Source organism: Notechis scutatus, chromosome 4 (genome assembly GCF_049901735.1).
Source record: "Notechis scutatus isolate UNSWTSFEM ecotype Mainland chromosome 4, rNotScu1.2, whole genome shotgun sequence".
Classification (NCBI taxonomy): Eukaryota; Metazoa; Chordata; class Lepidosauria; order Squamata; family Elapidae; genus Notechis; species Notechis scutatus.
In genome coordinates, this window is record NC_142012.1 from 121,888,607 (window position 1) to 122,032,785 (window position 144,179).

At 39.2% G+C, this 144,179-nt stretch overlaps 3 protein-coding genes across 6 annotated transcripts; 2 read left to right on the forward strand and 1 right to left on the reverse strand.

Annotated features, from left to right (window-relative positions):
- Positions 1–12,790: 12,790 nt before the first annotated feature.
- Positions 12,791–118,707, forward strand: SEMA4G (semaphorin 4G). 4 transcript variants are annotated; one of them, XM_026667694.2, is made up of 16 exons: positions 12,791–12,933; positions 62,107–62,275; positions 64,624–64,869; positions 89,127–89,284; positions 95,069–95,131; positions 95,250–95,348; positions 103,719–103,812; positions 105,242–105,355; positions 105,638–105,804; positions 105,984–106,153; positions 109,009–109,153; positions 109,631–109,853; positions 110,537–110,652; positions 114,818–114,972; positions 116,817–116,878; positions 117,579–118,707. In XM_026667694.2, the coding sequence occupies exons 3-16, from the start codon at positions 64,749–64,751 to the stop codon at positions 118,424–118,426; spliced, it is 2,535 nt and encodes an 844-aa protein (XP_026523479.1). In that variant the 5' UTR covers positions 12,791–12,933; positions 62,107–62,275; positions 64,624–64,748; the 3' UTR covers positions 118,427–118,707. The 4 variants fall into 4 exon arrangements, with proteins under 4 accessions (XP_026523479.1, XP_026523564.1, XP_026523650.1 ...); XM_026667779.2 differs by having other exon boundaries at positions 12,808–12,933; positions 62,110–62,275; XM_026667865.2 differs by lacking the exon at positions 12,791–12,933 and adding an exon at positions 13,256–13,393.
- A 3,622-nt stretch (positions 118,708–122,329) lies between these two features.
- On the reverse strand, positions 122,330–125,043 carry MRPL43 (mitochondrial ribosomal protein L43). The gene is made up of 3 exons (XM_026668154.2): positions 124,888–125,043; positions 123,414–123,520; positions 122,330–122,773 (listed from the first exon to the last, which is right to left on the reverse strand). The coding sequence occupies exons 1-3, from the start codon at positions 125,016–125,018 to the stop codon at positions 122,547–122,549; spliced, it is 465 nt and encodes a 154-aa protein (XP_026523939.1). The 5' UTR covers positions 125,019–125,043; the 3' UTR covers positions 122,330–122,546.
- Positions 125,044–125,114: 71 nt separating this feature from the next.
- Positions 125,115–131,223, forward strand: TWNK (twinkle mtDNA helicase). The gene is made up of 5 exons (XM_026667987.2): positions 125,115–127,132; positions 127,903–128,143; positions 129,244–129,351; positions 129,724–129,865; positions 129,989–131,223. Exons 1-5 carry the CDS (start codon positions 125,932–125,934, stop codon positions 130,316–130,318), a joined length of 2,022 nt encoding a protein of 673 aa, XP_026523772.2. The 5' UTR covers positions 125,115–125,931; the 3' UTR covers positions 130,319–131,223.
- Positions 131,224–144,179: the final 12,956 nt, after the last annotated feature.

Sequence of the window (144,179 nt, forward strand, 5' to 3'; positions counted from 1 at the left end):
CGATACCGGGCCGCGGATCATTTTGTGATTCCGGCACCGGGCCGTGGCACAAAAAGGTTGGGGGCCACTGTCGTGAGAGTACAGTTTGCCAGCCAGTTGCGAGTCCATCTAGTGGTGGTGCTATCTATTCCACATTTTTCTAGCTTACTAAGAAGTAGGTTGTGGTCTACTTTGCCGAATGCCTTGCTGAAATCTAAATATATTATGTCCACAGTATTTTGCTGGTCTACTAATTTAGTCACTGTGTTGAAGAATGAAATAAGATTGGTTTGGCATGATCTGTTTTTAACAAACCCGTGCTGACTGCTAGTTATTACTTTACTTGTTTCTAGATGTTGGCAGATCTGTTTTTTTATTATCTTTTCCAGTATCTTTCCGGGTATTGACGTTAGGCTGATTGGTCTATAGTTTCTTGGGTCTGGTTTTTTTTCCCCCCTTTTTTGAAGATGGGAACCACATCAGCTATTTTCCAGTCCTCTGGTAGTTCCCTGGTGCTCCAGGATTTTTGAAAGATATGGTGCAGTGGTTCTGAGATGACCTCTGCCAGCTCCTTTAAAACTCTGGGATGTAATCCATCAGGCCCCGGTGATTTGTTTTCATCAAGATCAGACAGGTGTTCTCTTACTATTTGTTGGCTTATTTTAACTTTTATTTCTGGTCTGTCTTTTACATTTATGTTTTTGGTGGGTTGAACCATAGTTTCTTTTTGCATGAAGACGGATGCAAAGAATGAGTTAAGCAGTTCTGCTTTCTCTCTGTTGCCTGTTACTTCCTTGCCATCTTCTCTCTTTAGTGAACTGACTGTTTCCTTGATTTTTGTCTTGTTATTTATATGTTGGAAGAAACATTTTTTATTATCTTTGACTTTTGTTGCAAGTCTTTGTTCGTTCTGAGCCTTTGCTATCCTGACTTCATCTTTGCAGATTCTGGCTATTGCTGATATTCTGCCTTAGTTGTATGTCCTTCTTTCCATTTTTTGTACTTGTCCTTTTTTTTTCTTTCAATTTGCCAGAGAGATCTTTGTGCAGCCATGCTGGTTTCTTCTTGGATTTCTTGTTTTTCTTTCTCAGTGGTATTGTGCTGGTCTGGGCTTCTATGACCATACTTTTTAGAGTTTCCCAAGATTCTTGAGTTGTTTTCCCCTTTAGGATTTTCATCCATGGAACCTTTTCCAAGTTCTCTCTGAGTTTATTGAAATCAGCTCTTTTAAAATCCAAGACTCTGGTGTCATTATGTTCTGTTGCTTGTGTTTGTGTTATGTTGAATTCTAGTATGACATGGTCACTTTCACCCAAGGTTCCTGCATTTTCAACCCCCTCTATCACTTCTTCTCTGTTTGTAAGAATTAAGTCTAGTATGGCTGTCCCTCTAGTTTCACCCTCTACCTTTTGGACATCAAAGTTGTTGGCTAGGTTGGTTAGGAACTTATTTGATTTCTCACTTGGTGCAGAATTAGTTTTCCAATTTATATCAGGATAATTGAAGTCTCCCATTACTATTGTTGTGTGTTTCCTGCATATGTTTGTTAGTTGGCTGGCAAAAAGGACATCTATATTTTCTGCTTGATTGGGTGGCCTATAACATACACCTATGGCCATGTCATTCTTTTTTTCTTTTTTTTTTATGGGTCAATACCCATATGCATTCTAGGAGGTTTTCGTCTTTGGTTTCATGCATTTCTGTAGCAATATAGTGGTCCTTTACATACAGTGCTACTCCACCTCCTCTTTTATGGGGTCTGTTTTTTTTTTGAATAGTTTGTATCCTTCTACCAGTATGTTCCAGTCATGGGTTTCATCCTACCAAGTTTCTGTTATTCCAGCTATTTCATATTTACCTTCATGTATTCTTAGTTTGAGTTCACCCTGTTTGTTCCCCAGACTTAGTGCATTTGTATATAGGCACTTGAGATCTTTATGTCTGACACTGTGTTTACTGTCTACATAACCTGTGTTGTGCCTGCCTGCCCCTACTTTCTTGCCACCTGTTTGATCAGTGCACATGGTATGGCACTCACTATTAAATGCTTGGTTTTGGTTGGCATCAAGGTTGATAATCTTACCTGCACAAACATCTATTTTGCATGCACTGATATCCTTATTAGTTTTAGGTTGCTGGGGACAGAAATGTTCTGAATCCATTAATTCTCTGTCCCCGCTGTTCAGTTTAAATGTTTATCCAGGAAATCTGTGAATTTAATGCCAAGTAACTGGTACAAGGAACAAGGAACGGTGCCAGTGAAAGCAGGAAGAGCAGCAAAAGCCCACTTGTTTTCATTCCTGTCACCTGGAAGGCTGTGATTATCTGCTTGCAAAAATGGGGGTCATCTTTGCAAGCTAGGGCAGTCCAGATTTGTTTGGACTTCAGGCCCAGGAACTTGGCCAGAGATTCTTGGAATTCAATACTGAACAGGGGCTGAGGGGTTGCCATTTGGTGAAAAGTGAGCTTGGGCAGAAGTTAACACAGTGGTAGATGGTCAATGGGCAGCCTCTCCTCTTTACATTTCTTGCTTCCATCTTTGTAAATTTGGGGGGAGAGGAAATAGGTGATCATACCGTAATATTTCAGAATGTAATATTCAGGAAAAGGATAAGAGACAAAAACCTTATTGGTTCTTGGCAAACCTTGCTATGCTAAGTGCAATTCCAGTCACTTGAGGCTGGGGGAAGGCGGGAGGGGGAGGAGGCAGAAAAAGGCAATTAAAATGACAGTGGGAGCAGTTGGATCCCTTCCCCTTTGATGAAAGGTTACAATACCTGGAGGCTTGAAAGAAAGCTTAAAAACATGAGTAATGGGACCAAGATAGAGGTTAATATAATCATGCATATAAAGTGCCTGGAGAAACATTTCTCTCTGTTTCAAGTAATACCCAGCAGCAAGGTCACCCACTGATTCGAAATAGTTGGAAATTCAAGGCAGAAAAAAAGAAGAATCCTTTCTCCGTATGCTGCACATAGTTGAACTGTGCAGTCCTCTGTACAGGGATATGATAATGGGCATAAGTTGAGATGACTTTAAAAGAGCATCAGATCAATTCAAGGTGGCTAAAACTATTAGCAACCTCAAATAGCAATGCTATCTGCTATTTCCAGAGGACAGACTTATGAAAACCAATTGTTCATTTCCAGTCTCTCAGTAAAAGAGGACTGTTGTTTTCACTTATTAGATTAATCCCTATCAGCCATCCCCCCCCCTTCCTATAATTAGTTTTAGATTCCTTTCCTGGTGAACTTTTAATTCCGAAAGGTGTGGTCATGATCCCTACTAGATCTTCAAGTAGTAATGTCTTCCAGAAAATTCTCTCATACTACATTGGTTTTTTTTTAGAATACAGTTTGGGATATTTTTCAAAGGAGTCTTTCTAAAATCACGCAAAATAACATTCTCCCTTGGATTCACTTAACAAACCTAAGGTTCAATGTGAATATTGTTTTATATGTACAATAAGCCATCTTCTCAAGAGGCACTCAGCAAACTTCAATTTTATCAGTTCTCAGAAACGCTTGATTCCATGAAACACCACATTTCTTCTGCTTTTGTCCATGACCATTTTTGAGTGCCTTTTAAGGGGGAAACCCTTCTGGTGTTATTTGCATAACATTGAATATCTAAGGAGACATTGTAGACCGTTAGTCAGATAAATGTTATATTATGTTTTGGCAATTAACTATTATTTATACAATCACTGTATTAGCTATATCACCACACTCAAATAAATTGATTTTAATTATAGTTGACTGCTGCATTACCTAGGCTTTGAATTGTTTGCTATAATTTATGGTTGAATCAATATATAAATTTATTACTGTATATACTCGAGTATAAGCCTAGTTTTTCAGCCCATTTTTTGTGCTGAAAAAATCCCCCTCGGCTTATACTCAAGTCAGATTCCCCTCTGAAAAAAAAAATGGTGTGGAGTCGCGGCCTCCGGTGGCAGCGACTCCCAACAGACCAGCCAGGAAGGGAAAGGCAAAAAGTGCTTTGCCTTTCCCTTCCCGAGGCGGCGGGACTGGGGCCGCGTTGGCGGCAGCGACTCCCAACAGCCCCAGCCGGGAAGGGAAAGGCAAAAAGCGCTTTGCCTTTCCCTTCCCGAGGCGGCGGGACTGGGGCCGCACCGGCGGTAGTGACTCCTGACTCAGGGGGCCTCCGAGGGAGGGGAAGAGAGTGACTCCTGCCTCCCGCTGTCATCATCTTCTTCTTCTTTTGGGTTAGTGAATCAATTAAACCTTTCATGATAGTGAGATCGTTTCCCAAATTAATTATTTTTATTTTTGAAATTTACCAGTAGCTGCTGCATTTCCCACCCTCGGCTTATACTCGAGTCAATAAGTTTTCCCAGTTTTTTGTGTAAAATTAGGTGCCTCGGCTTATATTCGGGTCGACTTATACTCGAGTATATACGGTAATTCATGTTCAGTTAGCTTAGCGTGTTCTCTAAAATCATGTATAAGCATTTTGCCTGATTTAGGATAGTTGTTATGCTCCTGGGTTGATAGATGTAATGCGATTAATGTTTGCAATAAGAAATCTACACTTCTTTGTAAATACCCACCTTATTCTCTGAAATGAAAATTCCTTCTTGAAATCTCTCCTAAAGTACTTCTGGAATTTGCATCCAACTCAGGGGCTGGGCTGCCTCTTCTCTCTGTCTCCATGCCAGTAATCTCCAAAGTTTGAGAAACCTATTGGACTGAATCAGTAAGCCATTTCTTCTGCCATCAACTTGCTAAGGATTCTTAGAAAACAACTTCATCTGCAACACAAGAAATAATGCTACTAGATTGTCTTCTAGAAGAGATTTAGGAAATATAATTACAGTAGATAACAGCATTGTACTCCTTGGATTCTTGAAAGATGCAATACCATCTTCCTGAGGAAATGTACCCTGGTTATTAAGGGAAATGAAACTTTAACAGTGCAATCCTATATATTTACCCTCAAAAAAAATGTTGATTTTTTTTTTTTTTGCATATCATGCAAAGTCAAATTGAGGTTTGTTCAGTGGCTTATAAACCACTCTGGTTTACAAAATCTGATTTATGACTTACATGTGCAAGTCCAGCCAAATGAGCTTTATTCAATAAACCATAGTTGTCTGAACCAGGAATCAACATGTTCTACAGTCAGATGATTTAAATAATGATACTTTTGAATAGGCTTGTATAAGATTGTATTTTCAGTTCTTTCTAACTTATTTATTTAATATTAAATTTATTTGCCATCTCGACATGGGCCACTCTAAGCAGCTTGCAACAGTAGAATGTAAAATTATGAAAATGTAACTATGACAATAGTAAAACAAAGAAACAAAATAAATAATGCATTTTTATGAATTATGAATTAAAGATGAATTAAAAGATGGGTGGGCCGGGAACAGAATGTGCAGGGGGGAAGGTGGGATCTGCTATTAGTCTAATAGCCACCTCCACTGTGGTACTCCCCCATTGGGTCCCCAGGCCAACCGGCAGAGCCAGGTCTTTAGGCTCTTACAAAAGGACAGGACGGTGCGGGCTGATTTCATTTCGGGGGCCTGGATGTTCCAAAGGGGAGGCACTACAGCAGAAAAGGCTCTTTGTTTGGATCCTACCTGCTAGGGTTCCTTAATTGACAGGCTCTGCAGCAGGCCCCCTCTGCCAGCATGAATGGGATAGGCCTGTCCTAGTAAGATGAGACGGCTCATCAAGTTACCTCGGCCTATGCCATGGATGTCATAACCAACACCTTGAACTACACTCGGAAGCAAACTGGAAGCCAGTGCAGCTTGCAGAGCAACAGTAACACGGGCCATTCAAGGGGTCCCAAAGACTGCTCGCAACTGCCTCACCCTGCACTAGCTGAAGCTTCTGAATGTATTTCAGGGTAACCCTATGTAGAGTGCCTTGCAGTAGTCCAGATAAGAGGTGACTCAGACTAGTGACTGAATGCAAGGAGTCCTGATCAAGAAAAGGCCACAGGTGGCACACAAATTGAAGTGCACCTGTCTCCTAGTCATGCCTGCCACCTTCTCTTTGAAAACTGGTTGCAAGTTAAGGAGAGCCCCTAAGTTGCAAATTGGATTTAAAATGCAATCCCATCTAGGACTAAAGATGTCAAAGATCTGGATCTTGAAGCTCCAAGCATGTTTAATCTCCTCTATATTGGTGAGGTTTGCTCTGTGTAACTAGATGTTCATTCCCCTCACCCCAATGATAAAAAAAAAGGCATCTTTTGATCTCATCTGATAAACCCTCCCTAGCAATTGAGCTAGGGAGTTGGAATTTGGAAATATCTAGTAATATGTCTTTTTCCATTTACTTTTTAAATTGCTTGCAATCACTGTTGCCAATTAACTAGTGTAAGGCATTTTAAAAAAACCTCATTGAAATAAATTGACAAAACTCTGACATGACAGCAAAAATTTATTTCCATTATGCAACAATATTTTCCCTGCAATTTATCCACAACACCTAAATGTGAATCCTTCTGAAGCCAGTTAGGACTACTAAATTAAATTTTGCATACATTTTCATATACAGTATATAGATTAACTTAGTCAATATGAGTACTGTAATTTTAGCAGGATAAAAATATCTGGAAATAACTAGAGACACTGAAGCAACCATATCAAATCACCATGGATTTCACTGAATTCATGAAAGGGCCTCCTTTGCAGGGTGTCTTTCCCCTGAGAATTTGCAATTTTGCGACTATCAGAATTCTAACTGGCTGTGATCTGAGGACAGTATACCAACTGTGAAATCCCCTGCCTTGGGAAACATTGCTGTTTATTTTGGGGGTGTACTGTGAAGATCATTCTGTGTCACATGCTATTTATTTGTATGATTGCTTTAGAACATCCACAGTGTTTTTTTTCCAGTAGAATAAATTCTGATGTGTAACACTCACAGATGGAAGGCGGGGAAACCTACCCAGCTTCAGGAAGGCAGCCAGGCAATTTTGTTATTAGCTGGCTTCTATACAGCTATCTATCTATTGGTCTGCAGGAGGATTTTTTTTAGTTCAAGAAAACAAACTGGTTTTTACAAAAAGGAATTTTCATGCACAATTAATTTACGTGCCTGACTACATCAAGCATTGGAGTCTGTGATGCAGAACTTCTGAGGCAGGGATTAACTTCTTTAGTTATTTTTGCCATATTAGTCTAATGGCGGGACCTCCTGTTCTACGATACTGGTCTTGTCTCATCAGAGAGCATGATTTGCTTGCAGTGTTTGTTACAAACCACATTTATGTCAAAATGAGAGCATACATGTAATGATATCATTGTACAAATGATGCAAGTACGTAATTGTGTTGAAACGTCTGACACAAGTACATAACTTACATGTGACACCATGATGCAATAGTTATCTTTGCTGTCCTTTGCCTCTGTTCTCCACCATGCAGATAGCTCTGAGCCCAAATCTACCACTTTCCATTCCACATAACACAGGAGTGAAGAAACTTTAGACAGATATTTCGTCTCTCTGTTACTGTATAGCAGATTAAGTTTGGCTAGAAACCAGTTTGCTATAGTGGTTATAGGCACCAGGCTAGAAACCAGGAGATTATAAAGTTGCCCGCTACTTCAATCTTAAGTATCAAACCAGTTGGGTGACCTCGGTCCGGTTCCTCTTTCTCAGCCCTAGAAAGTAGGCAATGGAAACTGCTTCTCAAAAACTTGCCAATATATATGACAACAATAAGCCTTGGTTTACAACAGGGGTGTCAAACTCACGGCCCGTGGGCTGAATGCGTCACATGCTGGCCATGCCCATCTCTGTTCTAGCAAAGGGGGAGAAAGTTGTAAGACATCACGTGACAACAACGTGATGATGCGAGTTTGACACCCCTGGTTTACAGCAAAGCTCAACTAGCTTAATCACGCCAAACAGGAGACTTACAGGAAAAGAGATAGGATCTTGTACAATCAGGCCGTTAACAAGAGAGATCCGGGTAGCAAAGAGAAACTACTCTGAAAAGCTGAGAACTCACTTCTCAGTCAATGAACCTGCTGCTGCGTGGAGAAAACTGAAAAATATGGTGGCTACAGCAGACCTCCCTCCTTGCTGGAGAGAACTGTCAACTGGCAGTTTATTGTTTATATTTAACATTTCAATTGTTCACTACTTTAAGTGCCCCTGGGGCAGAATGTTTGAATATAAATTAAATTAACACACACACACCCCAACTATCATCACCTGAGTAAAATGTAGTTGGCTAGTTCATTGTGTTGCGCAATACAGCCACTGACTTCATATTCTGCAGAACAGTCAGGAAGGTGAATCAGAAAATCCTAAGACTCCTTCCAGATGCAGAACGCTGCCTCTCCCCTGCCAAAATTTTGTCGTAAATCATTGCTGAAGACAAAAGGGAGTGACATTTATTTATTTTTATTTGTCAATTGCCTGATAATAGGTATAAGTAAAAACATAGTTATGAATACATGGATACATATAAGAAAAATAAAAAATATAAAAGAAACAATAGGACAAGGACGGTAGGCACGTTGGTGCACTTATGCAAGCCCCCTACAGACAGACCTCTTAGGAAAGGGGTGAGGTCAATAGTAGACAGTCTAAGGCTAAAGTTTTTGGGGTTTGGGGAAGAAACCACAGAGTCAGGTAGAGTATTCCAGACATTGACCACTCTGTTGCTGATGTCGTATTTCCTGTAATCAAGTTTGGTGCGATTAACCTTGAGTTTGTATCTATTGTTTGCTCTTGTGTTGTTATAGTTGAAGCTGAAGTATTCATTGACAGGAGGACATTGCAATGTATGATTTTATATACTATACTTAGATCGGACCGAAGGCGGTGTAGTTTTATGTTTTCTAGGTCTAGAATTTCAAGTCTGGTGGCATAAGGTATTCTGCAACGAGTAGAGGAGTGGAGAACTCTTCTTGTGAAATATTTCTGGACTTTCTCAACTGTGTTAATATCAGATACGTAATGTGGGTTCCAGACTGATGAGCTGTATTCGAGTATTGGTCTAGCAAATGTTTTGTATGCTCTAGTTATTAGTGTAATATTACCAGAGAAAAAGCCACGTAAGATTAGGTTAACAACTCCTAACACCTTTTTGGCTATGTAGTTACAGTGGGCTCTAGCACTTAGGTCATTTGAGATGAGTACTCCAAGACCCTTGACAGAGTTTGGATCATCAACAATGTCTTGACTATTCAGCCTGTATTTTATTTTCTGATTTTTTTTGCCAATATGTAAGGCAGAGCATTTATTTGTTGAGATTTGAAGTTGCCATTTGTTTGACCATTCTGATACATAGTCAAGGTCTTTTTGAAGGGTTAGCAGTATTGTCTGTGGTGTTGAATAGCTTTACATCATCAACAAAGAGAACGCAGTTGCTTTTAATGTGATCACAGAGGTGATTTATGTAGAGTATGAAGAGAGTTGGTCCTAGAACACTGCCTTGGGGGACACCACTGTTGACAGGTACAGAATTTGATAGGACATTCCCAATTTTGACCATTTGTTGTCTGTTTGACAGGAATGCATCTATCCAGTTATGCAGGTGTCCAGAGATGTCATAAGATTTTAGTTTTAGAAGTAGTTTGTTATGTACCACTGAATCAAGGGCTTTACAGAAGTCTATGTAGATTGTGTCTATTGCTTTGCCCTGATCAAGTTGTGTAGTCCATATGTTTTTGCAGTGTAAGGGTTGCAGATTACATGATAGTTTTTTCCTAAAACCAAATTGTTTATTAGAGAGTAGGTTGTTTGTTTCTAAGTGGAGGATGATAGATTGGTTAATAATTGATTCCGTGACTTTACAGGTGACACAGCATAAAGAGATTGGTCTGTAATTTTCAACTAGGCTGGGGTCTCCCTTTTTGAAGATGGGGATGACTGTGGCTTGTGACCATAGTTTTGGCAAGGAGCTGGTCCTGAAAGATTTTTCAAAGATTATGCTTAGAGGTTCGGCTATAGCAGTGGATAGCTTTTTTAAGAAGTAGGCACATATTCCATCCGGTCCAATAGATAGAGATGGTTTTAGATTGCGCAGTGCTTTTTCAACAATGTCTTCTGTAAAATCATATGTATTAGATCATTGTAGTTGTCTGTGGTTCGACTAGGAAATACTGGGCATGATCCATTGCTGTTTACAAATACTGAGCCAAAGAATGTGTTAAAGAGGTTGGCTTTAATAGTGTCGTCGTTGTAGTCTTTACCATTAGGTCCTTTCAGGGGTGGGATGGACCTTGAGTCTTTTAGTTTGTTGTTTACAAAATTGTAGAAAGCGCGGGTGGAATTGGTGCATAGAAGGTTTTCTTCTTGTTTAATGTGATAATTGGTGCATTCAGTCTTTATCTGGTGGCATAAATTTTTGTATTGGCTTTTGAAGTTGGCAACTTGACTAGATTTGTTTTTCTGCCAAAGTGATCTCTTTTTGGATTGAAGCTTCCTTATTGTTATAGGTAATTTGTTTTTTCTGTTTTTGGGAGTTGTTAATGGTACATATAGTTTGATGACTTTTGACTTCAAGTAAAAATATGTTGTAATGGTCTTCTACTGTATTGCATCCAGAGAATAGAAATTGCCAATCAAGGGATGAGAGATCGTTGTTTATAAGATCATAGTTGCCTTTTTTGAAGTTATAATTGGGGATTCCGTTGTGATGATTTTTGTGTGGACGTATGTTGAGACAAAAGTCAATCATGTTGGAAAAGGGTTCTTTAATTTGTATTCTGTAAATTGAATTCAAACTATTGTAGAAGATGAGACATGTAGCCTTATGTTTGCAAACACCATTGGTTTAATTTGGGGGGGTGGTACAGTTGACGAATTAGCACCGTTTCTCTTGAGGGTAAAATATAATTATAAAGTTCTGAACAAGAATATACAGCTTCATATACATCAAAGAGTTAATTTCTTAAAGAATGCATCTAAAAGCTGATGGTGTGATTTCTGGTTTTCCAGGTACTGTAATATGCGTTGGTAGCAGTTTTGCCTTTGCCAAAACTCACCCACTTCCTTTCCGCACATAAATAAGTCAAGTACAGTATGTGAATCTTAGGCTTCCAAGTACTTTAATTTTGTGCGGAAGGGAGCGAGAGCTTTAATGCTTTCTTTCTTTCCAACTTCCTGATAAAAACGTCACTTGCTGTTTGCTCAGAGCTGCCTTTTATAATTCAATCTTCAGAAGCTAAATTAACCATGAGTGTGACCCAGGCCTCCTGTGACCTCCACTCCCACCCCTGCCAAATATCTTTCGGTGGCCTAGTGTTCCCATACTGTATGTGACTACCCAATGTAACAGGGTAATATACTCCGATACACCTAAAGAAACCTAGATCCAGAAAAAAAGACTCATAGAATCTTTTTCTCATTACAGGTAGTCCTCAGCTTATCACCAAATTAAGCCCAAAATTTCTGTTGCTAATGGAAATAGTTGTTAAGCGAATTTTTCTTCATTTTTATGATGTTTCTTGACACACTTGTTAATGGTATCATTGCAGTTGCTGAGTTAGTAGCACAGTTGTTAAGTGAATCTGGCTTCCGCATTGACTTTGCTTGTCAGAAGGTCGCAAAAGGGAATCACGTGACCCTGGGACACTGCAACGGTCATAAATATGAGTCAGTTGCCAAGCATCTGAATTTTGATCACTTGATCATAGGGATGTTGCAATATTCATAAGTGTGAAAAATAGTCTTAAGTCACTTTTTTCAGTGTCGTCGTAACTTTGAACAGGCACTAAATAAACTTTCGTAAATCAAGGACTACCTGTATTCAAAAATGCCTGCCTGCATTTTATGATGACCTGGACTTTCACCTTACCTTCTATTGTATTGCAAATGTGTGGGTGGATGGACAAACCCCTTCGGAACATGAAATCATTAACATCTGGTAAATGGGGGAATTAGTCATATCACACAAATCATATGCTGGTAGTCCTCTCCTCCAACACTCCTAAAGTGTCTAAAGTATTTTATAGAATCACTTAGAGCTCAATTGACTTTGAGAATCTTTTTTGCGGATTGTGAGCTCTTAACATATTCAAAAGTAATTCCTCCCAAAGTCCATCATGGCACTAGAAAGAGGTTCATCAGTTATGGCCTTATCTAAATTAGAAGATAGGGGTGTATTCATCCATGCCCTGATCACCACACAACTGGACAACTGAAACCGTAACTCCAACTTAGAATGTAGTGATGGGCAGGCCAATAAATTCAAATAAATAAAAGTGACCAGACTATTAACAGGGGAAAACCACAACTATAGAACATCCCTACACACTAAAGATTACCTTTAGAGCCATATATGGCACAGCTCTCTATCAGGTAACAGATTGTGGGTTGTAGTATGAATCTCCCTGGTCTATGTGGACATCCAGAGGAGGTGTTCAAGGCCCATTTCGATGAGGTGAGAAGAGCAGATCTTCTCAGTGGTTACCTGTACAGTATGGGAATATGCTGGTCCCAGAAACACATTGCTCCTGTCTCCTAGCATCGAAGCAAGTGCTAAAACTCTTCCTTTTAAAATAATTTTGTTGCCTATACTAGGGGGGCAATTGCGTGGCTTGTTTTAAGATGCATTCATGGTCGAATTTGATGGAGGAGATAGTGATGCTCCTTTGACATTGTACGCCGCCCAAACTCTTTCTATTGGGCGGCGTAAAAATTGTTGGAATAAAACAAAGCAGAGAGAAATGCCTAACTCTAATGAAGTCTCCTCCGAATCAGCGACCCGGAAGCTCGGGACCTCCTTTAAGGTTCGCCGCTCGCCTTCGGAGGGCAGCCGCCGTTGCCACAGGAGTCCGCTAGATGGCGCCCCAGAGTCCTCACGGGTTTTCATACCGGTTGCCCAGCTGCGGCTTCGCCTTGACTGGCCGCCGCTCACTCCTCACCGGCTCGGGTTGTGAGTGTCGGAGGAGCGGATCTGGGTCGGGAGGCGTGTGGGCCGAGAGGCAGACCTCCAGCTACGGCCGGAGCTCAGGTGAGACAAGGGGGCTACCTTCTTGGCAGGTGGGGCGGAGTGGTGAAGCTCGGCCGTTGTGTGTTGCGCGTAGGTGGGTGTACAGTTGGAGGGATTTCGGAGTAAGAGGCGGTGGATGCGGAGAGTCCCCACGATATGCGCTTGTGTGTCGGCGGGGCGCGGGGGGGGGGCGCTGAGGTCTGCGATGTGGAGGTGGGCGGCTTTTTACCTGGATGCAAGAAAAGGTCGGGGGGGGGGGGAAAGCCGAGTAATAGATTTGGGAGGGGGGGTGTCCGCGCTGGTCACGTGTCACGACTAGATTGGGGGGTGTACGTCGGAACGTCTATGGTGCTAGTCGGAGAAGACTGAAAGTATGGAATGTGCGTTTAAGACCAGGGATAAGCAGCCTGCTATTCTCCAGAGCCCAGGCTCTTTGGACTGCAATTCCTGTAAGCGCCAGCCAGCCCTGGCATTGTCAGAGGTAAGGAGGGCTATACTATACTGTACCTGGCGAGCCTCGAGGTTGCTGTCTCCTTGCTGAAGATAAGAATGGGAAGGGAAATACCCTAGTACTCCAGCAATACTGGAGCACTTGAGAGTTGGACTATAATATGTGGCCAAGGGCCCTCCCACCTCCCCCATGAGAAGGCACAACATTGACAAGACTTCTTGGGAAAGGGGTTGCAGGCTAAGCTGGCCGTAGGTGAGGGACAAGGGAATAAGCTGAGAATGTGGGACTCAGATGCTAGATGGGTGTGGGGGTTGGTTGGTTATGGCATTGGGAAGAGTGACACTGATTACTTGAGGGATGGACTTGTCCCAGGCATGGCAGCTCTTAGCGTTACAGCTCAAGAAAAGAAAAGAAAAACAGCATACGGACAGGGCAGACTTTGAATAAAGTTGAGGTACGGATTGCATGGAAATCCAGCCAATGCATGGAAATAACTGAATCTATAGAAAGAGTTTGTCCTAGAATGGATGCTTGTACACTGGAGAGCTTGATGGAGCTACAGAGAGAGCAGTGGTCAGTAGACTGACCGAATTACCCAAATATTAAAAAGCCTATGCCTTGTGGAAGGTGTTTGTTTTGAAATACTACTTTGAAACCAAGGATGTGGAGTTGCACTTTTCTGAAATAAGGTTTTTTTTTAAAAAAATAAAAAATAAATGAAGATCAGAAGGAAAAGTTAACCTAAGTTCACTATTACTAATTCATTAAGGCCTGCCAAAAAGTGGCAAAAGAGTTATATGCTTTTTTTGTCAGGTTTTGCTTCATCCTAATTTAGAGATTGCCCCAGGTGTTTTTTTTTTTGAAACTTGTAAAAATAAATGTGTTGCATTTTAGTAAAATGAGTTGCTTCTTTAAAACAAACTTTATTAAGAAAGGGTTATGATTTTTACTGACATAATTAGAGGAAATTGGCAGGGATGTGTTTATATGGGTCACCAGAGAAATGTCAGTTTACTTTCCCTACACAGGTGTGCATGCATATGTTCAGATATAGCCTAAACAATGACAGCCTGTCAGTGGATGCTTTCATTGGGAGTTCTGCACCAAAGCCTAAATGGTCTCTTCCAATTATGGTTCTATGGATCTGATAATTGGGATGTTTTCTCATTGGGAGCTGTAGTCAGTGTACCCACCTAATATAATAAGACTTGCAATACTGTCATAAGCACATGGTACATTTGTACTTATCTATTTAAAGCATTTATATATTGCTCATTTTAAAAAAAACCTGCACTGTTACGTAACCTAACGAGGAAAACATCTTATGTGAAATGACCTTCAGATACTTTAAGAATAGGACAAACTGTTTTCTGAGGGCATAAGATGATATTAAAATTAGTAATGAACCCACCATTCCTTTGAACTATGTAAGCTTCTGTGCTTACAATGAAGGTGGCTTTTTGTGATTCTTTTCAAAACTGATTACTGTTGAATTTACTTCCACATAAAAGTGGATTTAAATTCTTACTATTTAATTTTATATTAATCAATATCCACAAATACATTTGTACTCTTTGATCCCAGTCACTAAAATTTCTGTCTATGCCCGTGATGTAGGATCCTGAATTGGCACATTTCTTTCTGTCAGAAAGGTTACTAAAGTTAGTTTGTTGGGTTTATTTGATGGTCTATATGTTTGTTTTTGAGGACAGTGAACTAGAAAACTTCATACTACTGCAGTCCTTTCACTAATATGAGCAGGAAGCTTGCAAGACACAAATAGGAGTCCGGAACAAAGGAAGAAATGCATAAAATTACTACTAATGAAACTAATCTGTTATGGCCAGCTATGGAAAAGACAGATTATTTACTTCTGTTATTGTTGATTCTCTCTTTGTCTTTCCTTTTTAAGGACTGTCTCAAATGATATGCTAAATATTTTGCCTGGGTCTTACCAAACATCCCCTTTGTTGCCAGTTTTGCCTCAGGTTCTCGTCCTTCCTGTTGGCTGTGTATTGAACAAGTTTATGATGTAATGGATCTTTTATCTTCCATTTGTGTAAAAGAAAGAGAAAAACATCTCATTTTTCCCTCACATCTTTTTGTCAAAACTTGCAGTGCTGGGTTCTTGTGCAATGTTATCCTCCTTCCCTTACAAATCCATATGAACCTTTTCCCTTTATAAATGTGATGGGTTCTTGTAATGGAATGATTTATTTAGTTTTTTTTTTTGGCAGGCTGACTATTGTAAGAAGAAATCACCAGAAGCAATCAAAATAATTGGTATGCTCATCTTTGAACATTTAGTAGTGTATAGTTGCATAAGCCCTAGTACCTTATTTTGGAGCATTGTACAGCAAAAATATTCTACCAGCTTGGCAGTTTATGACTGATGCTGCTTATACAAACTGGCATAAATATGATATTCAAGTTACTCCAGGCATATCCTTTGAACTGGAACTAAATTGTTCATGAGTTCTTGTGTAAATTCATTATATTATAGGATAGGAATACATAGTGCTTTTCCTTATTTGACCTAACTGTAGCACAGACTTGCCTTGGCAATTTCTTTTTTCTGTTGTCTGCCAGTAAAATCATCTTATCCGCAGCTCATGAGTGCAGTTGACTTGCCCTTGTTGTACAATTTAAAATAGTATTTCCCCCTTATTCCAGCACCATCCAGGGGCAGCCCCAAAATTTTCCATTATCTTGGAATCATTAGTTAGCTGGCAGTGACTAGGAACAGAAATATTGGGGGCAGGATAAGAAACAGCCAATAGAGAAAGCAATTTTAATGCTAGCGTAGGTGTTTTTTTTTTTTTTTGGCCAAATTAAGGGTGGATGGATATAAACATACTAGATATTTGGAGAAGAGCACTCATTTTTGGCAGTATGCAAGAAGGAGGGCATTCCTGCTTTATAATAACAAAGAGTATGAGATATGCTGACTTGCCATATTGAACACCTCCTGTGTTTGCATTTAGGGCAATACCACAGAATTGGAGAATGACAAATCTTTCACCTTGGGGAATTGTTACAACTATCTTATGAAACAAGGAAATTAGATAATTTTCCTTCAATAGCTAAGGGTGAGCAGCTTCTTTCTTAGTAGTTAATTGAATGCTTGAACAAATGGATTCCAAGGTATATCCCTAAGAGAGATTGTTGCAACTCTTATTCCTTTCTTATATTTTATATAAATCTGAATTTGATAGAGGCATCTACTAGCATTAATATTCTATGAATATCATGTTTTAATTGTATATCAATAATGCAGGGACAAAAGCACTATCTATTCAGGTATTTCCTTCGAAACAACTTTCTTCCTCTAAAGGTAGAATATATATGTTGCAATCTTACTCCCCAGTTACCAGGGAGTAAATTTCATTTAAGACAGTAAAACTTATTTCTCAAAAGATATGCAAAAATTAGCACTGTTCTCAATAGTATTGTTGCTTTAGAAAGAAAGGAACTTGATTACTACTGAATAAGACTATTGACCCATCTAACCCAGTGTTGACAATATCTCCAAATTGGTCTTTTGGGGTATCCAGGCATGCTTAACATTCACCCAGATCTGAGTGTCCATATTGGGGTATCAGATAGTCCTACAGACGGGAATATCTTTGTGGACTCCCCAAATTTAGCATCTTGAGTCTGTAAGGCAACTTCACCTTCCAGGCATGTCTCTCCCAGAATCAGCCGTAGAAAGCTGGAAGTGCTCTATCAGTTCCAGAACCCAAACACCATGGATTATTCCTGCTAGGAAGGTTGACCCCAAGATGACCTTCCAAAACAGGCTCCAGAATAATCACCATGACATTCCTACAATTTTGCTCAAAGATGAAAGTAATGTAGAATCCTAACCCCCAATCTAGCCATCACAACATGCCTTCTGGTTCACCCCCAAGATAATAAACACAGTTCAGTCAAATCTGTTACATTCTACTTGCTCACAGGCAATCCACTCAGCCTGCACCCTTTAACTTCTTAAGTGAATTGCAATATGAGAATCAAGAACCAATCACTGTAAGATTGCTCATTGTACTATCTTAAATGAAAGCTTACAATGAATTCTAATCTAAAGACAGAAGTGTGAAAGAAAAGGGAGAGGTTCTTAGATAAGATCTTCCTAAGAAACTGTTTGATTGGCCCTCATCTTCCATGGCAGTTGATTTTTGAGGGCAGGACTGGGTGAAGATAGGATGCTGGTTACCATAGCCAGGGGGTTGGACTAGAAGACCTCCAAGGTCCCTTCCAACTCTGTTATTCTATTCTATTCTATTCTATTCTATTCTATTCTATTCTATTCTATTCTATTCTATTCTATTCTATTCTAAACCTATACCGCTGGTTTATCTCCAAGAAGCTGGAAAGACTTTCTCCTTTTTGCAGTTTCTTCTCTTTGTTTTAAAATTCAATACTTCTTGGAGCTGTTTGGCAGTTTCTCTTTCAATTGGCTTTTACCCTATTTTTTTCACATATGGACAAGACTGTTTGATGCCCTGTTTTCTTGACTTTCCATCTGTCTGAACCAGTGACAAATTGAAGTTTTCTTAGCCTGCAGGTCCTTTGGTAAACTGTGACAGCACACTTTCACTTCTTTTTGGCTCTTTGTGGTTGGCTAAAAATGCTTGGAGCCTGGGGTTCAAACTGCACCTGTTAACTGCAAGATCTGATAAGAGATGAAGGGGAGACAAAGATAGGGCGTTGTGATGCTCTAGGCCAGAGAGAGGGGTCTGAGCTCAAGTTTAGCATGCTTCAGTGGTTTTTTATCATGGTGTTTCTGCCAAAAGCAAGATTCTTGGCTTATTTATCATCCTGACTAGCAGGGCTATTCAGGATTCAGGCAGTACCTTTTCTGGTAGTGAGTGGAGATGTTAGGATCTGAATTGAGCTTCTGAAGGCTGTTACCTCATAACTTGCTCTGCTATCTGTATGTCTACAAGTCTTCTTGCCCATAACCTCTGTCCAACCATTCAGATTTTAATTGGTAACCCATCAAAGGGTCCTAGTCTGAATAGTGGTTAATATTTGTTAAAATATAGATGGGAGATTTAATTATATCTCTCCATCATGTTACCTAATCCAGCCTAGAGGCTGTTTCTGAGAAATCCTTATTAGTAATACTGTAAATCTAAAAATCTATTTTAAAAAAGCCTACATATAGGCATTAATTTTTAAAGAAGATCAGTAACAATACAACATTTTGACACAAAGTACTGTAGATTAGCCAACCTTTTGAAAACTCTAATGAATATAAAAAATAGTTTGTCCATAATTTTGTTCTTCTCTACACCTATTAATAACTATCTTGAGGCCACCTTCTTATAATCCTATTAGCTCTTCTACCAATTGTAATAGTAACATAAACCAACAGGTTTGCAAGTTACTTCTAAAAGTAGACTGAAATCTGTTACGATATAATATGGACTAGTCAACCTGGCACAGTCTATAGCATTTGGCCCTGATCCTGAAGTTGATGAGAGTAAGTAGTCCAACATAGCTTAACGATATGAAATATCTGAGTGGGCTTAACTATTGGCATTGCTTTGGTCTTCATAATTCCTTTAGTGTTTCATTTCCCCTGCACCCAGACTTTTCATCCAATTGGGTGTTGAAAGTGCTTCAATTATATCACTTTCTCAAGTGCATTTTAAGAACCAGATTAAGCTCAGTGCTAAATTATTTACAGTACTTCTCTTTTTGATAAACTTTAAGGCAAAGTATAAATATACAAAATGCTGGGCATTTGCAAGTTCTCATTATCACATTAGCTTTTTAACACTTCTGCCACAACACTTTTGTCATATCATTTCTTCCCACTTGCAAAATAACTGCACCCAGTACCTTTTGATTTTTCCAAAAAATCGGTCTCTAGCTTACGAAAGAACTACTGAAAAAAACATATACAATCCAATCAAAGAACCACCAAGACCATTCCCACCAAGAATGAAAGGGCAAGGCACTAGACCAGGGGTTCCCAACCTGGGGTGCTCGCACCCCCTGGGGGTGCGAGATGATATTCCAGGGGGTGCGAGAAAAGTCCAGGTAAATAATAGGATATTGGCTATATGTTGGCATTTTTATTTATTATTTATTTCAGGGGGTGCAAGGTTCGAGTGAAATTTCTTTAGGGGTGCGGGGCGAAAAAAAAGGTTGGGAACCACTGCACTAGACTATACATTGAGAGCAAACTTATTCCCTACCAGCATTGATAATGTTGCCTAGTTTGGGTAATGAAATGACGGGGGGAAAAACCTGAACGAAGCTCAAAGAGGAGCAAGGACCCCTCATTTCCTCCAGAGCTGGAAATATTTTCCTTTTAGGAGCCACATACAACCATATATAAACACCAGCAGGAGAGTATCTGGAAATAATTGAATCACATACTTAAAAAACAGTAAAGGATAAAGGAGTCTGTGTGGATTTCACTCCACTAGCCATTACTGACTATTAGGGACAGTGCTCATCTCTATTTCGAGGCTGTTGTACCAGCATTGTCTGAAGACATTTCCATGGATATGTAGCCAGCACGACATCATGGAGCATTGTTACCTCCCCATCAGAGTGGTACCTATTTATCTACTTGTATTTGCATGCTTTCGAACTGCTAAATTAGTAGGAGTTAAGACAGGAGTTAAGACAGGAATGAGAGCTCACCCCATCATGTAGCGCTTGGGTATTGAACCTGGGGCTGTCAGTTTTCTGTCCAACAAGCCCAGAGACTTAACTACTGAGCCACCACGCCAACCCATCATGCCGCTGCCAGATACTGTTCCAGGTTAAACCAAGATGTGCTCTTGTCCTTTGAGGTATGCCATTTCTGCTGAATTTTGACCAAAGAGAAACACTGAAGGATAATTATGTATAAGTAATGAAATATAATTTATCTCTAAATCCTACTCCCTTGAGATACTGAATCCCCCAGCAGTATGCTATTGAAAGGTCAAGAGTGGACTTCAATTAAAAAAAATTGTATGACCATGCACTATAGAAAGGAAAGGAGCTTCTCTGCATTCTGAAAGAACATTGTATGAACTTAATTAGAAACTTTTGTAGAGGAAGATTCAACTGTGATAACAGTGGAAGAATCAAACAATAATGAGTATAGAAAATCTGCTGCTCTTCTCCAGACCAAGGTTCTTCATGTGTTCTTCTAAGAATAAAATCAAGCATTAAAAAACTGTTGTCTTAATGGCAACTACATTTAACCATGCAAAGACTGGATAAATACCCATTTTGATTACAATTGAGAAGAAATGGCTACCATTATCTGGACCCTTTTCAGTCTGGTTTCAGACAAGGTTATAGGACTAGTATCAACTGTGCTTGTGGATTAATTCTGGTGGGAGAGGGAGGAAGTAATACAGGGTGTTCTCCCTTACCAGCATAATTGGGAGCAGGAACTCCCCTAAGCTATACAATCATAAGATGCAACATCAAATGACTACAGTGTTGGAGAGAGCCCAAGCCAGAGAAAAGAGTCAAGTGAGGAATTCATCTGGAGTCATTATGTAGGCATAAGAGGGCATGGTCTGACATCCCTCACCCCCTTTGAATGCTGTGGAACCTTATCTAACCTGGCCCAGATTCAGACTGCTAGTCTGGAAGATTTCTATTTAATTAGCATGAGCAATAAAGTAACTCACTGAACTCTTCACGTCTGGATCTGGTTGCTTATGTCTGACAGCAACAATTTACAATGGCAGTTCTAGCAGTCTCAATTGCTGTTAAGTGAATCCCACATGGCTGCAGCACCATACGGTCATGTAATGGCCTTTTCTGGCCTCCTACTGACTTCCACATTGACTTTGCTTGATGGAAGGCAGCAGTGAAGGTTACAAATGGTGACCACAAGATGCTGCAATGTAATTGCAAGCTGGTTGTCAATTACCCAAATTGCAATCACGTGGCTGTAGGGATGTTGCAATGGCCACAACTATGTGAGTCTAGGGTCATCCTGGACTTGCAGCCCCTTTTTGAGGAACAAGTGACAGTCATGACTTTTGCACTATTTGTCTTGTGTGCCAGTTGCACCTTTCTTGGATTGGGAAACTGTGTTCACTGTGACTCACACTTTAGTTATTTGCTAAGTTGATTACCGCACTGCACTGCCCATGGTGCCGGTCTTGAGGTGCATTTAGAAGCTACAGCTGGTGCAGAATTTAGCAGTGTGAACAGTTACGAATGCACCTTGGTGTTCTATTGTTATAACTCTACTCAGGTAAGAATATCTGAACTGTTATTTTTAAGGGGAGAGATTTAGGCAGTCATGTTCAGTATTAGAAGGATGGGGCTTTATTAAAAGAAGCAACCTGTGCCATCCAGACTGAGTACTCTCCATAGAGGTGGACATTAGCTCCTATGATTTCATAGCCAGTATCTCCATTGCTCCGAATTCTAATAGTTAGTCTACGTATCTAAAAGCTTAACTGTTACTTATAAATCAAAAACAAGTAAACAAATTCCAGATTTATCTATCCATGAGTTCTGAAAGAATTCAAATATAAATGCTGATTTTTGCAAGTAGAAATATGTTACATACCATAAAAACTACAGTTTAGTTAGGAATAGGCATTTGTAGAGCTTATTGTTAATAATGTCAGGAGGAAACTTTTCCAAAATGGAAATTCAAAAGAAGGAATGACTATCACATTGAACTTACACCTCTTACCTAAAAGTGTTACATTGAAGTCATGTGTGAACTTAGTTTATGTCAAGAAGATGTGCCGTTTTTTAAAACAGGCACTGTGCTTAATATTTGCATATTTTGTTTTATTGGTTTATTTTATTTAACTGTTCAATTTTCCCCAGGAACAATGTTTTGAGAACGAGAAATTTCCTTCAGTTTATTCCCAGAAAAAAATACTCTGTGAATTAGGTTGGAATAAGGGACAAAATTATAGATCCAAATTCACCCAGGGAATTTCCATAGCTGAGGCTGAATTTGAACAGGCTGAGGACTAGGGTGACATAGTGATAATACAAAGTGGACGGGCTTGAAGGTAGGCCTAGGATTTTCTACTTTCTCTTCTTTTGGCAGGTAGGAGATTTGCTTTTTGGTTATGCTCAGTTATAGTAAATCCACATTACAGTTTTCATTAGTTCCTCACTTCAAAATGGCACCAAACAATGTGGTGGTTCAATGGAAGAAAGCCCAGAGCTGGAAGAAAAAAGAGCTTAGGGGTATCTGTTGCCCAGTTTATACTTTAGTGTTAGTTCAGGGCACAATAGCTTGAAACAATTTAATATGATATGTGAACCTAACTTCAGCCTGGCTACTATGTTTAAAAAAGTGTCAAGTTCAAAATTACCTTGGTCCATTTTAAGTGGTTGTCTGGGACAGTGTTTCTCAACCTTGGCAACTTTGGGTTGTGTGGACTTCAACTTCCAGCATTCCTCAAGAAAGTCTGAGAGTTGAAGTCCACCCTCAGTTTCCAAGGTTGAGAAACACTGATCTATGGTTTTTGGTCAGCCTCTGAAAGTCTACTTCCCCCCACTGATAAACCATTATCTGAGCTGCATGAAATCAGAAAGTTTGGATATGTTAGCAGTGCTAGAGGAGGCAAGCATTCCTGATGCCCCCAAGATTCCTGGAAGGGGCAAGAGGAAAACTCACCCTGGTCATGCCAAGTACAGTCTCGGACTACATTCACATTGATATGTAGCTGGTGGCCCTTTACCTAGTATTGCTCTTGGGAGTAAAATCTTGTTCATGCTTATTTTAGGTTATATAAATATCAAGGGTGCTACTTCAGTGGATCTTACCTAGGTAAATATGTCATATTTTAATCTGAAAAACAAAATGTTCTTACTAGCAATTGTTTTGCTTGCCTTTTTTTTCCAACCTGGAGATAAGTTTATTGTCCTCTGAGACAACTTGGTCTTATTGAGTGTGTTGCCTTCCCAAATTGTACTGCTGGTAGGTTAGCAAGTTTTGTCTACAAACACTATAACGTAACAATTTGGTATTCAGTTGCAGCATCAGCCTAAGGGAAGTTTTAGTGGAAGAAAAGAAATGGAGTTGAATTTTTAAGTATGGATTGTCATTTCAAAAAAACACACAAAAATGAGAAATTGTTCTTACTAATGAAAGAATGGTAGTTCCCCCTCTCCATGAATTTGGACAAAAGCTTTATTTGTTGGTTATTTATTTATGCATGCAGATGTTTTATCCTGACCCTGCATCACTGAGAATGGCTCATAACATTGTAAAAGCATTACATAATAAGACACATTCATTAAAATAGGGAGGCGGAACCCATTGATAAAACAATCCTTAAATATATAAACTATTTAGCTAGCAGATATTGAAAAGAAACACCATCAAATGGTAAAAGACATCCAGATGGTTGGACCATCTGCTCCTTTTGGGGCTGAGAAATCCATGGAATAGATTGTCATGCAAATCCTGTGAGATCATCAGGAGCATCAAAACACCCCTGCTGGATCAGACAAAAGTTTATCTAATGTAGTATTTTATAACACAGAATTACACGGTAACAGTTTGGTGTATTTGGTATAGTCACATGTATGGACAGAAGCCACTTTTGATATGTAAGACATGCAGCTATCAATGCTAACAGCCATCAGTATGTTAATCTCTCACCCGCTTGTCTAGTCTTAAAACTCAATTGGTGGTTTTCACCCTATCATAACCCAGCAAATTCCATAGTTTAGCCCAAATTTTGTAAAGAAACAATAGCTTAGATATTAACACTGCAGAAGATCCATAAAGCAGAAAGTTGTCTCCTGTCCAAACAGTCCTACTTTACATTTCATGAATTTTTGTCCCTGTAATTTGGAGGAATACAGCTACTTTCTTATGAATAAGTTCTAGGATCAGGTTCAAATGTTTCATTTTTTTGTACCTATGAACAGAATGATAGGCATTTCATAGCTGTTTTAAATAAGGGGGATATTATTTGGTGAACAGGACAAGGGAAGGAAAAGTTACAATTCAGGACACTGTTATCCCTATGTCACAACTTGTAAAAGGGATGTCTAGCCTGGTTCCCTTCAGGACTGTCTTATGGTTTTGAATTTATTCAGAGTGCTGCAGCATCTGATGTATGGGGGTTACAGGGAGCACCCCACGTGTGGCAGTGTGGAAGAGTTAAAGGTAAAACCCACCTTCTTCATACTGCTGGTCTTTGAACCAGCTTTTCTGTGGAAACTTGTTCTAAGGGATTAGTTTTGAATCACTGAAAATAGTCTTTCCAACCTGACTTCAGGTGAGGTCTTAAATCATAGGTTTTAGAAGTTTTGTTTCTGGGATGTGTCAGCAGCAATGCATTCAGGTGCCTTTGAATGGAAAAAGAACTATACTTAACAGGAAGGGCTGGATAATGATTACCATAGCATCAAGGATGTAAACTGGTTAAATAATTTTAATTGATTAATATTCTGTCTGTAATCTATAATGGGTTGTCCACTTTTACTCTTTCTTCAGAAGAGATGTCATTTATAACAGAGTGGGATAATCCAGTGCCATTTCATCTGCTGAAAACTTTGGGTTCCCTCTCCACTGAGATACCAAAATGTTTTTTTTACCAGATTGTAACTTTTAATATGACAGGTGGGGGAAATTATTAAATATATGACTATGAAACAAAGTGAACCTATTGGAATTAATACACTTTCTAAAAATTGTAGTCTTCATTTTCATTTATAGTGATTCAAAATTCTTCTGCAATTTAAAAATATAGGTACATAAATCGACAGCAATAAATGCTAGATTCACTAATTAAATCAGTTTAACAGTTGCATGCTTCCTGAAAGTTCTTAAAATTAGAAGGGAAATGAATATAATATAGTCCATGTGCCCCATCAGCAAAAATCATTTTGTGTCCTAGTAACTATTGACCACAAATATAACAAAATGTTCAACTAATGTTTGCCTTACTAGGTAAATCAGAAGACTAGAAACATGACAAGATAAGCTAATTCTGCTTTATTGTGAAGCCACATTAACAGAATTTTATAAGCCTGAAAGTACAATTCTCCTACCATCTCCCTTACAGCCCAATAATTTAGGAAAGGTACCTCCTGAGCCTCTTGCTCTATCAACTATGCAGATGTGGGTTATGATCCCTCTTATCTGACCATTCCCACCCTAGGCATCTTTTTGCCTTGTCTCCCAAGGTCATCCCTATATATTATTACAATTAAATTTAACTAGATTACACTAATGTAGCAATTCTAGATACTTTAATTGAGATATATGTTTTGGCTGCCTCAGTACAAAATATTAATTACTTGTAGAAATGCCTTACTGAGACCCCATGTACCTAGGTAATAAGATGGCCTAGCTCCGTGATGGCAAACCTATGGCACTCATGCCACAGGTGGCACACAGAGGCCTCTCTGCGGGCCCATGAGCTGTCGCCCCAGCTCAGCTTCTCTGTGCATGCACACACACCTCCCACCAGCCAACCGGTCTTTGGGTCTGCTGCGCATGCATGGGGGCGGGGCTCATGCACAAGATGTATTCAGGATTGCTTTTGTTAAAACAGTCCCACCTTGTTCAGCAGAGGTTATGAAAATGGCAAAGAAGTTGAAACATCATCTAAACCCATTCTGTGACCACCTCTCAGGCTGCTTTAATAATCCAGGAGGGCCAGGATCTAACAAAGAGGTGGCTGAATTGACAAACAAAAGGACATTGTCTACTTCCTCATAACAGAATCAAACTGAGTTGAGGTAATATCAGAAGACTGTTCTGTGGGCAACTCATTAGAACTTTTCCAGTCAGAGTCCACCTCCGAGTGAATCTGAGTGACTTTGTCTGCCAGATGGCATGAGAATTCCTCACCACAGCCCTAGAAATGGTCCTGAGGTCACTCTAAACAGGAGGAAGCCAGAAGGAAGTGGCAAGTGTGGAGAAATAGAAACTTTTGCCACCCTTATCACAGTGTAAGCCTTCATGTGTGCTCTCACTCATGTTTGATCGGATTAACTTTTTGACTTTTTTCATTTATACTCTTTGCATCACTCTTGGTTTTTCATCTCTTGGAATTCTTCAGAAAACCAAGGAACACTCTGAGTTTAGCACAGAGAGAGAGAGAGACTGCATCGGAGCAATCCAGTCCAGGTCTTCCACCACATGCCAATTCCATGCTCCAGCCAAGGTCTCAGCCAAAATGCTATAAAATTCCAAGCTCCCCCTGGGACCCAATAGGGTCCATCAATCACACTTAGATGTGTTTGAATGAAGCAAGTAGTGTCAAAGTAGCAGTACACCCAAAACATAAATAAATTACAATGGGTACAGATAATGAGCATCTTCTAAATGTGTTTGCAGTTGTCAGACTTCTATCTTTTTAATGATAGTACAGTTGAGAATGGCTTGTAATTCCACAGCACTCCTAAGCCAAAAGTAGATCTCTTATATTGTATAGTTTTCATTACAGCCTCTTTTGAGATGGAAGAATTTGTCTCAAGACAGAGGCTTTTATTAAGTTTTTTTTTTTAAATTATAGTGCAGGTCCCATCTTGGCCAATTTAATCTTTTGCATTTCTCTGTCAAGAAAGATTCTCTTCTCTTGAAAATTTTGGATTAGTAACTAGAAATAAAATTTGAAAAGGAGAACTATATACCCCGTGGTGCTTGGTTATTGATAATTACTTGTAATGGTGTATAAATGTGGGTCCAGGAGATCTCAAAGACTCATTTTTCCTCTATCAATCCTGCCAGCTCCAAAAGCTGCTTTACTTGTATTAATTTAATTAATTAAAATGATAAGGCTTCCCAACTTTACAATGTCTCTGGGCAACAAATAGTAAAAAACAATAATAAAATACAATTAAAACCTAGAAGTCTGGTAAGAGAGTGAAATATTCAAAAATGTGCACGCACATACATTCTAACATAAAGCCTGGGAAAAGAGTTGTTTTTTTAGGGTTCTTTTAAATATAGCCATGAGGGGTTAGACATATCTCAGGGGGATAGTGCTCCAGAGACCAGAGCTACAACAGTGAAGATATGCTTTCTAGGTCCCATCAGATGTCATTGTTTATGGATGAGACCTGGGACATGCCAACTCTGCCCAATTATACAGCCAAAAACTGAGAAAAAATTATATAGTCAAAACTCATGAAAAACAGATGGTCTTTTAGATAATTAGGACTTGTACCACTTAAAATTAATAGCCTGCACCTTGAATTGCACCCAGAAACTTATTGATAACTAGTGTGGCTCAGGAGCAAAGGGGTTTGTTGTATATGCCAGCCCTCCCAGTTAAACCAGACAGGAAACAGGACTAGATGAACTAATCTACTTCATTGTAAGATTACATTAACACAATCTTGCAAGTCTGCAGGCATAAACTTCCCACTGCCTTTTAACTGCTTGATCAATGTTGGTGGGTCCTTCCTAAATTTCTTTCTATGATCATTAAGGTACTGAGCTCCTGCTTCTCTTGTCTTATTGTTTCCTAGACAGCATCTCTTTCCCTCTTTTTCCAAGGTCATTCACACATTTCATTACAGATGGGACTGACAAGGCATGCTGGAACAGTTGAAACTTCCAGAACAGCCCCATGCAGAATGGATTGCAATATGTTGCAATAGTTCATATATGAAACGGCTGCATATCTGAAAGGTCTATGTGGGTGCACAGTTGGAACAACAAGATGGGTTTATGCAAAGGCTTTTAACACTACAGCTACCACATGCTCCTCAAATAGTAGCTCTGGGTCCAAAATTACGTCCAAGTTACACACCAGTCCTGAAGAAGAAAGTGCAAATCCCAGGATTAAGGATGAAACTTCCTTAGCCACAAGGGATCCAAAGCCCATAGCCACATGGTCTAGTGAAGATTAAGCTTTAGCCTGCTCCTCTCCATCCTATCCCACAACCTTCAGATACTTAGAAAAGACCTTGACAACATTGCCTAATTAATCTAAAATCAAGATGCATAATTTGGTATCATCTGCATGATCATAATCTGACCTCAAACATCACCTAATGGCCTTATGTAAGAACTCTAGTCAGAACTCTAATGCCCTTCCCCCCCCTACAGAGACCGTGAGCTCTTCCACCCTGTCAATGCTGACAGGAGCTGGGCACAGAGAAAGGAAGAGAACCCTGCAACATTGTGCCTTCCACTGGAACTCAATTAAGTCATCTAGGGCAGTGATCCCCAACCTTTCTTATGCCATGGCCGGTATCCCCAACCTTTTTATGGCGCGGCCGGTACCGGCATTAGCTGAGCCGCCATCTTTTTTGATGAAAAAGTGCTTCCGGTGACCTCACGGAAGCACTTTTCATCAAATAAGCGGCGCCTAGCACTTCGATGAAGCTTTCCGGTAGAAATGGCTTTCTACCGGAAAAACTCATCAAGTGCTGGCGCCACCATCTTTTTGATGAAAAAGTGCTTCCGGTGAGCTTTCTACCGGAAAAGCTCACCGAAGCTTTTCATCAAATGCCGGCGCCAACAAACCAGCCAGTAGGACTTGTTCCACGGACCGGTACCGGTCCACGGACCGGTGGTTAGGGACCCCTGATCTAGGGTACAGAAATCTAATATATACCACTTACGTAAAAGGATATTCTCCTCCATGCTGCTGCGAGAGCCCAGGATGGGTATGACTCCTCCTGATGACATCATCAAGCTGAATCCACCTAGTATAAAAGTAGCAGCCTGTGGGAGAAACCCCCCAGCTTTGACTCAGCTTCTTTCGATGACCATAAGCTGGTGTCTCTGAAAGCAGTTTAGTTAGCAGCAAAAGCAAAAGCTATCTTCATCATTGGCATAGCTCCCGGGGAACCAGTGCGGCTCCACTCTCCTGCAACGCCGAGGATTCGATGTTTCTTCAACCAAGGGAGACTGTAAGTAGGGAGTAACCCTTGATCCTCCCCCACAGTCTTCCCTCAGTGATTTCGGCCGCCACGATCATAAAGATCGCATTGGCGATAACCACGCCTCTCAGCTGATCGTTAAAACCATGGATTTTTCCTTTAATGTCGATTTCGCCATTCGGGGCTATTTACAGCCTAAGGAGCGATTTAACACCTGTGTAGCCTGTAGCTCTTGCAAGTGGCCATTTTAGAGGCTTCTTCTTCTAAAGCAAGTGGTGAGTGACCATTTTAGGTGGCATCGTCCCCCAAAGGTCAGCTTCTACCATTCATAAGCCCCTATTCAGGCTACTGCATAGGCAACATATAGTAAGGATCGCTTCCAGCACCATTTGTGTCTGTTTATGCATACAATGGATCAAGACAAGGTCCACACAGAGCCTTCAGGCCTGATCTCTCAAGGCCCCCAAGCTGGCAAAAGAGAAGGAGACAACGCTCCCAGTCTGTTCAAAGGGAGGTGGCGGCCAAGATTAGGGCCAAAGCTTTGGGCCCTAAGAAAACATCCCATTCTTAAAGGCAGAGAAACGAAGACATGCGGCCTTAGAAAGGCAGTTCAACAAAACTATTGAACAAATGAGGGGTCAATTACAACAGGCTTCCCAAACAGCCAATCCTCTAGTTGTTCAGCTACTTCAAGGGAGATGGAAGATACGTCAGCTCCTCTTAGCCACCTCCAATCCTGGTCCCCAGAGTGACCTGAAATCCAAACAGGGCCTCAAGACTTGAGCAGGTCAGGTCCCAACTTCGCCCAGACTCCTTGGGATCTTTCTTCTTCCTCTATCCCATCCGTGGCCCAAAGCAGCTCTCGATCAAGACCAGAGGCCACTTTTACTCCAACAGCAGCAGGTCTTTGGCCCCCGGATTCTCCATTGAGTGGCAGATCTTCTGACATCAACGAGGTAGTCTCCTTAGCCATCAGACAGGGTCTGGCAGAAGGGCTTCAACACATTTTCAGGCCTTCAGACAGACCTCAGCCTTCTTTCCTGGCTTTTGCTCTTGCTCATATTCCCCAAAGGGGACGACCTCGCCATGTGGAACAAAGGGCCCATCTTACCTATGCGGAAGGAGTGGACCTCACTCAGATTATGCAGAATCATCTGAGCGCAGCCCCTCCCCTGATTCTGATCTGGAAGAGGGAGAAATCTGGGACCCCAACCTCTCAGAGGAAGAGGAAGATCTGAGGCCTGATCAACCTCCTTTGGCGTCTGTATTCAAATCTACTTTATTCAAACGTCTCCTACACAAGGCACTGGTCACAGCCCAGTTGTCAGCGGAGGAAATTGCCCCCGAGCCTCAAGTGATACAATCGGGGCATGGGGATTCCCTCTTCTCCAAACCCATTGTTCATTCGAAGGTCCTTCCTTCCCCCATCATCTTTCTTGACTTAGTCAAGGAACAATTTCCCTTTCCCACTGCAGGTCCCCGCCCATCGTCCCAAGATAGGCGGTTCTACAATGTGGGTCCTTCCTTAGCTATGGCTCTGGCAGTTCCCCCAGTAGACGCCCCAGTTGTGGCCTCCTTCTCCTCAAGCACTCCAACTAAACCTAAGGACATACTAAAGGCAGAGGACAAATGCTCTGAACAAACATTGAAGCGTAACCATCAAGCCTTGGCTTGGGCCATCCGGGCCTCGACTGCTGCATCATTTTTTACAAGGTCTTCCATCCGCTGGTTACGCCAACTTCAAGGCCGCATACCTCCATCAGACTGTAGGTCGCATCAAGACCTCAATAAGATCATAGCAGCACCAGAGTTCTCGGTGGACACCATCCTCAATGCCACCAAGTTCTCTTCCAGGGCCATGGCTTCATCAGTGGCAGCTAGGAGACTGCTATGGCTACGAAATTGTCAAGCGGAGCCTTGACGGAAGTAGAAACTAGCTTCTGCCCCATGTACCAGTGAGAAGCTGTTTGGCGATGCTCTTGACCCATTTGTTGTTGAAACAAAAGACAAAAGGAAAGTCCTTTCATCAACAGGAAAGAGGGCAGACTTCCGCCCTACTCTATACCGGCCTCCCTCATTCAGGCCCGAAAACACTTCTCGCTTCTCCAGACCACAGAGAGTGTATTCTCAGCGTCAAGATCAATGCCATGAGGCTATCGGCAGACAACAAGCTGCGGGTAAACGGCCCTTTCGTGGGAGAGGGGGTCGCTCCTTCCGTCACTCTAAATAATCTCTTGTTCTCCCCTCCCATCGGAGGTCGTTTGGCCTCCTTTGCTTCCAGATGGGAGGAGTCAACGATAGAATGCCTGGGTACTCAATACAGTAAGGTCGGGGTTACAATTAGAATTTCTATCACCACCCCCAGAAAAATTTCTACTCTGCCCCGTTTCCAGGGACAGTTCACAAAGGGCACTTATGGAATCGGCCATTAGTCACCTGGTCAATATAAGGGCCATTCAACCAGTCTCTGAATTACAACGTGGACATGGGCTTTATTCTTGGCTTTTCATGGTCCCTAAGGCCTCGGGGCGGGGTGGTGGTGGCAAGCCATTCTCGACCTAAAATTTCTTAATGAGTTTATCCCATAAAGGCGCTTCAAAATGCAGACTCTGCATTCTATTCTGGAGAGCGTTCGGGGGGGGGGGGCGATCTCCTCTCTTCCACTGATCTCATGGAGGCTTACCTCCACATTCCCATCTGGCCTCATCATCGCCAGTTTCTCTGTTTCTGTTACCAGAATTCCCATTTCCAGTATCGGGCTCTTCCTTTTGGGCTCTCATCTGCTCCAAGAATCTTCACAAAGATACTAGCGGCATTGGTGGCTTCGCTCCGGTCTGTTCCAGTGAGGATCCAATGCTACTTGGACGACATCTTGATCCTGTCATCCTCCATCCACTCTGCCCATCAAGATATTCAAACCACGCTCCATTGCCTCCAGTACCATGGTTTTTACATCAACTCCAAGAAAAGCCATCTCTTCCCAACAACCAGATTGCTCCATCTGGAAGCCATCATTGACACAACTCTGTGCCAAGTTTTTCTGTCTCCAGCCCGAGGACAGAGCCTTATCGAGATCATTTGACAGATCCAACGTCAACACACTGTCTCCTTGTCCCTGTTGTCCAAACTTTTGGGCAAAATGATCTCATGCATAGGCATCGTTCCATGGGCACGGCTACACTCACGGGCTCTACAATGGTTCCTGTTTCCCTTTCAACGAGCAGGAACCAGCCATACATCTGCCAAGGTCCTGCTCTCTCCAGAGGTCCGCCGTTCCTTCAAGTGGTGGCTTTCCCCAGCCCTTTCAAAGGGTCTTCAGTTCAAGGAACCAGACAGACTGATCATCACCACTGATTCAAGTCTCCTGGGTTGGGGAGCCCACATGGAGGGTCTCATGGCTCAAGGGATCTGGTCCTGGTTAGACAGGACCGGGCCCATAAACTGGCTAGAATTCAGAGCCATTTATCTAGCCCTAAAACATTTCAGGGACAGGATAGTGGGGTCCCATGTGACAGACAACATGGCTGCAAAGGTGCACGTCAACCGGCAGGGGGCCACAAGGTCCAGGGCCCTCATGAGGGAATCCAAAAGGTTGGGGATGTGGGCAGAGAGACATCTGCTGTCTATCACAGCAGACCACATCTCGGGTGTCAACAACTTCCAGGCCAATTGGCTGAGCAGGAGCCCGGTTGACCATGCAGAATGGTCCCTTCCCCAGTCCATTTTCAGGGATCTCTCCCTCAGGTTCGGGACCCCGGAGGTAGACTTCTTCGCCTCTCCCCAAAACGCTCAAGTAAACAGGTTTTTCACCAGGTTTCCTTGTCAGGGAGCGGGGGGGACCAATGCATTTTGGAGCAGATGACCCACCGGTCACCTCTACACCTTTCCCCCTCTTCCCATCATTCCGGTGGTCATTCGGAAGATGTTGGAGGAACGGGCAGAGCTGATTCTCCTAGCCCCCCATTGGCCCAGGAGACCCTGGTTTGCAGATCTGGTGAACCTGTCTGTAGCCACTCCCTGGAGGATTCCAGACCACATGATCTCACTACATCAGGGGGCACTGCTCCACCCAGATCTCCAGTGGTTCAAATTGAATGTGTGGTGCTTGAGCGGCAACTGTTAAGAGAAGCCAATCCCCCAGACCAGGTCATCCTTACTATCGTGGCATCTCGTAAATCTTCTACGTGTATGTACAATGCCACCTGGAGGGTTTTTTGTCATTGGTGTCACAGGGAAGTTCTCTCTCCTACAGTAGTGGGGGTACCACAGGTCCTCCGTTTCCTCCAGGATGGCCCAGACAAAGGTCTGGGTCCTAACACTTTACGCTGTCAAGTAGCTCTTGCTTTAGTCATCTCCTGGGATTCCTTTCCTTCCTTGTCCCATCAACCTTCAGTTCAGAGATTCTTAAAAGGGGCTTCCAATCTCCGGCCTCCTATGGTTCACAGGTTCCCATCCTGGGACCTTCACAAGGTCCTCCAGGCCCTAACAGAACCTCCCTTCGAACCCCTCATAAAGGTGTCCCTTCAATTCTTGACCCTGAAAGTGGTTTTCTTAATAGATATCACTTCACCTAGAAGGCTGTCAGAGTTGGCTGCTCTATCTGTACGGCAGGACCTCTGCACCTTTCACGACAATAGAGTTGTTCTTCATTTAGACACTACCCTTGTACCCAAAATAAATTCTGTATTCCACAGATCCCAAGATATAGTCGTTCCTGATTTTTGTTCCCGTCCACACCACGTCCTAGAGCTCAAGTGGCACACCTTAGATGTTAGAAGGGGTCTTAGAATATATATCAAGCGCACTTCAATGTTTAGGAAGACAGAGGCTATGTTTGTATCCTTTTCCCCTTCCCACTGGGTGAACAAGGCCTCTCCTGCCACCTTAAGCAGGTGGATCAGGGCTTGCATCGCACAGGCCTACAAAGCCAACACTCTGCCAGTACTACACGGCTTGACAGCACACTCCACTAGAAGTGTTGCAACTTCGGCTGCCTGAGCTACCCAGGCACCCCTAGAGGAGATTTGCAGAGCAGCTACATGGACATCCCCGTCTCCATTCATCAGACCACCTGGATTCCTACACCTCCACAAGCGCGGCTTTTGGCAGACGGGTTCTCCAGCGAGTGGTGCCTACTTTGGAGTGAGAGACCGGATGAGGAACCTCCCGAGGACATGAAGGCTTTGGTATGTCCCATCCTGGGCTCTTGCATGGAGGAGAATGGGCGTTGGTAAATTTACCTGAGAACACCCTTTGCATCTATGCTGCTAGAGAGCCCAGCCCCTCCCTTGTTGCATCTGGATTGTGGTAAGATATGTTATGGTTCACAATTCTGTTTTGGCTTTCAGAGACACTCACTGAAGTCTGTCAAGTATCTTCGCCAAAGCTGGGGGGTTTCTCTCACAGGCTGCTACTTTTATACTAGGTGGATTCAGCTTGATGACATCATCAGGAGGAGTCATACCCATCCTGGGCTCTCTAGCAGCATAGATAGAAAGGGCATTCTCAGGTAAATTTACCAACGCCCATTCCCAATTATGAGATTCACTGAAATAATACTTTGAAAACAGTTCATAAAATTGGCTGTAATTTTATATATTCCTAGTGTGACACCTTGTAATCAATAAGTTGCTTACAGCAAAGTATGGATGGAGAAGCAATTGAATGTTTTATTTAAATAAAAGAGATTTTACTAAGCCTCGCAAAGAATGTTTTTTATTTCATTATGTAAGAAACTGCATATTTCAAACATTAAAAACTTTGGAAGTGCTCCACTGTGAATTTTGTTTGATCTTATAAAATGTAATATCTCCAACAGAAAACACATCATTAAACACAAAAAGGGTGGGTTTGGATTTAAAATATATGCCATACAAACATACATGAGAAACAGCTTGTTTCAATAATAAGCTTTGTTTCAATATCCTTATAAACTAAGCTCCATAATGTTCTGACAGAGATTCTTTATTCAAGAAATGGTATGGGAGGATGAAAACTTCACATTTCTTTCAGTGCAGAATTTAATATTGTAACAACTTTAAGAAGACACATCTCCTATGTTTAGTGAGATTCTGCTCGGTTGCAATGCATTTTTTAGAGTATTTTTTAGGAGATTTCAAAATGATAAGCTGGGGAAATATCAGGCTCTCGTTGTTTTGACTAGTATACAGTGATGTAATCCCTAGATTCTCCTACCATTATCTCCGCTCTGATTCACCAGCCATTATTGGCATCAGCTACCACTGGAAAAGGTAGCACTTTACCTTCAGTGCTTCATATGCCCCAGTGCAGCCTTATTCAACCTGATACCATCCAATTGTTTTGCCCTACGGTGCTGCAGCCACCCAGCATGCCCGTTGTGGCTAATGACTATAGAAGTAGTTTAGTACATTTGGAGGGCACTAGGATGAAGAAGATTGTTAATTCTAATTGTGATGCTAGAGGTTAAACTGATATAGAGATGGAAGGCTGCTTTTGCTTTAGCTGTCAGCATGCTGCCAGAATTTGACCTACTTTCTGGTGTCTCTGTCATTGTGCTCTGGCAGGTTCTACTTCCTAAGACTCAGTGATATATATTATTAAACTAACTTTACCTTGATGTGCTCCTTTTATGTTTAATACTTCATTATTACATGCTAGACTGGTAGGACAAATGTTTCATCTAAATCCCTGGATTTCTGGAGATTGAAATTCTATACAGCATATGGTTTTTCAGCAATACTAGATTTTACTCATTTTAAACTAAAATTAATTATTAATCTTCTGGTTAAAAAATTAAAAAGACACAGAAATCTTACACGTAGTATTGAAATTTGGCTGGGGTATTCATTGCTCCAGGAGAGAACTTTTCTTTCTTTCATGGATTTCATTTTCTGAGCTTCATCCGTAACACTTTTTTCCTGAGTTGTGGTTTTTGTCTTGTCATTATTTCTATCTCTCCTACTTAGAGGGTTCTTATAATAATAAAATGGACAATTTTACCTTTTCTAGCTTCGTCATAGATAATGAATGGGTTGCAAAAATGACCATAAGGTAGGCGACATGTACTGCTGGCTAAATATATGGCATGAAATAAATGGCTTCTTGTTTGGTGTAATATGGAAATAAACTCCTTTAAATAATTGGGTATTGTTTCCAAGTAAGTATGTACTTAACATTTAGAATAGGTCCTCAATGCCTAAACTAGGGCTGTAATGCCAGCTTATTTGCTAACGCATAAAGAACAGGCGTGTTCGTGTGCAGTAACATGTTGAGAAAAGGCTGCCTGAGGCCAAGAGACAGAAAGTGCTATTGTGTGTTTGCCCTAAGGACTTGTTCTTCCATATATTTTATCAACAGAACTCTGTGTAGTTGAACCTTTTGATGCTTCCCATTTTTGCATAATTCAATTGCTAGTAATGGGGGGAAAACTATGTAAACCATTAATATCTTGTCCCATAACAGCTGGTAAAGCTGCAAAAGGCCTGCTTCAGTTTTCTTAAGTGATTTCTCCAAACACGATTGTGCTAGTTTCTAGAAACCTGATACTGTCTTTAAATGGATGATGGGACTCTGGGGACACTGCACCCAATGTCTTTCACTGTAAAGAAGCCTGATATGGAGCCCTTTCAATATATTCTTTCCTTCTTCACATTTTAAATAGCCACCATAGTGCAGTTAGCAAACTTGTCAGTTCAGACAGAAACCTCTAACTTGAAATAAAATGTAAAGAAGGAAATGGCTATTCAGAATCTTTCAGTCTGTTCGGGAACTTCTCAGGCATATTCTTGTTAACTTTCGATTGAGTTGGTTTCCCGGATGTGTTTTTCCCATAGCTGTGGATTTTATTGGATGGTCCATTACACTCCCAGCTTCCAACCTAGTCAAGCATATCTCCAATGTGTATTCAGTTTAAAGAGACATGGAAGCAAGACCTTTGAACTTTATAACTTGGATTTTTGCGTGCTTTGCTAGCTCAAAGATTTGGTTAATGTTGTTTGGCTGATAGCTGATCTGCATCATTAACATTCACATTGTACTACTTCTGTTTCAGTGGAGCGTAAAATACGTTAATATGCAATTTGGCCAAAAAAAAGAGAAAGACTATATAGTTTTTAGCACTGATACTGTTTTAGAATTAATACTGATCAGGATTGTTCTCTGTCTAGTTGATCAGTTTGCTTCAAAAGACATATTTACTTTTAAAATGACACAAACGTTTCAGTAATCTTTACATAACCCTTAAGACATAATGAATGTTAGTTACGCAGTCACTTGGCCTTTGGTCCAGTATCGGTTTCTCATATTTTCCTGTTTCTAACTTTCTATCTTATTAAAGGTTGTGTAAAGGAAAGAAAGACAAATTAATTAGCCAGTGGTTTTTGACTGGTAATGCTAGTACCCACAGTGTGGAAAGGTCTCCTGGAATTTCTTGATTGTTCTGAAATTAAGAAATATAAATCATTACTATGATTGAAAATTTAAATTGTGGCTATTCCTTGGAGTTTTATTTGTCCTTACACTCCCTTATTTATTTTTAAGCACCATGCTATATACAGTATATATAGCAATCAGTCATCTCTCTGTCTATCGGCACTATGCTGTTTTTCTGTCAAAAGTCCAATGTGCCTTACAGTTAAACAAAAATACAGTTAACAATGCATAGGGTAAAATAATACAGTACATTAGAAACACTAAGCTTAGCTAATGAATAATCTGTGCAGTCATGGTTTACCTCTTCAACAGGGATATCAAAAGAAAGACTATATTTTATGACTATAGCTGCCAGATTCTGTTTTGGGTCTCTGCTGACACAGGTGTTGTTAATTTGCTTGCCAGGATAGAGTTAAAACGTAAGAACTGGAAAAGTAGCTTTGTCCGGATAAAAAGAATTGTTGAGTTTTCTTTTGGGAAGAGTTGTGTTAGGTAAGTGGATTCTTTGAGCCCTAATAAATGCTCTTAAAAGACATAATTCATTCTTCAAAAGGAGGCAGAATAATAGGACAGGAGAATAACCTGAAGCATTTATGGAGGGAGTTAGTTGTTGTATGTGCGTATGAATTTCTGATGCTCATAGTCTACAGCTGGTGTTAGCAGGAATAATTGCTTGGAGTATGAGAAGGGTGTGTATTTTAGGTTAATTATTTCAAGAATATAATTCCCTTCCTGCCCTTAGCTCTTCCCAGTAACTAACCTACATGTAACCTTCAGGGCAATTCCAATTTCCAGTAATTGCGTCATAACTTATGGAGAGGGGAAGTAATGGGCAGTGACACTAAGTATCACTGCACTTTGTAGTAATATAACTAGAAACATAAGCTGAGGTTTTCTTCTCTACTCCTTTACCAAGTAAAATAGGGACTTTCCCGTCTAAACCAAGATGAATAGCTTATTTCCTGCCATTTCAATTCTCTGTGTTCATGTTGTTAGCCAACATTAGCCCACTTTTTCATTTACAATTTTTTTTTAAAATTTGTTCTCAGAGGCAAAAGGCTACTCAGATTGATCACCAGCAGACGAGTATTTGGGAAGCTGGTACAATTGCAAGAGTGTCCAAGACTAGACATTGTATCTTCACAGTCCCCCTGAACAAGGAGGAGAAGCCCAAGAGCTGCCCTGCTGGGCCATTGTTGATTTTTCCCTCTGTTCTGTTTTAAATGGCAGAGAAAAAGAGCTTGCACTCATGCTGTTGTGCTCTTTGGTTAAACTTTAGTCAGTGTTTGCTTTTTGATAAGGGAGTGCCCTGGCCTGGTTCCTTTGGAAGTCAGAGCTAGCTAAGCGTTTTATCATCAGCCAATCACTTTCTATAGGAACAAACAGGTACAGTAGCAAAGTTCAAAGCCTGTTTTCATTTTAGAGACCTAGTAACATTGGGTGATTTTTAACGGAAAGGGGTGTATATGTGTACCACACCCATGCAGTTTAGATATGTCTAGATATGTCTAGATATATCAGTCTAGATATGCAAGGTACGTGGCAAATGAAACGGCTGTGAAAGTCTGACAAAAACCTAATGTCAGATGTGGACTAAGGGGTAAACAGACTATAGCAATGGTACTGTTTCTTGGAAATTCAGTTTTGTCTCCAAAATAAAACTAATGCATTCTTTTTTTCCTTTAACTCAACATATATGCTCTAATTTTTATTCCGTTCTGTTGAATATCATGCTTTCCTTTAATATTAAATATTTTACTGTTTACAACAAGGTCTGAAAGAGAAAAAACAAAATCCTGATATCTTTGTTAAATAGTGCTTTGAATACCTCATCTAGTTTCCTTTGACATCTTCTGCAATTTGTCCTTTGGTCAGTCTGAGTAACAGTAGATTGCATTATGTTATATAGGGTTTCTTGTTAAGGTTTTTTTTCCATATTACCCTAGGTTGTGAATAGATTCTGGGCACGCCAAAGACTGTTTTTTCATATGTTGGAAGTTATTGAAAACTCCATGAGCTCTGATAACAGCAGCACTTGGGTACAGATTAACCTTTGTTTTTCCTTATGAGTTGAAGGAATGTACTTTATGTCTCATAAAGAATTGCACATGCCAAAGTTTAACTGTGCATATATTTTTGCAACCAAAGGTTAACTATTAACAAATGAGATCAGATTTCAGATCATTCTTGTGTTTCCTGTTGCATTTCACAATTGACTCATACTTTTCACACAATTTTGGGCACAGTATAAATCATGGTTCTTGTACTCTTTTCAAAAGTTGAGTATTGCAAATTCACTTCCTGTTGTTTGCCCTTTTAAAGATAGGCAGCACATCATATCAAACTTGCATTTTATTCCACTCTTGCATAGGTAATGTTGGTTAGGATCTCTTTGTTCCTTATTTTCTTATATGTGATGGAAGCTCTATGTAGTGAACATATAGTCACATTTTTTAAAATAAAAATCATCTGAATCTTACACTAGATACTTAGGCATCCAATCTGTTTGGAAAAGAGACACCAAAAGGAAATACCATATTTTGAATTCTGAAGAAAATCTGGAAATGCAGAAACATTTGGATCAATATGAGACAGAAATATGACAATGCTTGTGCAATACAGGTTTAATCTTTATCTACTGCTTTTGGTTGACATGATTCCTTTACATTGAATCTGACCATGCTCAGTTACCTTATGTAGTAGAGACAGGGAATCAATGGGCTTCCAGTTGTTACTGAACTAAGTATTTCTCACCATTGACTGTACTGCTTGTTTAATGATAGTTATAGTTCAGTCAATGGAAGGTTTTCAGCCTTGTCAAAAATACCAGGTAAGGGTTTACTGTAAGTGGGGAAGAGATTTATGATACCACTATCAGAATTACTGTCCCATCTCTTTTGTCAGTTTCTTCACTGGCCACATTTCTTTTGTTTGAAATTGCAGTAGTGGCTGAGGCACTGAGGAACCAGGGGACTCTGAGCTCTGTTTCCCCCTTAGGCACAGAAGCCAGCTGGGTGACTTTGGGCCAGTCACGCTTAAAGTATGTATCTTGCCTTAGATTCATTTGTGATCCTGAGGAAAGATAGTATTTTAGCTTCCATATTGTATATTTATATCTCATTATATAATAACTGTTGGATACATTTTTAGGTATTGTTTGTTGAAAATGTGTAAAAATGAAGACCAAATGTGAATAATGGTATATTTGATTGAAAGATTCTTCAAGACATTCTGATGATTTGTTAATTTTTCATCAGTGTTATTTTTTTCAATTGTAAATATCATAGAGCCAAAGACAGATGTACTTTAGTTTTATCAATGTGGCAGCTAACAACAAATATTGACTTAATTACTTGTGTTGCACCATTCTATATCCTGGAGGAAAAGAATAAACTTGGGTTAAAGTTAATTATAAAAGCTGCTGTATATTTTTTTCCTGAAAAACTATAAATCAAAAATAGTAAGTCAATAGTCACAGATATACACCAATTTTATTACAACCCTGCCATCACAGTTCAAAAGATTTTGATTAATATAAAGCAGTTTAAGTGGGTAAAATATAATGCATGGATTGTTTCTATTGCTAATTCTTAATTATCATAAAGGGAGTTCTAGGGCTACTCATCAAGTTTAAATTTGATGAAATTTTCCCCAGCTTTTAAATTTTTTTCAAGAGAACCAGTTATATTCCATATAGAGTTTTGTATAGCATTTCAATTTTTTTCAGTGATACGGATATACAGTATGCTGTTTTTTTGAATATTGTTTATGTTTCTTGATTCTCATGAGTCTAAGAAGAAAATATTGCAGTTCTCTCATTTGAAATGGAACTGGAATTATTCTTCAGCATATGTTTACCATTTACAAGTTTTTCAGTATACAACCATCTCTCTTCCCATTCCTTGAAGTAATTGTATTTATTTTATACTGTATGTTTAAAAGTTGAGTGTTCAAAGATAATATTTGGGAGAAGAAGAGAAATATCATATGCCAGGTGTTCTTTGGAAGACCGTGAAATTAAAACCTTGGAGGGATCCAAATTATTTATTATTTTTAAAAGATCAGTTCATGGTATTTAAAACCTGTCATACCAACATTAAGGCTGCTCTGTTTTGAGTCAGGTGCTGGCTAGTGTAATTATTGTAGGGTTGCAATTAATCTAAATTATTCTGTGAAATCCCATATAGTGCTTCAAAACTTCCAGAGAATCTGCAACTAGGAAGAGTTGGTTGATAGGCTATTTATAGACATTCAGCACATGACAAGACTGAAGGACTCTTGTATGACACAGTATCAGGGTGTTCAGCGACATTGCTCTCTGTTTGTTTGGCAATGTAGATTTCCTCAACTCCTCCCCCACTTTAGGTAGATAAGATGATAGAGAGGTGTACAATATATATCATGCTAGAAAGTCAAGCTTGAGCTTTTACCATCCTTTTTATTTTTAAGATTTTTTTTTCTAGATCCCATATCACCTGCCGAGGCCTTCTTGAAAAACAAATTTATTTGGAAGAATGTCTACCTAGCCAGAAAAAAAATACAAAAATAAACTGAGATGTTAAGATATTAATGATCAGTTAGATATCTGATTTTTTGTTTTTGTTTTGGTGGCTGTTCATAATAAGACCATTATTTTGTGAATATACATCTGCTTCTCCTGCTGCTGTAATTTCATGGGAACATGCTCTCAAAAATTTCTAGTGGGTCCACTGTTCCCAAAGATATTCTACTATGCTACTTACATGTATATGTACTGTAGCATTTCACTTGACTTTCTAGCTCTTGCCTCGGAGAGTGGTGCCACCTGGTACACAATTCAGCTATGGTCTTAGTTGCGCTCTGGAATGAAAATGCGACAAGGACCTTTGATTGGACTGTGCCTGTGATTGTGGGTCCAATAGGGCCCCTTGGTTTACAACAGGACATGGAAATAAAAAGACACAAGAGATGCCTAGAATACGTCTAAAGGAAGAAAAGGGAAAAAGCCAACCAAGCACTAGTTGACACTTTAACTGGGACTTACTTTGTAGCAGTAAGCATGGCAAACATGCTTATTTCTTTGCTTTTTTTGAGTCCACAGATCACTGGCCTTTATTGGCTGACCAGGGTTCTCCTGGGTAAGGGTAAGAGGCAAAGTGAGCCCTTGCAGGATGGCTGTGAGGACTACTATAGGCATCCGTCAAATAAAGTCATTAACAGTCAGGTTGCACACTGGGCTATAGCACTGAGTGCACACAAGTACAGCATTAGTTGTGCTTGTGGGTGAGGGTGGTCACAGTGATGGGAATCCTGACTCCATCAAGCATGGTATCTTGCTGGGTCCGCTTTGCAGACTGGGGGCCTTATCTTGTGGTAGCACTTCTTTCTCATGACCAGCATCAGTCGGTGCTAGTAAGAGAAGAAAGGCTCAGCCCTAGGCCCCTACTATGTGGGATGTCTTCGGACTTGGATCTCTCTTGCCTCCTATTTAATAGGTATATTAAGCTTCTGGGAGAGGTCATCCACTGGCATAGGATTCAGTATTATCAGTGTGCTGATGGTATCCAATTATACATCTTTATACCACGTGAGACAGGTGATGCTGTTCAAGTGCTGATTTAGTGCTTGGAAGCTGTAAGAGCCTGGATGGGAAGAAACTGGCTGCAACTCAATCCTAGTAAGACAGAGTGGTTGTAGGTTTCTGTATCCCCAGGGTCATCAGATGTGATGACAGAGTAACCTCTCTGAATAGGGTAATACTTTTCTGCACAGATATGGTGTGCAATCTTCAACTCATAGCTGCTGCTGGAAGAGGAGTGGCTTTCGCACAAATCTGTCTCGTGTGCCAATTGCACCCAATCACCATTTCTTAGACACCTCCTGTTTGGATTACTGCAACACCCTACGTGGGGTTGCTTTTAAAGGCCATCCAGAAGCTGCAACTGGTCCATTTTAAGTTGCCTGTGGTTCACCTGAGCAACACTATTAGCTGCACTGGTTTCCAGTTGCTTTCTCTAATGCAATTGAAAATGCAGATTATCACTTTTAAAGCTCTGCAACATGGCACATAGTCAGATTACTTGCTGGATCGCCCCTCCCTGAGAATATCTGTCAATCCTACCAAAGTTAGATGGGTGGGCATGCTCCAGGTTCCTGCCTTTAAACGTTATCTCTGAAGAGACTTGGAGGTGCCCCTTTTGAATGGCCACCCCAGCAGTGGTGGGATTCAAATTTTTTTACTACCGGTTCTGCGGGCATGGCTAGGTGTGCATGGCAGGGGAAGGATATTGTAAAATCTCCAGTCAGAGGTGGGATTTGCCGGTTCTCTGAACTTCTAAAAATTTCCGCTACCGGTTCTCCAGAACTGGTCAGAACCTGCTGAATACCACCTCTGTACCCCAACCCTTTGGAACAGCCTTCCATCTGAGATTCCCTTCCCTTTTAGCCCTCCAGGGTGCAGTAAACACCCAGCTCTTCCCCTAAGCATTGGTCTACGGTGGAGGTTGAACTGCAAGTATCCTTGGTCTGGTGCCTGGCAGGAAAGGTATTTTTCTTTTTGCCTAATTTCTTTTGGAGTGTTGTGAGCCATCAAGAATCCTCATATGAGATAGATGGCTCTACATGTCCTACAAATAAATAAATAAAAATATGTTCCACATGAAGAACTGTGTACCTATTAGAGCTCTAATTACAGATAATATGCTCTTTGGTTGGGGTAGTTTCTCCTATGTGGGAACAAGACGAGGCATTCTGAGAGAGCTGCCAAATGTTAATTGAAGTCTTACTTTTTATGTGCATTTTTAATTTAAAAAAATAGTGGTAATAGAATGAGTCATGAGGTAGAACCCAAATAGTACTTTAAATATGCTTTTTAATTTGCTTTGATGTCTTTAACAAAATGTTTGTTTCAGGTTAAATAAAACTGGCAGCTACAGTAGTAACAGAAGTATATATGTGTGCATGGTTTCCCAAAATGCTTTTGATCAGCCCTTGCCTTTTAAAGCTGTTTACCTATCGGGGGTTTCTATTAAGGTCATACAACTTATCCAAAAGGAGGTAGGATGATTTTTCCTTTGGAGGGTTTCCCTGCTTTGTCTACAAAGATGAGTTTGGCTGAAATTTTTAACATATGCTCCCAGAACCTAAGAGATACATGTAATCCTCAACTTACAACAGTTTGTTTAGTGATTGTTAGAAATTACAACGGCCCTGAAAAAAGTGACTTATGACCATTTTTCACACTTATGACCATTGCAGCATCCCCACAGTCACATGATTTACATCAGGACGCTTAATAACTGGTTCTTATTTATGACGTTTGCAGGGTCCCAGGGTCAGGTGACCTACTTTTGTGACCTTCTGAGAAAGTCAATGGGTAAACCAGATTCACTTAACAACCGTGTTACTATTTTAACAACTGCAATGATTCACTTAACAAATATGGCAAGAAAAGTCATAAAATGGGACAAAACTCCCTTAAATTTCTCACTTAGCAACATAAATTCTGGGCTCAATTGTGATTGTACGTCGAGGACTAAGTATAGTCTTCTGTAATGATCTATTGGATAATAACTCTTCCAATTTTCCCTTTAGGAATGTTTTATATTGCTTTGTTCAAAATGAATTGAGCAAGGTGAATTGATGGTGTCAGAATGACATATTTGAGTTAAAAATCTGGTTATGAAACAATGCATCTGATTGATTATTACTATGCAGTAGCTGAAATGCAGATGTGGTAGGAGTCCCAATTCTGGTCCATTCTCAATCACAGAAGCAAATGAGCGACTTTGGCCTTGGTTGTTGTTATGGAGAAATAGGGATAGGGACTCTATGTAAGCCTTTTCTATACAAATCGGGATATAAATCTAATACATTCATTTGTCTTGATGTAAACCCCATTGAACTCAGTGGAACTAATATTGGGGATTGTAATCATTTTACAACCTACCACTATCAAGGTAAACATTATTAGTAATAAAACAAGTACATGTTTCACATAGCATAAATATATTTTAGTCCAAAGATCACACATCTGCACATTCTTTATTAATACATAAATAGATGCAAAACACAGTATTACAGAATAGTTGAATATAGGAGAAGAAAAAGATTTTTCAACAAAATGGAATGGAATGGAAGTTGATATATTAATTAGCATTTCACAATCCATCTTTTCATTCTTAATGTTTCCTTTGCATGATGCAGTTGTGTAATGTTGTTGCCTAAAGATATATGGCTTTGCTGCTGTCTTGTGTTATAAACCAGGATGATTCAGGGAGCTGGTAAAAGAGACTGACCTATAGACATATTGTTAACAATATGCCAAACCCTCAATTGTTAAGTGATAACTGATGGAATAAACCTCCTGGATGTCCTTGTTCCTTAAATCAGCAAGCAGAAGCAGTTGTGTGTATTTTATTTCTTTAGAATTGCTCCCCATATAACATGGAGATCTGTGTGTTTATGTTCAGTAGATTTTTTTTCTTCCTCCTCCTGTGGAATACATGGATGTAGTTTTTCTCCATTGGACAGCATTCACCTCTGTCCTTTCTTCATGTTCTAAAAACATTTTTTGGTACATCACTTCCTAACGAGAGTAGATGTTGAACAAGGCTTGATTTGCTTACTCCCATTGCTTTTTAGTACTTGTCTTTTGAGCTAAGCAGGCAAAGCTGATGAAAAGGTGCCTGTGGCAATAGGATTAACTGCTGGATTAAGAGAGGCTGATAATCAGATTTAGTTTTGGTGCATTGCCTATCAACTCCCTATTGTAAGTCCTACTGAATTACATATATATAAGAAAAATAAAAGAAACAATAGGACAGGGACGGTAAGTATAAATTTAAGCTCATCTGGTTTGTACAGCTATTTGAGAAGGCCAAAACTGGCATGAAGACAGATGTTGCCATCTGCCTCAAGCGAAAACAATGGTCGGGTGAGATGTGTGGCATTAAAATTGGGTTAGGAAGAGTAATGCTGCTCCCAGGAGGTGAAGCACCATTTCAACTGTGTATTAGGCAGCATAATGTATTGGAGGTCTTGATTAGGTACAAAGAGTCAACAGTGATCTTGTGCAGCCTTTTCACTGTATTTTGGTGGGGGATGGAAAGTTTCACTGCTACCTATTTCAGAAATTTAGGTGAGATAGAAAAAAAATGATTAGGTGAAAGTCTTATTTGCAGGCAGTCTTAAAACAGATGCAGAGACAATGTATGGTACCTGCTATATACATAATATAGTGGAGCAATCATAGTTCAAGTATAGAACCTAGAATTGTCATTCAAAACTTATTTAATTCCTGGAATCCCCAGGTACACATTGAAGATATACTTAAATTCAGAAAAATGTATGTTTAAAAATCTAGAAAAGAGTTCAAAGTAGAGCAGAGATTTCTGATTAGATAGTCAAATATAAGATAGCTGACTTACACAGAGAAGATCATGTAGTTCTTGCAAGGGGAGGGAGATATTACATCATCATCATACACTCTCCTTTGAAGGAGCCTGATCCATCCGGGAACCATTCCAAGATACTGCGCAAATGACTTTCAACAGTATTCCCTTTATTGAAAATTGCCTGGTTCAAGGCAAAGAACAGCAAATCCTATCATTTTGTTCACCTAAAATGTCAAAGATATGTCTCAGAGAGAAAGGGCAACATGATAGGGCTATTCCTTGATATGCCCAGTTTTAGTTTTTCTAGCAAGTTCCTTCTTTGCAGGTGTTAAGACATTGCTTTATGGCATGAAAAACAGTAGTTTTATTTGTCAATCCTTTCACAATAGAATTTATATAACACCTGTGTAAAACTTCTGGTAGAGGTCACCTGTTAATTTGAAATGAGGTGTCACTAATTTGCTGATGACCTCACCTATATATCACCACTTCAGATTGAAGTAGGGATAATGTAGGACAGGCCTGTCAAACTGGCAGCCCACGGGCCGGATGCATCACGTGCAGGCCACACCCACCCCAGTTCCGCAAAGGCAAAAAACATCACAATACATCACGGTATGTCCCATGACATGATCCAGTTTGTTACCCAAACTGTAGGATGTCAAAGCAAGTTTCTCCAAGACTTGTCATCAATAAACATCCAGGAGTTATTCAGTAATTATTGTTCAATAATTATTATGAATAGTGCTGTACTCTTCCTAATAGGTTTTTTTTTATTATTTGGGAGTCCTCCTGAACTTTCAACCACGGTTTAAATAGCAGATAGATGTCACAGCTACTTTGCCCAACTTTGTCTTATGAGCCTGTTGTCTTGGCAAAAGTAATTCATGTTTTGGTTATCACTTAGTTGGATTACTGTATCATGCAATCTAGGTGGAGTAGTCTTGGGAGATGGTCCTGAAGCTGCAGTTACTGTAAAGTCACTATTAAATCACTATGTTGGCTACCAATAGACTTCTTAGGCCAATACAAAATGAGTTATTCCCTACGAAACTTTATATATCTTAGCATCGGATTGTACAACTCCTTGCTCCTAATCTCTCTGTAGCTCTTTCCCTTTTAGCATCTTAGAAAGCCATCAAAACAACCCTATTCTATCATATTGTTATTCAAAATCAAAGTTTATGATGGCCATTTGGGGACTTTTTAAATGTATATTTTTCCTTATGTTTTTACTACGTGTTTTTTACTATGCTGTATACTGCCTAGATTCTGAAATACCCATGCTTGTGCAACATTGTTTCAGATGGCCCATGGGAATTATACTTCCAATTAGCTTGCAACAGAATAGCATTTTCCTGGAAAAATATGATATTGACATATCACTGCTCAAATGTGTGGAAATACAGCACCTTCATCCAGAAGTGTTTTCTAGATGGATGATATATAAATATTGTGCAAGCATATTCATTTTTACATTGTAAATTTATCATCTTAAATCTTAAACTAAATCCATAGTTTAGTTTATGGTCTTAATTTAGAATTCTCTCTCTTCTGTCTTTCTCTAATATCATTGGGAATGGGAACATTTTCTGGAGATACCTCTGGAAATGGGTTAATTTATATTAATGCAATTCTAATTTGAAACAAGACTTTTGGCAAAATATTTGCATTGTATTCTTCTAAGATATTTTTTCAACTTTCTAGTTTAGCCTACAGCGTTAGGATTCCTTGATCACTTCCTCTTCAAGTATTAACCAGACTGGTCTTGAAAAAGCCTGTTCATTTTTTTTTAATCAGGAAAGGTTAGCTATGACATTTCATAACTTCTTTTTATGAAATAATTCTTATGAAAGGAAATTTAGAGCAGCTACAGTTAGTGGGTACTATTTTTAAAAATTAAACCAGAACAACAATTTTGGATTGGATCTTGCATGGAGCAATGGAGAAGGTTTTAATCATTGTCTGCAGGTTCAGTTACCCAAAAGTAATACATAGATTCAAGCATTACTTTTTGACAATGTGAATTTCAGGCCTAGAAAGATAGCTTGGTATTGCTGCAGCAGGACAAAATACATCAAGCATCCAACCTCTCCTTCCCTCCCTTTCCAAGCTTCACTCTGGATTAGTTCTGCATTTCAGATTGAAATAGTTAGATGATATAGATTTTCTATTAGCATGTAAACTTATCAGTTCTATTGAAAAACTGTATCAGTCTGGAGGAACAAAAATAAATATTCAGGTGAATTTCCCACTTCTTTTATTAAGTTTTATAAACAGTGCTTTACAGGAAGAATTTCAGCAACTTTCTAGAATTGCTATTGTAGCTTTCCTATTTATGAATTTTCACATTCTGCAGTACACTACTTCTCACTTTCCCCTTGGATTCATAACAAATTTTATTTATGAAGGCTCCGGATACGTCCCACTCCCTGTTGATGTCACTAAGTAACGTGTATCAAACATAAATGCCTTATGGAGAAAATCTTTACACATACAATGTGCTTATTTATGTTGGGTCAATGTGGGCCAAGATTCTATTTGATCACTATTCTAGTTCATATAAAGAATAGTATGTATACTTTGTACCTGTGATTTATTTCCTCCTGCGGATAGATTAACTCAAAAATAAAAGTGTTTGCAGATTTGCATCATTTAAGTAATACTAACGGGAGGGTTTGGTAGAAACTCACACGATGAGCAATTTGGAATTAAAGATTGGGAGTCTCTTGGATGCAGATGTTGCTGTGCTGCATAATGCAGACTTAGTTTAGTTGCAGAATGGCTTAAACCAAAGATCCCTTCAGCTTTTAAGAAAACAGAAATGTTCATATCTTTAAGCCGGATTAGTATGAATTATAAAAGAATATTCTGTTGATTAATGATAACCTAGGAGGCAAACCTAATTTTCATGAATGAGAGGAGGTAATTGTTTAACTACCATATGGGAGAGCATTTTAAAGCTGATAAAATTGAAGAAAATATTATCTTTATCTGATTAAAAATACTTGAGTTGTCAAATAGAGACATCTGTTATTTCTTTGTTATGAAATGTTGTTCTAGAATCTGTTGAATGTTACATAATTCATGACTAAATTTGCATAGTTTGCAACTAGTAGTAATGAGTTGCAAGAATATCCAAGAGAGATTTGGCTTTGTATTCCAAAGGGGAAAAAAAGCTAAATCTAAGAAATGACTTTCTTTCAAAGCTGCCACCTGCAGCTTCCTTTCTTTTCCGAAGCCAAATTTAGTCCAAAGTATTGTGTGTTAATTAACCTGCAGTGGAGCAACCTGTGAGTCAGGAGAGGCTATTCCTCTCCTTTCCCCTTCAGCAGTTTCCTGTTTAACTTTTCAAATGATACCGTATTTGCCGGCGTATAAGACGACTGGGCGTATAAGACGAGCCCCCAACATTTCCACTCAAAATATAGTTTTTGTTATATACTCACCGTATAAGACGACCCCCCACTTGGAGGCATGCTTTTCAAGGCAAAAAGTCGTCTCATACGCCGGCAAATACGGTAAGTTGTAACACTTGGGGTATTCTGGATATAATTCTTGATTGACACCCCCAACCCCTTTCCCCCAAACTTACAAAGCCACCAAAATGCTTTAGAGAGGCAGCTTCGCCTTTGTCAGGCTTGCACTCAATTCCTCTCCCTTTCTTTGTGACAGCCCCGCGTGCGTGCCATCGGGACTCCAAGGGTGGGGATGGACAGCAACTCTCTCTCTCTCTCTCTCTCTCTCTCTCTCTCTCTCTCTCTCTCTCTCTCTCTCTCTCTGTGTGTGTGTGTGTGTGTGTGTGTGTGTGGTGTGGAGGGTAATTCCGGCTATCTGTGGCCTCCGCTCGGTTTTAAAGTCGCTTGGCCGGTTCCCAAGTCGCAGCGCGCGCTGGCCGGAGAGACGGCGCCGGGTGGAAGCTCGGTGCAGGGAGGCAGATCTTTCTCTCTTAAGCGGGGAGGGAGGAGGGGACAAGAGGAGGGACGGGACGGGACAGGGGGCGGGAGGAGGGCGCTCGCCTTCTTCCACCGCCCACCGGACCCTTTTCTTCCCAAGGGGACCCTGGAAAGCAGCTCGGGAGCCGGGTGGCCCTGCCCAGCGGGTTCCCATCAGGAACTTCCTGAGGACACCCCCCCGCCCCAAGCACAGCCCTCCCGGTCTTTCAAAGAGGGAGGGAGAAGCGGGAGAGCAATTGCCGCCCCCGCCCGCTGCCCAGAAGGAGGGCGCCACAGTCCACCCCCACCACCTTCTCCCCCCACTCCCTGGGCCATTACGCGGCTCGGGGCTGGCTGGGCGGCAGCCCCACCAGAGACCCTCCCGCTCCACCCCACCCCACCTCCAGATTGGCCTCCGCAGCGCCCGAGCCGGGCGGAGGGTGGGTGGGTGGGTGGGAGGAGGAGGAAGAGACTTCGGCTGGGCTTGAAGGGGCTTCGCAAGTTGCGGAGCTCCGCCCCGTCGCTCTTGCACCCGAGTGACAATGTATTTACCGGCGTATAAGGCGACCCCCCACTTGGAGGCATGTTTTTAGGGCAAAAAAGTCGTCTTATACGCCGGCAAATACGGTAATTTCAGATGATAATTCGGGAAGCTTTTACAGGTTATCTGAGAAATATTAGTCAGGTATATTCGTTTCAGGTATGATATCACCATGAACATATTTTTATAAGGAAAAACTTTGATCAGACTGAAGGCCCCTCTGTTCATCATTCTGTTTTCCCAATGAGTCACCACTTCCCTCTGAGAAGCCCTTAAGCAGGATTGAGATGGAACAGTCTACTTTCTCTTTCTCAGCAATAAGTATTGTAATTACATGCGCTCTGCCTAGAGTAATGTAAAGAATGAACAGGAGGGAGAAATAAGGGCAATAGAAACCTGTGTGTGTCTGTTTGTGTGATGGGGGAAGCCTTCAAAATATTTTATTTTATTTATTTATTTATTTATTTATTTTTGTCAATTGCTTACAAGATAATAGGTATAAGTAAAAACATAGTTATGAATACATGGATACATATAAGAAAAATAAAAAATAAAAATAAGAGAAACAATAGGACAGGGACGGTAGGCATGTTGGTGCGCTTATGCATGGCCCCTAAATATAAATATAAACACTACTGGTTTCAACTAGGTTCTAGGCCAAATAGGAAGCTGATGAACAACTGTATAGTATAATAAAACAAGAAAATGACTTGGAAGATCCAGAACAATCCAAGCAGCATTGAAGAAAGATGAGCGGATGAAACTAGGAAGTAGGAAAACCTGCCATAAGAGTATCATTGCAATAGTGCAACTGGCATTAACCAATAAAGCCACCATCTCCCCCACCAGAAACTTTTAGATTATCAAGTTATGAATTCCAATGAAATGAAAATGGAAAATACTTGCTAACATCAATAAACAGATGCAGAGCTAATCAATCATTGTTAAAAACATTGAGCCTTCAAGAAAAACCTGAGCGAATCCAAAAACATGGAGACAAACGGGGTGGAACACCATAAAGAACAGGAAGAACAATCAGACTAACACAGCCATCTTCATCTTATCCATACTCAGCTTGAGGCATTGGAGGACATTCAAGTATTAATAAGATATTTTGATACTGTTTACCATGTGTTTCCCTCAAGAAAAGAATCAGAAAATCTGATATTTTCAGCATAACAGTTATATCGAAGGACTGATCAGGAATGATGGCACTAAGGGGAAGAGAGTAAATATAACCCATAATTAATCCCCAAGGGAATTCCCTGTAGTAGGAAATTCCTGGCATTATAAGACTTTCACCACCAAGTGCATAGTCAGTAAATGTCAACCATCTTACAGGCTAAACCAGCAAACTCCTGGGACATCTTTTTACCAAGAGTATAACTTTACTGAAAATTCCATATGGGTACAGAATGAGAAAAGACAATTCTAATGGTTTTCCACGCAAATAGCATGGGAAAACTTTCCTTCCTCCCTCCCCCCCATCCTCCCACTGCCCATTTGTCTAGCCAATCAGTATACTCGTTTTGTTTTGGGAATGGTCTTTCCGCCTCAGACTTTCCCAGCCGATTTCCCACCTTGGGGTGCTGGATTTGTCTCAGGCTTCAAGTCAACACACTTGCATTCCTTTGCCCTCCTCGATACCTCTTGCTGCATTCCAATGCCTTCCCTCCCCACTCCTGTTGCTGCTGTCTGGTTGTAAGTGAGATTGCGTGGTGAGCCAACCATGACAGTAATGCTCAAGAACCACTATCCAAACAGCAGTAATTGGTGGTGAAGTATATCAGAGATACGGTACTCTCATTGTGAATAATTGTGTAAGAGCAGGACAGAAGTAAAGCACTGAGATTTTAACCACCATCATTCAGAACTCAAGATTGTGCTTTCTTGAGCTACTGTACCTGCTTGAAACCCTAATTGGTATGGATCTGGTTATAAAAAGGAAGCAAATGCAAATTGATAATTTGAACACAAAGAAGGTGTCAAAGAGCCTTGCTTCAACAAAGGACAAAGAAAATTATACTTCAAGAGTCTTGAAAATGATTAGCAGTTAAAGAACAATTCCCCAGTCAGATAAAACAAGACAGAGAAACAGATAAAAGTGTAGGTGGCAGGCAGGAAAGGGATCAGCCAAGAAAGATAGCGTAAGAAGAGCCCTGCCTAGTTTTTGGAATGCTTTCTCTGAGACAGGAGTCTATTCAAATACTGTAGTAGTAGAAGACAGTTTAAAACAAGGTGGAGGTGGAGAGCCGGGGGAAGAAAATAACGAACAGTGTTTGCCATTTTGTTAGAGAAGAATTCTTGTAACCCTTCAGCTGAAAGCCCCTTCTCCAGCACAAGTAAATAGCACCAATAGAGAATGAAAGCTAAAGAAGAGCTGCTGAGTCCTGCCCTGAGTCCTGAATGGAACATGAAAGAAGGCCTGCTTTGCCTCTGATAGGTGAGAAGAGGCACTTCCCAACCCTCTTTCTAGCCTTCTAACCAGACCCCTCTCTCTCTCTCCCTCTCCCCTCAGAGTCACAGATCTTCATGGTCAGTGGGGGGAGGCACATACCACAAATCTAAGATAGGGAGTATTCCAATCCAGAGGAGTATTTTTGATATAAATGACTTGACTGCACAAGTGAGGTAAAGGAACAGCAATAGTAGATTCTGTGGAAAAGGAAGGGAGAGAGGAAAAGGGAGGTTTGAAAGAAATGCAAAACAACAACAACTCAACCCTGAAAGATTTATCTGAAAGCACAACTGAAAATAACTCACATATGAGATCCATGATCACACAACATGCAGTTCCTGTTAGGTGAAAGTTGAGACTGCATCCTGAATCTCAATTCATTTATTAGTTTAATTAAAAAGTCTGTCTAGTATCGAAATGTTGGGGAGGGGGACAGGAATGTCCTTTGTTTTAATTATTTCCCCCACATCATATATAATTTAATTATGATTTACACATTTTCCTCATGATCCCTTAACTTGCTTTTTTTTAAAACTAAGAAATCTCAAGACTTTGCAGAATTTCTGTAGTCTGTCAATCATTTTGGTTGTCTTGTTATGCCATATTTTTTCAGCATTCTTTCTCAGGTTGGTATAGTCCAAGAGTGATTATGTTGTAAATAGATACACAGGCATTATGATATTGGAAGTTTTAGTTTGGATTTCATTCTTAATTACCCTCAATGTGGAACTTTAGCTTTCTAAAGCAACTATACATTGAGTTGATTTTTTTTTCTTTAATTCCAAGATTCCTGTCTGACAATATCAGCACCAGCCCCTCAATGAATCTATAGTTAGCATTTTTGCCTTCTGCAACATGACAATAATTGGTTATATAAATTTTTAATTCTAACAGTAATTTATTCTTCTGTATGGGAATATGCTTTTAGAGTTCTTTGTTGTCATTAGCAAATTTTACAATCTCCCTGCTCACATCTAATTCCATAACACTTGTGAACCGGTAAAAAAACACTGGCTTTAGTAAAAGCTCATGAAAGGGAGGGACACTGTTTACATTCTCCATTATGAGAATTTTCAATTTATTCTTGTTCTCGGCGTCCTATTCTTCATAAATTATTGATTCAGAAGATGAACCGTCTCTTATTCCATGGCTACTTTGTTTGCTGATGTCTTTTTAAATGAGGTACATCATCAAAACAATTTCACATCTGAGCAGTTTTAAGAATTCTTTGATGGGCAGCATCGGGAATGGGCGGCTTGTTTGTTTTCAGCTTGTCAATTAGCTTTAAATGGAATTCCTTCTCTTGACACCATTCTTTCACTCAGCAGCTCAGATTCTATTTCTAAAAATGTCTAATTTAGGGAACAGAGTCTTTTCTTCTTTTTTTCTGCAGTGAAAACAAAAGCAAAGAATTCATTCAACTTCTCAGTCTCAAAATCCTTTCCCTTTCTATTATTATGTAATAGGTTAGCTGCCTCTACCAGCAGGTTCCCTGAATTGTGTTTGCAGGCAAAACCTACAGAATACAGTAGCTGTACACCAATTAAAAAAACAAAACATGTTATGGTTTAGCACAGTATATAAACCCATCTCTTTAACAGTCTGTATTTTCAACAGTAGAATATCATTGAACTTCAGTTCCAAGCAGCCCCATTATTAACATGGCTAATAATGATGGATGCCAGAAGTTATACTCTGATAACATCTGGAAGAACTCTAGTCCCCTGCCTTGGTTCTACATAATGCTTATAGCCTATTTCTACCCATCTGAACAATCAAAAAACATAACTGGCCTTCTTCTCCAGAGGTTACTCTTCTCAAGTACAAAGCCTCATTTGGCCACGGCAAGGAATTCATTCTTTGTTGATAGGAAATCAAAAATTGATGATACTTTTGCTTTATATTGCAATTATTTATGAGATGGTCCTTGCTTAGGCCAACAGTGCTATAATGACTTTCTGGACACAGTCATTTTTTAAAGTCCGAAATTGATGTAAAGAACTAAATATTGAAACAAATAATAAAACCTTCACCCTTTCGTCCATCTTCTTTATCATGGTCCACTTTGGAGTAGCAATCGTCATCTATCTATTTTGACCAAGACAGGCAATATTTTTTTTCTATCAAGATCACCACTAGCATGCAGCCCTAGCAAATTACCCACTGAGTAATCTGCTAGGGCTGTATGCCAGTGGTGGGTAAATCATCCATCTGATACCTTACCACTTTACTTTTTCTTTTGTTTCTGATGTGTTTCCTGTTTTCCCCTACACTATAAACTTTTGGGATTAACAGCTTTTGATAACATTTGGTGCTATCAACTATGCTATCCTTTTAAATCATCTGATACAATTAATGTTTTGCAGTAGTTGCAATCTTCTGTAGAGCTATCTCCAGAAAGTGGTATTGAGAGGTTGCTATTTGATAATGAACTAGGTTCTATTTTGTCCCTATGCTGTTGAATATCTAAATGAAGGTACTATTGGAAATCATTTGAAATTTTAAGAGGATGTCATCAATATGCTGATGATGTCCAGTCTTCTGCATCATACCATCTAACTCCAAGGAAGTAATTAGTAAAGTTTTGTAAAGTTCAGATAATGTTGAAGGGCTAGAAGAGGAAAAACAAAGTAAATTAAGATCAGGTAAAGCTACTGATGATCAATAAGAAACTGGACTTTAGGATGGAGGTTTAGACTTTTCAGGTGGGGATTGTATTACCCTTAAAAGAGCAGGTTTACAGTCAGGGATAATTATCCTTAGTTGTCACTGGTGGGTTCAGGTTAGGGTTAACCCTAACCCTAAGTCCCGGTACCGTGCCAGCTTCTATTCTTCCTTGTTAGCTTTGAAATACATTCCATTCTTGATCATATACCTTGTTGATACTTTAAAACTGTCAAGAGCTAGAAAGATAGGCTGCTAGCTGGTGCAAGATTTGGGAATACCAGTGTTGAACATTAGTTGCTTATTACTTACTAGGCACAGTTTAAAATGTTATGGACTGCTAAAGGGTTTAATGGTTTACAGCAAGCATGACCAACCTGCGCAGTGGTGGGATTCAAATTTTTTTATTACCGGTTCTGTGGGTGTGGCTTGGTGGGCATGGTGTGGCTAGGTGGGCATGGTGGCTGTGGCAGGGGATGGATATTAGAAAATCCCCATTCTCTTCCCACCCCACTAACCTGATTTCCAGCTCTGTTCTCCTGTGCAGGGCAACAAAAGAAGACCCAGGCGATCAGCTGGGACTCAGGAGGCAGTGAATAGATGGGGGTGGGGCCAGTCAGAGGTGGTATTCCGAACTACTCAAATTTCCACTACCAGTTCTCCAGAACTGGTCAGAACCTGCTCAATACCACCTCTGAGCCTCTTTAGGACCTAGCCTTTTGTATATCTATTAACCCTTTTGGTTCTGAGGTTTTCTGAAGGTGCCCCACTGTCAGAAACTTGTATATCTTGTATATCTACAGGAAAAGGTCTTATCCTAGATTACTCCCAGGCTGTGGAAACTACTCCTCAGTAATTGCATTTGACTCCTACTCTTTCCTTTTGCCAGGCTTTTAATTGTTCATTGGTGACTGCAATCATTTTTTTATTATACTGTAGCTTGTGTTATTTTCCATAGTTCATTTATCTTAGGCTCAAATATTGAAATTGTCTGAAAAAATATAGTAGTCTGTGAGTCAAGCCTTGGATTGCAAGTTGTCTTGTGTTGCCTTAGACTAGAGAGCCAAGCTCAAAAGTAAGCTTTTTTCATACTCTTCCCCTTTTATTTATTGTGCTATCTATGCCATTAGATGAGAGCAATAGTGAAGTCTTACTTGATTCTGTATACAAATTAAATCCAGACTTGAATTACATAACTTCTTAATCATTAGTGTTAGGATTTGCATAGATCACTCTATCTAATTCCTTTGCCTATCAACTAGTTTATCACTTTTCACAAGTTAGTTTGGGGAATCACCATATTGTAATAGTTATATTCTCATGACAAGAACTTTAGCTAAATGATAATTAGTCTGTTACCTTTCAGATGCATTGGCTGTACAGTGTCCAGAATTCCTTTGGTCATGCTAGCCAGGAATTTTGAAAGTTGTCTTGGCAACACATCTGGAAGGCACCCAAATAGAAGTTTTAGTCTAGTACAACCTGCTTCTTATTTAAAGACAGTGGGGGTTGGGGTTTTTTGCCTTTGGTTTCTGGAATACATAGAAAGAGAGTGAAGCTTTAGCAAATTTTTATCTAGAATTCTCTAGTGGTATATATAACACTAATAAGTTTGTTCATGACTGCTATATCACACCATTATGTAATCAAAAGCTTCAGCAAAGTTTTGTAGCTTTTAAGCTATGAATAACTTCTCAGCTTTTAGCTTGTTAATTAGAATTGCTTTAATATTGAAGAAAAAAGTCTCTTTGCCATTTAAGTTTGCTTGCTTGGTCTAGCAATGTTTTTTTGATGAAATTTTAGCATTTTTGCAAACAGTCGTATTTCTAGTTCTGCCACGTGGAAGGCCAAACAGGGTCTTTCTATGATTCCAGTGTTATGTCTTGTGCTTATTTAACCAGGAACTCAGGACATATAGAACCAAACACGTTTTATTTTCCACTTCACAGCTAAAAGCACCACACACACACACACTTACATCTGCATATCTAACTGCATATCTGTCCAGATATTAGGTCCACATTGCAGAATAAATTGAGGCAGAGTGTGTATCATGCACTGTATCTCCTTCTGTCTGATCTCTAAGATGCTACAGTTCCTACTGATTTATAATTCCAGAAAGGCAGTCTTCTATCATCTCCTGGTGCCTTTCCATTCAAGTGCCAGTGCTTCATTTAGTTTTCTTGTTTTGAGAGCTATCAGAGTGGTATATACAGTCCACTTTCCTTTAAGCACTCTGAGCAGAGAGATACCATGTTTTATTATGTCTATGCCATAGTATAGAGCTTTTGATTACTTCCACTACAATCATCTTGGAAAAGACAGCACCCCCCCCCTTTTTTTTAACATAAGGTGCTTATTGTCTGATGTCTCAGTTACACTGACCAGTAGGAGGCACTGTTTGACTAATTTTGTCCTTTTGGGAACTCCTCAGATGTGAGTAGATGTTACTTTATATACATTATATCATTGTTTGGGAAATTACCTCTTTGAGAAATTTCTTCATGTTTTTCAGAACCATATCTGCTTATATCTCACAAACCTTCATTGTATGGTTTTCCACATTGTGTATATTATATTCTTTCAGAACAAAGTTTTTTCTATAGCTTTTTTGAGGGAGACCTATATTGTATATTCTATTTTTTTAATTCACAGCATCACACAAATACAGTACATGACATAAGGTGTGGAGGTGTATCTACAAGAAGCAAACATCTACAACTAGTGCATATAATAATAACATGGTAACAATGGTAACAATGCATCACATTTCTCTCTGTATCCTCTGGCATTGTAGTTCTCTTATTAAGGGGAGTAGTACCCTGAGGCAGTCTGCTAAGAAACTACTTATAGTATACACTCTTATTTTGTACAGTCAGTATTTTTCTTGTGGATATGATAATATTGTCAAGTGCTTCTGTTCATTTGGCAAGATTCTGATGAACAAATAAATGCTCTGTCTTACATATTGGCAAAAAAAATCAGAAAATAAAATACAAGCTGAATAGTCAAGATCTTGTTGATGATCCAAGCTCTGTAAAGGACCTTGGAATACTCATCTCTAATGATCTAAGTGCTAGAGCCCACTGTAACTACATAGCCAAAAAGGCATTAAGAGTTGTTAACCTAATACTCCATAGCTTTTTCTCTGGTAATATCACACTACTAACTAGAGCATACAAAACATTTGCTAGACCAATACTCGAATACAGTTCTCCACTCCTCTACTCATTGTAGAATACCTTATGCCACCAGACTTGAAATTCTAGACCTAGAAAACCTTGAATTATGCCGTCTTCGGTCTGATCTAAGTATGGTATATAAAATCATACATTGCAATGTCATACCTGTCAATGAATACTTCAGCTTCAACCATAACAACACAAGAGCACACAATAGATACAAACTCAAGGTTAACCGCACCAAACTTGATTACAGGAAATACGACTTCAGCAACAGAGTAGTCAATGTCTGGAATACTCTACCTGACTCTGTAGTTTCTTCCCCAAACCCCAAAAACTTTAACCTTAGACTGTCTACTATTGACCTCACCCCTTTCCGAAGAGGTCTGTAGGGGGCGTGCATAAGCGCACCAATGTGCCTACCGTCCCTGTCCTATTGTTTCTTTTATTTTTCTTGTATGTACCCATTTCATGTATTCATAACTATGTATATACTTATACCTATTATCTTGAAAGCAATTAACAAATCAAATAAATAAATAAAAATTAAAAAATGACTAGAATCAGAAGATAGGGGATTAGAAGGGAAGTATCAGCCTTCTCAGGTAAACCAGACCGAAAACACAATTTGATCTAATTCTTTATTGTAAGGCTACATTTGCAAAATCTTGCAAGTCTAAAAGTGCTAACTTCCTGCTGCCACTTTTAACTGCATAATCGATTAGGGTGGGTGCTTCCTAAGTTTCTTTCTCTGATTCTTAAGCCACTGGGAGCTTCTGTCTCTCTTGTTTGATTGTTCTCTGATTGTTTCTTAGGCAGCATCTCTTCCCCTTGTTCCCCAAGGTCATCCACACATTCCCTTTCAGGAAGTATTTTTGATCAGCTTCCACTGAGATTCATCGTGAATTACTGTAAATATTTTTGAAGGAGTAGGGATAATATTGCAGTGGAGAATGGTGACCAGAGGATTAATGTTAGGTTGCAAATTCTTTCTGATTGTGAGCTTGCGTATTTGCACTCAGACAGCTGCTCCTTGTAAGTAAACTACAGAACCTGAAGTTTTTGTAATTGATTCATGAGTTGAGCAGCTGGGAATCAAAGATTCCATCTAAGCTCATAGCCACAATATAGCCTATACAGATATAAAGTTGAACCTCTCTTATTACTCATTTTGGATCTGAAGAGTTAAAGAAATATTTTATTTGTGGTAGGATAAGGAGGGTTTTTTTCTGAATCACAAAGCAACTGGGAAAAAAAGATTTCAAAGACTTAAGAATGTCTTAAGCTTAGCAAGGAGATGATGTAAGAAAGTTTAAAAGAGATAAAGGGGACAGTTATTCTGAAAGGTTACTTTTGAATAGATTGGAATTAAATTAGATAAATAACCTGGGCTTTAATGTGAGTGTGAGTGTGTTCTGATTATTATTAAAAATTGCAGGCTATTGGTCAAAATAAAAATAAAGATAAGCATAATATGAACCTACTGTATTGTTGACTGTAACTATAGAGATGTGGATTATATGTTGATTAATTAGAGTGGCATTAGAGACTAAAGTATTAAAAGACAAAAGAGACAAAAAGTGGGGAAAGCTTGCTTTTTCCTTTTCCCACTTGCAACATGTTTTCATTTGCATTATAATATAATGGCAAGAACTCAAAAAGTAGCAAAATTGGGTGGGGAAGGATTGTGTTAGAGCAATCTGAAGTGAAGAATTGCACCATATTTTCTTCAGAAAAAAATTAAACAACTTTCCAGTATATTAGCTGAACCATTGATAACTAAATTGATACTGGTATCTGTGGAAAAAAGAATGGCTGAAATATTTTTAATGATGAAAGAGGAGATGAAAGAGAATGTTAAGAAGATGGAAAACCCTGTGAAATGAGTGTCTAGAGATGTAAAACAAATTAAGGACAAAGTGGAGATTTTGAAGAGTAAGATAGAGGTTATAAACAAAAAATTGGAAAAAGAATTAGATAACCTGGCTCCGTTGAAATTGAGAGAGAAGGACTTTTGTTTGAGGCTTCTGATGAGAATATTAGAATCTTGGCATTTTGAGTATGGGGGAATTGGGAAGTTGTAAATTCAGAGGCAGCAATTGATAATGTTTATTGAAAAAAATTGAAGATTTCTAATAAGAAATGTTCTAAGCAAAGGGTGCACTTTATCAATAAGAAGACAAATGGATAAAGTTTTGCAGCAGGATTTTAATGCAAAACTGAAGATCAATAACCTGATATAAAGAAACGTGTTTAAAGAAATTCGTATCAAAATTTTACTGATCAAAAATAATAAAAAATTGTACTTTTTTAAAATGAAAGAGCCCATTTTGGTGGGACAAAGTGAAAAATGTAACTTTTATTTTTATACAGCAGAGATTTTGACTAAATTCTGTTCAGAAGAGGAGATAATTTCTAGAAAAATTCAAGGAAGAGAAGAGAAGATTCAAATGGAGGTGCCAGAGGAAACTACATAAAAAATTCAACAGATCCAACAGGAAACTGAAAGGAATGGTACTGAATTAAATCTACACTTCTACAGGTATTGATTTTTTTCTAAATGTTTGGCTTGATTATGGATTGCAAATGCTTAATGTGGAATATAAATTGAGAAAGTGCTCCTCAAAAGAGAAAGAAAGATTATTTGAAAAACATTTAAACACAAAACAACTTGCTTAAATAATTTATTAGAAGAAAGGACATAAAATATTTGGTTTATGAAAATTTGGGTGCAGAATTTTTTTTCAACAGCAACAAAAGAAAATAAATAGAGTTGTTTTGTATATTAATCCCCAACTAAAAATAGAACTTGTATTGACTGATGAGCATGGTAGATATGCTATAGTGGAAGTTAATTTGCATCGGGCTAAGACTTTGGAAGACTTTGAAATTCATGCCACAAATGAGAATGATGTACTGTTCTGTAAATGATGTATGGAAAGATTAAGATGTTTTTCTTATAAAAATTGGTCTTTGATAGGGAATTGGAATTACACAATATCTGCATAATTGGATAGAACTTCTAAGAAAAAGCATTAAAATAACTCACGGTAGTTTACCAAAAGGTTTTGTTTTTTGCTTTTGTTTGGATTGACAATGTAGGACTGTTTAATATATGGAAAGAACAAAATTATATTCTAGAGAATGTACCTATTATTCAGAAAGGCATTGCTCCTTGTCAAGAATAGAAATTATCTCTATTTCAAAGAACATGGATAGTAAGGTTTCTAAATTAGAAATACTATCAGATGTTTTAGATTATAATCCTGTGAGTTTGGCATATAAAAGAAAATATATTGATTTATAAAAGAAAATTCATTCACGTGGAGACTACATGAAATGTTACAGAAAGAAGTAATGGAGGCTGCACCCTGCCCCACGGCCTGTTTTAGCTGGCAGAGGCACCGCAGTTTGGACCTTTGCTATTTCCAGTCTGGCCCTATGGGCCATATTTAAGCATCCCTGAGTTTGACACCCCTGCTTTAGGTAAAGGCACCAATCCAAAAATGGTTTGAGATACAAGTAAAGCTTTTACTAGAGATTATTTTAACCTCTTATAAAAACTGAATGAATATCTAAAGAAACAAAGACTTCAGAGTTCACTGAGGGTTTCCAGTGTTTTTTAATACCTGATAATTACTTCCAAAATGTTTTCAATCTTTTTCCCAATGCAATATGGAAGCAATAATAGCAACTTGTCTTAGAAGGTCATAAAAAATGTATTTCTTAAATCAATTTTGATACTAAAAATACCAAGTATTAATGGCAACTGATTAAAATGCAGAGCTACATCAGAATTGTATTCCTTTTCTAGAAATAAATCTGAAATTAAATAAGCAATTACTACTTTTGTGGGTTTGTATTAAAGGACAAATGATATAAAGCATAAACATTCAAAAATTCAAATGTATCTTCTCAGTATTTTTGCCTGAGTAATTTCCATGTTTGTGTTTAGACATTTTTGTCATGCATAAAATGCTTAAAAGAGTTGTTTACAACTAGCTTGTTTTTCCTCTAAATTTTGTAATTTATATAATATTGGTTATTTAATAATTCAGCAATATTTCCTAACTGAAACTATTATAATCTCACTGCAGTAGAACAACAATTTCCGTAACATTCAAGAGCTGACCCCCAGAGGATCTAATGCATTTGATCTATTTATTTGTGGCATTGGGATTTAATGAGGGCAACTTTCAGATCTAGGAAAGTAAAATAGTTTTGCTAGAGCTATGATGTCAGTGGCTTTTCAGAGCAGCAAGCCAGTTTTCCACACATGACAGAATGGTTGACAACACAAGAATGATTTCCTGAAATGATGGGGGGAAATGTGGGACAAAACTGATACAGGATATAAGATGAGGCAGGGATGAGGAACCGTTCAACAGGGATGTAGAAGTTGCTTGATCTACAGGAACAGTGACCATATGTCCTTAATTATAAAGGACAGCCCTTCATTTCCTTCAGATCTGTCTGTCTGTCTATTTTTGGTTTTGCCCTTGAATTTTCCTTTGTAAAGGAAAATTATAAACCTAAACAATTTTCTTATCCTTATGAAACACTTTCAGATTTTCCCCCTTTTCAGGTTTGTCCTTTATTTTTTCCATGAAAATATGGTCACTGTTTACAGTCATATGGAAGCCAAGGATACGTCATGCAAAGTACTCAGACTGTATTTTGTATCTTTCCATTTTGGGGAGAACTTGAAGGACATATTCAATTTGCCGTGCAGCTCCACAGATCTAGGCTGAATGAAGTTCATCTTTCAAAAAGTGCGGGTTAAATTCACAGCAGATGTCTGACTTGAAAGATAGTGTAGGTTAGACAATAATATTAGTGCTGGAATATTGCATTTTTAAAAAAAAAGCTTTTATTTTTTGTTTATTTCAGGATTTTCTTTGCAACCTGTGATGCCACATGTAGAATCAACAGGAAACTTTTCCAACAATTGAAGGCAAACTTGTAGAAAAAGGGCTGTCTTGCCCTGTGAGCAGCAGCCTTGGTTGACCAGGAAAATGAAAGAGAATGTGCTGTTTTATCTGATGGGTCTCTCTGTGGCCACAGTAATGGGATATCCTTCCAGGTTGTCTTCCGCAGATTTGGATGCCACCCCCCGTATAACAATTGTCTATAACGGTAAAGGAAATCTCCGATTTTCTGGAATTAATATGACATGCTAATTTGGATGCATGTGAAGAATAATGTATAGGGGGTGTGTGTGTGGTGTGTGTGTGTGTGTGTGTGTGTGTGTGTGTGAATATTTAAAATGCAAACATACTCCATGTTTTGTATAAGCAGATTTCTGGATTCTCTATCTTTTGCATTTTGTGTGACATTTTCAAGGCTAACATATTTAATTTTGTAGACATGTTGTAATAGCCTGTTTGGTGAGTGTATTTAAAACAAGAGAGAAAAAAGTGATTGCTTGCTATAAATTATGAAGTTCGTGGAATTCACTGTACTTGAATTATTGACCTCTATGTTCTTTTCATAGCCTGCTTTCTTGAAGTTGGGCAGGAGTATTGATGGGGACCCTTTAGTTCAGATTATTCTACAGTAAATACATTCTAATGTGAAACAAATTTTACAGGGCAATCTCTGTAAACCATGTTCCAAACATTTTTGTGATAAACATTCTAACACCTTGAAACATACAGTTATGACTATTTTGAAATCTTCAAATCTTTTGAAAGAATTGGCAAAAATTTACTTCTTCCAAGATCCAAATCTTGCCTCCTCTAAAGATATTGGTTTGATTATAGGAAGTTAACCAAGTTAACTCTTATTTCTATTTACCAATCAGATCCATGTATAGAGTGAATACAATAAATGAATTGATAAGCATTTTATTCCATAGTTTCTTGAATTTTACTGATAGACTAGAGCTAATAGAGCTATTTACAGGTATTTGCTTTGTTTATTATTTTAATGCTAAAGTGATAATAGTTGCATCCAGTATTGCACTAGCTGTGTAGTTTCTGATTTCTGATGCCAATTATGGAGTCCTCACTTGATTCTTTGGTGGTAGAATTGTGATTTGCTTCTGTGGATTCCAGAACATTCACAATTCTGTGATACTGTAACTTAATGGATTTCTGAGATAATACTAAAGATATATCATAGTTGGTTTTGTGAGGCTGGAAACAACGAGGGACTGTTGTACACTGGTGATTTGAATAAGTTAGATAAGCCATTAATATTAATGTGGAGATAGTGCACTATGATGTGAATGAATGATAGAATAATGGCAGTGTGCTGATTCCTTTCATCTATTATACTTAATGGTGCTGTAAACTGGACTGTAGGAAAACCCAAAGTATTAAAACTATCAGCTTTATTACCTTCACTGAAATGTATTGTTCCATCTTGAAATAATTAATCATACTTTGGAAAGGCTCCAATCTATGCAGCCGAAAGCAGGTGATTTATTGTCAAGGATCTCACTTCTGCTCAACCAAAGGATACCAGAAACTCTTTCCTAAATAAACCATGGATACTGGCTTGTTTAACCATTCGTGGATTATTTTACAGAGAGCTTATAACAAAAGAAAGACTCCCTTTTGAGAGGCTCCGGTTAGGTTTGTTAATTGTTCCTTTTTTTTTTTTTACTATGGAACAGAAAGGGAGAGGAAATCCTGCTTTAAGAGTTGTGTGAGAGCTGCCACTGATGATTACATGCCAGGTTGAAGCTGTCAGCATTGCTATCTTTTGCCTCAACATGCATGTCTGATTATATCAGCATCTTGGTGCAAATCCCCAGGCTCCGCTTTCCTGGGAATCTGCATGTATTAGAAACGCATGATCAGAAGTTCCTTCATGATGGCAAGGGAAAGGGGGAAGAATTCTATTGGGTTTGCATGTGCTGTTTTGCCCACAGCTATGTTTCGTGTAGGCTGTTTCTGGGTAGTTACCTGGCTTAGAAGACTGCATTTGTCAATTCCAACCACAGAATTATTTAGTAATGCTAACTTTGAATACGTTCTGTTCTTTCCTGTTTAAGAGAACAAATAGCAAAATGAGGCCAATCAACAGTCCATAGATCAGGTCACAAGCAAAAAGCAATGAGTCCAAAGGACAAGAGCACAGACTAAACCAATAGCTACTTCAGAGTTCAGCAACTAAGCCAGGACACGAGTTTAACAGCAGTATAAGCTACTGGCCTTGTTCATAAATGCTTGTTCAAAAACCCAAAGAGAAGACTAGGTTCAAGCAGTGAAAAATCAGAGTGATGCAATACAGAATAAGTAGCCTCAGAGCTTCATGGACTTGCAAATGAATTCTACATTTGCTAAAACATTTTTGGGTAACTAGGAAAGATTAGAAAGAGTTTCTAAGAGTTTGAGGCAAGAAGCACAGGAAAAAAATGATATATATAGTACCAGCCTTAGAAAAAAACTTATACAGTTTTAAAACCAAGCAGCCAATCTCTCCCTTAAAAGATATTCAGAAAAAAATGGTGGACACGGCTTCATTTTGGTTTACTGCCATATCCCACTATACCCCCAAAATGTTAAGTGCATGCTTCAACCACAAGATTGCTTTCTTCCACTATTTCATATACTGATATACTGGCTGGGTATCCCAAGAGCCATGATGGCATAGTGGTTAGAACGCAATTTTGCAGGCTAAATCTGCATTCTCACTGCCAAGAGTTTGATTCTTACCGGCTCAAGGTTGACTCAGCTGTCCATCCTTCTGAAGTCAGTAAAATGAGGACCCAGATTGTTGGGGGCAATGTGCTTAGACTCTGTAAACCATTTAGAGAGGGCTGTAAAGCACTATAAAGCGGTATATAAGTCTAAATGCTATTGTTATTGTTCAACTAGGCTAAAATGGGTTTGATTAATTGATGATCTAGCATATTGTAGTTACAGTCTCATTGTATTGTATTATTCAGGCAATAAAATTAAGCCACAGCCATTTGCTATAGGAGCAAAGGATTCATGGATTTATGTTGATCTAAGTTGCATGCCATGTGTGAACGCAACCATAATTTCATCCAAGATTTGCTTTGAAATGAAGACTGTGCCCCCCAAGGCTTCATTCATTGCCATCAAGTCTATTCAGCCAGACGAGGTATGCAGGCTCAAGGACTTGCTCTTGGGGAGCCCTTCCTTGAAGCCAAAATCTCATGCAGCTCTCTGTCTGTGTCCTTCACTCCTGAGCTGCTTGCATTCTTGAAGGTTCAGAAGGATCTGCTACTCTGGGTAAAGCATCACAGAGGGTGGGTCAGGCACAATCTCATGTGCAGGTCCTGGGCTTTATGGTCCTTTGAACTCTATCTCATTATAGATAATTCCCTCAAGGAATGTATGACACCAATAAGAATGATACTACCATTTAGTGCTTGTTTTGCTGAAGCTGCTGAATGCAGGATTTTCAGTATGGGCAATTAATTGCAATTGTGTTTGTCTGGGCATTCAACTTCCAAGATGGAGCTGGCATGCAGACTTATATTATCAAATAGGTACCAGGGAAGCAGTTTTCATTCTAGTGTTAAAGAAACAGCAAGTGGGGAACAATGAATTTGCTGAGAAGATAGGAAAAATGTGGGCTTTTTGAAATTTTTTTGACATATGCTAAGGTAGTGAAAAAGATTTTTATCATGCTATCATATAAGCTTAGTTTACTTTATTGTCATTGCACCTCATATAACAAAATTAAATACCATCTTCAGTGTACATTATGACTATGAAAATAAACACAAACACACATCCTTCACATTCTATACAATTGAATTGAAAACCTCTGATATTGCATTAATATTGCACTCTACAGTAGAATTCAATAGAGCTACTGCCCTGGGATAGAAGCTGTTTTTCAGCCTGTTTGTCCTTGTTTTTATTATCCTGTACTGTCTGCCAGATGTCCTCTATGTCCACTAAGTATGGTATATCAGATCATATCCAGAATATTCCAGTGAATTTATGGAAAGTTATCATCCTGATAGCAAATACAAACATTCCAATTTCTAATTGTGGAGATAAAGCAGTGATAAATTTAATATGTGTGTGTGTAAATTGTTCTTTAAAAGATTGTGCCCACCATCTTGAAAAAGAAAATGATGGTCTTTTAGTCCAACCACTTACTCAAGCAGGAAACCCTATACTATTTCAGACAAATGGTTGTCCAATTTCTTCTTAAAAACCTCCAATGTTGGAGCACCCACAACTTCTGAAGGCAAGTTGTTCCACTGAAATCTGCACAACTTACATCCAGTATCCACTCTTTCCTTTGTAGGAAAAATGATTGAGAACATGCTAAAGGGGTTATTTATGGAAACTGGATTATATGGATCCCTTTCAATCCAGTGCCAGACCTTGAATATGAAATTGAAATGGCTGTGGCTGCTTTTTTGAATTATGTACATCAGGAGTTGCATAGAAAGAATGTATCCCTTCGTGTTCTACTATACTACTGAGTGAGATTGAGTGCTTTTAACCATGGAATCCTTGCATGCTACCTCTGAGAGTTGGTGAAACTATTCCTTTTCATGATATGATTATGTCATGATTATGTCATGAGTCATGATTATGACTCCGCTGTCTCTAGTAGTTATGTTTTATTACACTTATGTGAACATTTTATCTCTTTTATGATTTCAGGTTTTTTTTTGTTTACAACATATTTTTATTTTATGAGCCATATAGAGTCTCTCACTATAGCACACAAGTACTGTAAAATAAATGTTACAGCTTATACACATTTGAAATGGTGTTGAAACCTAGTTCCTCAGTGACAACATAAATAAATACTGTATAGGGTAAGGGCCAAGTGATCTGCTGCTGAAACTAGAGGATAACTGAAGATTGAGAAAAGTAGTGGCCGTTGGCCAGTTTTGCTAGTGGAATCTTAGGTTTTCTAATGGTGTTTTAGTTAGAATTGAATTGCTCTCTAAGGAGCTGCTCTGAATAAATAACAGACTATTTCCTAAAACAGCATCTCATTCATCTATAATTGCCATACTGAATAGGGCAGAAGTTCTGTCCCTTTTCTTCCTCCAAATTGTTGCTGTTCTCAACTTTCTCAGTGAATATTGCTCATAAGAAAATGACGGCTCATGTTTGTGATGTTTGACAATTTTTGTATCAAGGTGTTCCACTAGATTCAAAAATTACTGCAAATGTATCAGTTGGCTTGAGATTCAACAGAATGTTTGGCATAATCTCCATGTAATAATTTTGTAAACATTAAGCTGTCAGGATACATATTATGTATTTTCAGATTGGTATGAAAGATGCTTCTGATTCACAGGTGTTCAGCATGCTTCAATCATGCTGCAGTGGCATAGAATTAATTCTTGTAGAAGTAATGTTCCTCTAATATATGCATCTACATTGAAATTGATTGTGCTCTTGACTATCGGCCATGCTATTTTTTCCTTAACATATTTACCTATGGCAATGCTTATCAGGTTTTGAACTTTTGGGGGGGAGGTAAATACAAGATGGTCATTCTTTGTAGTACTACCTTGAAAGAACAACAGAGAAAGCAAAAGAATTAGGCAAGATGAAAGTAAGGAAGTGCAAAGCAACTGCCCAGGCACAAGAATGTCTATTACAGGAAAGACCATGCAGGGACACAGTCTGAGTTCAAAATTGCAATAAGGCATTATAAATAGTAGTGATATTGATAAGAGTATTAGGAGTTGGAACTGTGTTGCTTATGGAATCAAGTTCCTTGAAGCACCCATTGGTAACTCATGTAGATTTCCTGCTGCTTCTCGCTCTGTTAAAGTCATCTGGCATATTAGTTCCCAGTCTTTTCCTTTATATGGACTATTACATCATAACTGGATGCTTGGGAGAAACAAACATTGTATAATTGCTCCCCAAAGTAGCAAAGGCTTGTTTAATAAGTTGCAGATTTTGAAACACATTTCGGAGGATTTTTTGGCACAGGTATCCATCAAGACACAAGCACATTATTGCAATGCATTATTTCATCAATATTGTGCATTCCAATAATAAGGTGTTGTCCTTGTTTTCAGAAGCACACTCAAACAGAAGGACTGTCCTGCAATAGAATTTATGATAAAAGAGTACTTTGGGTAGAATGCTATAAACAGATGAATTGCTTTTAATGAAATACCCAAACTGGCAAAAAACAAATGGAACTCCAAAAGTGATTGCTGGGGAATTTTAGAAGTTGGAGTTCATACATCTTAAAGTTGCTAAGGTTGAAAAACTGTTCTAGAGGCCAAGAAGGGCCATATGATGAGGGTACGGTTTTAGCACAAAAGATATAGACCAAATTTCTAGAGTGGGTTTAAGAATAGGCATGGGAACAATAAGCTTCCTGGAAACAAACAACTCCTGCCTGAGATTCAAAAAACAGACCAAAAATTGTGGTATTTTGTTGCTAAATTTTGCCATAGTGGTCTCAGGATTCTGTGGCAGGTGTACAGAGTCCACATGTTGTCTATTTCAGGATTTACCCATGGTTTATGCGATCATGGTTTAGTTCATAAAGTCTGCTGCTGGGTTCATGCAACACACTGAACTGCAAACCATAGTTCACTATAGATTTACCATCACTTTAAGCCACTAACAAGCAAAACACATTTTGGCTAAAGGTATTGTGTGCATGGAGAATATATTATTAAATGTATTGTGATTTACCACTGAATTTATTTAATGCCGTACATTGCCAAAATATCAGAATTTCATTTGTAATATTGGTATTGCTCAAGAACTATGTTGAAACCTCTGTTTAGTGTTTATTATAAGAAGAAGGAAGTTTTAAAATGTGTCCTTCAACGTTTAATGTAGCTGACCTGAAGGAAGAGACTGAAATGATAGCAATAAAACATGTCAACATGTTTATAGCTGCTCTAGTTCAAGTATACAAGGCTAACATAAAAATGTTCCTGGCAAGCAGTTTGTGCTAGCAGCTTCTCTTTTGGATGAAGTTTTTAAGATCTTGAACATCAACAATAACCTGTTCTTCAGTTTCAGAGTCAGTTTCTTACCCCAGGGTTTTTTCATCTACAACACTGAAATTCTTTTAAAGTGTGAAGAAATAAGACATCCACTCAGCCGTAATTCTCTATAATAAGTGACAATGGATGGTCTAAGTCCAGGTCATTAAATTATGTTGCTTGCCTAAATTTTGGAATGGCTGTTCATACTGGAGTAATACCATAGCATTCAAAATGTGTGCTGAATATGTGCAGTTAAGGCCACAGTGGCGAACATTACATTGGGAGATGGCAACTTTCTCCACCTCGTATACCTGCATATTAGTTGGACTGAAACTATCACAATCTCTCAGCCAATGTGGAAGTTGGGATTTATGGGGTTTTATTTCTCAGTTCTATATTTCCAACACCTTCACATTAAAAAAAAGCCAACATTTTTTAAAGACCCAAATAAGATTATTTTTGATGTTAAATTCAAATAGGAGGCATTCTGCAGAGACAACACATATGAAATTTCTGTCAAATTGTAGCAGAGATAAAGTGATGAGAATATTGCAAGAAAATATATGAAATGATAAGGTTTAAAACTATTTTGTAGCTTAGCTGGGTAAACAGCTGTTGATTCCTGTGATAATATCTTAAGAATGAGAATCCTAGGAAGGCCACTAAACACACAGCAGCTGGGGATTTTTTAAGATGTTGTTTTAAGGCTTGGCTAATTACCACTGGATTTAGGATGGTCACAATCATTACTAACCGGAAGGAATTTGTTAGGCAGGATAAATTAAAGAGTCATTGTTGTCTCGAATATTAGGAAAATTCATTGACCCAGTGCAGCCCACAAATGTCTTTATAAAGGTTGGGAAAACAATTCACTATATTATCTTAGACTTAGAGTGACTGAAATTAATAACTGTTTTTTTTTTCTTTGTAGTAAAAGGCCTAGTTAGTGCTTCTTGAAAGAAGCAAAATAGGGTTAACACAATATTGGTTCCTGACATAGTGATTTGATTAGTGGTACTTGGATTATGTTTCTCTGCATTCAGCTTATCTGTATGATTATTGAGCTGTTTTAAATCTCTTCAGTGTGGTTATTGAAATGTAAAAATTTGCATCTTTGCTGGCAGTCAAGTAAGAAACAGCTGCTGAGCCTTTGGCTGTTGCTTATATTTTGGGGCAGCTGCATACTACACTTCATTCAACACATCTGTCATGCCACAAAGTCTGTAGAGCTGTGGTTATTCCTTCTTTCCTATATGGATGAGTCCTGGACTCTGAACAAATAAAACATCTGGAGAAATTTCACATGTGTGTTCTCCACTCCATGCTTGGCATTCATTGGCAAGACCATGTCTCCAGCCTGGAGGTCTTGGGTTGTAGAGAGCCCACCAGCATTGAATCCCTAATTATCAGAGCCAAGATGTGAAGGATGGCTGGATGACTGCCATATGCCTCACCAGTTGCTGTACAGTGTACTGGGGTCTAGGAACAGACCTTAAGGTCTACCACCCAACCATTATAAAGAACTATGAAAGAAGTCTTATACCATTATGATATCCAGACAAGGGAATTACAAGCTGAAACTGCTGGCAGAACCTGTTGGCGAAACCTGTGCTACAAAACCTCCCCTGTCTTTGAAAATAAATACATCTCAAAACTTTAAAAATAGTGAGTGGTGTTACAAAATAACACCCACATGTACTGCAATGGATTTTCAGTTCCTCCCTTATGCTGGATTCTGTGCTTCCAGGTTCTATGTCCAGATGAACTGCACAACAGTGTGTCTTCTTCAAACCTGAAGCTAAAACTTAAAGGCTAGTAAAGCTGCTGTGATAAAATCCAGGTATTAATTGACAGATTTGAAGAAGCTTTTGGAATGCTCTGCTTCTTTTATTATTTTTAGACCCTTTGATGAAGCTGACTTCCTACAGTTTAAACCAATGACTATGGAAATTATGACATTTTGCTTTTATCCAAGATTTTAAAAATGTATCATTGCATACAATTCTTGCTATCCACTTTTTAGAATTATCAGTAAATGTAATCCAAATGGTCCTGTTTCTTACCAGAGTATTTATGTGGCGTACAGGTGTCCCTCCCCCCATTTGCCTACTTTATAGCCTTTGGCTTCTTCTCCTTCTGGTGATCTTGGCCAGCATTATTATCTTTTCCATAGATGCATCATCCCCCATAATATATATCCAAAATATTGCAGCTTTTATTTCATGATCTTTGTTGCCAGTAAGCACTTTGTTTTGAATTCCTCTAATATCAAACAGTTGGTTCTCCTAGTTGTCCAAGGAATCTGAAACAACCTTCTCCAATGCTATAGCTAAAAGGAGTTGATTTTCCTCTTGCTGTTACATAAAATCCATCATTTGCATGCATGCATTCTAAAAGGGAATAGCACTGAGTTGATCATTCTAACTTTTTTCTTGATTTCTTTTTTCTTATGGAAGTGACTAGATGTGGAGCCAACTTTGTTGTTGAAATAATGTGTTACCCACTTACAACCCATTTTCTTTATAGAAGGTTTATCTATCATCTTGCATTATTGTTTCTAATCCAATTTTTCCAAACATTTTCAGTGAAAGTTATCTTTCCAATTTTCCATTAAAGAGCATCCCAAAAGTAATACTTGATTAATTATGGGACAATACCTTTGGCTAAAGACAGAACAAATCCAGGAAACATTTCAACACTGCAGATATAGTCTAGGACTCTAGGGCAAATCCACAAGAAAGAAATAATCAATTAACCTAGATGAATTTCTTATGCTTTATTTTGGGATAGGCAGATTTGTTCTCCATAAGCTCCCTATAGTAGCTAAATTTATCCCTGATAATTGCTAGCTGAGTTTGGACTAATGTTGCCTGTATTCAACTGAAGACTATAGGTTTTGCTTTAACTTCCATCTCTCAGCTTATATAAAGAAAGATTCGATATGTTCTAACTTGCAGTGACATTCACATGAAGTAGGCTATGGGTAAAACAAAAATGATACAGCGAGCCTTAGTTTCACTTGGGTATATCCTGCAGGGACATGCAGATGACTCATTTAATCCTTATTTATGCATCATCTATATCATCGATAGTCTTCCCAAACTATTGATGTTGTAGTAGCAGAGGAGGGAAAATCCATCAGTGCTTTTTGCTGATAATGGAAGCTTATGTGGGGAATTTTCTGGAGATAATCTCCATTTTGAATTGCAAAGCCAAATGTGGTTCTTGTGGTTGCTCTTTGGGAAGGAAATCTTGGATGTCCTCAATATAATAAATTAGTTACAACTAACAAGGAATTGATATGAAATAAGTTTCAAGTCATAGTTAGGAATACATTACTGGAACAATTATAATTGAAAATAATTCATAGTTGTAGAACATTAAGAATGGAAAAAGTGAAATTGCTACATTTGGCATTGACAATTGTTAAATCAACATGAGGCAGCAAAACATTTGAGCTGAAGAATGCTTAAGTTTGTAGATTTATTAAATAAGCTTTCCTGTAAGACTGGCAAATAATATATAGCATTTAACTTGTGCTATGAACAGTTCTCACTATATTGTAATAAACTGACTTACTAAGTATATATAATTGCTGACATGAATTGTTGTGAGAACCTGTTGTGATATATTGGTTAAAAAATAAAATTGCAGCAGAAGAATTGGTAAGGGAATTCATACACAATAGAGATCAAGTAAAGCAATTGTTTAACTTTTGGGGTTACAATCTTTTTCTAGAAATCTGCAAAGTCCCTTTGAAATAAGAATTAGATTTTAACAATCTATTTCTCTGAAATGTAGACTATGTATTCAGTAGTACCTATTTCCTGCTATTAGTAATTGGTGAAAAGCAGAACAAATATTCAATGTACCTCAAATAAAATGAAACAATACTTTTAATCCTGCTTAGAACAGAAAGGCAGGTTTGCTAAATTGAAGCAGAGACCAGAACCAAGCCATGGGTAGAAGGAGCTTCTCCTGTGAAGAATAACACTCTATTATGACTCAGGTGTCTCCTGGGTAGTACATTTCTTCAACCCAGCAGTATTTATACTGACCAGGGTGCCATAATCTTCTGACCTTCCCCAATGTAAGGTTATTCAGATGTTAAGATGAAAGGGGCTAGACAGAACAAATTGATGAACCCTTGAGTGCTCTAAGTTATGCAAAAGAAGTTAGATTTTCAACCAGTACAAAGGGAAAGGATACATAGTAAAGGTGATCAGAGTGAAAACTTCCACAGAGGGAAATTTTCTTTTCCATGCTGTGATTCAGAGCAACTGAGAGATTGTAAAACCAGTTTGACAAGAGATTCCTCTGAACCTTAATCACCCCTACCTCACACTATACAAATATGAGGAAGTCCTGGGAAAAGTTTGCCTGAACACTGTAAATGTTGAACATAATTCCATAGTGAAAAGCATTATGTGGAAATTATGTTTAACAGAAGAGGAAAAAGAGAGTTGATGGATTGTGATAAAAGGTGATAATAAACTCCTGCCCTATTGGACCAGATAAACTTTTAATCATTGGTGCTTTATTCATAGGACACACTAAATTACTAATTAATCAACCACAATTTAGGCTAGGATGCTGTATGAACCCATCTTTGGTGATTAATTTGGGGATACCATACGACTTATGATGGCAATCTAGTGATGACAATCACTAGATGATCATTAAAGTGTAACAAAAATATAGAATTTTCAGTATCTAATAATTGTCTGGATTTTTGTAGCTTAGTAGCCACAGTTCTTGTGATTCAATGTGTTATAGTAAGATATTGCTATGTTGGGTATGTCAGTGTTTTTTAAAAAACAGTTTAATTCTAGAGATATTTTTTAACTGTTCTTGTTATAATCAAGATTCCATCAAAAATTCTCCCACATCTTTGACACCTGTCAGAGATTATTTTCCTATTGGTAATTGAAGTGATGGCAGAAATTACTTCCAATTTATGAGGATAGATATAAGGATCTCCAGAAATAAATCTGCCATGTATTAATTATTCTGTCCAAATGGAACACACACCCTTTGCTTCTGAAAAAAAAACCTACAATAATAGCTGATGCTGGTTCAAGGCAAAAAACCCTGAAACCCACAGTAAAGTTTCTATCAAGATTACAAGCCACGGTGGTGCAGTGGTTAGAATGCAGTACTGCAAGCTACTTCTGCTGTCTGCTGGCTGACTGCAATTTGGCAGTTCAAATCTCACCAGGCTCAAGGTTGACTCAGCCTTCCATCCTTCCGAAGTGGGTAAAATGAGGACCCAGATTGTTGGGGGCAATGTGCTGACTCTGTAAACTGCTTAGAGAATGCTGTAAAAGCACTGTGAAGTGGTATCGTTCTTGCTGTCAATTCAACTGATAAAAAATAAGTTTGCAAGTTTTCAGGTCCCAAGATAAAAATCAGAAAGAAAGAAAAACCCAGTATAGGCAGTTGAGTAACCCCTGGGCTGTTATCCTGTAGAGGGAATGTACTAGATAGTTGTGGACAGTTAATGGTATTCCTAGCATGTAGAGATAAAAAATAATGTGCTACTTCCAGAAATTATGTTAAAACAGGAAAGCGATTACTCCTCACTTAAGTTTGGATTGGTTAGGAATTCTAATAAAAGAAAAAAGGCCTTTCTCCATGGCTGGGTTGACATGTTCCCCATCTGCCCTCAAACTGGCAGAAAAACTGTTCTGCCATGAAATCTGCTCTCCTCATGACTGATCCTTATCCTGCCTTTGCTGCCTGTGTTTTAATTCACCTGAATTCCTTCCAAACTGAATTTATTCATCAGGAGGCTATTCTTGAATAAGGGGGAGAAATGCCATTTTAACACTGGTACATCTTTGGATGACTTAAGCTTGTTTCTCATGAGCTTAGAATGAAGGGATGGCAGCATCATTGGAACATGGTAGAAAAAAGAACTCACCATGGTTAAGTGCAGGTAAGAAAAGGTCCTTGGTGGGGTTTTTTTTTTTTTTTTTGGTGGTTTGTTTTTTTTTGATAGGGTAAAGTTGTGCCCCATTCCATGATATTTTCTGAGACAATTTGTAGATGCAAAATATTATATAAAGCAATACATTGGCTATAACATTTTCTCAAAAGGTAGCTCTGCTCAGTGAAGGCCCCCACCTCTGCTCTGTTTTAGAGAAGAAAGCAACCTCTTTTCAATTCCTTTCATGTTGTGGGATTGTTCTAAAAAAAAACTAACATTGCCAACTGCATTGCATGCCCTGGGTGATTTATGAATCTCTTTGTTCTGGTTAACCGATACACTAGAAGCTTTTAACTTGCCCTGTAGCCATGTTCCTCTTTTGCTGTAGGCAGAGGGCAGAGATACTGTATTCGTCTTTTCATAGGAGGCATACTTGCCTTTACATTAAGGAAACCATCCAGTTCCCCTGAGGCTCAAAAGGAGGTGTGCCTATGCTGCTTTTTCAAAAGGCTGAGTGAAAAGATTAGCAGAATGACATTGAGTCATGCCTGCTGCAGCTCAGTGCCATCCTTGCAAAAATACAAGAAAACAATCTATTCCTTCTGTTCCACTTGCTTGTGCCAAGAGTGTGCATGCTTAGGAACTGCACAGAGCTCTTCTACTCATAAGAAAGATGGCAGTAAAAGTATTTCCTAGGAAAATGTTCATCGGTGCATTGAATAGTTTGTTAGGTTAAGAAATAGTTATTTTTGTGGGTGTTCTAAACTATAAAAAAGAATAGTTTTTGAAAGAGACCACAACCAGTAAATACAGTAAATACTGTAATTTTTGTAATGCGTTTGTATCTGCGCATAGGGCCACCATGCTATCTCTTTTCCTTGAATTTGTATTCGATTCCTACCCTTGAACTCTCTGGTTTCATGTAATAGATTTTTATATCTTGCAATATTATCAAAACCTAAAACGTCTGGATGTGTAATTTGTAATGATGGAAAGGTAACTTTATTGACCAATCCTTGCATTTGTGACCTTTGCAGGTCTATAAAGGGAAGAAAAGCTGAAATAAACTCATAAGTGCTGTCACGGTTTGACTTAGTGACTGCTCTGCTTATTGACCAATTTGCCAGCCCCAATTGAGGTTGCTAAATGAGGACTACCTGTATGTGGAAGCAGTCATATTAGTTATTCAGAAAATAGGCAATTAAATTTATTTATTTTTTTCATTTTTCTTTGTTATCCTTGCTATTATTAATGATAAAAGAAAACCCCTTTTAAATGGTGGTGGACATACAGGCATATATCCTTCCCTCTCACCTCACACTCTGAATTAACATATTTTGATTTTTCTTCTGCAAAACTGCCTTTTCTAATTGGGTACTATCTGTAAGGTTGATTAAGCTTTAGGGAAGCTTTACTAACATTAAAAATGTATTTTAAGATATTTCACTTTACATCAGATCACACAGATGACGGAGGGATGTTCAGAGCAGTGGGGCATTTATAGAGAGAGAAATTGATTAGCAACATTGCTTAATCGCTATCTATTTTTTCATCTTGCTGAAATGCCATCTGGGTTTAATTTTTGCCTGAGACAGTATACAGCTAATATCACCTGAGGCTAAGCCACTTGCCGTTTCTGAAAGTGAAATAAAACATGGTAATCAAACAATGTGTATAATTTGTACTTTGGTCCTATACACTTTCACTGGAAATTAATTCAGTTTAGATTGGTCGGCTTTTTTTCAGGTCAGGGTTTTGTGAGCACTAGGATAGCTTATAAAAATATAAATAACTGTTTTTATCCCTTATGTCTGCAAAACTCTCTTACAAGAAAACATATAATTTCTGCTTTGTACAAATAGAAGAAAAGCTACTTTAGTCCTGAGCTAAACTAGGATTTTATCCAGCTTCCAACTGAACTGTTTATTCAAGACATATTTTTCATAGAGAGCAGCTGCGTCTTGGGGCTTTATTTGCAAAGGGGAATCCTTGTGGCCCTTTGCTGCATCTAATGGCCCCCACTCTAATACTCTTCTGGAAAGCGCTGAAGATCTAGTTCTGCCAGCGGGCCTGGGGAACCCAGAGCAGGATGGAGCCCATTAAATGGCTCGTGTGATCTGCTGTTGCCGGGGCGGGGCGGGTGGGAGTTGGGGGTAATTTTGTTATATTGTACTATGTTAATTTATTTGATTCTTTTTCTTAGTTTTTATTTAAATGTGGTTTTCTATTCTGTAAGCCGCCTTGAGTCGCCATGGGTGAATAGGCAATAATAATAATAATAATAATAATAATAATAATAATAATAATAATAATAATAATAATAATAATAATAATAATAATATCTGTTCCATATTACCAGCTGTAGAAATGGAAAATACCTTGTCGTATCTACTTTCCAGCGCACCAAGAAGATACCACTCAGATTATTGGAATCCATAATACTTCATGGCTTTGCTCAAGGGTTAGAGTATGGCCTATTTAGGAAAAAGGAGAACTGCAGCTCTTGCTGGTCTCTTATATATAAAAGTATTATACTTACAAACACAAGAGATAGGGAAGTACACATCTGTTGAAATATATATTTATGATGCCTAGGAGCACTATCGGTTCTGCCCGGCTCTATAGAACCGGTAGCTCTGAAGAACAGCAGACGCAGAACCGGTTCTGCGTCTGCTGCTGTTTGGCCCACCTGCCCGCCCGGGCTCTTACCTGACCTTTATTTCCTGCTTTTTCAACCTCAGCTGCTTTGCACGGCACAACTGAGGTTGAAAAAGAAGTTAAAAAGCGGCTTTTTCAAACGCTACGCACCCACGCACAGCGCATATCAGCTGTGCGGGCGGCATAGCTTTAGTTGTATTACACGCACGCGTGCACAAAATGTAATCACCGAACCGGTAGTAACACCGGTTGAATCCCACCCCTGAGCAAACACCAAATATATATTTTTTTGAATTATTAAAGCAGCTTTTTAGGCTACCTGGCTGCATCTGTGCCTGAAAAAAAGAGCAAACCGGCTGTGCATGCAGACATACAGTAGGTGAAGATAGCCAAGAGCACTTAAGAAGCCAATGGAAAAGCCTGGCAAAAGGCACCACTGCTTAAATATAAAGAAAAAAAGAAGCTAGAGGTGCCCCCCTTCATACTGAAACATCCTTCTTTTGAAAGATTTTCACCACTCTAGTAGCAACCATCCCACTTGCAACAGATAAAGGGGATGGCAGGTTGCTTACTGTTCCATAGGTACCTTGAAGGTGGTTATGACCCCTGTGGCAGTCATTTAGTGATTGGGAAGACTGCAGAAGCTGGGTTTTTCTTTCTTTCTTTCTTTCTTTCTTTCTTTCTTTCTTTCTTTCTTTCTTTCTTTCTTTCTTTCTTTCTTTCTTTCTTTCTTTCTTTCTTTTTGAGAGGGCCAACAGGTTTTCAAAATTGCAGTTGTGCTACCAGTTCTAAGAATGTTGGAAACCAACCAACCCTCATTCTCAAGGTACCCTAAACTTCTTGTTAATCCTTTTCAGCCATTGTAGTGAGGTGACAAATGTTAATACATCTACTGCAGATTTTTCTAACTTTGGAGGCTTCCTGGCTAGCTTTGCTGAAATAACCTCATGAGAACTGTTCTCTTATATTGACCTTGATCCAAAAAATGTGCATATTTGGGTCAGGAGCATTGAAAATGAGTCAATTAATCCAATCAACTAACCACAGGGGAGTTAAAAGTAGCCCCAAAGTAGATTTGCTCTAGTGCAGGATTAAATTCCTTTTGAGTCAGCTGGGTTGGGAGAATGTCGAATCAAGTTACTCATATTTTGTACATAAGAGTCTTTCAAGAAAAATTGTTGGAGAAAAGTAATAGTTGAAAAAACAAGCGTCTCCATTACAGAACTCACTACCAAGGCCTGGCACTGTATAACATCCTCCCAAGCATTGATTGAATGCAATACCCACTCTGCATCTACTGCTGTCTACCTGCTCAATAGAAAAGGGTCTAGTGATGTCATGAAACCTTGCTAATATTCTCCTTCTCCAAGAAATATTGGGACACCAATAAAACATGGGGGGGGGTTTGTTTGCCCCAAAGTATGGTTTTTGACCCAGTTTGATTCTGGTTTGTCAAAACTGCTCGCAGGAATATGTACTTGACTTGGTTAGGTATGTTAAAAGAATAGCACCTGTATCTTCCCTCTGAATTTAATTGAAGCAGGGGAAGCAGGTAAATAGATTTCTGGAAAAGTGGTGGCTCAGGTGAAAGACAGAACTTTGTAAGTGATGAGTGGATCTAGGAGCTGTGTGGTAAAGAGAGACAGCTGGCTTTCTTGCTGGTTTTGAGGAAGTTTACTTTCTGTCTCTACCAGTTTGGGAAGTAGCGGAGCTGCCCAGTTAAGCTCAAACCCACTTCATCCCACTGTTCCTCAATCAAGCTATTCAGCAGCTACAGGGAATTGCTAGCAGCTGTCAGCTAGCTGTGCTCTCTCTCCCCCTGCCTCCTCCTTCCAGCTTAAGGCGAAGAATTGGGCTGTCAGCATAGGTAATGAAAATGCAATACATTCTAAATGTATTCTGAAAGTGTTGGTGGTTGCTATTGGCTTAAGTGGAAAACAGTACCGTCATGGCCAACCACAATCTAAGGATATATTCCACGCGGCTGAAGATGAGATGAAGGCAGTCTTTTAGGGATGTGGCAGAATGAAGACTAGTGGTGGTATTCTACCGGTTTGGCCTGGTTCTGGTGTACTGAACCAGTTCTCTCCAACGCTTTACTGTTGGGCCCACCCACCCACAAACCTGGGCTCCTATACTGACCTTTATTCCCTGCATTTGAAGCGCAGCTGCTTTGTGCGGCACAGCTGCTGAAGCGACAGGGAGAGTGCAGGATTGCAGGAGGCGAGTCAGAAAGCCTCTGCGCCTGCGCAAAGTGCAAGTTTGGTGCGCCTGCGTGCACCCACCAAACCACACCCGCCAAACTGGTGGTAAACTTTTTTGAAACGCACCACCGATAGAGCTGTCATGAGGGGACACCTGCAAATGGCAAAAATATTAGCCTTAATTTCAATCTTGATTCCCCAGCATTATCTGTGTTGTGGTTACTGACATTCATAATGGCATATTTTATAATTAATATCCAGTAGTCATTAAATGGCCCTGAGTTCCAAGAAACAGTTTTATGCACACATGCAAATTTCTCCAAGTTTTTTTTAAAAAAAAAAACAAATGAAACGTGTTGCAGAACACTTGGTAATGGAATGATAAACCTGATCAATAGATTTAGTAAGCTTGGCAACCTTGAGAAGAATGGTATCAAACGAGTGAGAAAGCAGCCAGGAAAGGGCGTCTAGCGGAAAGCCATCCAATGTGAATGTCACCTTTCTTCATGGTATCTCAAGAGACCAATGAGGTTAATTGCTGGCCTTGAATCATGTTCTCTTTCACAATTAGAACTAACATTCTCTTGGGTGAAAGGAATGTTAGTACTACAATTCTCTATGCTGAGACTCATCCTAAAGCTCTGCGTTGTTGTTCAGCAATGGTGTTTCAAAGGCAGGTATCTGCCATCTGTTACTGATCTGATCCCTCTTTGTTAGGGCTGCAGCACAACAAGGTGTCTCTCTCTCCAGTGTTTGAGCTTTGTTCAGAAAATGTATTTGTTCTAGGAAGGTGGGTGACATCATCAAGGTACAAAAATATGTAGCCATTTGGTGCATTAAGACTATTTACGTGTCATTTGCATTTGCCTTAATAGTACATGCACATAAGCAGAATTGGTGTTCTCATAAGAAGTATGTTGTTTGGAGCACTTTCTTAAATTACTACCTTTCTCATATGTTAGACAAATTTTTAGAATTTCTATGCAAAATGATCAAAGGCCATGTCAACTTGGAATTGTTAACCTATGATTGAATATATCTGAAAGGCGTCAGATTGGAAAGGGTGCTGAATCTTAGAACATGATTTTCTATAAAGGCTGCATCTAGATCATGGGAGTCAAACTCGCTGCATCACATTGATGTCACATGACGTATCGTGACATTTTTTCCCCTTCACAGAGCTGGGGTGGGCGTGGCCTGTGTGTAACACATGAGGCCCATGGGCCACCAGTTTGACACCCCTGATGTAGATGGTATGGTTTTTTTTGGCTGAGCAGGTAGTTGGATTAGAAGACTTCCAGGATCTCTTTCCACTCTGTTGTTCTGTTCTGTTCTGTAAATTAATGATGGGAAACTATGACCTTGCAGATTTTACTGAACTCTAGCCACTATTACTGCCAGCACTGGATATTTTGGCTGCAGTCCTAATTTCTGAATTAGATGTCTCTAGTTTTTATATCAGGGAAACTATTTCAAAGTGGTCTGAATTCCATATTCTAGATATTAGAAAATTTCTACCAACACTGTACCATTAATGCTGGTGAACTAAATACATGGCATCCAATAACTAAATTCCAATATTTTCTGCAGGGTTATCTTGCTTGCCCAAATAATTTCTTATGTTCCTCATTACAGTATAAGTGTCAGAAGTTATATATTGGTGGGCAATGGAAAAGTTCTTCCTTTCCAATAAATACTGTTTACAGTTATGAAAGGTGATTGTGAAATGAATTTTTGGAATTACTTGGAAAGCTCACAGATGGAAGCCAGTCTGGAGAATTGTTTTGTTTTTCTTAATCTAACCCCCTCCGATTTCAAGCTATTTCCTAGACTGCCAGTGCTGGTATGAGCTGCTTTCTGACAAAAGCCTGAGAAGGAGGTTACATTAGATGATATAAATAGCACATTATGCAGGTAGCTGACTCCCAAAGGTTTTTGTGTCCCAATCAAGATGATTGTTTCTTTCTCATTTATCTCAAGGGGTTTTTCTTTCCTTTCTTAGAAGAGGAGGCCAAGATGATTGTGGAAAGGTATTACTGGATATAGCTTTACACATATAGAATTGAACAAAATAGTTCAGTTATAAGACAAACAAAATTTGTGCCTGTAGTTCTAACATATGTTTTCAGTTCTTCTATAAAAGCAGATGGTATGCAGATACCTTACTGTTTCCTGTCAAAAAGAAGTGCTTTTGTTGAAAGCAGTATAATATAACTCGAAGAAGTTAAATCTATTTTGGTTTGCAAGTTAGAGATACCTTAGTATATTTTATATTGCTTAATATTTCTTCTGATGCTGTCCTAGGAAATGGAGATTTATTTTCTAAGGCAGTCATATACTAATTCAGTTTTCTACCTTTCATTCACCTACCTACCCACTGAAAGTTTCTGAAACTCAAATTTCCAATCGAAAAACACTCTTGATAAGAAGAACCATCTCTTGGTTAGTTTTAATTCATATTGTAGAGAACAACATCCTTAACCTAACATCCTGAAGATGCATAGAAGGATAACTCCATCATTGCAGTCAACATAGTAACATGCTGACTGAATATGCCATGGGAATTGTAGCTCCACCTGAAAAATCCCAAGTTTTGAAAGGCTGCCATAAAACATAACCCTTGAGGGGGCTAAACTAAAATTAAGTGGATATGCTACCCACCTATGACTGCAGATAATGGATTTATACTTTAAGCCATTAGCAAGGGTTCAATTGGGAAAACTGAAATGTAGAATTCATGAGCATATATGTGTGTGTACTCAGAGAAATTCATGGTTTGCTTCTGGTATTCTGTTCATATTGTGACTCTGGTAGACATCAAGGTGGTTGACTCCAAGGACTTCTCCTAGCACTTTAAGTTTCAAAATGACTTCAACTTGAGGGAAATTATTTCTAGAACATATTCTAGGAAGTTGCTTAGTCCTTGTTTCTCTTTTCTACCTATTGTCTTGAATATTGATCTAAGTTTGGTGGCCTGAGTGATTTTTATTCTAGATTTTAACTTTACATATTAACTTTTTCTCTCTCATTTTTATTTGTTCCTCTGAAACTTCACCTATTTTATGAGTACCTGCAGAAGAATCCCAGGCACTCAGAACCCGATAATCTAAATCACATTCTTGTTGGTACCTAATCTAAGTATTGTCCCTACATTAGTACTGGGTCTTAGATTTCTATCTTATGGATTTTTTTTTGTTGACTCTGAAGAAAGGAGAGATGTCTCAAGATGAACAGTTGCTGCATGGTTAGCGTTGATTTATAATTCATAGCTTATCTTCAGAAGTCAGAAACACCTCATTGGATCAAGTGAAGCTGCTTCATAATAGCTGGCTTCACAATTTACACTAATTAGTAAACCATAGTTAAGTGATTTCATTACGGTAACTGACTGGCAGGTGAAGAAATCAACCGTTTCACATAGTTTCTCCTCAACACTATTTTGGTGGGAAAGATTAAAAATGATCAATCAGTTAAGTTTTTAGCAATGGGTAAAATTGGGATCATTGCACTTGGAATATCAATATCAATGCAAGTTTTGATAGCTTAATTTAAATAAAGCTTTGGTAAGAGAATCACGCTCTTCTCTCCAGAAAGTGGTAAAAAACCATGGCTTTTGCCTGTCATTAGTTATCGGCTCCTTCTCATTTTTAACAGTTTCTGTTCCATCTAATAAAAGATAACAATATTATTAGAACTACCATATTGAGGCTACAAACATCCAGATTATTACTATATAGCAACCAAGAGAAATGGAAAACTCTTTGCTTCTATCTAGTGGTCATCTAGTGGTAGTTTTGCAGACAAATTGCAACACTCTAAATACTAATAACTTTACAGCAATTACTAGTTTTACCTGTGGTTTTTTGGGGGTACGATATTCCTTTTTCCTGTTGGATTGGAAGGTTGTGAGCAGGTGAAGTTTTATTTTTTATCAATTTTTATGTATCCTACTGCAAGACCCACTCTTTTTGTAATGAATAAATAAATGAGGTGTTTATTTAAATTGATGTCATAATCCAAGTCATGTCATTTTTCAAATTGGTCTCATACTAAGCCAATAATATAGATGGTTTGAAGTTTTGTACAGGTAGTCCTTGACCTACGACCCCAATTGAGTGCAAAATTTCTGTTGCTAAGTGAAACAGTTGTTAAGTGAATTTTGCCCCATTTTACAACATTTCGTGCCACAGTTGTTAAGTGAATTGGTGTAGTTGTTAAGTTAGTAACATGGTTGTTAAATGACTCTGGCTTCCCCAGTGACTGCTTGTCAGAAGGCCACAAAAGATGATCACATGACCCAAGGACAACTGGCTCATCATAAATATGAGCCAGTTGCCAATCATCTGAATTTTGACCATGGGGATGCTGCAATAGTTATAAGTGTGAAAAATGCTCATAACTCATTTTTTTCAGTGCCGTTGTAACTTCCAGCAGTCACTAAATGAATTGTTATAAATTGAGGACTACCTGTATTATTTTCAAGCTAGCCATCATGGATTAGTCAACAAATCATGGTTAATAATGGGTGAATCTGCTTAAAATTGAGTTCTATAAGTTCTAACAAAATTAACTCCTGATTAAGGATATATAGAGTAACTATTAAAGGTAGCCAAACTGCAATACTTCCGCAGCATATCAATATCAAACGTACGGGATTTGATTTTGTGTGAAAACGAATCATTTTAAAGTCTGTGCATTTGATTTTTTAAATCACATTTTTTCTTAATTTTTGGCTTAGAATTTACATATATTATTTCACATATCCTGTCTTTCTACTTGGAGTTCAAGGCGGCACACATATTAGCCTCCTCTATTATAATCCTTGAAGCAATCTTGTGAAGTAAATTATGCTGCAAAATAATAAGTGACCTCCATTCCTTTGTTATGTATAATCACATATTCAGATTTTTTTCAATCATTGTAAAGTGTTTCTTTAGAAAACAGCGAAGCATATGAAAACCTGCATGGTTTCTTTATGCTGCAACCATGTCACCCATTTCTTAGCAGCAGGCACAATACTGTATAATAGACGTGTATAAGATGGCACTTTTAGTGATTGAGGAAACAACATATTTATGGGGAGGCCGAAATAACTCAAATAACTGTGATCAACAGCCCATCCTGGATGATGATGTTTTCCTTTCAAAGACTTTAGGTGGTAAGCTTATACTTGCTTGCAGACATTCGCCCAGCCTGGAACAATTATTAATCCATAACAGATCACATCCAAGACATGGGACTCAAATCCTGTTTCAGATCTAGATGCCAGCTCCCTCATCTCTTCTGGCAGTTTTATCATCAAACCCAAGAACACTCCCACATCAGGGAATAGTCACTTACTCTTCCTTCAGGATGATATATGCAGAAATGGGAACATTCAAAGGCCAAAAGGAAAGCTCCTCTGAACATGCTATCACTAATAGAGCAGAGGAATGAGAAAGATCAATTTAGATTACAAAACTGTTGATTTACAATTTGTGAGGATATTTAGCACCATTTCTTACAGATTAAACGGCAGTCTTTAATCACACAGTTAACCAGCTCATTAATACAAGGATGTTTGTGTCACACCTAACTACAGTATCTCATTGTTAACAGCCATGGTCTATTTTGTCTCTCACTTCTCTTTCCAACATTCCCCTTCCTTTCATTCTATTCCCCTACCCCACCCCAGCAGCTCTTGTTTGAGTATATTTGTGTATTTTTGGCTGTCTGTGTCTATAATGCTGCTTTCTTAGGACTCAGTGCAGTGATCTGCAAAACCTTAAGGAGTAATAAATGTATTAATTGCTGTAGTACCACAAGCTTTTTTTGCTGCAAAAAATTAACAGGTTAACCAGTCAATATCTCTTTGAAGCTTTGTTGTAAAGCATTTATTCACTTGGAGGCTTGAAAGCTTTATCCTTTCAATGGCACGGACATAAAATGGAGAGGAACCATTGTTAAGAAAAAGAAACATACAAAATCAATAAAATTGCTTAAAAAATACATGAATCGAAATGTTTGTGAGCAATAATTCTTGAGTCTAGTGACTGTCTATGTAAAATAAGTCATCAGAACCTTTTTTTGATTGTATTAAGATGTTGGGTACTTGCTGAATGATCTGAGGTTCTTGGAAAAGCTTATTTGGAGGAATGGCTCCAATGGTACCTGTACTTTAAAAATCAGTAATTGCTTGTGATGTCTTGTATCTTGTATTCAGTGCTTAAGATAATTGTTCAGAATTTCATCAGGAAAAATATCGGGTCATTATGGCTGTCCAGAACACAGAGAAATTCTGCTTCCTGGATTCTGATATTTTTTTAATTGAATAAACCTGTGGTGCACCAACTTGAATCTGACAGGTAGACCCTATGGGACATAAGTATTCACTCAAATTACCAGCTCTATGCTAGGTTGACCTTTAGCTTAGGTCATAACTAGCACCTTGAATCACTCCTGGAAGTAAACCGGCAACTAATCTCGATTTGTTAACATCATATTTAAAAATCTGTTTGAAAGATGTTATGCATATTTTGAATAGCAATGTAAGAATTAATTTGCTTGCTCCATAGTAATTCATTCCTCATTGGTTTATTACTTCAGTCCAGCAATATAATACCCAGGATATTAGTAACACTTTAAGGTCTCAAATGTCTCTATGTTCTTGTTTATAGAAGTTTTTTCTTTCCTCCACTAGCTTTGAAATATGCAAGGCATTTTAGCAGCAGTGCCCAGAATTACACCACCTTCTTGCTGGAAGAGGAGAAGGGAATTCTGTATGTGGGAGCCAGGGGGGCAATCTTCTCCTTAAGTGCCAATAACATCTCTGATACCACTGATGGCTCCTATCAGAAAGTAAGTCTTTATCTTATCTTTATCTGCTGTCTTTTCCCTTGGTAAATATACGTTGTGTGTATGTGTGTGTGTAGTTTTTTTTTTTTTAAATAATTATTAAAGATTTTCATGTAAGTAAAAGATAAACATGATTTTATATAGAGTGAAATTAAAACAGAATTAAAATAAATAAGCAGAAAAGGCAATACAGGTAGGAAAAAGAAAAGATTTAAAGAGGTGGCTTCCAATATTCTTTATGGCATTTGCAAATAAATTCATTCTATCTCCTCCCTCTTTAAAGTTCTCTTCTTCCCATAGTCAACTCTTTTTAATCAGCAAATCCATAAATCATCAATTGTTTGTCATGCATGATAAAATGTCCTTTCATATTTTTTCCCGCATTGATTACCTTTAGACATTTTTGATGTTGTCTTTGGAGTCGTATATCAATGACAGATCATTTTATAAAAGTTATTTTTTAAGTTGCAACACAATTTGAATTTTAGTCCTTTTTATCTACATTTCCTCCCATTGGCCTATATCTGTATGTTATAACCAAAGTTCTTAGCCCATTTTACCATGCACTCTTTAACTTGGTCATCTTCTATTTCAAATCTTAGCAAATTTTAGCAATAAGATATTCATCATTTGTACATAATTCAATTTCAAATTATTATGTAGTTCAATACCAATTAGCCTGTTATCTATATTAAATCTGTCTCTGAATTGTGAGCATGGAAACCATTGAAAATTAAACCCCTGTAGGTAAGTTGTTTTCCTTTATTTCATGTTAAGTTTTGCATTTTTCAGTACTAACAAATCCTGATGAGTTAACCATCCACTTTTGCCTGTTTTTTTTCTATAAAATGTTTCTTATGCTGAAGCCAATTCTGTAAAGGTATTTTCAGCACAGCTAGGGATTATATCTATTTCGTATCTTAATATTGAAACCTACATTAATTTTAATTATCATACCATAGAAAGCCATGCCACCGAAGTCTCAGGTTGTGTTCTTCAAATTCTAATATTTTCTTATTTCTAAACAGCACCCACTCTTCATCCAAACCAGATAGCAGACTAAAAACTACTATTTAAAATCATGTAGCCCTAATCCTTTTTCCTTTAAATAAAGTATTTTATTTAAATATAAAATATTTTATATTTAAACCTTGGTTTCTTCCCCATCATATGAATCTAGATGTATTTTTTGCAATTGTTTATAAGGTGCATCATTTGTCATAACAGGTGTTGTTTGAAATAACATCATTCTGGTTAGTACATTCATTTTTATCACATAAATTCTTGCAAATAGTGATAACTGCAGTTTTTCAGATTTTAACAAAAAATTTTTTAATTTCATTCCATACTTTAACATACTTTTTTGAAATAACATACAATTCATATTAGAGATAGTAATAACAGATACTTTGCATTTTTCTCAATCTGAAAGCAAGTTTGGCCATCAAATGTTTTTGATCTTCCATCTTTATATTTTTTGTTAAATCTTCATTTTTATTGTTAATTTTAAATCCAGCTAATATATCAAATTCCTTTAATTTTCCCATTAATATTTGTATTCCTTCCGTAAGATTTTTCAGAATTAAAACCAAAACATCTTGAAGTGCTTTTACTTTGTATACTTCTTTTAAACCTTCACTTCAGTCATTCTCTCATCATGTGTTATGTCTCAAGAACATCAAGAACTACAGTGAGCCAGTGGAGAAAACATGTGTCCTTCCTTGCCTTGTTACTTTCTGTATCTCACAGGGTTTTGTCAGTTCCCCATTAATTATTTGTGCCCTTTGTAACATATGTATCAATTTCACCAATTTAATAACTTTTTCTCCAAAGCTTTTCTCTTCTAGAATTTTAAACAAAAATTTCCAGTTCAAATTGTCAAATGCTTTTTCCACATCAAGGAAAATCAACGCAGCTTGTTTTTCATTATGCTCCTCCAAGTACATTCACATTAGAATATACTTGGAGCAGCCTAATGAAAAACAAGCTGCATTGATGCCTCTGATATTGCCCCTTAATTGTCTTTTAGGTAGAAAACCACATTAATCTTCATGAATAATATCTTGCAAGTCATTTTCTATCCTTTGAGCTTTGTTGTTCAGTCACTAAGTTGTGATTGACTCTTGACGATCTCCTACACACCAGCCTCCTCCCTCCCCCTGGATTCTCCACTGAGGTCTGGATCAGTGGTGGAATTCATTTTTTTTTACTACCGGTTCTATGGGCATGGCTTATTTGGTGGGCATGGCTTGGTGGTCATGTGACTGGGCGGGTGTGGCTTGGTGGTCATGTGACTGGGTGGGCGTGGCCAACTCAATGTCACTCACATCAAGGGGTGCCTCACCTGGCCCCTCCCCTCCCATCCATTCCTTGTCACCCAGCCTCAACTTATCTATAGTTCTGTAAAAATGTTGTTCACCTTTTTTGACTTTATTATCTGCATACTGTAGATGTACTTTCATGGACCACTGAAAGGAGAAAATAGCTCACATGCTTTACTCAAGAGTGTGATATAGGCAACAGGCTTTTAAGGGGCTGCCACAAAGAAAGGGGGGGGATGTATTTTCCAAAGCACTAGGAGGCAAACAAGAAGCAATGGATGGAAAATGAACAAAGAGAGAAGCAACCTAAAACTAAGGAGAAACTTTCTGACAGTGAGAACAATTAACCAGTGGACCTGCTTGTCCCCAGAAGTTCTAGGTGATCAATCACTGGAAATTTTTAAAAGACTGGGCAGCCATTTCTCTGAAATGGTATAGGGTTTCCCCAAAAGTCCCTTCTAAGTGTTATTCTGACACCTTTCCCAGGACCTCTACTCAGAGTTTGGCATCCTCAGTTTTCTTGCCTGAGCAGGGGCTTGGACTAGAAGACCTCCAAACTCCCTTTCAACTCTGTTAAACACACATGTATTTATGCTCTGGACTATAGACATTGAATGCATGTAAACCCTGAAAAATATTTGGTAGCCCTGAGCAAAAGAAAGGCAGTAGAATCACTCTAGGTGTAGGGACAGTGTAAAATATTAACACATGATAAATAATGGAACAATTTAAAATAATAGCAGAGTTTTTTCTCTCTCTCTCTCTCTCCCTTCCTATTTCTTTTTCTTACTTTCTCTTTCTTTGTCGCTTTCTGTCTTTCCCTTCCTTTCTTTTTCTCTCTCTCTCACCCACACCACACACTCTCTCTCTCTCCCTATTTTTTCTTTCTTTCTTTCTTTCTTTCTTTCTTTCTTTCTTTCTTTCTTTCTTTCTTTCTTTCTTTCTTTCTTTCTTCTTTCTTTCTTTCTTTCTTTCTTTCTTTCTTCTTTTTTCTCTCTCTCTCTCTCTCACACACACACACCCTGTCAGCCTTCATTCCCTCTCACTCCAGGCACTTTACTCACAAGGGGAAGTGAATCCAGCATTGGAGAAGTTCTGCAGGTAAACGGACTTGCATTTGAAGCTCCTGCAAACTTCCCCATGGCTGGATTCCCCCCACACCCCAGCGTTCTTTCCCTCTCCTCCAGGCACTTTACTCACAAGGGGAAGTGATACTTCTAGTGTCCATGAAGAATCCAGCCTTGGAACAGTTTTGCAGGTTAACAGACCGCTGCTCCACCCACAGTCATGTGTTTTCAAGTGGCTGCTTTAAACTGGGGCAGCGAGCATCAGGTGGGCGGGGCAAGCGAGTTAGCAGAAACTGGGCGACCGGGTTGGGGGCATGGCCAGCTAGATGTTGCTACCGGTTTGGCGACCCACGCCAAATTCTTGCTACCGAGTAGGTGCGAACTGGCTGAATAGCACCTCTGGTCTGGATTCTGCCCAAACCCATGCTCAGCATGCCAATAACCATCTCATCCTCTGCCATCCCCGTCTCTTTTTCCTTCATCAGGATCTTTTCCAGTGAATCCTCTCTTCAAGTATAATCAAGTATTTGATTATTTCAAATAGAAAGATATAAATGTTACCATTATTCAATAAAGATTTTGGTCAATATTTTTTGGTAAAATCAAGTATGAACCTTCCGTGGGAATTAATGCTATATTTGCATCTGTATAGCTGTTTGGTATCTTTAATAAATGCATATTGTTAAGGAATATATCATATGTTTTGGACTATAAGACGACTCCCCGCCTCCCCCAAAAAAGTGAGTGGAAATGTCTATGCATCTCATACAGCGAATACAGGCCCATTTTTGGCCTCCCACAGCCTCCATGTGTCTTGTTTTCGGCCTCCCTGGCGTCCAGAAGCACTCTGCGGGTCCAAAACATGCCTGCTTCTGTCCTCCGGAGGCCTCTGCGGATCCTGTTTTTGCCCTCCCGTTTTCTAGTTTTCCTCCTCTAAACCAAGGTGTATCTTATAGTCTGAAAAATAGGGTGCACAGATAATTTCAAGGAGAAAGGGTACACCTGTGGATTAAGCTCTATTTAATTTGTCGAGTGTTCTCCAGACAGACTCAAGAACAATGCATACACATCACAATTCATACTTCAGAAGGACTGAGTACTTTATTTTTTAGATTTTCTTCACAGCTCTTTGTTGCCTGAAAATTTTCTTTCAATTTAAACTTGAAATCTGCTTTGATAAGGGAGATATCCATGACTGATGGAGAATTGGCCAATCAAACCTGTGCAATTCAGATTCTGCTTTAACTAGGAACAGATTCCCCTCCTTTCTCTCTAAATTTAGATTATAGGAGAAAAATATATGTGGGAAACAGATACAGAGAATGCTTTTCCCTGGCCTTTTTAGAATAGATTATTTCTTTTTTATTATAGTAAAATGAGATACAATGTTCTGTATGTACACATGGCCTTTGTTATGTCAGAATATTGTCACACAAAGGCTGTCTTCACAAAGAAATAGATATTGGGGGTAATCTGGATTCTGCAACACATATTAAATTGAGATTTAATTTATCTTGTTTATTCACCAACGTAGGGGAAGAGCTGGGTTCTTTACTGAATATGTTTTGTTTTATTTTTATACTATTTAACTGTTATTGGAAATTCCAGGCAATCTATAGCAGGCAAAATATATATTACAAACATAGATTGAAACAGTGGAAAAAGTTTTGTGGACAATTTTAAATACAGGAAAAAAGGAAGGCAAGAATGAAATGTTTATATTCAAAAGGCTGTCAAGAGCCACTCAAATCACATGGTTGAAGTACCTCATGAATTACAGGGCAAAGCATTGTAAACAGTGCAATCACTTAGAAAGCCAGACTGTACGTTGTGGCTTAGCATGATGTATGACCAGGTCAGGTCAAAATGGCAGGTAATTAGTCTAGAAATAATATATTTGAACTCTTATTTGGGGCCTTTATACTTACTTCCTCGCGCTCTATTTATTTGATAAGAGAAATAGCTCCAGAAGGCATTCCTTCTAGTAATTAATTAATTAATTAATTTGTCAAGCAATTATAAGATAACAGGTATAAGTATAAACATAGTTATTAATACATGAAATGGATACATATAAGAAAAATAAAATAATAATAATAATAATAAAATGATAATAAGCTATTTTTTCTGTTCCTTCACTTGGCTGTTCCCTTAATGTAGCAAAAGGTAAAACTCTCATTTCAGTCAAGGGCCTTTAAAAATAAATGGGCTACAAAACCCTCTTGTACTTTCCTGCTTTATATTTAGTTAAATCCACTTACTTTGAACAAGACTAAATATGAACTTTAAATGGGCTTTGCTTGAACTTCATGGAATTTTCTTTTTAATATCATAATTAACCCGTTTCTTGTGCTGGGTTGGCTGAAAGAATAACAAACTCATTTTCTGTTACTTTGCAGTTAAATTGGGAAGCATCTCCTGAGAAGCAAGCAGAATGCTTGAAAAAAGGCAAAAACAACAAGGTGAGTGCATTGCCTTTGCCTCTTTCTAGGTGTGCTACCAGATTGTTTGAACCTTTAATGAATGAGAAAAATGTATGAGAAATCTTAAGAAAATTATGCTCTTGCTTCCTTTTTGCAGACAGAGTGTTACAATCACATCAAGCTTTTGCAGAGGCTAAATTCAACACATCTGTATGCTTGTGGTACATATGCCTTCCACCCACTCTGTGCTTACATCGTAAGTAAAAGTGGGGGTGAGGGTGGTTTTCACCACTGCTTTGGGCTTTCATTTTATTTATTGGCGGTGAGGTGAGGGTGATATTAAGATCATAATTAAATAATTAACTCCAACAAATTTGAAGAAATAACTATTACCATAACTGGTTTCTGACATTCTCCATTGTGGTGGAGACAGCATTCAGGATTGAGTGATCAGTCTCTGTTTGCTGATTGAACTGAGTCTGTCCAATCTTTGAGGACGCTCCCTCTGTTGCTAGGGATCTCCCAGAAATTGACTCAGTCAGCTAGCTGGACAACGTGTTAATTTCTTCTCCTAAAGAATCAAAATTTGAAGTAATTTAATTAAAAAAAAATCACCAATACTGAATACTACACTTCTCAAAAAAATAAAGGGAACACAAAAATAAGACATCCTAGATCTGAATGAATGAAATATTCTCATTAAATACTTTGTTCATTTCATAGTTGAATGTGCTGACAACAAAATCACACAAAAATTATCAATGGAAATCAAATTTAGCAACCCATGGAGGTCTGGATCTGGAGTTACACTCAAAATTAAAGTGGAAAAAAACACTACAGGCTGATCCAACTTTGATGTAATATCCTTAAAACAAGTCAAAATGAGGCTTAGTAGTGTGTGTGGCCTCCACGTGCCTGTATGACCTCCCTACAACACCTGGGCATGCTCCTGATGAGGTGGCGGATGGTCTCCTGAGGGATCTCCTCCCACACCTGGACTAAAGCATCCCCCCAACTCCTGGACAGTCTGTGGTGCAACGTGGCGTTGGTGGATGGAGCAAGACATGATGTCCCTGATGTGCTCAATTGGATTCAAGTCTGGGGAATGGGCGGGCCAGTCCATAGCATCGATGCCTTCGTCTTGCAGGAACTGCTGACACACTCCAGCCACATGAGGCCTAGCATTGCCTTGCATTAGGAGGAACCCAGGGCCAACCGCACCAGCATATGGTCTCACAAGGGGTCTGAGGATCTCATCTCGGTACCTAATGGCAGTCAGGCTACCTCTGGCGAGCACATAGAGGGCTGTGCGGCCCCCTAAAGAAATGCCACCCCATACCGTTACTGACCCACTGCCAAACTGGTCATGCTGGAGGATGTTGCAGGCAGCAGAACGTTCTCCATGGCATCTCCAGACCCTGTCATGTCTGTCACATGTGCTCAGTGTGAAGCTTTCATGTGTGAAGAGCACAGGGCGCCAGTGGCAAATTTGCCAATCTTGGTGTTCTCTGGCAAATGCCAAACGTACTGCATGGTGTTGGGCTGTAAGCACAACCCCCACCTGTGGATGTCAGCCCTCATACCACCCTCAAGGAGTCTGTTTCTGATCGTTTGAGCAGCCACATGCACATTTGTGGCCCGCTGGAGGTCATTTTGTAGGGCTCTGGCAGTGCTCCTCCTGTTCCTCCTTGCACAAAGGCGGAGGTAGCGGTCCTGATGCTGGGTTGTTGCCCTCCTACGGCCTCTTCCATGTCTCCTGATGTACTGGCCTGTCCTCTGGTAGCGCCTCCATGCTCTGGACACTACGCTGACAGACACAGCAAACCTTCTTGCCACAGCTCGCATTGATGTGCCATCCTGGATGAGCTGCACTACCTGAGCCACTTGTGTGGTTTGTAGACTCCGTCTCATGCTACCACTAGAGTGAAAGCACCTCCAGCATTCAAAAGTGACCGAACCATCAGCCAGAAAGCATAGGAACTGAGAAGTGGTCTGTGGTCACCACCTGCAGAACCACTCCTTTATTGGGGATGTCTTGCTAACTGCCTATGCTTTCCACCTGTTGTCTATTCCATTTGCACAACAGCATGTGAAATTGATTGTCAATCAGTGTTGCTACCTAAGTGGACAGTTTGATTTCACAGAAGTGTGATTGACTTGGAGTTACATTGTGTTGTTTAAGTGTTCCCTTTATTTTTTTGAGCAGTGTATTTCAACGGACAATGGATCGGCTAAGGGCGTCGTTTTTTTGCGGGAGGTGTATAGAAAAACCATCCACACCACATCCCTGCACTTTGGCTTGGCAAGGCTCTCAATGGCTTAAATATGGCCATGTGGATGCCTGTTTTACCATGGCAGCGTTGAAGGGGCACAAGACTGCAGCGAAGGCAGAAATCTCCTCACACGTTGACAGGTCAGGTAGGGAAAGTAACCTTTAGATAACGTAGGATAGGAAGGCTGCAGAATAACTTGTGGAAACTCCGGAATATCGGCATCGAAATTAAAAATGGCAGAATGCTAGCCACGCTGTCAGGAGAATTGAGGAGACGGCTCGCAGGCCATCACGCTCTCTAAGCCTAGCAGCCACAGACCAGATGTCTTCCTGTTATAGCCCAAGTCAAAGGACAAGGTTGCAGGGGCTCGAAAGAGCTCCAAGGCAGCTGAGCGGGACGAGCACCATAGAGACAAGGCTCTTGACAAGTTGTGGGCTTGAAGAAAAGAAGCAGCCCAAACTTCAGAAGAAATGGCGCCCAGTATAGTTTCCCGCCTAAATGAGGAGCGACCGTTATTAAGGGGAGATAGATCATTAAGGAATTTGAAGAAATAACTATTACTATAACTGGTTTCTGACATTCCCAGTCATTATTACCATCAGCAACTTTTTGATATAGAATTTACAGAATTGGATGTAGGTATATTCCGTTTATAGACTGGCATAATAATTATATATCTTGCATAATAATTCAGTCTGCAGTCCTGGCTCTTCTACTGCTAATTCTTGCCAAGGAATGAAAAGATCTAGAGGATGAGAATCTATTTCTTTGGTTTGCCATGATGAAGGCAGAATGTGCCAATTTTTTCCTGCACGTTTTTTGCTGATTTTCAGGAACCAGTTGACTTTAGACTAATATTTTGAGGAGCATTGTTTTATTTTGTTCATATAAAACCAACTTTTGCCAAACTAAAGCTTTCTGTGTGTTACATTACAATTGCAATAATTCTCATCCAGTTGTCCATGAAAGTCACCAAGATGGTGAAGACTAGTGATTTTCCCTAAACAATACAGGAAAATAAAGATAAATATGCCTTTATAAAGTCTCTGTAAATTCATGTTTACATTAATTTCTTTAATATTGGAATGCATCTTGTTATTTGGAGACCAGAAAAAAAAAATTGAGATAGGATCTAGGAGACTTTGGTCCAGATCTCACTGAAGCTTATCTTGGACATATAATATAATATAATATAATAACATATAATATTCCAGTCTAATTTATCTCAAAATGTTATTAACTGTATTACATATATTCTTGGATTTTTTGAGGAACAACAGGGATCAACATCTGTAATTTCAGATATATACTTGCTAGTACTCAAATAAAGGAGATTTTGTTGGTAAAAATAATGGTTCAATAGGTTTTTTATGCAATGGAGAGCAAAGTGGGGATGAAGGCCTCTTCAGCTGCTGCTTGTTATGTTGGATCCATTGTTCTTCAAGCTGATGCATCTGTTGCAAATAAATGATACTTTCTCTACATTCAAATTACAATTGGCTATAGTTGGGAAAATACTCTATATTTTCTCTCTAACTATTGTACCAATTGAAATAGGTCATGCAATAAGATGTCACTAGTGACATGATTTCTTGTTTGTATTGTGGGAACAATAGAAACAACCAATTTCTACTATTGGTTGAATGTATATAATTTCACATTCCATCGTGTGAAGGAAAATATAGCAACCTTTGCTTTTTTAAAGGATTATTTAATGCCTTATATAATGCTTTATTTAACTTTAACGTCTATGTTATTGATACAGATCTCTATATTCAATATATGAATTCAAAATATCTACAATATTGCAAACAAAGGACTCCAAGAATGTACTGAACAATTAGTTTCATTAAAAACAATACAACAGATTGATTTATTATGAAAATTAAAAAGGAATGGCTCTTGACTTCTCAAATGTAGAAAATAAATTGAACGCTTTCTAAATCCAAAGTTTTATGAGACCCCAAAGAGATAGGGTCCGGATTAGACAAATCTCCTTTGATACTGCATTTCAAAGAACAAGAAAGGTTACTGATAAGAATTTTTTTAATCAAGTTTTTTATTTCAATCTACACACAACAATACATTAACAGTGTGTCATCAATACATTTTAGTATAAGCAGAGTTAATAATATATCTTAATACACATATTCACATTAAGTCACAAGTTCATTGCTTATTTTCAACATTTCAATATTCTCTCCTAATGTCATCCACCATATCAGTTAAACATACCTTATAGTTTCATTATTCAATTTCCTCTCCAATTTTATTTTTTAAATAAAAAAATTCTCATTTGGCAAGCAGTGTGGTTCCAGGTTTCACTACCCAGTTTCAGAAGCAGATTTAATAGATACTGTCAAATTGATCTAGGTCTCACAAAAATAAAAGAAAGAAAAATCATAATCCCTTAAAACTGAGGTGAGTTTTATCCTTTTCCATCTTTTGTATTCATATTGATCTATAAAATCTGTTTTAAAGTATAATACAACAAGGATGAGGGATGGCCTAGTCTTTTTAACATCATCCTTCCACAATAATCCTTATGAAACCTCTACAGTAAATGGCAGATTTAAGTGCTGCAAGATAGGATGGTATGCAGTTTTGTATTTCATTTTATTAGTGAACGTAAATTTAACATAAATTTAGACCCTATAACTTACAAGGTATAGTTGACACAATTGTCAAAAGACGTCAGAAGATTATTTTTGAAAAATGAAAGCTATTGTTAGAGTTTGAGAAACAAAAATGAGAGAATAACTGCTTCAGTCTCTAAGTAATTACATTTAGGATTAAAATTCTTCCTGTTGTTTGAATATTACATTTAAGGTTTGAAGTGCATATCTCCAAATTTACTGAACAGAGATCTATTGTAATTTTTTTTATTCCTTTTATTCCTCCGTTCATGTGAAACATGATGCTTTTATAAATCATTTGGTTAGATTACCTGTTATCCTTGGGGGAATCAGAACAACTGCAACTTTTATTTTTATTACCATTTGCATCTATTTTACTTTCTTGTCTCATGCTACACTAACAACAATGCTTCTTTCTTGTTATATTTAATTCCATGCATTGTGTCAGTTCCATACATTTATTTTTTTAAAAGCTGTCTATAATTAAAAGGAACTTCCATACCACTAGCATTTTTATTCTTTTAGACCATTGCACTGTCTTCATAGGCAATCTTGGAATAATTCACATCATTCTTCTTCACCTCTTTCAAGAAATCAACCTCAGCCCATCCAAATCGCACTGAATTATGTGGCGTTGGGGGAAAAATGCAGACCAGCCATTGTTTTATAAAGTATCCTAATGCCTGATATGATTGACAAGCACCTCCAATTGCTTAGTTGGCTTATCTGTGGTAGGGTAAGGTAGGGTGGAGTGGAATGGGGTTGAAGTGCTGTGGGGAGAGAAGGAAAAGGAAGCTAAGCTAAATCTTAAAGCTAAGATTGTTTTCCATCAGAGCTTATGTCTCAGAGTACAAATAGTTTCTCCTGTATGCCTGTTGGATTTGTTTTTCCAGATCTTTTAATTTTTGTGTTTTCATTTATTTTCTGTTTTTATTTACCAGAACTTTCTGGAAGTGTTTCTATTAGTAACTATTGTACTCTAAATTGTTACTTTAGTTTAAAACTAAAGGGATAGTCTTTTTTGGACCTGAGAGCTGGTCCTTCATTTCCAAGTTGCAGTTGAAAGGCACAATCCCTCAAAATGACAGGACAGTATTAAGAGATGGCCAGGACATAAACGTAAATTAAGTATTAGTATGATTTCCACCCCCACCCCCCCATATTTCATTATTCCTCCCCCTCCCTCTCTCTCTCTTTTCTCTCTCACACACACGAAATTTTGAAAGGGAGATGGGAGCAGCGTAAGTGACCTGGTTCTTTGGACTCTGTTTTTCTGCTTTACAGTGTTTTATTTTAAAATAGTGGTTGATATATTCCATGATAAAAAAAATTGTCATTCGGTAGTGTGGTATAAAGTATGTTAAGTTAGTAGGTCATGATAAAGGTAGTAAATCTGCCACAACGTAAGATTTGGATCTGTTGAGACTGGTATAGGCATTTGGTGCTCTGCATCAGAGCTAGGTCACTTTCAATCCACATATACTGAGTGCAGCTCCTCAGGCCAAGTAGCTAATGCTGATTAGTTAATGCTTAATGCTAATTGAGGCCAACCATCTGGTTCATAGGGCGAACATTAGTGCTTTTGCTCAAAATCAGCAGGATGATTCTAAACCCCTGGAGCAGGAAATAGGAAATCATTCAGTTTCCACTTATATTTTTGTAATTGATCCAATTGCCATTACTTTTAAAAACAATTTTGATATTAGGTTTGGGCAGGAGAGAGGAATAAAAGAGCAGGTCCAACATTTGAGGATCCTCCTGGATTCATGACTCCTGCTGGATAAGTGGATGGAGTCTTACTTAGGACATGAGGCTTACCACCTGATTAGACTACTGCAAGATATCCTACATGGGGCTACCCTTAAATTTTTTTTCGCTTGGTGCAAAATGCTCATGGGAACTTGCCACTAAGTGCACATTAAACTTTTTCTACAAATTCTGGACTGGCTCTCTATTTTTTTTCTGGTCACAATTTAAAATGCTGTTTTTAACCAATAAAGCTCTTCACAGCTTGGCTACCTGTAGGACTGGGTCTCCCCACTAGAGTCAGACCAAACCTTGGGAGCATTGGGGGTTGCCCCCCCCCCCCCCAGAATATCTTCGTGTTGGAGATTCAGTTTCCAAAGTTACCTGCCTTCTGCAAAATGCTAAAAACAAGTTTTTTCCAGAGGGCTTTTGATGATCTGATCTGCTACATTATCCTGGAAAATTTTAGTCATTGCAATTTATTTGCTTCTGATGTTATAATTTTGTTATTGTGAACTACTAAGTGTCTTTGTGTGACTGTGGCAGGATATACATTTGATAAATAAATGTGTGGAAAAACTGGGTGAAAGGGTTTGCCTCTTGTGAAAAATGTTAATGGAAGCAGGAAAACATATTTGTTGACTGGTAGAAATCACATTGGATTTACCTATTATGGTAAACCAAAATCATGCAACCATTTCACAGCCAGGAACCTTTGTGTGGCATCCTTGTGTGAGCTTGGGTGGGGCTGGGTGCATATTCCAAAAGGTAGAACCAGATCTAATTTAAGCTTTTGTTTCATTAACATTTAATCAAAAGTAAATACTGTATAATCAATAGGAGGCCTAGAGGCTAAACATATAAAGAAAGAAGAATTGGATATGTCTAGTTTAATGAAAAAAAGGACTAGGGGAGACATGATAGCAGTGTTCCAATATCTCAGGGGCTGCCACAAAGAAGAGGGAGTCAAGCTATTCTCCAAAGCACCTGAGGGCAGGACAAGAAGCAATGGGTGGAAACTAATCAAGGAGAGAAGCAACCTAGAACTAAGAAAAAATTTCCTGACAGTAGAACAATTAATCAGTGGAACAACTTGCCTCCAGAAGTTGTGAATGCTCCAGCACTGAAAGTTTTTAAGAAGAGATTGGACAACCATTTGTTTGAAATGCTATAGGGTTTTCCTGCCTAAACAGGGGGTTGGACTAGAAGACCTCAAATGTCCCTTCCAACTCTGTTTATTCTGTTTTGTTCTATTCTAATTATATTCTGATCGACATGATTTCTCTGTTGTGTCACATTAACTGGCTGGTTGGCTTTGGACCCTTTCTCAGCCTAACCCACTGCACAAAGTTGTTATTGGGGGAAAATAGTAGGAAGAAGGAGTATTGATTTGGTAAGATAAAAATCCAATAAATAAACATTTGAAACAATATTTATTATGTGTTGATTTCTCACCTTGATATACCGCCAGAATCCAAACCATTTACTTGGGTGAAGTTATATCCAAGCTTTTGGGGGGGAAGCACATGAGGCCAGGGACCTCAGGTACTGCAGTTCTGTGCTAAACCACACTTTACCATTACAATTATATGCACTAACCAAACTGCCACCAAACGGCGCATATTCTGCAGAGAGATAAGTAATCTCAGTTCTGGGAAATGCTGATCTTTATAGCCTATCAGAAACATAGTGAGCTAGTCCTACTGATTCTGATTAACTGGAAGTATGGATATTGTAAAAGGGCAGTGAGTATGTGGAAGAATGGGAATCTTTGTTCCAAAGGGCACCTAGGAGCTTTTTGGGAGAGTGAGCATACAATTGATTAGCAAGAATCCTTTCCTGTCTTCTGTCTTGCTCCCAGAACATGAAATGCTGAATTTGCTTCCGCAGTGGGATAATGAAGCTCCAAGGACATTAAGGCAGAGTTCTGTGTCTTAAGAATGGTTTGTGTTTTCTGTTCATCTTCTGCAGGATATCAACAAATTCATGTTACCCTCTTACTTTGAGGAAGGGAAAGAAAAATGTCCTTATGATCCTGCTCATGGTTATACAGGCCTCATTGTGGGTATGTAGTTCCATTCTCACCAATCCTTTCCCCTGCTTCAACTCAAATTCAGAATGGGCAATGTGAGAAATTCCTCTCTGAAATGTGTGTGGGGTGTTTGCGTGAAGCTTCAAAGGAATGCATCGCCAGTGATCATTGCTCGGGGGAGTCTATTGCAGGGGTGTCAAACTTGCATCATCATGTGATGTATCGTGACTTTTCCCCCTTTGCTAAACTGGGCATGGGCGTGACCAGCACGTGACGCATCCACCCCGTGGGCTGCAAGTTTGACAGCCCTGGTCTAGTGTATCTCTGTCCCCTGCACTTGGTTTTCTTATTCTGGATGGAAAGCATGAACAGTTGGAAGGAACCTTGGAAATCTTCTAGTCCCCTGCTCAAGCAGGAGGTCCTATGCCTTTCTGGACAAACGACTGTCCAGTCTCTTCTTGAAAACCTCCACTGATGTATTGGCTGCAGTCTCTTCTGGTATGAGAAAATAAAGCCCAGCCATCCATGCAGTGCCCACCCCAGGCAGCGATCATGTAAACATCTCCCCCTGTGCTGTCCAGCCAGTTATAGTTAATGGGAATTGGTATATTTAGTTAGGAACTGAGAGCTGTCCCCTTAGGGGAATGCATCATGGTAAATGTAGTTAAGGTATCCTGGGAAATGTAGTTCATTTCATGTGGCCACATCTGTAATGCTGATTGGTCACTGAATTGACCCTTGGTGGGTTGAGGGAGGTTTCTTCACTCTTGCTCGGACCCCAACCTCATGCTGGCGTCTCTCCTTTGGCTCTACTACTATGGGATGAAATAGGGGAAAGATTACTGTGATTTTACACTATGATTTCAACTATGCAAAGAATTGGACATTAGAAGCATCTCGACATAACTGTGAGTTACCTTGAGGATACCTAATATAATCCAATAAAAGAAGCTTTGTATGGAAGAATTTGTAGAGTTATCTATCTGTCTTTATATTCAACAGTTGAATCAAAGGATAGAATAGTATCAAAGGACAGAATACCCCCCTTTGGCAAGGGTGATTGAAACCCCTTTTTAAAATTTGTTCCCAGTTTCATCATTTGTGCTATTTTTATTCTTGGGGTAGAGGGGGATTGGTTATTGTTCCTCTGTTTTTAAATGTTCTTAGTAATTTGAAAATGGATCAAACTTGCTTGGAGGGAGGCAAGGTATACATATATTTACTTGCTTGTTTGTTATACATATGTCATGGGCGAGTAAAGCTTGGGTTATTTCTTGAAAAACCCTTCTGTGTCTAACCATATTAAAACTGTCATGTCTTTGGCATACCCCAGTGGTTCTTCTAACAGATCTGGAAAAAGTAGAGGAGAGTTTATTTTTAAAAAAGGTCAACCATATACTGTAACGAACACATCTATTGGGATCAGCATGTCCTTATTGCTTTTGTTGCATTTGTTTCCAAGATGGCAGTTTATATACAGCAACACGCTATGAATTCCGCAGCCTACCAGACATCCGACGCAACTGGCACCAGCGGGTTCTGAGGACTGAGGAATCCCCCTTGCATTGGCTGAATGGTAGGTCCTTTCATTCCTCACCCTCCTGGATAGTAAAAGCAATCTTGCATTTACGTGAGTTAGCCTTTGTATGCCTGAATCATAGCCTGCTTCCATTCCCCAGAAAATGACAAACAATCACTTGAGCTGTCTTCTGGAAAATTCAAGGTACGAAGAGACAAACCCTGCCTCACTTCCTTAAAGACCTTGAGGCTCATGACTGTGGACCTGCCCTGTGTAAGCACAGCAGCCTTAGACACTTTTCTTTGAAAGACCATGCTAACCTTTCTCCTTCTCTTGCAGATGCAGAGTTTGTGGCTTCTATGTTGGTCAGGGAGAGCACAAGGAGCTCTGTGGGAGATGACGACAAAATCTACTATTTCTTCACTGAACGTGCTGGAGAGGAGAGCACATCAGTATTTGAGAAGGCCCAGGTGCCCCGAGTAGCTCGAGTAGCTCGAGTGTGTAAGGTAAAATAAATGGTCTGTTGTGAATATGTACTTGCACTAATGAATGCAATCAGAGGGTTGGTTCAGGCTACTATGCAAATGAAATAGAGGCTATGGACACCTCTGGTCACCCCCATAATTTGGTCAAAAACATTTAAGCTGAGGAAAGGATTTGTTTAACCTGGCTCTCTTTTTTCTAGAATGATCTGGGTGGCAAGAAGATTCTCCAGAGAAAATGGACATCCTTTATGAAAGCAAAGCTAGAATGCTACATCCCTTACTATGAAGTACTGAAAGATGTTGCCAGTTTGGATGGCGGTAACTGGACGAGCACTGTTTTCTATGCAACATTCATCTTATCAGCCCAATGGTGAGCCAAGCATTTTTATAATGTTGAATTCTGTATAATTTTGGGATCAAATAATTTAAAAGGTTGGGGAAAATTTGGAATGTTGAGAATGTGGGAGATGCAGAACAATGAACAGGACAGAAACTAAATAGGAAATGCCATGGGACGCTGACCATTGGGTCAATTTTAATCTACCTGTTGTGCTGGAGAACTTGGCATTCTTTACCATATAGCAAATAATATAGAGAAGTTCTCAAGCGAGAAAAGTCGATCATATATGCCTGAATGTTCTAGGAAACATTTGCACAAACTGGTATAAAGTAATTAAGTCTAAGTTCCAAGCCAACAGATACAGATTCAACCCACATTTGAAAGAATTATAGATACAGTATATGCTGTATGTATTTTACTATTCACAAATTCATTAAACTACTGAGAAAATAATCTGATGTTGTTAGGGGGAAAATTGGCAATTGAATTCCTAATCTTTTCAGGAGCTCTTGAGCGAACTTTTCTTGCTTTCAGATACTTCTTGAACCTTTTTTTCTTAAACAGCAGCAGGATCCTTCTTCTTCTAGCACTGGTCACCCTAGGGCCTAGGCATTTTATATTGGCCAAGACAAGCAGATTCTTTAACTATACACAGTCCTCATTCCATGAACAGTTGTTGGTGTATAGAGTTGGTTGTAATTACCAGTACAGTCATCTGTCCTTATAAATGTTTTGGTTTGTAATTGGTACAACAACCAGCCAGAATTGCTGTGGGCGTTTTATGAAAGAAATTCTTCTGAGTGACTAGCTGTGGTATAGATTAATACTAGCTACATGTGCAGAAGGTAGTAGTGATTGGAAAGAAAATCACACCAATATTTTGGCAAGATCCCTTTGTTGCAATTGGGGGACAAAGACTGCAGTTTACCATATGGGCTGTAACTACTATAGCTGCATCTTTCTTTTTCTTCTTATTTTTGAACTGAGCCAAGGCCAGCTTTTTGCATGTTTCTCTTAATGATACTGTGAATTTTTACAAGTTCTCCTCAGTTAATTAGCACCTTTGTGCTTTTGTAATATTTGTCAGCTTTGAAGTCTGCATTTATAGCAAATGCCACCTAGGAAGCTAAATCCCCATTGTGAAAGGACTGCATATCAAATGTATTTATTAATAATCAGCCCATGCCATTGATCTCAAAGAAGCATTTGGAATGTACAAGATGTTTTTTCTGTAATCCTTTCAAATGTATAAGACTTCCTTTTATCGTCAAAAATAAATCATATCAATCTTATTCACCTTCAGTTGTGTCGTGTCCCCCCATGAATCGGTACAATTGAATTGTGAAATTTGCTGTTTAAAAAATCAGGATGGCCCAAGGAATTTGGAAAATGTTTAAAGAGGACTAGAAAAATTGGGGGGGGGGGCTACCAGTGGCAATTAATTTTAACGATTGCTTGCTACTTCCATAATTTCAGGCAGCAAAAAGGATTCTACCTCTAGAGAGCAAGAGTGAAAGATGGTTATCACACTCCTGTTCATATTTATGAGTTTTGTGAATGAAACTAGTTACCTACAGTGTGATAGAGATAGCTGGGTGAAATGAGCCTGATACTTCCATGTTAAGATTCCAAGGTTTCGCCATCCTCTGCTACTGTACCTTCCCTGTTCCCTTGCCTTTCATGAGAGTTAGGCCTTAGCGGAGACTAATGGGCTTCTATTCCACCCACTGCCTACTGGATTCACTGCCACTTCTCTATGTGTTTCATTCTTTTGACCCAAGAAGTGGTAGCAAAAAATTGATCAACTTGAATACGAAGAAATGGTAGCTTTGTTCTTCAGAGCATGATAAGGAATGTCAAAACTTCAGATTCTTTATAATGTCCTAGATATATAAATGTAGGACATATTCTTTATATTCTTTATTCTTTATATGTCCTACATTTGTATATTAAACAGTCCCATTCAAGTCAAAAATTGATTTCCCTCACAACTGAAAAACCAGTAGGCCAGGGATGGGGAACCTTTTGTGGCTCACTCAGGAATTCTGGGAGTTGAAGTCCATAAGTGATAAAAGAGCCAAGTTTCCCTATCCCTGTCCTAGATTATGACAAGAAGCCATCAGATTCAGTTATTAAGTGAAAAGACTAGCTACGTGAAAGAGACTGAGCCAGCTCCAAAGAATGGTACACTTAAAGAACTTGGTGTACAATCTAGTTCTAAAACCAGACATTCCTAAGATCAAGGTAGCATACCAAGACCAATGGCAAGCTTCAGAGACCCTATGATGAATTACTTCCTGGCAGGTTGGCAAAATGAATCTTGCTATAAGTTATAAGATATTAAAATAGTAACATTGTAGCTGGATGTGATCAAAGCAACAACTAATGATAGATTAACAACTAGTGATAGTGGTTTGTAAATCACTATTTATATAGTTCAGCATGTTGTATGAAAGTCCATTGGGTTATTAAATATTGTTAAGTAAGCCGTGATTTGGCCTATTGTAAAAAGATAACCTATGTCAAAAACACTATGGGAGTTTTAGTGCTGTCAAAAGTGTAGTAACAAAATCTTGTTGGTATTTTAAGACCCTGGCAGTTGCCTGATTGTGTTTGGTGCTGTTGATAAATTTTCAGATTACTGACAGACAAGTTGCCTCAAAACCTGAGTGTATCTTTGTATCTCGCTGCCAGGCTGATGACAATTTCTTGGAAGCTGAACAAATATAAAAATGAAGGCCAATTGTTTGACTGCAAAAAGATTGCATGTCAGTCCTAAGGGAATGTAATCCTTCACAAAAATTAAATTTACCTTCTCCTGGTTTGTGACCGATGGTTAGAACCTTGAAATTTTGGCTTTCCCACCATATTCCTGTATTTTCCAGGAGGAGCATAGAGATGTCTGCTGTTTGCCGATACAACATCTCAGAGTTGCGTGAAGCTTTTGAAGGGCCATACATGGAATACCAAGATTCCTCCCACAAGTGGTTCCAGTACACTGGGAATGTACCAGAGCCACGGCCAGGATCAGTGAGTTATATTCATCTGTATCTCATCTTCATCTTTATTCAGATGAACTATACAGGAGTTACATGTACTCCCTCGTCATAAGAGATCCAAAGATCCAGGGTGAAATACTGTAGACATGGGAACTCCCTGTGATATTTTACAGAGGAGTTATGCCTTTTTTTAAAAAAAAAAAACTGTAAGTAAATGATCCAAAGGGGTAGGTGGAGTATATTGGGATATTAGATGGGAATACATTTAAATCTTTGCTGCAGTTTGAAGGTGTGCAAGTCCATCAGAAGGCTTTAATTTGTATGCTTTAGCTCTTTATGTAACCTTTGAAAACTTAATTCCTCTGGTTGTTTTGGATTATGCTTCCAACATTTCTAATTGATAATGATGAGAACTGGACTAAAACATATCTGGAAGGAACGAAGTTAAAGAAAGGAACATCAAGCTTTTGATCTGGTGAGGCCAATTATAGCTGTTTACCCTCTGCAGTGCATTACCAATCGTGCTCGCAGAAGAGGCTACAACTCCTCCCAGGATCTGCCCAATGGTGTGCTGGATTTTATCAAGATTCATCCACTGATGTATGAAAAGGTGAAACCTACAGATAGAGTCCCTCTGCTAATAAAGAAAAATGTGGTCTACACCCAAGTTGCAGTAGACAGAGTCCAAGCCCTGGATGGGCATATGTATGACATCCTCTTTTTGGGAACAGGTAATTGCAGTTAAATTCATCATGCATGCATGTATGTATGTTTGTGTGCACTCTAACAACTTAAGAGACTTTCAATTGTTAGCTCCTTTCTTAACTATATGCAAGGAAGACTAATCATAATTTGCTTTTTTTCTTATAAATTTTTCCAAACCTCTATATTCTTTATAACATAGAACTTGGCTTCCCTAAAACTAAGCTATATCGGTGTCATTCAGTTATGGCTGACACACAAATATGGTATTTTTCCTTATAGCACTTTATAGTCTACCTCCCTCTCTTCTGGAGGGAGCTCATCCACCCCTTCCCCGCAAACAAATAATTCACCCCTTTTTTTGGTTTTCAACTTCCCCTGCTCAGATAAGTTTTCCCTATGTCTTAAACTTAATACTTCTTGATTAAGAAGAGACACAGATTTAACCCATAAAGAGGAATGGGAATTTTGTTCTAGAAAGGTATAGGTGACATCATGGACGCACAGTTCTGGGTAATATTTAGAATGCTCTTAATTCAGAAATATAATTCTCAGCAGTTGGAATGGGTGGACCAGGCAAATCTTTTGATTTGTAGTGGTTGCTATAAATGACCACTTGAAATCTGATTTCCTCCAGAAGTCTTCAATTTTTAGAATTTCAGTGCCAGGATATTCTTGTTGCTCCTTTAAATAATTAACTACCTCTGAATAGGTAATGGATGGATTCACAAGGCTGTCGTCATTGGCTCCATGATCCATATCACAGAGGAGATGCAGGCCTTCAAGAAACCCCAACCTGTAGAGAACATCATCATTTCCAAGCAACAGGTATAAGCAGTTGTAGACCTTCCCCGATACCGTTAAGTACAGCTCTTTAAATTACACTTCTCCCAGTGAAAAGACATGCATTACAAAAATAGCACACTAATTTGAATAGTTGTATCCAAATTTAAGAATCAAACCAAGACAATCTGCATTTATCACCAATTTTTGCCCAGTTTCTCTTTACCTGGTCTCCATGTCCACAACAGGCTGGAAGAAAAAATAATTGATAGAGATATTTACCTTTTCATTTTTAAGAATTATTTTCTAACGTGCTTTATTTTATTACACTTTGAATTTATTTTTTAAAAATGAGTTTAGCTTGCTTTTTGTTATTAAATGAATTCCCAGACCCAGTAATTAGACCCTAGAGCAAAACGTACTGAATTTTAAAAAGGAGCTTCTTAACTGAATTCCTTCCAGCAGTCCACTCATAGTAACCTTGAACTTCCTTTGTTTCTCTTGTGTAATTCAGGCATGAAAAAAAAACCATGTTGTTATCATTATATAACTGAGAAATAAAAACCAATCACCTAGCATCCAGATTTATTTTCTGTCTGCCACTAGCATTAAAATATATTGTTGAAGCTTGAAACAAAAGTAGGCTGTCCTCAATTCTTGCCTACCTTAAATAGAGGAATAAAGGAATAAAAATACAACTATAGTAGTGGAAACATGGTGTGGATGAAGGTTTTGTTAGTGGTGGTTCTCCACTCCTAGGTAAAAAAAAAAATTCCTTGAAGCTATTTATTTGTCCTTTCTATTAGTAACTACCACTTGTCCAAGGACTAATCATATGGCTGTCCTTTGACAACTGTTTGGAGCTTGCTATTCTAGTTCCTTTGTGAGGATATTTGCTTCCCACTTTGCATGGTCCCAAATGTCCCCTAAAATCTTTCAAGCCTGGCTATTGTTGTTGTTTTACTTGACATTTTCATTAGATGCTTTAATAATTGTTGGAAAGGAAGTCAACACAGGGGTATTAGTTAGGAAAAAGGTGTCAAACTCGATTTCATTGAGGGCCGCATCAGGGTTGTGTTTGTCTTTGGGGGGCCAGGATGGCCGTGGCCAGCTCAATGTCACTCCAGTGGTGGCCCAAGTGCTCTGCTAGCAAAATCTGGCTCCCAAGCTCCATTTTTGCCTGCAATGGCTTCCTGCAACCCTCTGCCACAAAAATGGAGCTTGGGAGAACCCACGGCCCTTGCATGCTCCATTTTAGGCTGTGATGGCCCTTTTGCAAACCTCTGCCATAGAAACAGCTCAGGAGGGCCGGCCGCAGGCCTCCCGAGCTCTGTTTTCACTGGCAGAGGCACCATGGGCCGGTCCTTTGCTGTTTCCAGGGCAGCCCTGCAGGCCAGATCTAAGCATCCTGCAGGCCAGATCCTTGAGTTTGACACCCCTGAGTTAGGAAGTCAACACATAACATTTCTCTGTTCCTATCAGGCAAAAAAGGTGCTGATTCTGTTTCAGCTTTATCCCAAGTTTATTCTAGATTAGGGGCAGGAAATTATGGCCCTTTTATGATTTGTGGACTTCAGCTCCCAAAATTCCTGAGTCAGCCATAAAAGGGCCATGATTCCCCCCCCCCCCCCGCTCTAAATGCTACAATTGATTTATGGCCAAATATTTATGGCGAGAAGCTGCAGGAGGGAATAATGTTTAATCTGTGTAATAGCTTTCTTCATCCTGGTTCTTTCTCCATGAACTGGATTATTCTTCATCTTCATTCAGCATGGGCATGAAGAATACATCACGTCTGGAGGATATGGGACAGGCTGTGTTAAAATTTAAGTTATTCCTTTTGTAAGCATAACATAGCTGGGCTGCAAAAATCCAGGGGAAAGAAGATGGCAGCAAAGAAACATAATTTTCTCTATGTCTTTGCTATCATCTAGTGCAGGGGTCTCCAACCTTGGCAACTTTAAGCCTGGTGGACTTCAACTCCCAGAATTCCCCAGCCAGCTTTGCTGCCAGCTTTGCTGGCTGGGGAATTCTGGGAGTTGAAGTCCACCAGGCTTAAAGTTGCCAAGGTTGGAGACCCCTGATCTAGTGCTCATTTGGAGTTTTTCAGCCCAAGTATGATATACCCAGGGTGCCCTCTTACTACAGTATTAGTTTCAACAGAATATTTATAGTTTTAACTGACCTGCTCATGCGTCTTTTGCTCGTATCACTTTGAGAAACAATATTTAACTAGCAATCTTTGTACTTAACTAGAATGAAAATGCAAGTAGGATGCAAGGAGGGAGACTGGTCCCCCCACCCCACCCCCACAGTCTCCTATGAAGGGGAAAATATGTGTTCCCGGATGTTTGATATGAAGGTGGCTATCGGAGACCCACTTCTTCATATTAGGATGGGGAGTTGATAGAATAACACTCTTGATCCATGTTGAGTAAATAATAAATAAACGTGGAATAAATGGCTGCATGGATAATGCCAGCATTTTGTTCTGTTTCATTGCTTCCATCTGCTGGAAAACTCTCGATGTTGCAGCCAAGACAACAAAGAGGACCTTTTTTTGGATCATAATCCTCCTCAGCAGAAACACAAAATATTATTCTGAGATAAAAGTATTCTGTTGATGAAAGAGAAGGATAAAGTAGTTAGAGAGATCAGAGTAAGAACCTTTTTACCAACTGTTGGTAGATAATGTTCATTACATTTGTTCATGCAGCACACCTACACAAGAATAACCTTGATTTATTTCATTAACCCATATTGCAGGGGTTCACATGACACAATATCCATAGAGGCTGACTTTGTATCATATGCTAAGACCAAAAGTGCTTGCCTTATGTGTAATATGAACACAGTCCTGTAGTTTTGCTTCCACATGTTTAACTAGATTCATGGATGTTTCTTATGGAAACAACAAAGGGTCAGCTGACTGATTCATCTAAGACAGGGCTGACAAACTACCGGCCCGCAAGCTGGATACGTCATGTGCTGGCCACGCCCCTGCCCTGTTTAGCGAAAGGGGGGGAAGTCCCGATACATCATGTGACGCTGCTGTGATGACTTGAGTTTGAAACCCCTGATCTGAGGGAGGGGAGGTAAATATATCACCAAACCAACCAAAACTTGCAAAAACTAATTCCACCCGGCTGTACCATGGGAATATACAAAAAAATTAGTTGCCCGGTTTGACTTCCCTGGTTCTTCAGGGACATGATCTGAAGAGGAAAGAGTGGCTGAAAAAGCAAGCCTCTCCATTATAGTGCCACTGCCAAGGCCTGGCAGCACATAATAATATATGTCAGACAGTGATAAATTTCAGCAACCCAATTATACCTAGTGCCTTCTGCATGACTGATTGGAAGAGCATGTTAGATAGTAAAGCAATGCTAGAATTCTCCCGCTGCAAGGACTGATGGAAAACTGATGGTTTTCTGGCAGGTATTTTGTCACCAAATACTGTGTAGATACTTTTAGTTCAAATAGCATCACTATTTCCAAAAGCACCAGTAAGAAAGAGCTAAGTCAGTGACTAAGTAGACTCTTTGTATTGTAGAAACAGGGTCACACTTTGTTTTCTTTTACTGTTTCCTCTTGCCATCACCTAATAACGGCTATGCATCTCCATTCCTTTATCTACCTAGATGGGAAGAAGAAATGGTCAGGATATTAAGGGTGGTTCCAGATTGTAGTTCTAGTCCATGAACAAAAAAATGGTTGGGCAGCTGTTGATTTCCATTCACATGCTTAATCTGATTATTGAATTAGCTCATTAAAAACTTAAACGTGCTACCTCAACCAAGCTGGTGGAAAAAAAACAGCTTCTGATTCTTTAATTGAACTAATTAAACATTAAACATTTAAACAATGTTTTGTGGAAATAAAAACAGGCCGGAGCATTGGGGGGGAAAAGAGAACCCCTTGTACATTTTTGTGAATGAGTCTGGCGTGACAGAAGCTCCGTCAGGAAGTCCTCTCTGTGTTATCCTAGTGAGTGTCAGTGAAGGTTTCAGTGAAGAGTCCTGTCCATGTTTTAACATTTCCACTCTTCCATGTCTTGAGTCAGGCCTTGGAAAGCTGCACCTTGAACTGCCATTCATCTGTGATTTGGCAACATCAATACCCTGCCTTAGGGTAGGCATGAGGAAAACACGACAGATTCATGCATCAAGAATAGTATGTGGAATCGGTACTAAGCATCTTTCTTTTTCAGAGGAGTTTATACGTTGGAGCCCAGAGTGGCGTCTTGCAGTTACCACTATCCACTTGTTCACAATACATCTCCTGCTTCAGTTGCATCCTGGCCCGGGATCCATATTGTGCCTGGGATGGCAAGAGCTGCCAAGATATAGCTGATGTTCTGGACAGGTATGAAAATACTGATTGTGAAGAAGAAAATATGGGTTCAGGCTTCCTATCTCTTAACTGAGATCAGGTTATTTTTTTAAAGGTGCAGCTTCTGCAAACACCCAATTTGTTAGATCAGTAGAGTCACATTAGGTCTGAAGCAGAGGTGGGATTCAAAATTTTTAACAACCGGTTCTGTGGGTGTGGCTTAGTTGGTGGGCATGGCTTGGTGGTCATGTGACTGGGTGGACATGGCTTGGTGATCATGTTATTGGCTGGGTGTGGCCAACTCAGTATCACTCACATCGAGGCACGCATCTCCTCGCCTGGCCTCTCATGACTGTGGGGATACTGCAACAGTCGTAAGTGTGAAAAATGGTCATAAGTCACTTTTTTCAGTGCCATTGTAACTTTGAATGGTCACTCCACACAAGCAAAGTACCAGCAAAGGAAAGAAAAAAACTCCAGAGATGTTCCTGAGATAGGAAGTCTAGTCCTGCCAAGAATGTAATAAGGGTTAACGGAGAGGCAGTTTCTGTAAGCAACACCAGAATGTTTCCTTCCTGCCTTCCTTACAGGATTAGACCAGTAATTTCTTCTAACAACCGGTTCTCCGAACTGCTTAGAATGTTAACAACCGGGTCTTGCGAATAGGTGTGAACTGGTAGAATCCCACCCCTGGTCTGAAGTATGCCTTTTCTGTCCATTTCATTCAAAAGAGGGCATCCAGTAGGATTCTCTTGCTTTGATATTTATTAAAACCTGGCTTAGGTTTATCATATTGAGAGTCAGTTGCAGTTTTCAAGCAACAATAGTGAAGGACATAGTTGAAAAAAAGCAAAAGCATATTTATTATTATGGTTCATCACAGAATCAATCAGATATTCAGACTGATTTGGCATTTTTATCCACCTATCAAGTTCTTTCCAAGGACCTGAGATTGGTAAATGTTGTTGTTTGATGGTGTATTAATTAAATTGCCCATCTCCCAGTGACTCTGAGTAATTTACACAAACAATACAAAACACTGCAAAAACTGCACAAGACTAAAGAACAACAATGGCAAAGAAAACAGACCCAGAGGAGAACAGAAAGGAGCATTAGTTGTCTTCTCCAAAGATCTGGGCAAAAGACCAGGCCTTGAAGCCACTTTGAAAAAACCAATAGGATGGGAGTTGTTTGAATTCGCTGAGTGTATGGAATGAGGGAGAACCTCATTCTAGAGGCCAGATGTTACCACAGAAAAGGTACTCTTCCGGACTCTGATAAGGGGCATTGTTTAATCAGTGGAACCTGGAGCATACCAACCCAATGTCAGCTATAGAGTATTTCTGTATTTTTTAATACAAGCATATTAAAAGCTTACAAAAGTTAACAGCTCCAAAATGCAAGGAATTTCATTAAACATAATTAAACAGATTTATATAAATATCTTTATTTCTTTAAATAAATATCTCATCTATTTTTTACAAAAAAATACTGTGAAACTTTAGGATCAGTTTAGGTCTCCCCAAATAATGCATTCCTGAGAATCAGTATCTCATGTACAAAAGCTTAGCTTCATCTAAACTCATAAGAGTTCTTCATTTTATGCTGTTATTATGTGGTGTCTGAGTATTTAGGTCACTGTTGAGTGACTTGCAAATTACACTGTGAGTTGAAATAAGAAATGTTGGTAAGAACTACAGTTTTCTTATTATACATATTGAAGTGCTGAGCAAATGAATATTTATATAAGTATGTATTAAAAGAATCTGCATATATGCCAAAGAAATTTTATATGAAGTTTGCTGAATATTGCAGAGATTAAGAATCTTCTAGCTGCTGTGTTTCCTAACTGATAGAGTCCTGCTTATTTTCTCCAGATCTCTGCTGATTCAGGATGTGCTGCATGGCAACATGGGCTGCTGGAACGATTCTGTGCAGGGTAAGTTTGTCAGTCCCTTCCCTCCTTGGTCCCCTCTCCTTCTTGGTAGTTGAGAGAATGATTATGCAGAAGAGATCAACTGCTTCCTAATTCTTTTGGACAGAGAGAGTAGCAGATTCCTTTTCTTCTCCTTTTGCAGACTTAGTGTTACTAGATAATCAAATATAACCAGTATAATTTTTGTGCAATAACAAAATAAACACAAAAAACCCAATTATCCATGCACAAATTGTAGCTACATGTTAAGGCAATCTGCATATAATTCGTAGCTTTATGAGTTTCTTCTGGTTTCGAAAATAATTTCCTGGATCCTGCAAGCAAGTTCCGTGGTGGGATAGGAGAATATAGAAATGGCAAGTAGCTGAGACTAATGGGCATAGAAGGACGCAGCCAATGGGAAGAGCTTTTGGATGAAGCAGTTGTGATAATTCTCGACCTGAGCGTAAATATCTGGATCTCTGCAAATTCTGTTCCCAGATTGTCTTTTCTTTCATAAAAAGGCAGGGCACTTGGTTAATTGGTTTTTAAACCATATTTTCAGAGTTTTGAAGTTTTCATTCTTGGAACCCTACTTCCTTCAGATTGAGAGTCCCAAACTCCTCTTCCCTACTATTAAAGTGATACTGGGTGCCGACACTGAATTATTACAACAGAAGTTGTGTAGTGTGAGAGCTCTTGTCTGTTATTGTGTCTCTTACAGCTGTGCTCGTGCAGAAGAACCGGACAGTACTGCATGGTGGTGATGTGCTCCTGCCTTGTGAACAGACATCCAACTTGGCACGGGCGATTTGGATGGTGAATGGCACCAAAGTGCTTGCTGAGGATGAGCAAGGACACTTCCGATTAGGCGTAGATGGATTGTTGGTGACAGACACACAGCTTGATTATAGTGGAGAATACCAATGCTACGCCGAGGAGAATGGCCTGCATACCTTGGTAGCCACCTATGGTCTAACTGTGCTGTCCAAAGAACTGGGGCCACAACTGCCCAGCAGTCCAACCCTCCCATCTTGGCATTTGGCCAGAAATGATGCTGGGAACGTGAACTTTATCTACATTGTGATCATCACAGTGCTGAGTGGATTATGCTTTGTGCTCATGGTTGTGCTTTTCTATGTCTGCTGTTTGCACAGGCATAGAGGCAAATATCAGCTAGGGGGTCCCCAACCATCAAGTGTAGAACTGCAGACTGTTTCTTCAAATTGCCTGAGCAAAGGAAGGCCGGATGAAGAGGAGCTGAGCACCTATCCGGATGGCTGCCTTCAGATCATCCCCGGAGAAGCCCCTACCTTGTCACTGTCACCCAAAGTGACACCTCTGGCCCTCCCCCCTCCCCCTCCCCCTCTCCCTGCTGAGTTCACCAATGGCATTTCAACATTGCCCAACATGCTGCGCAAAATGAATGGCAACAGCTACATGCTCCTGCGACAGAACGAGGAGCCGTGTACTTCACCGCTGTACAACTCTTTCACCGAGGAACTGAGCAAAATTCTGGAGAAGCGGAAACATACCCAGTTGGTAGAAAAACTGGATGAGAGCTCTGTGTAAGGGGGAGAGAGGGTCTATGTGCTGAACTATTCTCTCTTGCCACTGCACAATTCCGCCTCTGAAGGCCAAAAGAACCAGTGTTAGGACTGAGCAACTACCTCCGGAGTGGCCCTCCGGAGCCGCCACAGACTCCGCACTCATTTCTTTTATTTTACTGTTGTCTTTTTTTGTTGTTGCTGCTGTTGATCGTTTTGTTTTTCAATTGCTGTAAACAAAGAAATCTGTTTAAATGGGAATTATATTTATATAAAAGGCTGATCAATAAACGGGGGCCGCAGAGATATGTTGGGTTTGTCTGGTTGTCTCCTGCTTCCTTCCATCATGAGGCATCTCTGAATCCTGCCAGCTAGGGGTCGTAAATAAGAAACGAAGGCTTAACTATGATTTTAAGAAGTTGATAGCTAAACTTTGATAAAACCCTCTAAACCACAATTTACAGTCAAATTACATTTATGTATTTCTTTTTTAAATATGTGAGAATTGCATTTGATTTTTTTTTTAAGGTAAATTGCGATCATGAACGGTGATTGATGAATCCCCCTTAAATGTGATTTACCGTGAATAACTTTAGGCATTATTGTTGATCTCTATTTTACACACAGAGTTTATATTCATAGTTGTTGACCAGAGTCAGCATAGTGAATGGATAGCTCATCTCTGATCTTCCTCTCAGCAGACTAGCCAACAAGGCCAGGAGAGAGGTACTGAGTGTGGTAATTCAGCTACGTCTAGAAGGCTGTAGGGTGCTCCCAGCCAATAGCAACTAGTGAATTATGCTGCAAACCCTGGCATTTAAATTTTAATGCCCATGAAGTACATTAAAACAAACCTTATGCCCATTAAAGGTAACTGACAAGTTTTGAATGCCACCTTGCGGGGACAGCATAAAAGGTCAAAAATGAACAATCATTTTGTCTCAGAGCTACCCAGATAAATTTGAGTTACAGTACTTTTTTACTTATCTATAAGAACTCTCTTTCGTTTTCTTCAAAGTGTTGCGTTTCTTTTTCTCTGATAATAGATCTCATGCATAGAAAAATGTGTAAATTTTGAATGCAGTCGGGTGCAAGAATAGATGCTCAGATCTTGGTATTAGGCCATACTACTACACAGAATATTTTCTCGATTGGATTTAGTATAGTGAGAGAAAGAGTTGACATCTGCCAAACTTCATAAGATAAAGCTGCTTATGCCTAATATGGAGCAGGAGAACACTGAAGTTTATTTTATTTACCTCCTTGGGTTAATATGTTGCTCTGCTTGATGAAGACGCAAAGTGGTTTACAAAATCCTCATCAGTGAAATGGTAAAAAAAATTACACCAGACTGACAAAAGATTATTATTATTTATTTATTGATCACATTTAAGGTACCACCCATCTCATTCTCAACAGGACAACGAATTAACAACTGCAATAAAATGTTTGCCAAAGAAATAAACATCAAGTGCTACAGCAAAGGGTCTTCACAATATTCCAGCCATCTTGAGTTCCTAAGACACCACAACATGGTACGCTGTAAATGTATTGGCTGTAAGCCTCAAGAAACCATTCCATGTACTTGCTGTAAATATGAGGTTGTATTCGAACACATCTGGAGGGATGTGAAAGACTTTCTGAAAACTATCCAAAAGTCATCTAGAGCTGTGTTTGTTCTAACATGAATAAGGATCTACATTATGGAATGAGAAAACAAGAATTTGCTAATGAAAAGGTGTATTCAATGGTAGAAAGGAGCATTTTATTTTCAATTTTGATCAAAGCTAATCTGAATTGGAAATAATCTCATTCTAGATCACTGGAATTAATGGTATATAGGCATGGGCCCCTAATATTGTTAGAATTTCTAAAACATCAATATGAGCATTATGAAAATCATGTTTTTGATGGTCTTTTCTAACATTAGGAAATCTGATACTTTTTTGCATAGCATTTCAACTTACTCAATATATGATGTAATTTATTTGCTCCAGCTATATTTAAGATACCTCTAAGGAACTCATTAATAGCTCTTGTTTTGTTTAGATCACTCAAAAATTGCTTAAGGTATTTGTGGGCCATATGAAACTTTTCTGTTATGTTAATGATAATGTGCACAGCTAAAGGCCATGCAAATATATTTTTGTACTGCAACTTTGTTAAAGACCATCTGAATGAAACCTTAACAATCAGCTTGAAGATCTTAGCATATCCAAAACGCTGACAGCAAAAGTTGCTGTTTTTGAGTGTAGTTTCCATGATGGAGAAATGGCAAGCTTCAAAATATTTTCACTTCTGTTGCAGCTGCAATAAATATTTCACCATCCTGCAACTTAACCAGGAAGTATTGCTACCTTTCTTTTATAAAAAAATAAAAATACCTCCTTTCTTCTCTTTCTTCCTTTCTTGTATGAGCAGACCTCTGAATTCTCTTCAAGAACTTCAAAAATATTGTCAAATGGACAATAATTCTTTCAAAATAAGCCCACACAACTCTGTATTGCATTTTAAAGTACTGTGTCATAGATTTATGTAAGTATATTGGTATTTTGATGACTTTAATACACACTACACCCTCATTGCTTTTTCATTCTTCTATCTGCAGCCTTAAGTTCACCTCCCTCCAACCCATAATCTGTTCAGGTTCTCTGTGGATAGTGAGGATTTTTGTCCCCTTATAAAAAGGGGTGAGATGGGGGAAATCTGCGTTTACTCAATAAACATTTCAAGAAATCCTTTTGGAATTATTCACAATCCTGCTTGCCACAGTAATTTGGAGCCAACAGCAGACCATCACTTGATCTGGTAGAGAAATGACGGGTTACCTGGCATCTTAGAAGATGTATCAAACATGAGTCTGTACATTTCATGTTTCTGTAATTGCACTGATATTTTTTTAACTTTTTAATAAAAATGTTTTAACTGCTTAGATTTGATAATACGATAGCCTTTAAGAAAAAAAAAAATAGACCGACATTAACCCCATTCTAATATTTTCCTTAGTAAACATATATTGAAAATGAGGAATTTCTTAAAGGGCAAATTTTCTATTGAAAATTCACTATATAATCTGAATAAATTGAGGCCAACATAGAATGCAAATTTGTTTCACCAACTGATTATTGTACTCAAATTGGAGATAAATTGCAACATCAAGATATATAGTATATTGAAGCAAATATATATTGAACCCTCACAAATGTGCGAGTTCAGTTGCACTTTAGCCCTGAAAGCCAGTTGAGCGATTGGGCCAATCACTCAGCCCAACCCACTTCACAGGGTTGTTGTGGAGGAAAAAAGGAGGAGGAATGTTATGTTAGTTATGTTCATCACCTTTAGTTATTTCTAAAAATATAAAAGGGATATACATATATAAATGTACTGTATCTCACAATGACCCCTCCTCTTCCCATGTGAAGTCTATTTAGGCTTCTGTACAAAGTGTTTTGCACAAGCCTTCTCTCAAATAGCCTAGTCCAAATTATATTTGGTTTTAAAAATACTAAGCAGCACTGTGTATTTCACCTGGAAACAAATTGGTAGTGCAAATTTTTTAGCCCAAATATTCCTTGAATCTTTTTAGACTTTCCAGGCTTTGGATACTATTTTCTAAACCATGCAAAAAGACAGCCCCGTGCAGTGTGTTACATAAATCAAGCCTAGGAGTTAATGGTGTATACACTACAGTCACTTTCTTCAGGAAAGGACACAGTTGGTCTGTTAACTGGAGTTAATAAAAGACATGCTTCAATCTAAGAAACCAGGAAAAGAGTGTTCAAAACAGGATGATTTCCTTCTTTAGAACCATGAACCCTTCGCAATAAGCTTCTCTGTATTTTAAAACTAATTGTTTTAAAATTTATGTAGGGAGGAAAGACTGCAAGCTTCCCATGTCTGGTCTAAAGAAATGATGAGCCAGAGTAAATTAAGTTTCATCCTTTATTTTCAGTAAGAATTAAACTGCAAAGTACAATGGGAAGAAGGCTACTGGCATAACCAGACAGGCCTAGAACCACCCAATAGTAGAGTTCGCAACCACAAGTCAGTCATTTCCCTTCAGTACCCACTTTCGTAGGTAGCAAATATTTCCTGTGTGCAAGAGATATCACATTCATAAATGTCACAGGCCATATAGCATAGCCTTATTTTTCCAGTGACTGGAGTCTGGCTCCTATGGTTTGCACATTGAGCACGCTGGGCTTATTTGTGAAAGGATGCCACTGGCCTTGGATACTGGGGTTATCTGTGTGGAAAGGTTTTCGGATACGAATGATTTCTAGGCCAGACTGGTTGGCCATTTTTTGGACAATATCTGCAATCTCTTCTGCAGTCTTGCTGGTTAACGGCTCCTCCTTCACATTTCCATTCACTAGAAAGAAAAATTGTTTACAAACTTGTTCCATCTTAGAAGTCACATTTGTCTGGATTAGCTGGGGTTTCAAATTCCTCAATCTCTGTAATTTTACATTTTAATGAAGCAAACTAGCTTGTTCAGGATTTCCAATGAAGATACAGACATTTCTACTTAATTATTCTATCAGGACGCTCTTCACAGACAGTGAGACAACAACTCACAATATTGCTTCCTTGCAGAGTCAAAATATCTGCTGTCTTAGAATACTGGGAGTTCCAACCTCAATACATCTGGAAACTCACATTGGGGATAGTTATAGATAGGTTAGTTATAGAGAAACAGCAAGTTTGACTGCTGTTTTGCAAGACACTGAAGGTCCCTGTGCTTACATAACCTTGTTAAAAGGACACTCATGATTGATTCATTTTGTTTTCCATATTTATAATCTTTCTGTCCACACTGGCTTAACATAACACTCAAATTTTCACTAAAACAATTAGATCACACCAACTGTGATCTGGCTAAATAAGAAAACCATCCTGACTATGTTTTAGGAGACAGCTAAGTCTTAGGAGCAGATTTCTTGGTTAATGGCAGTTAAAAAAAACAGATTATTCTCTATTTGGTTTTATTCAGCACTACATTCCATACTCACAGTATTCAGCAACCAATGTGGGGATCCTGCATTTCTTTGGGTTTACATAAACCACAATCCCAGGGTTCTGCCTTGCAAAATCCACTATCTTTTCTTCAACATATTCTCTACAACCAGATCAAAAAATATTTGCATTGAGGTGTTTAAAAAATACACTTAAATCAAGTGAGGGATTACATTCCTGAATCAATGAAGTCTACTTGGACACGGAACTTTTCTATAAAATTATTTTGATTGAAGAACCCTCTTAGGACAAAAGTCCACCAAGTCCAGCACTTCTTTTCCAAAATAGGCAGAAGTAGGCATTTCCAAATGTTTTGCATTCGATGCCAGTGATATTATGCAACTCATGAAAACGAACCAAATTATATAAATATCTTCATTTGTTAAAAAACATGTACTGGGTGCCTATGTTTGGAGTAAGCATTCCACAAACCCATACAGACTTAACAGGGCAAATAATCTACTGAATATTAGACTGTCTAGCCTTTATTTGTGAATTTTAACCACAATTGTTCAATTCTGCTTTTACAGAAAGTACCTTTAATTGCTGTCTGAAAATGGCTTAGATTGAGTCGAGGATATAGAAATATTGGTCAGTTCTATTACATCCTTGGGAACAAAGATATTACTTTGGATGGTAACATTAAATAAAAAAAAAAAACAGGAGAAAAGCAAGAGCTGCAATATGAAATGCTTATACTATTAACTGGCGTCGTGGCTCAGCTGTTGTGGCACAGGAGGGAGGCCAGGGCTTCCCCTTCTTGTTCCTAAGAAGCTAGGAGTCAATGTCAAAATATCAGGAAGGAGGAAGCAAATAACGGAGTTGGAAGGGACCTTGGAGGTCTTCTAGTCCAACCAGCTGCTCAAGGAAGAAACCCGAGACCATTTCAAACAAATGGTGGTCTCATCTCTTCTTAAAAAACCTTCAGTGAGGGAGCACCCACAACTTCTGGAGGCAAGTTGTTCCATTGATTGAAGTTGTTCTGTCAGGAAAAATTCTCCTTAAGTTCTCGTTTGCTTTTCTCCTTGGACAGTTTCCATCCATTGCAGAGGCCTCCAAACTTGGCATCTTGAAGACTTGTGGACTTCAACTTCCAGAATTCCTCAGCCAGCAGAGCTGGCTGAGGAATTCTGGGAGTTGAAGTCCACAAGTCTTCAAGTTGCCAGGTTTGGGGACCCCTGACCCATTGTTTCTTGTTCTGTCTTCTGTTGCTTTGAATAACAGATCGGACCCCTCCTTCTTTGTGGCAACCGCTCAATCATTGGAGCAGTGCTTGCTCTCTTATCACCCCTAGTCCTTCTTTTCACTAGATTTAGACATACCCAAGTCCTGCAACCGTTGTTCATATGAGCCCCCTGATCACCTGCCTTATCTCACTTTTAACACCTGCGCTGCTTAACAATGAATTCGGACGGTCCCGAAACCTGCAGAGACACGGGCCCGCCCGCTGCAACCCCTCTGCCTCCCCACCTGGCGCCCAGCGAGTTGGGCATGTGCTGGCTGACCGTCAGGGTGATGCGTTGCAGCTGACACACGTAGCGGCCCACGCCGTTCCGCAGGACGCTGGCCAAGAAGCGGCTCGGGGTCCCCCGGCCGGTCATCGTCGTTGGCAACGCGACCCGCACCGGAACTCGGAACCGGAAGTGAAGCAGGAAGCAACACGGGGTCGGCGCCGCTCTAGCGTACACTCTCTCTCTCTCTCTGCCCGTGGAATGCTTTTGCTTTTAAAGCCCCGTCCCCCCTTTTTCTGCGACTCGCAAGAAATGTACAGAAACTCCAGGCTTCTCCTGGCATGTTGCCTCCGGTTTATCTTCGCAAGAGAGGAGGGGGCAAACCACTGGGGCGCCAGCATCTGTTTAAAAATTGCAACGTAGACCCAGTTTGCGTGATGCAAAGCAACAGAAATCGCCAGGAAGGGCTTGGATGTACGGCTGAGGTTAGGTTACGACGGTCTTCCTAAGGCTGCAAAAATGGCCAGATACCAACAGCTTCCACACGTGGCTGCCGCCCTCGAATTTCTGCCTTGTGGGCCCGAAAGCTTCGTTTTCTTGTTATTTATCTCTATGGGGGGGGAAGTCCGTGTGTTCCGCCAAGCCGGTGTTTGTATCCGGGTTGGTTCCTCTCGCGCAGCCGCTCTCGGAAGTGATGGTTTTGAAGGGAGGTCGTGGCGCGCTTTCCGCCACTGCTGCACGTGGGGAGCCGATGCCCTGATCCGGAGCCAGAGGCGGGAGCCGAGCTGTGCGGTCAGGCTGCGGCCGGAGGGGAGGTTTTGTAGGCAGCCTCGGCCGGAGAGCGGCGGGAATCGGGATGGGGGGTGCAGCTCCCCCGCAAGCTGGAAGGAGGAGGGCAGCGGCATGGGAGGGTCTTGCAGTTTAGGAAAGGGGGGGGGGGAAGCTTTTCCTCGGGAGGAGGAGGAGAGGTGCTTCCCCGGGGGCCAGTTTAGGAAACGCCACTGCAGGGTCGTAGAGCGAGGAGGCTGCACCCTATGAGGTTGCTGAGAGGACGTAGATAAAAATGTTCTCGGTGACGTCACGGCTCCTTTGGCGTCCCCGGCGCCTTCCAGGTAGCTGGACGCTCGTTGGGAGCTCTCCTTGTAAGCACTACAAACAGGAAAAGCTTCCGCCGGTGCAGGAGCCGATTCCTCCTGCCTCGGTCACAGAGATCCGGCAGTACCTCAAAACGCAGAAAATCCCCTTTCACGATGGCTACAGTTGCATTCACGTGCCCAGTATTTTTGTGGGGGATAAACAGCAGCTCCGCCATAGTTACAGCCTCTTTATTGATAAGACGACGGGCCAGTTCATCTGCACGGCCACGCTGGTCGAAGGTAATTGGCAAGATTTCCAGGCCAACGTAGAGCTGCAGGATAAAGGACTAACGTTAAGCGACAGGCACAGTATTCATGAGCAAAGCGACCCAACTGGGGAGGACGCCAAGCACATATGGGACCGAGCCTTGCCTCTCTGGCAATTGCTGGATGAGCAGGAGACAAAAGACGTCAAGGCTATGTTTGGCATTTCCAGCGTGTCGAATGCCACTCTCAAACATTTTGGGGTGCGTTTTCTTCGGACTGGTCAAGCATTGGTCTTCCCATGGTTCAGTCCTTCTGGCACCAGCTTGAAGGGGTTGAAGCTCCTCCGAGTTGAGCACCAAGGGGACAGAGTACACCATGTGGAGAATATGTTGCCTCGTCCCAATGCCTATCACAATCTCTTTGGTTTGCCTCTGATCAGTCGGCGTGATACAGAAGTGGTGTTGACTGGCCGAGAGTTGGATGCTCTGGTGTTGCATCAGGTGACTGGTTTACCCACCTTGGCACTGCCTCGTGGGATTTCTTGTCTTCCCCCAGCCTTACTTCCCTACTTAGAACAGTTTAAAAGGATCACTTTATGGTTAGGAGAGGATCTCCGGTCCTGGGAATCTGCTAAACATTTTGCACGTAAGCTGAATCCTAAGCGTTGTTACTTGGTGCGACCAAGTGATCAACAGCTTCGACCTTTAGAAGCGTTTAGCAGTGGTATGAACCTTACCAAGATTGTACGCTCAGCTCTGCCAGCTGGTCACAAATCTATAATTTCGTTTTGTCAACTGCGGGAAGAGGTGTATGGGGAATTGGTCAATGTAGATCAGGTGGCTGGAGTCAAATGGGCTCGTTTCCCAGAACTGAGCAAACTTCTCAAAGGCCACCGCAAAGGAGAGCTCACTGTTTTCACAGGTGAGTATATATTTTATTTACTTATATATTTATGTATATCCTGCTTTTATTATTTTTATAAATAAGTCAAGGCAGCAATATATTGTGGTTTCCCTTTCATCCTTCCTCCATCAGCATATGTAATCATTGAAATATTTGCTGCAATTTTCTTCAGCTGTTTGTCAGATTTTGGCTTACTTGTCATAGCTTATGATTTGAAAACCAGTTTCCCATAAGCTCATGATTTTCTGCTTCCATATGATATTTTTGTCTGGAGAAGCACAATTTACTTAATAGAAGTGATGATTATTAGAAAGAAAAAGAAAGAGGTATTGGAGAGTTCTAAAATAAATTTAACTTATTTTCTGTGCTGCTATTAAGTTAAATTGTGCATGTTTCCAATTCTGGCAAAAGGGAAGATGAAAGTAAATGAAATTCTGACTTACTGCAATTCTATGATGCTGTATGTACTGGAGTATGCAGAGGTGTCTATGGGAGATTTGATATACTATTCCAAGCATGATTTTTATTACATTACTAAATAGCGGTCAAACCATTCTAGAAGTACTATTGTAATGGGTGAGTGGAATGTTACAGTCAATGGGGAAAATATTGTGTTGTGACATAGTTCCCTATTTGCATTTCTTATCCACAGAGAACCTGCAGAGTAGCCAATGTAGCTTCCCATAAAAGGAAAGGGCGTGTCAGTTTGTTCCAGGTGAAACCATATTCTACATAATTTGGATCAAACTGCCTTTCTTACTAATTGTGCCTTTGTCTTTCTGAATCAGGTCCAACAGGCAGTGGGAAGACCACTTTCATAAGTGAATATGCCCTGGATCTCTGCATGCAAGGGGTTAATACATTATGGGGCAGCTTTGAGATCCATAATGTGCGTTTGGCCAAGATCATGCTTACTCAATTTGCCATGGAAAAACTGGATGAGCAACTGGAAAAATATGATGAATGGGCAGACAAGTTTGAGGATCTTCCACTTCATTTCATGACCTTCTATGGACAACAGAACATCAAGTAAAATTTGGGGTAGCAGCTTCCTACTTTGTATATCATGGATTATTGCTTTTTTATGAGTCAGTAGAAGTGAAACAGTGCTATAATTAATGTAATGCTGAGTTTGCAATCTTAGTTCTGTTTAATTAGCAGCAAATAGATATAATTCAGAAAGAAATACAATGGTACCTCAGTATTCATTGTTAATTGGTTCTCAGAGGCTCAACCAGTACTAAAAATGAGAGCCAAGCAAACCACATGACTTACCTTGTGACCGACCCTTTGTTTCGGCCTGGAAGGGCTTTCTGGCTGTCCCTTTTCCTATGTCAGTGACTGCTCGGCATAACCAACTTTCTGTCCATTCTCCGCAGCCATCCCCCCCTCTTCCTATCACAGCCTGTTGAGTTCCAAGCAATGAGTACTTAGACAATATTTTCGCATCAAATTTATCGAGTACCAAATTTGATGAGTTTTGAAGCAGTTGAGTATTGAAGCAGTAGTATAAGTATCCTTGAAAAAAATGTAACATTTAGTAGTAAGGCCAAAGTAAGACTAAATTAACTAGCTCTATGTATTGTTAGTCTGGGAATTGCATCCCATTACTTTGCTAAGCCACCATTATGTCATCCTTTTGGATAAGACAATACGATAGAAAATCCAGAGATATTCTAGCACAGGTTGAGGGGTGGGTGTGTTACAAAGCACTATTTGCCTAGCAAATATTGAGATTGGTCTCAAATTATACAGTGAGTACACTATTTTACGTTAAGGCAATTGGTTCCTCTTAAATATGCAATATCATGTGGTTTCCTTTACTGCAGAATACAAATTGTATATTACAATGTGTAAATGAATGTTTCAGATAAATTCTTCAGCTCTTCATTCTTTGTTCTGGTTGCTACTAATGGAATTAATTTTTCCTGGGATTCTGAGGGTTTTAAGATACCTTATTTAGTCATAATTTTATAAATGTATTTGTTACTCTAAATTAATTGAGACTGCAGACATGTTTTAACCTGCAGGAAATTTTTCTGTTTAAAAACTCCTTATTTGAACTAGGTAGGAATGGCAGAGTAAATTAACCTCTACATGTGTGTAACCTTGATAATTTTTTCATGCAGGACAGTAATTGATACCATGCTCCATGCTGTGTACATGTATGACATTGCCCATGTTGTCATTGATAATCTCCAGTTTATGATGGGCCAGGAGCAACTCAGTATAGACAGGTAATCCTCTAATTTCATGTTTCCTTAGCATAGAATCAGTTTATAACATTGTTCCTTTGCTTTTGCTCTGTCCACGTTTTGCAAGCTGCATTAAGAGATACGAGAAGAGCATGTGCAAATCCCATGATCCTGTTTCCAGTTGCTTATTCTTGGTTAAACATTTGCTCAGGATGCCTGTTCTGACTTAAATTGATGTAGCTTGTAATGCCATAACATTTCAGGGTGTGTACTAAACAGTGTTAAATATCTGCTTTGTATCCTCTTGTCAATTTAGCGCTATTTGTTCACCGAAAAAGAAAAACACATTTTGTTCAGATATTCATGAGCTTTTACAGCAAAGTGTATTATTTATACTGCCTTGTTGCTGCCTAGGCTTGCCCTCCAAGACTACATTGTGGGTACTTTCCGAAAATTTGCTACCGACAACAATTGCCATGTAACCCTGATCATTCATCCCCGCAAAGAAGATGAAGAAAAAGAGTTGCAAACATCTTCCATTTTTGGATCTGCAAAGGTAAATCCTTCTTGGTAAAAGTTTTTCTCAAGGAACTAGACAAATACCCACCCATCCAGTCAATTGATCTTTCTGTCTGCCCTGTTCTAATCATACTGTTATTTTTCTGTCTGTCTGTTGCAGGCCAGCCAGGAGGCTGACAATGTGTTGATCCTGCAAGATAGGAAATTAACGACAGGACCAGGCAGGCGCTACTTACAGGTCTCCAAGAATCGCTTTGATGGAGATGTGGGAATATTTCCCCTGGAATTCAGCAAAACTTGCCTTACGTTCTCTAACCCTGTCAAAAGCAAAACTAGGGTAAAGAAGGTAAAAGAGGATACTGAGGAGCCAGTCCAAAAATCTGTAGCAGCTGCTGGGGAAGTTCCAAAGAAACAGCGATCCCAGAAACAATCCAGTAAGAGCACAAAACCTGCCTTAGATGTGTCACCCGATGGACCCAACAAGCCATGAGGAATTGAACTTTATTCAGAAAGGATTCGCAGCCAGCAGAACCACTATGGTTCGTTTGATTATAGGAATAATCAGTCCAACCATATAGGCATTAGTCAAGTTCTTGCAGTTTTCTTTCGTTGGAACCAGTTGCTAGGAGAGGTCTGTGAATGGTAGCAGGGTTTATAGCACTGTTTACTGTTAAGAAATAATCTGAAAAGAAACTTGGATTACTTCCCCATGCCATTCAGAATAGAGAGCAGATCTAGTGCGTGCAGCAGAAAGGCTCAGCTGCATATACAGTGGGGTATATGCAAGGAAGGAGTTGTGTTTGTGTTAGAGATACATAACGTCTACTTGCAACAAGGGATGAATAGTACAGCTGCAGGGAACACCAATGGTGTCTCCTGCATGTGCTGTATGTACATGGGGATACAGTCAAAGTTCCCTGCAAGCTAGTGTGATAAATCATGGTGTGGAGTAACAAATGCTGATTGAATCCCCATGTTCTTATACACAATAATGGATGGGAAAATTAAAATTTACAATAGAAACTCCTCCCCATCTGGAGAACTGAATGATGAAATTAGAAAGCTTAAAAGGGCTTTTCTACCCATGTACCTGTAACGGGGCAATGGAGAAACCATTAAAAAAGTAATGTAGCTTTATTTTAAAAGCGTTGCTATACTTTTATAGTTTCCACATTGATTTTAACATTTTATATCTGTTCTCCTGGCTTTATTTTGTGACCCAGACTTCCAGTTTCAACGGTTCACTATAGGAAATTTACATTGATTTCATTTCCGGCTTAGGAAAACTTTATGAGTGTTTTATTTCCATTGTACAAGAAAAAGGAAAACATTGTTTTTAAAATGATAAATGAGCATGGTAAAAGACTTTCATAGGAAAATAAAGAGTTTTATTCTATCAAGTTTAGATTTAGTATTTGTGAGATTCTGGGGAGGATGTCTTACTCATTGTGGACTGAGACTTGATATGACATCTTTAGGTTATGTCATTCTTTCTTAGTCTGGTTCACTCCAGTACTAGAAGTGCAAAACCACAAAGTTTTGGGTGTGCTGTAAATATTTTTCAAATGTGCACTTTTAATGCATCATTTATTTCACTTTAAACATTTGCAGGTCTGATATTCCTTCTGTTCTCCACCAGAGGTCAGATTGACTTAGGTTTTCACTTGTCTGTTCAAACTTAAGGCATTTCTTCTGATTTCCATGCTAACACATAGGTTCATTTCTATAGCCTCAAAAATTGAAGACAGTGATAATTTTTTTAGCACTGCTTGCAATAGAGATAAGATTCTTTATACTAGTAAATACTGAATTTATCTCTGTAATCCTTTCAGCTGCAAGAATAATCTTCCAGGAAATGTTTTTTTTTACATTTTCAAGCGTTTCTTGCTTAATATCACAACATCTCTTGCTTCTCCTGTTCTTACTAATTTTAACCCACCAAGTTCTCCCTGCAGCAATAATCCTTTGAGTTAAATTGGATTTTTAGCTCCAAGTGGGCAGGAACAAGACATAAATAGATATAGGATCTCACAGAAGTGAGTACACCCCCTCACATTTTGTAAATATTTAAGTATATCTTTTCATGTGACAACACGGAAGAAATGACACTTGGCTACAATATAAAGTAGTGAGTATATAGATTGTATAACAGTTTAAATTTGCTGTCCCCTCAAACTAACACAACACACAGCCATTAATGTCTAAACCCTTGGCAACAAAAGTGAGTACATCCCGAAGTGATAATGTCCAAATTGGGCCCAAAATGTCATTATTTCCAGCACTGCCTTGACCCTCTTGGGCTCAGAGTTCACCAGAGCTTCACAGGTTGCCACTGGAATCCTCTTCCACCCCTCTATGACGATGTCATGAAGTTGGTGGATGTTAGAGACCTTGCACACTTCCACCTTCCATTTCAGGATGCCCCACAGATGCTAAACAAGGTTTAGGTCTGGAGACATGCTTGGCCAGTTCTTTACCCTCAGCATTTTTTAGCAAGGCAGTGGTCATTTTGGAGATATGTTTGGAGTTGTTATGTTGGAATACTGCTCTGGCCCAGTCTCCGAAGGAGGAGATCATGCTCTGCTTCAGTATGTCACAGTACATGTTGGCATTCATGGTTCCCTTAATGAACTGTAGCTCCCCAGTGCTGGCAGCATTCATGCAGCCCCGGACCATGACATTCCCGCCATCATGCTTGACTGTCGGCAAGACACACTTGTCTTTGTACTCCTCACCTAGCTGTCGCCACACACACTTGACACCATCTGAACCAAATAAGTTTATCTTGGTCTCAGTGGACCACAGGACATGGTTCCAGAAATCCATGTCCTTAGTCTGCTTGCCTGCAGCAAACCATTTGTAGGCTTTCTTGTGCATCATCTTTAGAAGAGGCTTCCTTCTGGGACTACAGCCCTGCAGACCAATTTGATGCAGCGTGCAGCATATGGTCTGAGCACTGACCCCCACCCCTTCAACCTCTGCAGCACTCATACATCTATTTCCCAAAGCTAACCTCTGGATATGACGTTGAGCATGGGCACTCAACTTCTTTGGTCGAACATGATGAGGCCTGTTCTGAGTGGAACCTGTCCTGTTAAACCACTGTATGGTCTTGGCCACCATCCTGCAGCTCAGTTTCAGGGTCTTGGCAATCTTCTTATAGCCTAGGACATCTTTATGTAGAGCAACAATTCATTTTTTTTTAGATCCTCAGAGAGTTCATTGCTATGAGGTGCCACGTTGAACTTCTAGTGACCAGTATGAGAGTGAGAGCGATAACACCAAATTTAAAACATCTGCTCCCCCTTCACACCTGAGACCTTGTAACACTAATAAGTCACATGACACCAGGGAGGGGAAATGGCTACTTGGGCCCAATTTGGACATCACTTAGGGGTGTACTCACTTTTGTTACCTGCAGTTTAGATATTAATGGCTGTGTGTTGTGTTAGTTTGAGGGGACAGCACATTTGCACTGTTATACAAGCTGTATACTTACTACTTTACATTGCAGCCAAGTGTCATTTCTTCAGCGTTGTCACATGAAAAGATATACTTAAATATTTACAAAATGTGAAGGGGTGTACTCACTTCTGTGATACTGTATGTCTCTTTGGGTGCTCTTTGACTTGGTTGTTTGCTTGCAGATGTTTCATAACTCAGATAGGCAACATCATTGGACACAAACCAAACTCAGCATCAAGAACTCCACAACCCTGAGCTACAGATACTTTCTTTGGAATATAAAACTAAACCTTGGTCCAATAACGTATTTCACACCAAATCCATAGCTCAATATTCTGAAAATCCACCCTGCAAATTCTTTAAGGAGTTTTTGTTTTGTAAAGTTATAGCTGATTGCTACAAATGACTTGGTTTCTGTTTTACACACTATTCTGAGAAAATATAGCCACTATGACCATTCCCTGTTTTAATTTATCCTTCTTGCATCATGAGGAGAGATGGTACCAACAAAAGATTGAATTTCTTTTTCATTCAAACTGAATCATTCCCTTCAAGACTGGCAATGTTTATTAAAACGTTATCCTGCCTTTATTATAAAAAAGGTGAAGGCTTTTCTGTCCAGTTGTGCCCGACACTAGGGCGCAGTGCTCATCTCCATTTCTTAGCCAAGGGAGCCAGCATTGTCTGAAGAAACTTCCGTGGTCATGTGGCCAAATGTGGTCCATGGCAGTGGTGGAATTCATTTCTTTTTTTACTACCGGTTCTGTGGGCGTGGCTTGGTGGGCGTGGCAGGGGAAGGATACTGTAAAATCTCCAGTCAGAGGTGGTATTTGCCAGTTTGCTGAACTACTCAAAATTTCCGCTACCGGTTCTCCATAACTGGTCAGAACCTGCTGAATACCACCTCTGGTCCATAGTCATATGCCAAAGGTGCACGGAACTCTGGTACCTTCCCCTTCCACTGAGGGGGTACCTATTATACATAACTAATACAACGTACAACTACAATTGAACCCAACATTTCCTAAGTGAACTTTATCCCATTTTATGACCTTTCTTGCCACAGTTAAGTGAATCACTGCAGTTGCTAGTGACACAGTTCAGCGAATCTAGCTTCCCCATTGACTTTGCTCCTCAGAAAGTCACAAAAAGTGATCAAATGATCCCGAGACATTGCAAATATCATAAATATGAGCAATTATCAAGCATCTGAATTTTGATTATGTGACCATGGGGATACTGCAACAGTTGTAAGTGTGAAAAGTGATCATAAGTCACTTATTTTGGTGCCGTTGTAACTTTGAATAATCACTAAATGAACTGTGGCAAATCAAGGGGTATTTGTATTCCCTATTTTCCCAAAACAACAACCCTGTAAGGTGGGATGAGCTGCTGTGCACCTTAGATTTAAGATTTACAGGTTTTATCGTGGTGGGAAAGTCCAACTATCTAGTTTAGTATACATAATGCCACTTGTGGAAAAATTAGTTTCATTTATAACAGAAATGTCCATTTTTCTCTCACACTGTCATCTTCACAAATGTCTTGTGAGATAAGTTAGGCTGATATATAACTTCTTAGTTCATGCATCATGATAAACTATGTTTTCATCATTTTGAATGTCAGAATATGCTGGGTTTACACATTACTTAATAACCACTGTTTACAGAGTGCAAAAGTTGAGCTGACACATGATATCAAGCAACAACCAACTTTCTGCTGTGGCTTAATAATTATGTGGAAATCCAGATGATTTGAAATTCTCCTGACCACTCAGTTATGGCCTACAAGCATCTGTCCACAAGCAGTCCGAAAAGGGAGAGATGATTCTTCCCAGAGTTCAGAACCAATTGTTCCCCAAAGGCTTTCAAACCACACAGAATTACAGTTTGGATGTTTCACACTTGAAAGTTTTTCTGGCTTTTCTATTTCAGAACACGTTTATCCATATCTTATTTGCATGTAATTCATTACCCTACAGCTCTATAAAATACATGGTTTTATGAAATGTGTGTTGCATCTGTTCACTCTTTAAGAATTGAGTATTGGATTATGCCTCTGTTGCTTGTGTTAAATGGTTCTGTTATCACTGAGATGAAGTTTGATTATTAGAGTGCTAAGAAAAGAAATATAATGTCTAAACATGTTGTGTGGAGTTCCCAAAGCTTATTTTCTAGTACACAGGGAATTTCAGGTATTTTCTTACCTTTCCCTTCCTTAAACAGGCAGCATAAAGAGCCAGCTTTTCTAGAAGATGGAAAATTAACAAGGGTCCTACAGTATTACAATAAGCATGTTCATGCATATAATACTGTACATAAAATCACTTGGTTGTAAAGTAAATTACCACTGCATGTTTTATAGGAATGTTTCAGAGACCATATTCCTGTCCTTCAAGACAGAATCAGGTAGCAGGAGGTCCTGGTTTCTACCAGTTCCTAACCATCTTGTCTGGGCTGGCTGTACTAGTTTAGAAGTGGTCCTTTAATTAACAGGAGCTCTTCTCATTAATAATCTGCATCCCTCAAGCAAAGCCTTTCTGTACCAAATCTGGCAAAACTAGTTTAACCTATAACACTTTGGTCAGTATTTGACTTTATTTAGAGATCATAGATCAAGTCAAGGTTTGCCTAACCATAGTGTATTCTATAATCTACTGAGGGTTAGGTCTGTAGAGCATTTCACAGCTTAGAGTTGTGTACAAACTTGGCCTTCAAATATATATGTAGGTCACTTGATGACCATAATTGGCATAGACATAGTTTGTTGAGTAAGTCATAGCTGGGGGCTTTATGTGCCATATTGAATTGCAAGCCATGGCTTACCAGCCATAAAGTTTCAATTCATAAAACACGCTATACTGAAATTCAACAGCCACATTACAATTTGCCATGTGGCATGTCAACTTTTTTTAAAAAAATGTTACTGATGTAAATTTTCAAGGTTCAATTCAATGTGTTGGTTATGACATTTAAAGCCCTACATATTAGGGTACCAGGTTATCTGTGGGACCGTCTCTTCCTGGTTACTTCCACCCATCCATCTCCTTAGGTCTGGCAGGAGGGGCATGTTGTGGATACTGTAAACTAAAGAGCTTCATTTGACAGGACCCAGGAGCTTTTCTGCCATGGCACCCACCCTTAGAACATTTTACCCCACCATCACATTGACCCTACCAGAAGGTCCTTAAAACTTGGTTTTGTCATGGGACCTGGGGATCCCATGGAATTATAGAGCCTGCAAAATAGCTACAAGATTCATAGGTTTGAAATGCACTGTCTCATGGTATTTTTGTTCTATGTATAGATGTTTAACTTTTATATTTCAACCATTTTGGCTTTTTGTTTTGATAGTGTTGTTTCTTTTAATTGTATATGTACCATCTGGAGTCATATATGAAACACGAGGCTATATAAATGTAATCAAATAAATCAGTAAGAGCATCGGCAATCTTTTTGGCAAAAGAAAAACCAAACATGTTTCTGACCCCTCATGATCCTGAGAAAACTCTAAGAGAGCTACAGACTGAGGAGAAAAAAGGGTGCTGGGGAAGTCTGCAGCTGCCTCTTGGCTCTGTTGTCCTAACCGCAGACAAGGGGAGTTTTCTCAGTTGGATGCAGTTCAGCTTCAGGCAGCAGTAAAAGAAAGAGGAGGAGGACTAACTTAGAGGATCAAATTCCTAGCTGCTAGATTTGCTTTTCTCTTTTTATCTCTAATTCTCCCTCCTAGTGTTCCTCCTCCCAGGCCTACAATCACTATCTGAAAGTTTTACCTAACTGGCAAATTGATTCTTAAACAGAATCCAACATTTTCCTCACTCTCCCTTAAGACCGGTTACAAAAGAATTTCTTGCACCAAACCCAAGAACAAGTTAGGGGAAGAAGGAATGCTAGCCAGTAGAGGAAAATGCCTGCACATAGATGGCGGAGGCACCAGGAAAAAAAATGCTTACTGTTCTGGGCAAGAAACTCAGCCAGCAACATCAAATTGCCAAGTGTGAAAAAGGCCAGCAACAAAGAGGCAGCTTTGCTTTACTTTTTGCAATCCCAGCACATCCCGTTGTGTTGTGCAAGGTCTGTAGCATCGCCCACTCTTCAGCTCTTTTGCTCATTATTTAAATGACATCTTTATCACCTGCATCACAACGGGAAACTATATTCCCAGGAATTTCAGCCAAGATGGCCAATTGAAAGATATACTGGGAACTGCAGTTCAGTGACACTTAGAGGGTCCCAAGAAACCTATTTGAAACACTGAGGCTACGTTTTCATGTTGCCTGCTCTTGAATAAAATATTATGGCTTACTTCACTCAAACTATAGTTTACCAATCACAAAATAGATTCATCATATCATCACAAAGATGAAACCAAAGGAAACCACATTATTGAAAACTGAGAACCTATAGCATTTGATCTGGAGCCACCAGCTCCAGTTATGACACAATGTGTTAAGGTCAGGTCTTATGTGTGTGCCACAAAGGTGAAAATAGAGAAAAGAAGGACTAGGGGGGACATGATAGCAGTATTCCAGTATTTGAGGTGTTGCCACAAAGAGAAGGGGGTCAATTTATTTTCAAAAGCACCAGAGAGCCGGGACAAGAAACGATGGAAAGTAATCAAGGAAAGAAGCCCCCTGAAATTAAGGATAAACTTCCTAACAGTGAAAACAATTAACTTGAGGAACAGCTTGCCTTCAGATGTGGGTGACTGGAGGTTTTTAAGAAGAGACTGGACAGTCACTGAAATGGGATAAAATTAAGAATAATAATGGTGTACAATGCAAAATAAAATAGGTGGTAAGCTGAAAATGGAAATAATAGGGGGAAAGAACTGAAAATTTATGTGTGGATGAAATGATATTGAATTAATGAATTGAGATATGAAATGGAAATTTATTTAAAGACGAGTGGAATGGATCATGACAGGTGATATAAGATAGATGGAATTGTAAGTATGACTATGTATAAATGTAATCTGGAACCACATTGCTCACATGAAGAGATGTGTAAAAAATAAAAAAAAATAACTTTTTGGAAAAAAAAAGCAACTGGCATGTATTTATGAAGTTGCACTGTTCCAGTTAGTTCTTGACTTATGATCACAATTGAGCCCAAAATTTCCACTGCTAAGCAATGTGGTTTTGGCCCCATCTTACAAGTGGTTATCACAACTGCCTTTCTTAGCAACGGAAATTTTGGACTCAACTGTGATCATAAGTTAAGGACTACTACCTATATAATACTATCAATCTGTTCTACAAATGTATGTCTATTTCAGTGAGATTGGTCATTGGTTTAGTTGCTAAAAATCAGAATAAAAATTAACAATTGATTAGGGCATAATTATAATTACTTTTACAAGGTAGAGATGCTTGGTGGATAATGGAAAGGTCAGCCATATGTAACACTTATAGTTTGTAGGTTATCTGATTTCACATAGAGGCAATTTTACTGAATTCAGTAGGACTTTCAGGTTTTCCCTACTACTGAGGTAAAATGCCATCCACCCCACCCACCGCCATCTTGAGATAGTGGTTGAAAACCATACCAGCATGAAAATTACTGCTCTATCGTTGACTCTATCGTTGACTTGTGTTTGCTCTGAATTGTGGTCAGATGATGCTGAGTTGAGTTTGTCTGTGCATTGTGTACAGTCAAAAGGACAAGTTTGCTACCCCATCTCCCCTTCCCAGCCTGGAAAAACACTTGCTAGTTTTGCTGCCTCAGCATGAACTGGGTTAAGCCCTCTGACATCTTCCTTGGCCCCTTCTCTTATATTAATTCTTGATGGTCTTTGGGGGAAGCAATGGGGTGGGAGGTTGCACCACTCCCCTAGAGTAGTTGAGTGTCAGGTGTTTTTAAAATCTATATAAATACCTCACTACTTCATTATTGCAGTCTTGCACTGAATTGGTTAGAGTCATAAAGTATTCAGACTGCTGCTGGCTAAGTAGCTGAGCACCGTTACAGAGTACTGAGGAACCCTTGGCTCAGCACACTTCTTTAGGTAGATGGTAGCAGGATGGCAGCAGATGAGCTGAATGGAGAGGCATGCCTGCATCAACCTTTGAAGAATATTAATCCTGTTTAGAGTGTTGCAGAAAGATGGAGGGAAGAAGATGTCCTTGGTTTTATCTTTGCTCCAACAAAGATAAATTGTTACAAGTTAGTAAGAGGGTTTTTTTTTTCCTGTTTTTTCCTAGCATTTTCCCTCAACTGGCTTTCATGCCTAAACAGGACTAAAACTAACTATTTCCTGAATTTTAGCCTGGTGCCTTAACCTCTAGACAAAACTGGCTCTATTACAAGTTAGCAACCAGCGTGTATGTGTATTTCTCACTAGAATGAAGGTAAGATTCTGCACTTTTAAAAGCTGCTTTAGTTTTATGCATGAACTTGTCTCATTAGTGCTAAAGTGAGAAAAAATGTGCTAAAATAAGGAAGATAAAAATTATGCCTTGTAACATGTTTGGCTCTTCTCTAGATCTCCTCATTTTCAAGATTTGCAAAAGGTTTGGTGAGTGCATTTGGCTGAAAATATTTACAGAACTCCCAGGATGGGAAAACTGGTTAAAGCAATTTCCTTAACTATAAGCATTCAGCAACTCCATTCCGAAGTCATCCCAAATGTTTGTGTGTTGAGCATGCAAAGGAAGCATCCAAGTCTGCAAAGTCCTTTATTGGCACAGCTCAAATATATATAGATGTCCTTCCTCTACTCTTATGCAAAGTTCTTTTTACAGGCATTTTAGAAAATACCAACTAAGGTGAAATGCAGGATTGTAGCTTAGAGCAAATACACGTTGTAGAATCAGTTATTTAGATAACAGAGACCAAGAATTTGTTTAATGGAAGAACTATTTTTTTTTACACAAAAAAATCTAGATTTATTTTCCTTTTATGCTTTTTAAAATTTAAGCACAATATTAAAATGGGGAAAGGAGCATTACCGCTGCTATTAAGCAGTTGGAAGCTGAGGTCTATTAAAGCTATCCATAAATCTACTGAACTTGATCCTGCTCTAGTTTTTATGCCCTCTGCCCAGGGGAGGATGCAAGCTATTTTTAAAACCTTTATTGAAAATCAAAAAGTTCTTCGGAAGCTTTTAGATTTTAATGCTATTGTGTAGTTTAGTTATCGATTTATTTGTATTGTCATTTGCATGTTACCTGATTGCAACACACGGGAACCAGCCTATTCTTATGTTTTTGTAATTATAATCAGCTCTAAACATATAATTGCAATGCCATCAATACTTGTTTCCATAACTGGATTTTTTCATACTGAAGTCCCTAAGAAAGAAAATTGCTTTTACAGCTTTCCTAAATGTTAACAGGTTGAGGGCCATTTTTACTTCACGATGCTATAGCTAGTACAAAGTGAGAGGGTTGCTATTTTCCTTCTTCTCAAGTGGTAGGTAAAAAAAAAAGTACCGGTAGTCCTCAACTTATGACCACAATTGAGCCCATAGGGTATGCTGCTAAGTGAGTTATGTGAGTTTTTCTCCATTTTACGTCTTTTCTCACCACATTTATTAAGTGGACTTCTGCAGTTGTTAAATTAGTAACACAGTTGTTAAATGAATCTGGTTTCCCCATTAAGTTTGATTGTCAGAAGGTTGCAAAAGGGGATTACATGACCCTGGGACACTGCAACTGTCATAAATGTGAGTCAGTTGTCAAGCATCCGAATGTCAATCACATGACCATGGGGATGCTGCAATGGTTATAAGTGTGAAAAAATGGTTATAAGTTCTTTTTTTCAGTGCCATTGTAACTTCGAACAGTCAGTAAGCAAATCGTTGTAAGTCGAGGACTACCTGTATAATGGCTACTTGCCACTATAAGGCAAGGGTGTTATAGGTTAGACAAGCACCATGAATTGGGTCCACCAATTGTGCAGCTCTGCAGCAAAGTCTTCACTTTGCTAAGCCAATTAGCACGGATCAACAGCTGAGGAACAGCATTCTGTGACAGTTCTACTTTCCTAGGTATCTTCAAAGAAAAAAAAGTGCAGTATTATAACTAGGAGATGACAAGGACATGATTCTTCAGCATCACCACCAGTTTCCTGGAAATATTGCTTCTGGCAGAGGCACTTCTTTAACAGGAGCCATGAATCTAGGAATAGCCTAAATTGCACACTTGCTCCTTCAAGTGATGTACAACACCATCAAGAATGACATATGGAACATCCATGATACCTGATGGTCTCTGTAACAACACCAACTCCATCTTGCTGAGATGCAGTCTCAGTCTGTTTCAGTTGCCTCCAATCACTGTGTTAGGATTCTTGCTGCATCTCTGGCTGGGCCTGGGATGAAAATATACAACTGGATGATATCTCACCTCACACCAATGGATGATCTCTTATAGTGGCTTCACATAGATATTACAGAACAGGGGTGAGAGCCAAACCCTGGGCTTTGCCATTCTTCCCACTGCAGTACTACAGTAAATGAAACTGCCCATTCAGAAAGGAACAGAACTAAGCAATGCTCTCAATTCTCAACCCTCAGGAGCAATCCAAGGAGATGCTATGGTCAATGGTACAAACGTCACTGAGAATTTGTAGGAGAGATCTATTCAGGCTTCGCCTTAAGGCCACCCATAAGAGTAATTAATGCAGTTTACACCCCAAGCTTAGACCTGGCCTCAACTGGAAGGCATCTGGATAACTTGCTTCATCCACAGCCATGTGTAGTTGTTCCCCTACCTCTTCCCTACTTAAAAAGAAAAGGCTGACAACAGGATGGTGATTCAAATGGCAGGGTTAGGTCATTGCTTCTTGGGGAGATACTCTGCAGTCACCTCCTTCAATGGCTGGTCTCTGTAGGGCACATTTCCCATTTTCCATACCAACCTCATCATTCCCTTCTGGCTGTAGACAAAAGGCAAGAAGAACACAGAACAATAGGTGGTATTACTTGTTTCACAGAGGACTCTTGTCTGCTTCTTCAAATGTCACAATTTGAAAGAATCCCAGATGACATTGCAACTGCAAGGCATTACCTCTGGTCCTCTCATGAGAACATATACGCCCATCGTCCAACTCTACTTGAATATGAGTGATTTGGTCAGCAAAATGCCTGGCACTCTGTCCATAGCAGGGTTTTGCAATCCAGTAGTCCCCAAGGGGGAATGAGTCACATTAAATAAGGCGGATGGGCAGAATTTTACAGCAAGATGTGTGCAGAGCAGTATTGATGCTTCAGTCCTCTTTCTTACATGGTGTAGGTTCTAACCTCAGAAGTCATCTTGACTTTTTGTCTTTTGCTACATTACTCCAGGCATTTCCTTCTATTTAAACATTTTTTGAAGTACAAATGGCCTTGTCCGCCAGATTGTTATGAGAATGAAATGGAATATCTTCCTCTACATTGTTCTGAGTGTAAAAGGCATCTGGCACAAACCACTTGTCCTCCCTCATTCCCCTGTGGACACCCACTCAGAGGAAGGTCGGGATGCAAATATGACATGAAAACAGAAACCAGCTATTGTAAACCTGAATGTCTGTTCTGTTCATTTCAATTGTATGCACTTTAGAAATGAGAAAAACACTTTTCAGTGGTAATTTTGAGAGTCTCCTTCATCTGCCACAGAGATATAGCTTGGGGTTAGGCCCAATTGCCTTTCTTGTCTTATTAACTGCAGACATATTCACAGCTGATCAGTTTGCCATGCCTAAGTGGAGTTGTGTATTATGGATTCACAGAGAGAATCGCCTAACACTTTGGGAAAGTGAGCCTAACCACATGCCCCTCTCTACTCTGGTGCTGCCTCAGCATTCTCTCCTAAAGCAGCATTCTGTTTAAATATTAAGCATCTTGGTTGAAATATTAAACATTCTGACTCCTCCACAATCAGTGCTAGGCTGGACAGAGTGAAAGTGGAGACAGGGCATTGTGCCAGATGTCTTGATGGCATTGTCTGTCTCTAACACAAACAATCCTATATTGAGGGCGGAGGGATCAATTCCACATGGAAAACACTTTTTAAAGACATGCCACATGGAAAGTTTTATTTTAAATATTCATTTTTATTTGTTCAAAGGACAAGCCAAGAAACCATCCACTCACCTATTGGATTTAAATCCTGTTTCTTCCTTTAAAGGAGTGTGTTTGTGTGTTTATTGTTTGTAAGCCACCTAGAGTCACTGAAAGTGAGTGGGCAGCCATATAAATTAATTAAACAAATAAACAAACAAATAAACAAACAAACAAACAATGGGTGGTATGTGTCTTCCTCAATCTCAGATCCCCTACCAGGGGCCTGGGAGTTTGAGACTTCAGTGCAATATCTTAGCTTCTGCTAGCATTGGACTCTTGTGGACAGAGAACTCTAATGTTCTTCCTGGGATCTGTTGGAACTACTCTCCCAGCTTAGGAATCACAGTCCTGTGCGCTCCTACCACCACTGGGACCACTTTGGCCTTTACTTTCTACATTGTTTAAGTTCTTTGTACAGGTCCTGGTACTTCTCCGGCTTATCATGCCTCTTCCTAATATTGTTGTCAGGTAGCACCAGTATATTCTGGTCCTTGTCTATTACCACAATGTCTAGTACGTATGGCCAGTACATGCATACCTGGATTTGGAAGTTCCCCAGAATTTTATTGCTGTTATTCTCCACGATCTTCTGTGGAATCTCCCATTTGGACCTGGGAGGGTTTAGACCATATACTGTGCAGATGTTCCTATACAAATTGCCAGTTACTTGGTTCTGACAATCGGTGTACATGTTCCTGCTTGCATCTTACATCCTGCTCTATGTGTTAGGATATCTCTGAGATTTTCCTGTACAATCTGCACCTCAAGTCCAGTCCAGTGTGGTAGACCTTTGATTCTATGGATCTAGTGCTTCAAAGTCATGTGATATTTGAATCTTC

Coding starts and splice junctions, on each gene's coding strand:
- SEMA4G (XM_026667694.2), top strand. CDS start 64,749: ATGAAAGAGAATGTGCTGTTTTATCTGATGGGTCTCTCTGTGGCCACA. Junction 95,132..95,249: donor AAAAAGGCAAAAACAACAAG/GTGAGTGCATTG, acceptor TCCTTTTTGCAG/ACAGAGTGTTACAATCACAT. Junction 106,154..109,008: donor TTCATCTTATCAGCCCAATG/GTGAGCCAAGCA, acceptor TGTATTTTCCAG/GAGGAGCATAGAGATGTCTG.
- MRPL43 (XM_026668154.2), bottom strand. CDS start 125,018: ATGACCGGCCGGGGGACCCCGAGCCGCTTCTTGGCCAGCGTCCTGCGG. Junction 123,521..124,887: donor CCCAACTCGCTGGGCGCCAG/GTGGGGAGGCAG, acceptor ATCTGGTTGTAG/AGAATATGTTGAAGAAAAGA. Junction 122,774..123,413: donor CACATTGGTTGCTGAATACT/GTGAGTATGGAA, acceptor TTTTCTTTCTAG/TGAATGGAAATGTGAAGGAG.
- TWNK (XM_026667987.2), top strand. CDS start 125,932: ATGTTCTCGGTGACGTCACGGCTCCTTTGGCGTCCCCGGCGCCTTCCA. Junction 127,133..127,902: donor AGAGCTCACTGTTTTCACAG/GTGAGTATATAT, acceptor TTTCTGAATCAG/GTCCAACAGGCAGTGGGAAG. Junction 129,866..129,988: donor CCATTTTTGGATCTGCAAAG/GTAAATCCTTCT, acceptor TGTCTGTTGCAG/GCCAGCCAGGAGGCTGACAA.